This window comes from Equus caballus, chromosome X (assembly GCF_041296265.1).
Source record: "Equus caballus isolate H_3958 breed thoroughbred chromosome X, TB-T2T, whole genome shotgun sequence".
Taxonomy (NCBI): Eukaryota; Metazoa; Chordata; class Mammalia; order Perissodactyla; family Equidae; genus Equus; species Equus caballus.
In genome coordinates this window covers 60,453,216-60,597,394 of record NC_091715.1, presented here as the reverse complement: position 1 = coordinate 60,597,394, position 144,179 = coordinate 60,453,216, and the positions used below count along the sequence as shown (strand labels likewise).

General features: G+C 35.3%; 1 long non-coding RNA gene across 1 annotated transcript; it reads left to right on the top strand.

Moving 5' to 3' along the window:
• The first annotated feature begins 29,607 nt into the window (after nucleotides 1-29,607).
• Nucleotides 29,608-93,424, top strand: LOC111771649 (uncharacterized). The gene is made up of 3 exons (XR_002805567.2): nucleotides 29,608-29,839; nucleotides 92,222-92,367; nucleotides 92,492-93,424. It is a non-coding gene; the product is annotated as an uncharacterized lncRNA (long non-coding RNA).
• Nucleotides 93,425-144,179: the final 50,755 nt, after the last annotated feature.

Here is a 144,179-nt window from a genome sequence, read left to right as displayed (position 1 = left end):
TTCATTTAAATCCACTATTTCTTTGTTGACTTTCTGTCTGGATGATCTATCCATTGATGTGAGTGGGATGTTAAAGTCCCCTTATATTATTGTGTTGCTGTTAATTTTTCCCTTTAGTTCTGTTAATTGTTGCTTTACATACTTTGGTGCTCCTGTGTTAGATGCACACATATTCATTATTATATCCTCTTGCTGGAAAGTCTGTTTTATCATTATATATTGCCCCTCTTTGTCTCTCATTGTTTTTTGTTTTATCTTGAAGTCTGCTTTGTCTGATATAAGTATGGTAACACCTGCTTTCTTTTGTTTTCCATTTGCTTGGAGTATCATCTTCCATCCCTTTACTCTGAGACGGTGTTTATCTTTAGAGGTAAGATGTGTTTCCAGGAGGCAGCATATTGTTGGGTCTTGTTTTATAATCCATCCAGCTACTCGAGTCTTTTGAAGAGAATTCAATCCAGTTAACTTTAGAGTGATTATTAATATATTAGGGCTTAATACTGTCATTTTGTCTCTTGTTTTCCAGCTCTCCAGTATTTCCATTATTTCTCTTCCTTTGTATTTCCCACTGCCATTTCATTTTGGTTATCTTCCTTGGAGCTTTTCTTAGTTTTCTCTTTTTTAAGGAATTTTGGCTCTGCTGTCATTTTTTGTTTGGTGGTTACTGTTAGGTTTTATAAAAGATCTTGAAGATGATATAGTCCATTTGCTGATAGCTTTTTATCTCCATTAGCCTAAGCAGGTTCCATCTCTTTACTCCTCCCCTTTCGATTTAAAGTTGTCACAAATTATTCTGTTTTGTTTTGTGAGTTGTGACTAAGTTGAAGTTTTTATAGTTATTTTTGCTGCTTTCCTTCCCTTTATCTTTTAAGTTATGATTAAGTATTTGCTACCCTGTTCTTAAAGATAGCTGCAGTTTTCTGATCTTGTCTGTCTATTTATCTTCTTGCTCAATGCTTTGTACTCCTTTGCCTTTTATTTCAGGTATGAGGGAGGGCATCCTTGATCATTTCTTATAGGGAAGTCTAGTGGCCATGAACTTCCTCAGCTTTTGTTTATCTGGGAAAGCCTTTATTTCTCCATCATATCTGAAGGATAGTTTCACTGGATAGAGTATTCTTGGTTGAAAGTTTTCGTCTTTCATTATTTTGAATATGTCATTCCATTCTCTCATAGCCTGTAAGGTTTCTTCCAAGAAATCTGCTGAAAGCCTGACAGGGATTCCTTTGTATATTATTTTCTTCTGCCTTGAAGCACTTAATATCTTGTCTTTGTCCTTGACTTTTGCTAGTTTTACTATTATATGCCTTGGAGAAAGTCTTGTAGCATTGATGTAATCAGGAGTTCTATTGCCTTCATTCATTTGTAAGTGTGGTTCATTCTTCTGCTTTGGGAAGTTCTCAGCTATTATTTTTATGAACAAGCTCTTTGCTCCTTTCTCCCACTCTTCTCTTTCTGGAATATCTATTATCTTTATGTTGCTTTTCCTAATTGAGTCAGATATTTCTCAAGGAATTCCTCCAATTTCTAAAGTGTTTGTTCTCTCTCCTCCTGCACCTGAAGTATTTCTGTATTTCTATCCTCTAAATTGCTATTTCTTTCCTGCATTATCTCAGCTCTATTTTTTAAGGATTCTAGATTTTTTATCTCATTAATTGGGTTCTTCGTACAAGAATTTCTGCCCTTTTTTGTGGTTTCAATCTCTTTGGTGAAGTATTCTTTCTCATTGATTTTATTCCCGAGCTGACTGAACTGTCTATCTGAGTTTTCTTGTAACTCATTGAGTTCTTTATGACAGCTACTTTGAATTCTCTGTCATTTAGATTTTAAATTTCTGTGAATTCAGGGTTGGTTTCTGGAGACTTCTCATTTTCCTTCTTCTCTGAATTGTTGCTATAGTTTCTCAAGGTGTTTGATGAACTAATCCTTTGCCACAACTTTTGTGGTAGTATCAGGTCACAGATTACACCTGCTACTGTTGGGGGGATGTGGGAGCTGTGTTTCTGATCCCACCACAACTGCTGGAAGTTGTAAGGGTACAGTGGGCCCCGTCTCCAGCTGGGAAAGAATTTGCACGTGGCCTCAGTTATACTGCTGCCTCTTCCTACATTCACGCTAAGTCACATTACCACTTCTGGGGCTGTAGCAGTACCTGTTGGCTGGGAAAGTGTTTGTGTGCACACATAGATCTGCTGCTGCCTCTTCTTATGGTTTCAATAGCCACTGAATTTGGTGGATGGGGCTTCTTTGTGAGGTCAAAGCCTGGGCCACTCTTTGGAACCACAGTAGCACAGTGGGCTCTCCTACCAGCCCAGAAATTGTTCATGTGGCCTCAGGGCTCTTGTTGCCTCTTCTTACAATCATGCTTGTGCACATTTCCACTTGTGGGACTGCACTGGCCCTATGGACTGGGAAAGCTTTTGCACATGCACATAGAGCTGCTGGGGAAGGGTAGTGTAGTGTTAACTTATCTCCACTACTACCTGGGGGACCCAGTCCATCCACCTTTAGATATATACTTGTGTGGGTCTCTCAGATATCTTGTTGTGCTCTGTGGGTATCCTCCATTAGTCAATTAATGCCCATTTAGTTATAGATCAAAGAGGGAGAAATTAAAGAAATGTCTCACTCCACCATGTTGCTGATGTCACCTCCCTAATTTTTATAGTTTTAAGTGTATCAGTTTAGGGCCTGTTTTGTTAACTTATTCCTAGGTATTTTATGTTTTCCAGTGCCAGCACAAGTAAAATTATTTTGTCCTTTTATTTTCCAATTGTTTTTGGTAGTATTTGAAAATACAACTAATTTTTGTGTATTGAATTTGTATTACACAATCTTGTTAAATGCTATTACTTCTGCTGTTTGTTTCATAGATTCACTATTTTCTTAGTAAATAACTATAATACTTACAAAAATACAGTTATACTTCTTTTCTGACTTTGATTCCAATTCTTCCTTCCCTCCCTCCCTCCTTCCCTCTTTTGTCTTTCTTTCTTTCCTTCTCTTTAGTTCTTTCTTCCTCTCTTTCTTTCTTTGTTTTTCAGTAGCTTTTTCTCTTTCATTCTCTGATTGAATTCTGTAGAAATTACAGTAAAATGTTGAATAGAAGTGATGAGAAAGTTATCTTGGCCTCCACCCCAAACTTAAAGGAAAACATTGTCTTTCACATTAATTATTATGTTAGCTCTAGGATTTTGGCAAAAGCCCTATGTCAGAATTTGGAATTTTCTGTCTATTCCTTCTTTGGCGAGAGTTTTTTAATGTATAGGTAGTGAGTTTTACCAAATGAGTTTTCTGCATCTAGTGAGGTAATCATGTGCTTTTTCCTTTCTAGCCTGTTAATATGGTGAATTAAGATGTCTGATTTTCAAATAATAAAACAATTTTGCATTCCTGGGAAAAACTTCATTACGTATTCTAATTTTTATATCTGTGGGATACAGTCTGCTAATATCTTTGTACTTTTAAAAATATTCATGTTCAACCCGTTAGAATGACAAAAATATCTAAAACTAATAGCAACAAATGTTGGAGAGGCTGTGGAGAAAAAGGAACCCTCATACACTGCTGGTGGGAATGCAAACTGGTGCAGCCACTATGGAAAACAGTATGGAAATTCCTCAAAAAATTAAAAATAGAATTACCATATGATCCAGCCATCCCACTACTGGGTATTTATCCAAAGAGCTTGAAGTCAGCAATCCCAAAAGTCCTATGCACCCCAATGTTTATTGCAGCACTGTTTACAATAGCCAAGACATGGAAGCAACCTAAGTGTCCAGCAACAGACAAATGGATAAAGAAGATGTGGTACATATATACAATGGAATACTACTCAGCTGCAAAACAGAACAAAATCATTCCATTTACAATAACATGGATGGACCTTGAGAGAATTATGTTAAGTGAAATAAGCCAGCGAGAGAAAGATAATCTGTGTATGACTCCACTCATATGAGGAATTTAAAATTATGGACTAAGAACAGTTTAGTGGATACCAGGGGAAAGGTGGGGTGGGGGGTGGGCACAAAGGGTGAAGTGGTGCACCTACAACATGACTGACAAACATTAATGTACAATTGAAATTTCACAAGATTGTAACCTATCAATAACTCAATAAAAAAAAAACGTGGGGGAAAAAAAATCATGTTCAGGGCCAGTCCCAGTGACCTAGTGGTTAAGCTCAGTGCACTCTGCTTTGGTGGCCCAGGTTTGGTTTCCAGGCATGAACCTACACCACTAGTCTGTCAGTGGCCATGCTGTTGTTGCAGCTCACATACAAAAACAGGAAGATTGGCAATGGGTGTTAGCTTATGTAAATATTACTCAGGGAAAAAAATTCATATTCATTTTATTATTAACTCTAAACTGTACATATGTTATATACATGATTTGTACTGATATGCTTTTGGAAGAAAATTTTTAAAATCTGGCATAAAATAGATATATCTTCTGTGTTGCAAATGATACTGTGTCTGGTAGATCTAGCAGGTGATTGCTACTTACAGAGAACATTCTTTCTAAAGGGCATGTTGCTTTCATTTTATAAAATTCCTTCAAATTTTTCAATATCCCTTGCAATTATTACTTTTTTTGGTAAACTCTTGTTTGAGAAATAAGTCAAATATTATGAATTCATCCATTTAAGGTGCACAGTACAGTTTTAAAAAACTATCTTCACAGGTCTGTGCAACTATCACTGCCAGCTAATTTTAGAACAATTTGATTCCCCCTAAAACAAATCCTACATACACTGTGTCACACCCCATTACTCCTTTTCCTAACCACTAGTTCTGCCTTAGGTGACCACTAATATAATTTTTCTATGTATAGATATGTCTTTTCTGGATATTTCATATAAGTAGAAACATAATATGTGGTCTTTTGTGATTTACTTCTTTCATTTGACATAATTTTTTTAGGGTTTATCCATGTTGTATCAGTACTAAGGTAATTTTTTTGCTGAATAATATTTCTTTGTATTGATCTACCACATTTATTTATGCACTCATCAGTTTATGGATTTTGGGTTGTTTGCTCCTCTTGGCTATTATTAGTAATACTGATATGACTACTTGTGTACAAGTTTTTCTGTGAACATATGATTTTGTTCCTTTTGAATATATATTTTGGAGTAGAGTTTCTGTGTGATACTGTAACTCTATGTTTATTTTTTCTTTTGTGAGATGTAATTTGCATATAACATTGTGTAAGTCTAAGGTGTAAACATGTTTATTTAATGCATTTGTGTACTGCAATATTATTACCACCATAGCATTAGTTAACACCTCCATCATGTCACACAATTATCATTTCTTTCTTGTGTTGAGAACACTTAAGATCTAGTCTCTTATCAACTTTCAAGTATATAACACAGTATTGCTAAATATATGCTGTGCATTAGATCCCCAGTACTTGTTCATCTTCTAACTGCAAATTTGTACCCTTTAACCAACATCTCCCAATTCCCCCATCCCCGAGTCCCTGGTACCCACCATTCTACTCTGTTTCTATGAGTTAGGCATTTTTTAGGTTCCACATATCAGTGATATCACACATATTTGTCTTTCTCTGACTTATATCACTTACCATAATGCTCACAAGTTCCATCCTTATGTCACGTGGCAGGATTTTCTTCTTTCCCATGTCTGAATAATATTTTATTGTGTATATATCTATATCTCTATCTATAACTACATGTCCTGTATATCTGTCTATATCTATATCTGTATCTATAGCACATCTTCTTTATCCATTCATCCATTGATGAATGCTTACATTATTTCTATATCTTATCTATTGCGAATAACACTGCAATAAACAAGGGATTGCATATATCTCTTCAATATCTTATTTTCACTTACTTTGGGTATATACCCAAAAGTAGGATTGCTAGATCATATGGTAATTCTATTTTTACTTTTTTGAGGAACCTCTATACTGCTTTTCATAGTGGATGAATCAATTTAAAGTCCCACCAAAAATGCACAAGGGTTCCCTTTTCTCGATATCCTCACTAACACTTTTTATCTCTTGTTTTGATGATAGCTCTTCTAACAGGTGCAAGGTGATATCTCATGCAGCATTTTACATTCTCATGAGGAGTGTAAGAGGGCTCCATGTTCTCCACGTTGTCACCACTTGGTATTATTTCTCTGATTACAGACATCCTAATTCGTGTAAAATGGTATCACACTGCAATTTTTATTTGTATTTCTCTGGTATCCAACAATTTTGAGATTATCTTCATGTGCTTTTCAAACATTTGTATATATTTTTGGAGACATGTCTACTCTCTTCCTTTGTGCCTGTCAATATTTGGTTATTTACCTTTTTATTGTTGACGTGTAGGCATTTTTAATATATTCTCAATTCAATTCATTATCATATATGTAATTTGAAAATATTTCTCCCAGCCTTTGGGTTGTCCTTTCACTTTTATCATGACGTCCATTGAAGTACACAAGTTATTTTCATGAAATTCAAGATATCTATTTGGGTTTTTTTTGTTATTTCTTTCTCTTTTGTTTTCTTTTGAGGCCCTATCTAATTATTCATTACCTAATCAAAAGTCAATAAGATTTATGACTTTATTTTCTTCTAAGAGGTTTATAGTTTTAGCCCTTACATTTAGGTCTATGATTTATTTTTCTTGCAATGTTTTATATTTTATTTTTATTTATTTAATTTTTTTGGTGAGGAAGATCGGCCCTGAGCTAACATCTGTTCCCAATAGTCCTCTTTTTGCTTGTGGAAGGTTGTCCCTGAGATAACATCTGTGCCAAGCATCCTCTAATTTGTATGTGGGATGCCAGCACAGCATTGTTTATAGAGCAGTGTGTAGGTCCATGCCTAGGATCTGAACTGGTAAACCCCAGGCTGCTGAAGTGGAGTGCATGAAATTAAGCACTATGCGACTGGGCTGGTCCCATATGATTTATTTTAAATAATTTTTTTCACATACGTATTTTTTACTTTTTTTATTCAACATTTATTTTCTGAAGTAATATTGGATTATAACATTATATAGCTTTCAGATGTACAATGTAATATATTTCAAATTCCATGTAGATTACATCGTGTTCACCACCCAAAAACTAATTACTGTCCATCACCACACATGCGTGCCTAATCCCCCCTTGTGCCCTCTGCCCTCCCCCCTTCTCCTATGGTAACCACCAATCCAATATCTGTTGCTATGTGTTTGTTTATCATTGTTTTTATCTTCTACTTATGAGTGAGATCATATAGTATTTGAATTTCTCCCTCGGACTTATTGCACTTAGCATAATACCCTCAAGGTCCATCCATGTCGGCACAAATGGCCAAATTGCATCATTTCGTGTGGCTAAGTAGTATTCCACTGTGTATATATACCACATCTTATTTATACATTCATCCCTTGATGGGCACCTAGGTTGCTTCCAAGTCTTGGCTATTGTGAGTAATGCTGCAATGAACATAGAGGTGCATGTATCTTTATGCATTTGTGTTTTCAATTTCTGTGGATAAATACCCAGCAGTGGAATAGCTGGATCATATGGTAGGTCTATTCTTAATGTTCTGAGGATACTCCATACAGCTTTCCATAGTGGCTGCACCAGTTTGCACTCCCACCAGCAGTGTATGAGGGTTCCCTGCTCTCAACATCCTCTCTGACACTAGTTTCCTGTCTTGTTAATTATAGCCATTCTGACTGGAGTGAGGTGATATCTCATTTTAGTTTTGATTTGTATTTCCCTGATAGTTAACGATGTTGAACATCTTTTCACGTGCCTGTTGGCCATCCGTATATCTTCTTTGGAGAAATGTCTGTTCAGATCTTTTGCCCATTTTTAAATTGGGTTGTTGGGTTTTTTGTTGTTGAGTTGTATGAGTTCTTTGTATATTTTGGATATTAACCCCATATCTGATATATGGTTTGCAAATATGTTCTCCAAATTGTTAGGTTGTCTTTTCGTTTTGTTGGTGGTTTCCTTTTTTGTGCAGAAGCTTTTTAGCGTGATGTAGCCCCATTTGTTCATTTTTTTCTTTTGTTTCCCTTGCCTGGTCAGACATGGTACTTGAAAATATGCTGCTGAGACTAATGTCAAAGAGCATACAGCCTATGTTTTCTTCTAAAAGTTTCATGGTTTGGGGTCACACATTCAAGTTTTTAATCCATTTTGAGTTGTTTTTCTGCATGGTGTAAGATAATGGTCTACTTTCATTCTTTTGCATGTGGCTGTCCAGTTTTCTCAACACCATTTATTGAAAGGACTCTCCTTTCTTCATTGTAGGCTCTTGGCTCTCTTGTCAAATGTTAGCTGTCCATACATCTGTGGGTTTATTTTTGGGCTCTTGATGCTGTTGCATTGATTTGTGTATCTGTTTTTGTGCCAGTACGATGCTGTTTTGGTTACTATAACTTTGTAGTATACTTTGAAATCAGGGAGTGTGATACTTCCAGCTTTATTCTTTTTCCTGAGGATTCCTTTGTCTATTTTGTGTCGTTTGTTGTTCCATGTGTATTTTCGGATTCTTTGTTCTATTTCTGTGAAAAGTGTTCTTGGAACTTTGATAGGGATTGCAGTGAATCCATAGATTGCTTTAGGAAGTAGTGACATTTTATCTATGTTAATTCTTCCAATCTGAGAGCATGGAATATCTTTCCATTTGTTTGTGTCTTCTTCAATTTCTTTCAACAAGATTTTATAGTTTTGGGCTTACAGATCTTCCACTTCTTTGGTTAAGTTTATTCCTAGGTATTTTACTCTTTTTTTTGGAATTGTAAATGGGATTGCATTCTTAATTTCTCTCTCTGCTACTTTGTTGTTAGTGTATAGAAACGCAACGGGTTTTTGGATGTTGATTTTGAATCATGTGACTTCACTGTATTCATTTATTATTTTTATAAGCTTTTTAGCAGATTCTTTATGGTTTTCTCTATATAAAATCATGTCATCTGCAAAGAGTGGCAGTTTCACTTCTTCTTTTCCAATTTGGATCCCTTTTATTTCCTTCTCTTGCCTGATTGTTCTGGCTAGGACTTCCAATACTATGTTAAGCAAGATTGGCAAAAGTGGGCATCCTTGTCTGGTTCCTGTTCTTAGAGGGATAGAGTTCAGTTTTCCTCCAATGAGAATGATATTTGTTGTGGGTTTGTCATATATGGCCTTTATTATGTTGAGGCATTTTCCTTCTATACTCATTTTATTTAGAGTTTTTATTATAAGTGAATGCTATATCTTGTCAAAAATTTTCTCTGCATCTATTGAGATGATTACGTGATCTTTATTCTTCATTTTGTTAATGTGGTGTATCACATTGATAGATTTGAGGATGTTGAACCATCCCTCCATCCCTAGAATGAAACCCACTTGATCATGATGTATGATCTTTTTAATGTATTGTTGTATTTAATTTGCTAGTGTTTTGTTGAGGATTTTTGCATCAATATTCATCAATGATATTTGCCTGTAATTTTCTTTGTTTGTGTTTTCCTTGTCTGGTTTTGTAACAGGATAATTTTGGCTTCATAGAATGAGTTAGGAAGCCTCCCCGCCTCTTCAATTTTTTGGAACAGTTTGAGAAGGGTAAGTATTAACTTTTCTTTGAATGTTTGTTAGAATTCAGCAGGGAAGCCATCTGGCCCTGGACTTTCATTATTTGGGAGGTTTTTGATTGTTGTTTCAATCTCCTTACCGGTGATAGGTCTATTCAAAGTCTCTAGTTCTTCTTGGTCCAGTTTTGGAAGGTTTTACGTTTTAGAGCATTTATCCATTTCTTCTAGATTATTCAATTTGTTGGTGTATAGCATTTCATAGTATTCTATCTTTTGTATTTCTGAGGTGTCCTTGGTAATTTCTCCTCTTTCATTTCTCATTTCATTTATTTGAGCCTTCTCTCTTTTTTCTTGGTGAGTCTAGCTAAAGGTTTGTCAATTTCATTCATCTTTTCAAAGAACCAGCTGTCGGTTTCATTATTTTTTTCTCTTTTTTTTTAGTCTCTGTTTCGTTTATTTCTGCTCTGATTTTTATTATTTCCTTCCTTCTTCTTATTTTGGGATTTTTTTATTATTCTTTTTCCAGTTCATTTAGATGCACTGTTAGATTGTTTATTTGGCATTTTTCTTCTGTGTCGAGGTAGGACTGAATTGCTATAAACTTTCCTCTTAGAACCACTTTTGCTGTATCCCATAGATTTCAGCATGTCGTATTTTCATTTTCATTTGTTGCCAGGTACTTTTTGATTTCTCCTTTGATTTCTTCATTGACCCAATCGTTGCTCAGTAGCATTTTGTTGATTCTCCACATTTTTTTTGGTTTTCTGATTTTCTTCCTGTAGGTGATTTCTAGTTTCATACATTTGTGGTGAGAAATGATGCTTGGTATTATTTCAATCTTCTTAAATTTATTGAGACGTCTTGTGGCCTATTATGTGATCAATCCTGGAGATTGTTCCTTGTGCATTTGAAAAGAAGGTGCATTCCATGGTTTCTGGATGGAATGTTCTATATATATCAAGTATATCTGGTCAAATGTGTTTTTAAGGCCAGTGTTTCCTTATTGATGTTCTGTTTGGATGATCTATCCATTGGTATAAGTGGAGTGTTAAAATCCTCTACTATTAATGTGTTGCTGTCTATTTCTCCTTTTATGTATGTCAATAATTGATTTATATATTTAGGTGTTCCTATGTTGGGTGCATAGATAATTACATGTGTTGTATCTTCTTGTTGGATTGTTCTCTTTATCATTATGCATTTCCCTTCTTTGTCTCTTGTTGCAGTTTTTGTTTTAAATTCTATGTTGTTTGATATAAGTATTGCTACACCCGCTTTCCTTTCTTTGGCATTTGCATGGAGTATCCTTTTCCATCTTTTCACTCTCAGTTTGTGAGTGTCTTTAGGTCTGAAGTGTATCTTTTGTATGCAGCATTTATATGGCTTTTGCTTTTTTATCCTTTTGGCCACCATATGCCTTTTGATTGGAGCATATAGTCTATTTACATTTAAAGTAGCTATTGGTAAATATGTATTTATTGCAATTTTTTTACTTTTTTTTTTTTTTACCAGTGCTTTAGTAGTTCTTCTCTGTTCCTTTCTTTTTCTTTTGCTCTCTTCCTTTGTGGTTTGATGGCTTTCTTTAGTAATGTGTTTGGTTTCTTTAATCCTATTTGCTTACTTCTTATAGGTTTGTGGTTTGTGGTTACTATGAGGTTCCTATACAACATTCTGTGTATATTGGAGTCTATACTGAGTTGATAGACTCTTTAGCTTGACCTGTTTCTAAAAGCTCTTCTTTTCTCAGTCCCCTCCTCCCACATTTTATGTTTTTGAAGTCATATCTAATCTCTTGTTTTATGTGTGTCTGTCTATTACCCTCTTATCATTGAAATAGGTAATTTTAGCGCTTTTGTCTTTTAACCTTCATGTTATTTTCATAGGTGGTTGATCTGGTACGTTTACTATATTTTTATCTTTACCAATGATTTTATTGCCTGGTTTTTTGGATAATATTTTTATCCCTGTTTGTGCTTATCACCTTCCCAATTAAATAAGTCTCTTCAGCATTTCTTATAGAACTGTTTCTTGGTTATAAACTCCTTTAATTTTTGCTTGTCTGGGAAGTTCTTTATGTCTCCTTCCATTTTGAATGACAACCTTGCTGGATAGAGTATTCTTGGTTATATGTTTTTTCCTTTCAGCACTTTAAATATGTCATGCCATTCTCTTCTCACCTGTAGGGTTTCAGCTGAGAAGTCCACTGATAGCCTCATGGGATTTCATTTGTATGTCAATTGTTGACATTCTCTTGCTACATTTAGGATTCCCTCTTTATCTTCAATTTTGGACATTTTAATTATAACATGTCTTGGTGTAGAAATCTTTGGATTTATCTTGTTTGGAGCTCTCTATGCTTCCTGTACTTGGATATCTGTTTCCTTCCTTAGGTTAGGGAAATTTTCAACTATTATTTCTTCAAATAGATTTTCTGCCCTTTTGTCTCTCTCTTCTTCTTCTGGGACACCTATAACATGAATGTTAGTGTGGTTATATTGTCCCAGATTTCCCTTAGACTGTTCTGATTCTGTCTAATTCTTTTTTTTTTCTGCTCAGCTTGGGTGATTTACCCTAGTCTTTCTTCCAGCTGGCTGATCCATCCTTCTGTATCATCTACTCTGTTATTGAGTTCCTCTAGTGAATTTTTCATTTCCAGTATTGTATTCTTCATTTATGATTGGTTCTTTTTATATTTTCCAGTTCTTTGTTGATGAGCTCACTGTGTTCATCCAGTCTTCTCCCAATATTTGTGAGCATCCCTATGAGTGTTTGAACTCTTTCTCAGGTAGGTTGCTTATTTGTCTTTCATTTAGTTCTTTCTCTGGGGTTTTCTCCTGTTCCCTTGCTTGGAATGTATTCCTTTGCCCACTCATTATGCCTCTTTCTCTGTGCTTATATCTATGTATTAGGTGAGTCAGTTATGTCTCCTGATCTTGGAGAAGTGGCCTTATGTAAGAAATGCCTTTTGAGGCCCAGCAATGTGCTTCCCTCTTTGCACCAGTCCGAAAGTTCCAGGAGTGACCCCTCTGTGGGCTACTTGTGTCCTTCTGCTGTGGCAGGGCTGCTCTTAATGCTGGTACCCAGGGAGTGTAGTCTTTCATTCCCTGGACAGCTGTTTGTAAATCTGGCCTGAGGAGCCTCAGCAGCATCGGCTACAAGGTCTAACAGCACACTCCTGTTGCAAATTTCCTGTTAATTTGGTAGGTATCCAGTGTAGCTGGTTCCTAGGCTCAGGGGCTCACAATAGCTATAGGTCTGAGGCCTACAAGACTGTTGTCAGTTTTCTTAGGAGTGCAGCTGGCACCAGGCATGGAAGCACTCAGTTGTTTCAGGCTTTCGAAGGTGGGGGTGACCCTTTCAATGGCTATTTGTGAAACGCAGGTCTTCTGGTGCTGATAAGCCTCACCCTCCCACACTGGTCCACATACCATCAACATAGTTCTGGTCCATGTACATTTCCCACCCCCCTAGGGCATAACCCAACACCACACTGCAGAGGCCCCCACCTCTCCACCAATGCCCCCCACAGTTCACCTAGTCCTCACATAAGCCCTGCCCCACAGAGGCAGACACAATCTCCTGCCTGTAGAGGATCAAGGCACCCAGTCAATGCAGGCTGACAAGTAGCTTGAGGGCTTGCTGTTTGGTGGGGCTGCTCCCTATGGAGGGCTGCCTGCCCTGCCAGAACTGGGTTAAATCTGCACTCTAGTGGGTGTGGCATACCCTTGTGCTAATAGGCCAGGGGAAGAACTTCAATGGCATCTGCCAGGGTCTCTCTCAGCATTTCTGGACTAGGTGACACAATGGCCACCACCAATGTCTCAGTCTCTGGAGAGGTCTCTCCTCTCACCTAGATGCACCCAGAGCCTACCACATGAGTCTGCTTTCACCAAAGAACTGTCAGCCTTCTTTCTGGTGATATTAGGTTGCTCTTTGAGATGACTGAGTTTGTGCATGGGCCCTTCAAGATCCAGGTTTTTTTGGCTTTTGTCTGATAGCTTTTCTGGGGGTATTCCCCACTGCACCTAATAGCCAGCAAAGCCAGATAGTAAGACCCTTATCACAGTTGTGCCAATTCTGAAGGATGCTTATAGCAGTATCAGGCCCCCACTCAGGACCTCACTCCACCAGTGAGGGCTGCATATTTTAGGGTGGCTCCCACCTGACCAGCTCTGAATCTCCACTTCTCCTGAATGTGGCTTGTTTTTTCTCCAGAAGGAATTTCTGTCTCTTCCGCCTTAGTCAGGACTACACCTTTTTCTGGGGGTTCTTTTTATCCATTTTTCAGTTTTCTATCCAGGGTAATTTTTCCAAAAATAGTTGTAACCTGATTGTGTTCATAGGAGGATATGAGTTCAGAGTCTGCTTATGCTGCCATCTTGATGAGGTCTCTCAAGAATTTATACTTTATTCCTTTTATAATACTTTTAACTTTATTGATAGTCTCATTTTGTTCATGCATAATATCCCTGATTTCCTTTAGAGTTCTTTGCTTTTCTTTAGCTCTTTGTGCATATTTAAGAGAAGTGTTTTATTCTAAGTATCCACTGGATGAATGGATAAAGAAAATGTGGTATATATATACAATGAAATATTATCCAGCCACAAAAAAAGAATGAAATCTTGATACTTTAAACAACATGGATGGACCCTGGGGGCATTTGTCTAAAGGAAAGGTCAGACAGAGAAAGATAAATACCATATGATTTCACTTATATTTGGAATCTAAAAAAATAAAAAGAAAAGCAATCCAAGCTCATGGATACACAGAACAGATTGCCAGTTGCCAGAGGCAGGGTATGAAGGGTGAATAAAATGAGAGAAGGGGGTCAAAAGGTACAAATTTCTAGGTATAAAGTAAATAAGCCATGAGGATGTAATGTATAGCATGGTGACTACAGTTAAGAATACTGTCTTGTATATTTGAAAGTTGCTAAGACAGCAAAATTAAAACTCCTCATCAGAAGATAAAAAAACACTTATAACTATGTATGGTGACAGATGTTAACTAGACTTATCATGGTGATCAGTTTGCAATATATACAAATATCAAAGTGACATCAGCAACATGGCAGAGTGAGCTCTTCCCTTTATCTCTCCCCCTTTGAACTAAAACTAAATGGACATTGATTGACCAATGGAAGATACCCACACAGCACAACAGGATGCCTGAGAGACCCATGAAGCTATAAATCTGAAGGGGATGGACTGGGCCCCAGGGAAGTAGTGAGCACTACCCTACACTTCCTAAGGAACCCAGTACATGTGTCCAAATGATTTCCCAAAAGATGGGTGCACCCATAGCAGTCCTACAGTCCTGCAAATGGGAATGCACCTTCACATGAGTGCAAGAAGCTGTGGTGGCAACCCTGAGCCACAACACAAAAAATTTCCCAGCCTCTTGGAGTGACCACCATACTGCCACAACTTCCAGCAGACAGGGTGGGATCAGACACACAGCTCCTGCTTCCCCCTAGCAGTAGCAGGTGGAATCTGCCACCTAATACTACCAAAAATGCACTGGCAAAGATTAGTTCATCAAATACATGAGAAACTACAGCAAGCATTCAGAGCAGAAGAAAAATGGCATGTCTCCAGAAACCAATCCTGAAGTTGCAGAAATTTACAATCTAAATGACAGATAATTCAAAATAGCTATCATAAAGAAACTCAAGGAATGACAAGAAAACTCAGAAAGACAGCTCAGTGAGATCAGGAATAAAATTAATGAGAAGAAGGAATACTTCACCAAAGAGATTGAACTATAAAGAAAAATCAGAAATTCTGAATATGTAGAACACAATTAATGAGATAAGAAACCTAGAATCCTTAAACCCTAGACCTGACACAATGGAGGAAAGAATTAGTGATTTTGAGGATATAAATACAGAAAGTCTACAGGTGGAGGAGGAGAGAGATCTAAAATTTTTTAAAAGGAAGGAATTCATTGAAAAATATGTGATGCAATTAGGAAAAGCAATATAAATATTGTAGGTATTCATGAGGGAGAAGAAGGAGAAAGGAACAGAGAGGTTGTTCAAAGAAATAATAGCTGTGAGCCTTTGAAATCTGCAAAATGAACTGGACTTACAAATACATGAAGTCAATAGAACTCTTAATCACACCAATGGCAAAAGACCTCCTCCAAGGCATGTAATAGTAAAATAGGCAAAAGTCAAAGACAAGAAAAAACAAGTGCAGCAAGGCAGAAGAGAATAATCTAGAAAGAAACCCCTATGAAATTTCAGCAGATTTCTTGGGAGAAACATTAAGAGCTTGGAAAGAATGGAATGATATATTCAAAATACTGAAAGACAAAAATTTTCAGCCAGGAATATTCTATCCACTGAAACTATACTTCAGATATGATGGAGAAATAAAGGCTTTCCCAGATAAACTAAAGCTGAGGAAATTCATGGCCACTAGACTTCCCTATAAGAAATGAGCAAGGATGCCCTCATACCTGAAACACAAAGCCAAAAGACTACAAAGCTTTGAGCAAGGAGATAACTAGCAGACAAAATCAGAAAACTGCAGGTCTCTTTCAGAGCAAGGCAGCAAACACTTAATCATAACTTAAAAGATAAAGGGAAGGAAAACACCAAAAGTAACTATAAAAACTTCAACTTAGGGGCTGGCCCCGTGGCCGAGTGGTTAAGTTCGCGTGCTCTGCTGCAGGCGGCCCAGTGTTTCGTTGGTTCGAATCCTGGGCGTGGACATGGCACTGCTCATCAAACCACGCTGAGGCAGCGTCCCACATACCACAACTAGAAGGACCCACAACGAAGAATATACAACTATGTCCTGGGGGGCTTTGGGGAGAAAAAGGAAAAATAAAATCTTAAAAAAAAAAAAAACTTCAACTTAGTCACAACTCACAAAACAAAACAGAATAATTTGTGACAACTTTAAATCAAAAGGGGAGGAGTAAAGGGATGGAACCTGCTTAGGCTAATGGAGATAAAAGGCTATCAGCAAATGGACTATCTCATCAGCAAGATCTTTTATACAAACTTCATGGAAATCACTTAGCAAAAAAGCAGAACAGAGTCACAACTCACAAAAAAGAGAAAACTGAGTAAACCACTACAGAAAACCACTAAATGAAATGGAAGTCAGAAATACAAAGGAAGAGAAAAAATGGAAATAAACAACAACCGGAAAATGAGATAAAATGGCATTATAAGCCTTCATATATAAATAGCCACTCTAACTGTAAATGGATTTAATTCTCCAATCAAAAGACACTTAGTAGCTGGATGGATTAGAAAACAAGACCCAACAATATGCTGCCTCCAGGAAACACGTCAGCTCTGAAGACAAACATAAGCTCAGAGTGAAACAATGGAAGACAATACTTCAAGCAAATGGCAAACAAAAATAAGCAGATGTTACCATACTTATGTCAGACAATGTAGACTTCAAGGTAAACAAAAAGTGAGAGACAAGCAGGGGCAGTATATAACAATAAAAGGGGCTTTCCACCAACAGGATATAATTATGAATATGTATTCACCTAACACAGGAGCACTAATGTATACAAAGCAACTATTAACAGAACTAAAATGAGAAATTAACAGCAACACGATAACAGTGGGGGAGCTCAACACCCCACTTACATCAATGGATAGATCATCCAGACAGGAAGTCGACATGGAAATGAAACATTGATCAGATGGACTTAATAGATATATAAAGCATTCCATCCAAAAACCACAGAATACACGTCCTTCTCAAGTACACATGGAACATTCTCAGAGATAGACCATATGTTGGGAAACAAGTCAAGCTTCAATGAATTTAAGAAGCTTGATATCATATCAAGCATCTTTTCCAAACACAATGCTGTGAAACTAGAAATAAACTAGAAGAAAAAAGCTTGGAAAGTAATTATGTGGAGAGTAAACTACATGCTACTGAACAACAATTGGATCAATGAGGAAATCAAAGGACATATCAAAAATACCTGGAGAGAGACAAAAATGAAAATACAGCATGTCAACTCTTATGGGATGCAGCAAAAGCAGTTCTAAGAGGGAGTTTCATAGCAACACAGGCTACTCCCTCAACAAACAAGAAAAATCTCAAATAAGTAATCTTGAACTACACCTAACAGAACTATAAAAAGAAGAACACACAAAGCCCAAAGTCAGCAGAAGGAGGGAAATAATAAAAATTAGAGCAGAAATAAATTAAATAGAGACTAAAAAAACAGTAGATAGGTTCCAGGAAACTAAGAGCTGGTTCCTTGAGAAGGTAAACAAAATTGACAAACTCTTACGCAGATTCACTATGACAAAAAGAGAGAAGGTACGAATAATTACAATTGGAAATGAAAGAGGAAAAATTACAACAGATATTGCACAAAGGATTATGAGAGAATACTATGAAAAATTATATGATCACAAATAAGATAATCTGGAAGAAACAGATAAATTCTTACCCTCATACCACCTCCCAAAAATGAACCAAGAAGAAATACAGAATCTGAATAAACAAATCATATGTAAAGAGAGTGAAACATTAATCAAAAACTTTCCAAAAACAAAAGTCCAGGACCAGATGGCTTCTCCAGAAAGTTCTATCAAACTTTCAAAGAAGATTGAATACCTATCATTCTCAAACTATTCCAAAAATTTGAAGATGACAGAACACATCCTAAGTAATTCTGTGAAGCCAGCATTAATTACCCTGATACCAAAACCAGGAAAAGACAGCACAAAGTAGGAAAATTACAGCCAATATTGCTGATGAATATAGATGCAAAAATCCTCAACAAAATATTGGCAAATCAAATATAGAAATATATTAAAAGGATCATACACAATGATCAAGTGGGATTTACACCAGGGACAAAGGGATGGTTCACCATTTGCAAAACAATGTGATATAACACATTCACCACATTAACAAAATGAGGAATAAAATTCACATGATCATCTCAATAGATGCAGAGAAAGCATTTGACAAGATACAACACCCACTTATCATAAAAACTCTCAATAAATTGTGTATAGAAGGAAAGTACTTTAACATAATAAAGGCCATATATGACAAACCCACAGCCAACATCATACTTAATGATAAAACACTGAAAGCCATCCTTCTGAGAACAGGAACAGGACAAGAGTACCCTCTCTCACCACTCTTATTCAACAGAGAATTGGAGTTTTTGGACAGAGCAATTAGGCAAGAAAAAGAAATAAATGTCCTCCAAACTGGAAAGGAAGAAATGAAGCTCTCACTGTTTTCATATGACATGTTTCTATACACAGAAAACCCTAAAGAATCCATAAGAAAACTATTAGAAATAATCAACAAGTATAGCAAATTTGCAGGGTACAAAATCGACTTATAAAAGTCAGTTGCATTTCTATATATAGTAATGATGAACTATCAGAAAGAGAAGTCAAGAATAAAATCCCATTTACAGGGGCTTGTCCCATGGAAGAATGGTTAAATTCATGTGTGCTGCTTCAGCAGCAGGGTTTGCCTGGTTTGGATTCTGGGCATGGATCTAGCCACACTGGGGTGGCATTCCACATAGTAGAACTAGAAGGATCTACAACTAGAATATATAACTATGTACTGGGGGGCTTTGGTGAGAAGGACAAAAAAAATATCGGCAACAGATGTTAGCTCAGGGCCTATCTAAAAAAAAATCCCATTTACAATCACAACAAAAAGAATAAATTATCTGGGAATAAATTTAACCTAAGAAGTGAAAGACTACAAACGTAAAAATATGACACTATTGAAATGAATTGAAGAAGGTATTAAAAAATGGAGAGATATTCCATGTTCATGGATTTGAAGATTAAACATAGTTAAAATGTCCATATTACCTAAAGCAATCTACAGATTCAATGCAATCCCAATCAGAATCCCTATGATATTCTCCATGGAAATAGAACAAAGAATCCTAAAATTTATATGGAAAAACAAAAGACCTCAAATAGCCAAAGCAACCCTGAGAAAAAAGAACAAAGCTGAAGACATCAAAATCTCTAACTTCAAAGTACACTTACAAAGCCATAGTAATCAAAACAGCATGGTACTGACATGAAAACAGATACACAGATCAATGGAACAGAATTGAAAGCCCAGAAATACCACCACACATCTATAGGCAGTTAATCTTCAACAAAGGAGCCAAGAAATACAATGGAGAAAGGAAAGTGTCTTTAATGAATGATGTTTGGAGGACTGGACAGCCACATGCAAGGGAATGAAAGTAGATCATTATCTTTCACCATACACAATAATTAACTCAAAAGGGATTAAAGGCTTGAATGTAAGACCTGAAACCATAAAACTCCTAGAAGAAAATATAGTCAGTATGCTCTTTGATGTTGCTCTTAGAAGCATCTTTTCAAATACCACATCTACTCAGGCAAGGGAAACAAAAGAAAAAAAATAATAGGTGGGACTACATCAGACCAAAAAGCTTCTTCAAGGCAAAGGAAACCATGAACATAATGAAAAGACAACCCACCAACTGGGAGAGAATATTTGCAAATCATATATCTGAGAAGGGGTTAATTTCCAAAATATATAAAGAACTCATACAACTCAAAAACATGAAAACAACAACCTGATAAAGAAATGGGCAGAGGATACGAACAGATATTTTTCCAAAGATATACAGATGGCCAACAGACACATGAAAAGATGTTCAGCATCATTAATTATTAGGGATATGAAAATCAAAACTACAATGAGGTATCACCTTACACCTGTGAGAATGGGTATAATCACCAAGACAAAAAATAAATGTTGGAGAGGATGTGGAGAAAAGGGAACCATCATATATTGCTGGTGGGAATGCAGTCTGGCACAGTCACCAAGGAAAACAGTATGGAGATTTCTCAAAAAATTTAAAATAGAAATACTGTACTATACAGCTATCCCTCTACTTTGTATTTATCCAAATTACTTGAAATCAACAATCTAAAGAGATGTATGCACCTGTATGTTCACCGCAGCATTATTCACAATAGTCAAGATGTGGAAGCAACCCAAGTGCCCTGCTATGGGTGAACGGACAAAGAAGATGTGGTATATATTTACACAATGGAATACTACTCAGTCATGTACAAAGAAAATCATCCCACTTGCAACAACATGGATGGACCTTGAGGGTATGAGGTTAAGCAAAATAAGCCAGACAAAGATAAGTACTGCATGATTTCACTCATATGTAGAAGATAAACAGACACATGGATAAAGAGAACAGGTTAGTGGTTACCAGAGGGGAAGGGGGCTCATGGATGGGCTCAGTGGTTAAAGGGGCATATATATACGGTAGGTAAAAACTAGACTACTGGTGGTGAACATGATGCAGTTTATACAGAAATTGATAAATACTAATGTACACCCGTAATGTACACAATGTTATAACCATTATTATCTCAATAAGATAATTGAAAAACAAATATTGAATCATTATGTTGCACACCAAAAACTAATACAATGTTGTATGTCAATTATACCTCAATAAAAAAGAAAATTGTTTTTATGTCTTTTTATATCAGAAATGTTGTCTGTACTTCCTTAGGGATAGTTTCCATCAATTTATTTTGTTCCATTGAAGGAGCCATAGTTTACTGTTTCTTTGTTTGCCTTGTTTTTTTTCCATTGGAATTTGAACAGTATAATGTGATATCTCTGCAAATCAAATTCTTCACCTTTCCCAGGGTTTGCTGTCTTTTTGTTGAAGGCTACAGTATTTTGTTTAGTGGATTTCTCACATTTTGGGGGGGGGGTAAAGGCTGTATTCTTTGTTGTATATACTCACTGCAGTCTCTGTTCCTGAGCTTGTAAGGTTCTTGAAAGTCAAGAGCTAAAATACAGACAAATAACATCACCTCTCCCTGTATTTATAGATTGACTCTGTGTGGGCAGACCTTCAACACTTAACTAGGCTTGCTCCTAACCTAGAAATCAGACTGATATGAGAGTTTAGGGTTTTCTCAGGTATTTTCTGAGCATTTCTTTTTCACTGGGCCTGGGCATAGCCTTTTAAATTTCTCCATATACTGTTGTTTTTAAATATCCTAATTTCCCAAAGACACTCTCTCCAACTACTGCCTCTGTGCCTTAGGTGGTCTAATACATGTTTCAACCATAATTTTTTGCCCTAGTCATCTGTGGGTTGTGAGTTTGGTTGCATTATTTCTGAGCATTGCCCACTGCTTTTCAGGCCTGAGATCTAAGTTAGAAAATAAATAGAGAAACACCTTGTGTCAGTTCTTTAGGTAGCCTCCAGACAGGTGAGAACAGACAAGACAATAATTTGCAAATGAAGTCTGCTTTGCTCTCTCTGGGACCAGAGATCATGATATCAGTTTGAGAATGTGGGCCTCCCTCTTCAAGACTACTGCTGCACTACAGTTGGAGGTAGGCGATGGCCAGTAAAAATATCACAAAGTTTCCCACCATTTTGAATTTCTTTCTTTCTTGATTCAGCATTCACTTGGTTGCTGTAAACTTGTGAGTATTTTCCAGTGTTCTGATAAAGTTGGTTCTGACACTTCTGTGTATTTTTCAGTGTTTTGGGGGGATGGGTGTGTTTAGATCTGCCTACTTACTGTAGACTGTTCACCCCCCCCCCTCAATTCATATGTTGAAACCTAATCCTTATTGTGATGGTATTTGGAGGTGGGACAGTTGGGAGGTGATTATATCACCTGGATAGAGCCCTCATAAATGAGATTTGTGCCCTTATTAAAAAAAGAGAGCTCCCTCACTCCTCCATCATACGTGGACACAGTGAGAAGATAGCCTTCTATGAACTAGGAAGTCGGCCCTCACAAGATACAAAATCTGCTGGCACCTTGATCTTGGACCTCCCAAAATCCAGAACTGTGAAAAATAAATATTTGTTATTTAAGCCACTCAATCTATGGTCTTTTTGTTATTGCAGTCCAAATAGACTATGACAGAAATTGGTACTGGGAAGATGGGGGGTGCTGCTGTAACAAATACCTACAGATGTGGAAGCATCTTTGGAATTGGGTAATGGATAGAGGCTAAACAGTTTTTGAAGGGTACTAGAAAATGCCTATACTATGTAAATAGACCATTAAGGGCAATTCTGGTGAGGGCTCAGAAGGAGAAGAGGAGAGCTGTAGAGAAAGCCTCAATCTTCCAAGAGAATGCTAAAGTAATTCTGAGCAGAATGTTGTTTGAAATATGAACGGCAAAGGTCATTCTGATGAGGTCTTAGACAAAAATGAGAAACATATTATACTAGACACTGTAGGAAAGGCTGTCATTGTTATAAAGTGCCAAAGAACTTGGCTGAATTCTGTTCATGTTCTAGTGTTTTGTGGAAGGCAGAATTTGTAAGTGATGAAATTGGATATTTGGCTGAAGCTGTTTGTAAGTAAGTTGTTGAAGGACAGCCTGCATCCTCTTGATCACTTGTAGAAAAATGCAAGAAGAGAAAAACACTTAATGACAAAATTTTTAAGCAAAAAGGAGGGAGAACTTAAAGATTTTTGAAAATTCTCAGTAAATATATTGCAAGAGATGAAAGTGTTAAGTGTGTGGCCAAGCAACTCGTTGATAAGGAAATTAGTAGGATCAGCCTTCTTAACAGAATTTAGGTGCTATTCTTCAATACAATGCAAGAATGACCCCAATGGCAATTCAGAGATTATCAGGGTTGCCACTCCTATCACAGGTCCAGAGTGCAAGTCCCCAGGGAAAAAGTCTGCTGCTTCCTCCTAGGTTTCAAAGGATGGAGCTGCCTGGTAGAACCTCAGGTGTGGAACATCAACCCAGGAGAGCTGTGAGTGTAGGCTGAGAAGAGCTACACGACTCTCTCACAGAGTCAATTCAGAGGCAAGGCCAACAGAGAACATCCCCAGTGGTGGGGCCCCAACAGAGAGCCACTGTGGGGCAGTTCCCCCTAGCCATGGGGGTGACATTGCCACTCCAGTGGGTCTGGAAGGCAAAGCATCCAGCCCAAGAGGACTATTTTTGAGCCTTAAGTTCTAATGGAGTTTGCCCCATTAGATGTTGGACTGACTTCTTAGAAACTGTCACTCCTTTCTTTTTTCCTATTTCTGTCTTTTGGAATGGCAATGTTTATCTTACGCCTATCTCACTCTTGTATTTTGGAAACACATAACATTTGGTTTCACAGGTTCACAGCTGCAGAGGAATTTGCCTCTGATAAATCATACCTTGAGTCTCATCTATATGTGATTTACATGATATTTAGATGAGACTTTGGACATAGGTTTCACAGTTGATACTGGAATGAATTAAGGCTTTTGAGGCTATTGGAATAGAATGAATGTATTTTGCCTATGAGAAAGACATGAATTTTGGGGAGGCAGGGGCAGAATGCCATATACTGAATATTTGTGTTCCCCACAAATCTGTTCAATATGTTGAAACTTAACTCCCAATGTGATGGTATTTGGAGGTGAGTCCTTTGGGAGGTAATTAGGTTATAAGAGCAAAGCTCTCATAAACAGAATTAGTGCCTTTATAAAACAGACCCCAGAGAACTCCTTCAGTTCTCCACCATGTGAAGACACAGTGAGAAGATAGATTTCTATGAACCAGGAAGCAGACCCTCACAAGACAATGGATCTTTTGACACTTCAACTTTGGACTTCTCAGCCTCCAGAACTGTGAGAAATAACTATTTGTTGTTTAAGCCACTCAGTCTATGGTATTTTCGTTATAGCAGCCCAAATGGACTAAGACACTACTGTTTTGCTGAGGTTACTCCCCTACAACAGGTTTTTAGGAATCTCTTTTGTTTTAAATATTATATAGATACATGGATAACTTATTTCTTTTTGGTTTTAATTTTATCTGATATTTATCTGATTATTAGCTTAGTGATTTTCTTATGCCTCTTTCCAAGGGGGGTATACAGAAAATTGGAGGAAGGAGGGAGTACAGAGAATGGGCAATGGATTCTCTGCCCTTGCCCACCTGGTTTAAGTCATCAATCATACATGGATAACTATGTGGGTAGAGTAAACCAGCATTCCACTCTGGCACTACCCCACTATAAACGGCACCTATTTATTGTAGATAGGATTACTTCCCTAGGCACTCAGGTCAATTATGTATTTAGTTAATGTGTACTATGTGTCTTGCTGATTCTCTTTGGGCTTTTCTCTGCCAAAACCAGTATAAGTTTAAGCAAGCTTGGGATTGTTTTGCTCATTGTTAAAAATAACTATGGTAATTTTATCATTATTTTCAAGTTCAATTGGGTTTCTCAATGATAATTTTGATGCCTAACATTTTGCAAATTAGTTTTGTATAAAACAACATGAGGTGGAAAATAACTTATTAATGATTCAGGAATTTTAGGTGATCAGCGATTACTGTTATCATCTTTGAAACAAAGCTGCTCGTGACAATGATAAAAAGAGAACTAATTTGTACTTGCTGAATTTTGGCTAACTTTCATCTATCAGAAACTTGAAAACTTTTAAATCAATATTTTCTGAATGTGTTCATGTAGAAAGTTATCCAAACCAATTGTATAAATTTGCCTGTAAACTGTATAAGCCAGGATACAGATTAATTAGGCTGATAACAATGCCCAAAATAAAATATAACAGTCTGAATTTAGGTCATCCAAGGCCTGTGTGGTGACTCCACAGTAAGAGAGACCCAGGCTCTTTCTTGTTGCTTTAATATTTATATAAGTATGCAATCCTGAAGTTTTAGCATGAAAGAAGTTACAGAAAATGTGTAAATGAATAATTGTGGCTGTGTTTCAATAAAACTTTGTTTTTGGATACTGAAATTTTAATTGCATATAATTTTAACATGTCATGAAATATTATCCTCTTATTTCTTTCAACCATTTAAATATGTAAAAATTATTCTTAGCTCTCTTGCCATACACAAACAGATTGCAGACCAGATTCGGCCTTTGAGCTGTGGTTTACTGACACTTGCTTTACTAAGTCAGGTTAGCATTTCCCTACCTTAGCCAGGTTGGATTTCACTTTTTGTTGTGACCATCCTTGCTCCAGAGATCTGAAGGATCTGTCCTTGTTTTCTAAGGATGTTATAATCTGTTAGCTTCACAATTCAATCATTGCACAAGATTGTTCTTGATGAGGTTCCAGCAGTGTTTATGCATTTGATTCACTTTAGGCTGGGGATGTGGTTATGTGTTGGTTTACCTTTTAACTTTCCCAATATTTTTTTGTCTTATTTTTAATTTTAATCAATATTTATATAGTGCTATATTCCAGCCAGCCCTGGTGGTCTAGTGGTTAAGACTTGGTTCTCTCACCACCAGGGCCTGGGTTCCTTTCCTGGTCAGGGAACCACACCACCCATCTGTTAGTTGTCATAATGTGGTGGCTGCATATTACTGTGATGTTGAAAGCTAGGCCACCAGTATTTTAAATACCTGAAATGAGACTCTGGTGGACAGGGTTCAGCAGAGCTCCCGATTAACACAGACTAGGAAGACGGATCTGGCCATCTATTCCGGAAAAAATTGGCTATGGAAACCGTATGCATAGCAGTGGAGCCTTGTCTGATATAGCACCAGAAAGGTGATAGGGTGATAAAACAAACAAACAAAAAAGGGGCAGGATTCTGCTCTGCTGTACACAGGGTTGCTAGGCATCGGATTCGACTTGATGGCACCAACAACAACAAACTTATGTGCCAGGCATTATTACAAGATTATTACGTATATTAATTCCTCACAAAAAAACCTATTAGATCGGTACAATTATGACCTCTATTTTAAAAATGGGGAAATTATGGCTTAGCAAGGTTAAATAACTTGAGCTAATAACACAGCTAATAAGTGGCAGAGCTGTGATCCACATCTAGGCAGGCTGGATCCAGAGTTCACTCTGCCTTTTGATAGTTGGTATTTTTTTTAAAAAGGTTTTTGTTTTCTTTTGTTTTTTACTGGGCAAGACTCACCTTGAGCTAACATCTATTGCCAATCTTCCTCTCTTTTTTTAGTTTTTCCTCCCCAAAGCCCCAGTACATAGTTGTATATTCTAGTCTAATTCCTTCTAGCTCTTCTGTGTGAGCTATTGCCACAGCATGGCTACTGACAGACGAGTGATGTGGTTCTGTGCCCAGGAACTGAACCTGGGCCGCTGAAATGAAGCATGCCGAACTTTACTCACTTGGCCATTAGGGCTGGCTCGATACTTGGTATTTTTTTTCACACCAGAAATGATGTAGGAAAAGCTTTATTCAAATTCCAAAGTCTAGTGCATGCCACATCCTTCCTGTGCAGCTAAATTAGCATCACCAGTGTTCTTAGAGGCCTAGGACTGATGAGTAAAGCACTCCTATGCTGCAATAGATAGCTCATTCAGGGACTTGGTTAAATTTCACTCTCAGAAGATTAAATTAAATGACAAATTCATGGTTCCAAATTCTTTTAATTTGAACTACACACTCTGGATCTGTCTGGCTCCACTTCCTGTGCCTTTCCTTCTAAAATGGTACTCAATGGAACAAAAGAGGAATGTTGGGAATGATTTCCAGTTTATATTTAAAAAATAAATTACCAAGAACATTTAAAGAGAAGCACCATTATAAAGAAAATAAACAGGGTAATGAGGGAATATGATAGAGAGTGACTACAGTGATTGTATAGGGTTAAAAGATTAAAGAGAAGTCCTCACTAGGTGACATTTGGACCGAGACACCAATGTCAAAATGGAGTCAACTTTTCAAAGATCTAGAAACAGATGTTTCAGGCAGAGGAAATCGTAAGTGAAAAAGCCCTAAAGCAGGAAGGAGTTTTCCTAGTTGAGAAAGTTTCTTTCACCTTTGTCAATAAAAAAATTGTAAATCTATAAAAAGTGTTATAAATGTATGTATACATATGGGTATATATATATATATATATATATATATAAAACATGTCTTCATGTTCTCTTGTATCACTACATTATAAAACATATACAAACAAACATTTAAAAAGATGAGCTTAAAAATAAATAAATGAAATAAATAAAAATTGATGTTCTAATATATTTTTCCATAGCCTATTGGATCATCTTGTATATCTCCCGGCATGTACACTCCCTACTTTTCCAATTGTAGATTTGATCTACAGCATTTGTAGTTAAATACACCTCATGTCCTAGAGCCATGCTATTCAATAAATATATAATATGAACCACACCTGTACTTTTAAATTTTCTAGTAGTCATATTTAAAAAATACAAAGAAATAGGTAAAATTAATTTTAATAATATATTTTACTCTACTATATCCAAAGTATTATCATTCCAACATTTAATCAATATAAAAAAGAAATTTATGAATGAAATATTCTACATGTGTTTTTGTACTTAACCTATGAAATCTGGTATGTATTTTGCACTCATAGCCCATCTCAAGTCAAACTAGCCACACTTCAAGTACCCAGTAGTTGCCTCTGGCTAGTGGTCACTATATTGTACAGTGCAGACCTCAAGGGCTAACTTTCTTATGAAAGTCCCTGAGAAATTCTTATACCTTTTCCCTATCATCTGATTAATAAACTTAGATCCTACTTCTTTTGGGCCAACGACTGGAAATTTTTTATCTTAGGAGTTCATTTTGTCTTTAACTGCCTTGATTTACTTTAACTAAAATGACTGTCACTATGCCTCAAAGGGGGTGATTTGGGAGTTGGAGACAGAAATTACTGTGTCTGAAAAAGTTTCGACCATTGAGCCCTAAAAGAAGGAATGTTCAGGGCATATCTGTTACTTCCTTATAGAGTATCATAAGCTTCTTGGAAGGGAAGTATGGGCTTTATCAACATCCCTAAGACTGTTCTAAAGATAGGACTTTTAAAAATATTTGTGATCTTATCATGCACCAGACATGCTGCATTTGCATCATATCTAAGAGTCTTCTTGTACTCTCTCCCTGCTTAGGAATGATTGGTGGCTGGGCATTTTGTGTTTGCTTAAGGTTTTAAGAGAGCAAAACAGAAAGGGACCTCATAAAAGCATACTTTTATAAGTGGGGCTGCTCACTTGGTTTTACCCACCCTCAGTACCAAACCTTGATTCCAATAGCCAGGTGGGGCCCATTGGGTGCTGGTGGAATTGGTCTAGTCCAGACTTTATGTGAATGACTAAAAGGCTTTGTTGAGTCCATAGCAATGAACTCATGTGGTTCCTATTACAAAGTGTGGCTAACAGGTCTGTTCTGCCACATTTTGGCTCTTTGTCTATGTTTCACATTTTATTTATTTAACAAACATTGTTTTAAATGCCATATAAATATTAATTTGTGAATTTAATCTTTACGGTAAGCGATTAACAGATGAGGAAACTGAGGCAGAGAGAAGTTAATTTGCAAAAAGTGATATAACTTAGTAAAGAGCAGATCCAGATTGTAACCAAGGTAGCATGGCTTCAGAGTTCCTGCACTTAATCTTTTTGCAAAGTCTGAGTCTCCTAACTTCTAATCTGCAAGGCTTTCTCTATTTCTTTCTTCAGGGACTTGACTTTACGGCTGATCACAAGAGGTTCTTGGCTTTAGTTAACTCTGACACACCTGCAACATGCAGCAGCTGTCTTTCTGATAGGAATGTCACAATATCAGGTTCTTCGAGGCCCCTTGACAATAACAAGTGTGTTTTTTTTAAATCCCTGAAGTGAAGATTCTCCCTGATTGAAATCTGAACTGGCATTTGCACAATGCCATGACCCCTCTTACAAAACATCACATATTTCTAAAACTACATAGGTGCTGTAACCACAGGGTTTTCCTGTATACATAATCCGTTTTTATCTTTTTATTAATTTTCCTTTGTCGATTTAATTACAAAAATAACACAAGCTCATTATAAGAATCTTGACAATACAGAGCTGTGTGTAGTTGTTGGTAAACGTCTCCAATATCTTTCATTCCTTTCTTTTTAATTTCCAGCTTAATGTCATAGAAATATAGACAAAACTTTCAACAGGCTATTCTACATGTCACTGGTCATGGCTGTTAGAGCTTTAGCTCAGAGTAGCAATCTCTCTATTCCTTGGGGCGGCTACATCCGGGAGTAAGGAACCATTGCCAGGGAAACGAAGTCACGTGGGACCCTCTAAACACAAACTAGGTCCAGGGAACCTGACCTGAACTGGGGTCTGAGCTTCCGGTGGGTGCTGTGAGTGCCAAAGTGCTGGTGGCGTGTCAGCGGAAGGATCCGATGAAGGACTAAGGGCACAAGACGGCCGCCTGGACGGTCTGGAGCCTACCGGAGGGCTTGAATCCTTGGCCAAGGGCGAAAAGTGGAGCGGCAGGCTGCCAGATGAAGGCGACTGCGGAGTAAGTTGGATTTGAACACCTGGTGGGAGTCAGGGAGGGAAAATGAGCTCGGGCTCAGATCTCTATAATTCTGCTTTTTTTCCAGAGGGACGTTGATCTGACGAGCGAGCTGCTAGGGGTGGGGAAATGAGAATGGGTGCAAGGAACAGGCCAGCGGGGGGGGGGGGGGGGGGGGGGGGGGGGGGGGCTGAAATTCGTGGGTCCTGCTTTGCAGGTACTCTCTCACTGGTTGTTTCCTCCCTATTTTTGTTTCTTTTCCTGGTTACACTTTTTTGTTGCTCCAGAACCTGAATTCGAATGTAAGAAGTTTGGCTCCTGAGCCAGTTCTCTATTAACCTTCCTGCCAGGTACAAAAAGCTTTTAAAAATAGGGAAAGGTGGGCAAAGAATCAGAAGAAGCTATTCACACAGGGCCAGTAAACATTTGAAAAGTCACTTAACTTCACTAATAAACACACATGAAAAAAACAGGCTAGCATATTAAGATTAAGAGGATGGAAAAAGATTGTTTATGCCCAGTGTTGTGCAAGATTTAAGAAAACTGACACTTGATTATAGTATTTTAAGATGTAAATTAGTAAAACAGTTTACTGTTATGCAATTTGGCTTATGTAATAAACTTGAAAATTTATTACTCTTTGGCCTAAAAATTATACCTGTAGGAAGCTATCCAACACAATTTCTAATAGAAGTGAAAACATATATGCATACATATAATGTGTTCATTGCAGCATTATTTATAATAGCAATTGGGGATAACTGGACACTATTTGGTGATATTAAAAAATTATTGTTAATTTATATGTCATATGATTATGTTTTAAAAGAATCTTTGTCTTTAGACAGGGCAGCCTGGTGGCATAGTGGTTAAATTTCTGTGCTCCACTTCAGTGGCCTGGGCTTGCGGGTTCAGATCCCAGGCGTGGACCCACACATTGCTCATCAAGCCATGCTGAGGGAGCATCCCTCATATAAAATAGAGGAAAATTCACAAAGATGTTACCTCAGGGCAGATCTTCCTCACTAAAAAAAGAAAGAAAAAGAATCTTTGTTTTTAGAGATTAATTCAGAAATATTTACATATAGAATAATATGATATATGTGATATACCTGAAAATAATCAGTGTTAGCTAATAGATCAGGGGATAGATCTATTGATAACTTTTGAAGCTGGGTGATGGGAACATGGGGGAGTTCCTTATGATCGTTCTCTCTACTTTTGTATGAGTTCAGGATTTTCCATAAAGTAAAAAAACTAATTTAAGGTAGAAAATTGAAAAACTATGGATGAGTATAAATTCATAAAATCGTCTCCTGGGGCTGGCCCGGTAGTGTAGTGGTTGTGTTTGCATGCTCCACTTTGATGGAGCACCCTGCCTGGGCGTTCATTGGTTTGGATCCTGGGCACAGACCTACATACTGCCCATCAAGCCATGCTGTGGCGGCATCCCACATACAAAATAGAGAAAGATTGGCACAGATGTTAGCTCAGGGACAATCTTCCTCAAGCAAGAAGAGGAAGATTGGCAACAATGTTATTAGCTCTTCCTCACCAAGAAAAAAAATCATCTCTAAATCCATTGGACAGTTGTAACCAGCATTAAATGTTGCATTGTGTGTGTGTGGTGGATTGGTGCTCAACATCCGTTCCACCTTCCTGCTGTACCTTCTTATATTTTAGGAAGAGCCTTCAAAATCACAGATTCAAGTCAGATTGCCTAGGTAAGAATCCCATCTCTGCTCTTTACTAGCTGTCTGGTGTTGGACAGGTTACTTTAGTTGTTTGAGACTCAGTTTCCTCATCTATGATGTGAGAATGATACTGTACTGTATATTATCAAATCCAATCAATAGTCAGATACACTATTATTATTTGTGCCACTATGGAAGAAAAATCACTTCCAAATAAACTGACACACATCTTGATTTCACAGGTGTTAGAATATGTAAGGATAAGAATATTAGAATTAACGAAATATAGTGGCAGCTACCTCATTGGGTTTCTGTGGCAAGTAAATAAGTTTATAAATCTAAAGTACATGGCGCATGGGTACTCACTAAATATGAATTGTCATCATTGTTCACATCACCATCATCATCATAGAGTGCTCATTAGGCATCCTCATGCATTTTTCTCCCATTTAAGCAAGGAGGCCAAAGTGTCTGGATCTTGTTTGGTGTATAATAGCCTTTACTTGTGGGAAATGGATTTATTTTGGGTAGTATTCTAAATTGATAATGTATGAGAATGTTCCTTGCAGGATGATTGGTGAAAGAAAAAATTACCTGTAGTAGCCTAAGCGCCCACCAACAGGAAATGATCAAATACATTATGCAGACATTATGCAGATATTCACACTACAATACTATGCACTTATGAGAAAGAATGAGGGAGGAGCTGGAAGTACTGACATGGCAAGATGTCTCTGTTATAATGATTAGTAAAGAAAGCATTAAATACAATGTATAGTTTAAGTAGGAAAAAGGTTATGTTATTTATACACGTGTGTATATTTATGTGTGTGTGTGTGTGTGTGTAGACAGATAGGTGATAGATAGGTTCCACACTTTTGAAAGTGGTTGCCTCTGAGGGGTGAATTCAGATCAGAAGAAGATGAAATGAGACTTTCATTTTTCCCCCTATATATTTGGTTTTGTTGGATTTTTATACAATCTATTACTTTTGTATTTAAAATATAATTTTGAAAAAGTAAAGCATGAAATTTTTTTGAGAGTATGCACATCTAATCACTAAGTTTTTCTGCTAAGTAAGATTTGTTCTTTTAACATCCTATAATAAGTTTGTACATGCAACTTTTAAGAATGAAGTGAGTGAAGTTTAAAACACTGTCTTTTGCAAAGGCCACCCTTTATAAATTGTGAAGTTCTCATAGTCAGTACATTGTTGCCAGTCCTCACAGATGTTAAGCCTATTTATAATGGTCCAAGTATACCATTACTGTAGCAACATACTGCTATTACCATAACCTAATACTGTTAATTACATTTGTCCCCAAAGAGGATTTGATAAGGGATGTCATAAACATTACCTTTAGGGTTACTCACATTAAAATTTAAAATTAAAATTAAAATAAAAAAAGCGAACCCTGGGCTGCCGAGAAGCAGAACATGCGGACTTAACCGCTGCGCCACCAGGCCGGCCCCCAGAAATATCTTAATGAAACCAAATTTTTGCAATAACATGTTTTAGTCTTTAATGTGTGAAAATAATATCTCCTCATTATAGGAAATTTGAGTATATGTGTGATTGTGTAATAGACAGAAAAAAAAGTAAAACCAGAGGGCCGGCCTGGTGGTGCAGCGGTTAAGTTCACATGTTTCACTATGGCGGCCCAGGATTCACTGGTTCAGATCACGGGTGCAGACATGGCACCACTTGGCAAGCCATGCTGTGGTAGTCGTTCCACATAAGTAGAGGAAGATGGGCACGGATGTTAGCTCAGGGCCAGTCTTCCTCAGCAAAAAGAGGAGGATTGGCAGCAGTTAGCTCAGGGCTAATCTTCCTCAAAAAAAAAAAAAAAAGGAAAACCAGAATGGACTATAGTTGCATTGCCTTCTATAGTGAGTGGTATGATTCATATCCACGTGGAAATAAATACCTTTATTGCTCCCTTCCTCTCTCAGAGACTAGTGGGAAAAGAGAGAAGCTTGCTATTAAAATTTCAAGGCCTTTGCTGATTCCTTTGTGCTTCTAAAGTGTGAGACTGAGATAGATGGTCTACTGTTTATCAGAAGCCATTAATCAGTCTTTGGATGTGTAAAAGAAAGTGCAGAGCCTAACTTAAGATGGATATGGGGTGGTGGTGGTGTGGGTGCATGTTGTGTGTTTGATGGGGGATACCTGAGGGAAAGGCGCCTAGAGAGAGGGGAAGCAAAGCATCTAGAAGCAATAAATGAGGCCACGAAAGAAGGTGCAATATTGGAGCCTGAAGAGGAAGTAGACAAGTGAAAAATTGCCAGTTGTGGAGTTGCTGAAAGCCTTTTAGGTTGCAAATGTTCAGTGTTTGGTTATTTCCCAAGTCTTGTTGTGACCTAATCCCCACTTTGTTTCTCAGACCTTCAGTAATGTGTGGACTCTTACAAATATCTCGTGTGAATGATTCTTAAGTGGGAATATCATGGAACCTGCTGTTCATCTGCAAGTACCTTAAAGCAATGATGAGTTGGCACTTTAAATTTTATCATATTGTCATGGAATAAAAAGAATGATAGATGAATGATGCTCGTGCATTAATTTCCAGTCCATGAACTGGTCCAATAAAGCCGTAGAAACTAGCTCTGGGTTCATTTCTCATTGCTCTGGGATCCCAGTATACAGAATACTGTATACTTTTGTGTCCAGCAAATATGTCTAATTTCATTTTAAAACTGTAGTCTTTGTGGGAGGAAGTGGGCTAGGGAAGTGAGGAGTAAGAGAAAACAAACCCTGATGAGAGTGCTAGATTATGTGATCTTGGTAAGGATTATTACCCAGGCATTACTCGAGGAGAGAAATGGAGAGGAGGTCAGAAGCAGGAACAGGGAGAAAGAAATTAAATTTTAGATCCTTTTTTCTAAATGAGAACTCACTGCAGAATGAAGAATATCCGGTAGCTGGAATGATGCAGTTTTGGAGGGTCTAAAAATATTGATGATTTCTTTCCAACACAGAAAGGCAGTTTTGGGGCAGACCGTGACCCTAAGCTTCCTTGATGAAATCACTGCCTATGTAATCAGGTGAGTAATAAAGATGAGCCAGCTTTTCATTTACGGTATTGTATTTGGATCTATAGAATATCTTTTGTGACATTTATGAAAGACCCAGAAAATATAAAAGCCAGTGTTATCTTAGCATAATCTCTTGTCTGGTGGGGTGACCAGCCTCCGGGTTTGTCCACACTTTCCTGATTTTAGCACTGAAAGACTTGCATTCCGGGAATTCCTTCAGTCCTGGACAAACCAGGGTTGGTTACTCTACTGCAAGCCTCCATCTCCTGCCCTCCCCACGTTATCCACCTCTTCCACTGACACAATTTCTGGAACCTTAGCACTGTCTTCTTCCTCTGCAAGGACCCTATTATCCAAACAACATGATGAAAATGAAGGTGCTCTGATGACATCATGAATAAGGAAGGCATAAGATTGTTTTTTATCTTTAACACAAATTTGGCAAAGAAGTGTGCCAGAATACTAACAAGTGACTGAGTGGGGTAATTGTGGATTTTTTACTTCTTTACACATCTCTTTATTTTCCAAACTTTACTCACAACAGATTATGGCAGTTATAATTACCGGATTGAAACCATTATAAAAACTAAAAATAAAAATACACTGGCTTTGGTTTCCATGTGAATGTTAAATTATCTTTCAGAATTGCCTTTAAGCCTATTTTTTAAGAAGGGGAGTAGATAGCATGTCCTATATGGTCCAGGAAACAATATGAGCTTCTGGGAAGATGCTTTACAGAAGATTCCGTTTAATTCCTTTAACATTTATTGATTGTTTATTCTGTGCCAGTTATTGTAATAGATGATTACTCACTTATAGGATCTTTGTTATGGGAATGTTTCATCTTTCTTTAATTCATTAAAATAATAAGTGTGTGTTTAATGATAGACATGTGTTCTTGATAAATAAAATGTTAAATCAGGATACAAACAATAGGTGTATATTTATATTAGCTCCTATTTTTCAGTTTTGTGTGAATTTTTCAATTTACACAGAACCCTGAATACAGTTTGATTCCATTTTCATAAAAAATTATATGTGTATATTTGTAGGTGTAAAACATTTAGGAAGAAAATGAAAGGAAATATCCCAAAATGGTAGCAATGGTCAACTTGGGATGGTTTGATTACTTGTTATTTCACTTGTTTTAGTCAATGATATTTTAAAATTTTAAATTAACTTTAAATTTTAGAATAGTTTTAAATTTACAGAATTATTGAAGAGATGGTACAGAGTCTCTATATACCTCATACCCGGTTTCCCCTCATATTAACATCTTACATATATAAATGATACATTTGTCCCACTTGATAACCAATACTGATACATTATTATTGACTAAAGTGCACTCTATTTAGATTTCCTCAGTTTTTCCCTAATATCTTCTCTGTCTTCTAGAATCCCATCTAGGATACCACATTACATTTAGCAGTCATGTATCCTTAGGCTTCTCTTGGCTGTGACAGTTTTCAGACTTTACTTTTTGATCTTGACAGTTTTCAGGAGTATTAGTCAGGCGTTTTGTAGAATTCCCTTCAACTGTGATTTGCCTGATGATTTTGTCATGATTGAACTGATGTAATTTTTTTTTGAATAAGAACACTTTATCACATCATATCAAGGTACATAACCATCAATATGCCTTATCATTAGTGATGTTCACATTCATCACTGGGCTGTATAGTGTTTGTCAGGTCTATCTACCGTAAAGTTACTTTTTTTTTCCTTTGGAAGAAAGTCACCACGTATAGCCCACACTTAGAGAGTGGGGAGTTATGCTTCTACTCATTGAGGGTGGATTATTTTATAAATTATTTGAAATTCTTTTTTAAGGGAGAGTCATCTACTCTCCCTCATTTATTTTTTAGTCATTTATTCATATTAGTTTGGACTCATGGATATTTTATATTTGGGGTTATAATCTAATACTGAATTATTAATTAATTTATTTAAATTGTTCCAAGTTAGGCTATTCAGAGCTCTTTTAATTGGCTCCTGTGCCCCTTTGACATACTGCCATGAATGTGGAGTTTTATTGAGCACTCCCTTACTTTCTGGTACTTCAAGGAGGGGGAGCATAGCTCCCCATTCTGTAAGTGTGGGCTGCACTTATCCAAAGAGCACAGTATGGGAAGGGAGAAAAAAAGAGGAACTGCACTGTGGGGAAACGTGACAAACACTACTTAGCCTGGTAACAAAGGTCAATATCAACAGTGATGTCATGTTAATACGGTGTACCTTTGATATGACGTAATGAAAATGGCATTTTACCTCTCTGGTCCTCCTCACCAAAACACATTACCCCAGTGTACTCATGAGAAAAAACATTAGACAAATTCCAATGGGGAATTATTCTACAATATTCTACAGTATGACTGACTAGTTAGTATTCCTTCAAACTATTAAAGTCACCAAAAACATGGAAAGTCTGAAAAACTGTGAAAACCAGGAGAAGCCTAAGGAAACACGACAACTAAATGTAATGTGGTATCCTATATGGGATCTTGGAACGGCAAAAGGATATTAGGAAAAAATGAAGCAAATCTAAATAAAGTGTATATTTCAGTTAATAACATCGTATCACTATTGGTTCGTTAAGTGTGACAAATGTGCCATAATAATAGAAAAACTTGATGTGGCGTATATGGGAACTTTTTTGCAACTTTTATGTAAATCTGAAAATAACATAAGATTCAAAAGTTTGTAAACCAATCAATTGGGCATATTTTTGGGGTCTGTTTTTGGGTTCTCTCTTCTGACCCATTGATTTATGTGTCTATCCTTCTAACAGAAACACTCAGTCTTGATTATTGCTGCAGTACAGTAAACTTTAATATCAAGGAAAAATATCTCCCGCTTTCTTTTCCTTTTTCAAAATTTGTTCACCTATTTCACTTCCTTTGCCTTTCCAATAAATTTTAGAATAAACTTGTCTATATCCACAGAGTTCTTGCTGGTATTTTGATAGGAATTTCATTCAACCTGTATTGATATCTTTACTATGTTGAGCCTTTCAATCCATAAACATTGTATGTCTTTCCATTTATTTATATATTATCTTATTTCTTTCATCACTATTTTGTAGTTTTCAGCATACAAGTCCAGCACGTGTTTTATTATATTATACCTAAGTATTTCATTTTATTGTGTAGACAATTTTGTTATCTACAAATAGGGACGATTCTATTTCTCTTTTCTTATCTGTATGACTTTGTTTACTTTACTTGTGTTTGTACTAAGTAGAACTTCCAGCACTACGTTGAATAAGTGTTGCAAGAGTGGACATCCTTCTCTTGTTCACAATTTTAGGGGGAAAGGATTCAGTCTTTCACTATTAAGTACAATGCTAGTGTAGGTATTTTGTATGTGCTCTTAACTTGCAGAAGTTCTCCTCTATTCCTTTTTTTCTGAGAGTTTATTATACAACTGTGCTGATGTTTGTCAGAAGCTTTGTCTGCATTGATTGATGTGATTATGTAATTTTTAAAATTTAGCCAGTTAATATGGTAGGTTACATTGATTAATTTTCAAATATTGGATCATACTTGCACGCCTGAAATAAACCGAACTTCGTCCTGGTTTAGAATTATTTTTATGTACTTTTTAATTTTAGTTTCCAATATTTTGTTAACAATTTGTGTGTCTAAATTCATAAAAGATATTAGTCTGTCATATTCTATTTTTATATTTTTTATCTGGTTTTGTTATTAGAATAATACTAGCTTCAAAAGACGCATGGGAAGAGTTCTTTCTTCCTTTTTTTTCTGAAAGAGATTGCTTAGATTCCTTTTAGTTCTTTAAATATTTGGTAGAATTCTTCAGTGAAACTTTCTGGACCAGGACTTTACTTTTTTTGAGAATTTTTAAACTACGAAGTCAGTTTACTTAATAGTTAAAGGGATATTAAAATTGTATATTTCATGTTTGTGAGTTGTGGTGGCTTATGTTTTTTCTACAGATTGATCCCTTACATGTAAGTTGTCAAATTTATCTGTGCAGTATTTCATAGTATTATTTTATTATCCTGTTGTTTATAAGATCATTTTATTGATTTTTTTCAAAGTACCAGCTTTTTGTTTCATTGATTTGTTCATGTTTCATTTTCATTAATTTTCTTTTCTTATCTTTATTTCTTTCCTTCTGCTTGCTTTGGCTTGTTTGCTCTTCTAGGTTCTCGAGGTGGAAACTTACATTATTCATTTTAAACTGTTTTTCTTTTCTTATGTATATAATTAGTACTCTAAATACCCCTCTTAGTACTGCTTTAACTGTGTCACACAAATTTTGGTATGTTGTATTTTCATTTTCATTCAGTTGAGTGTATTTTTTTATTTCCCTTGAGATTTCGTCTTTGATGTATTATTTAGAAGTGTGTTGTTTAGTGATAAGTATTAATTGTTATTTTTCTGTGTTTGATTTCTACTTTTGATAGCATTGTCATCAGAGAATACACTCTGTATGATTTCAGTTTTTTTAAAATTTTGAGAGTTATTCTATGGCATAGGATATGGCCTATCTAGATATAAGTTTCCTGGACATTTGTAAAGAATCTGTATTCTGATTGAGTTTAAATATCCTATAAACATTAATAAAATTGATTTCTTTGATGGTGGTGTTGACTTCTTCTATATTCTTACTGATTTTCTATGTCTTTCTATGAATTGATGAGTTAGCAGTGTTGAAGTCTCCACTATAATTGTAGATTGTTTATTTCTCCCTTAAGTTTTGTAAGGTTTTTTCCCCACTTATTTTGTAGTTCTATTGATGAGTACACACACATTTAGGGGTATTATGTCTTTTTGGTGGATTGACCTTTTATTATTATATCATGTCCCTCTCAGTCTCTGGTAGTTTTCTTCCTTTGAAATCTAGTATATCAGATACTAATATAGCGACTTCTGATTTATTTTGATTAAGGATTGCATGATGTATCTTTTACCATTCTTTTATTTTCTACCTGCCTATATGGTTACATTTGAGGTGAGTTTCTGAAGAGAGCATAGAGCTGGGTCATAGTTTTTAATCTACTTTGTCAATATCTGTCTTTTTTTTTTTTAACTTTTTTTAAAAAAGATTTTATTTTTTCCCTTTTTTTTTTTTCTCCCCAAAGCCCCCCGGTACATAGTTATATATTCTTCATTGTGGGTCCTTCTAGTTGTGCCGTGTGGGACGCTGCCTCAGTGTGGTTTGATGAGCAGTGCCATGTCTGTGCCCAGGATTTGAACCAACAAACACTGGGCCGCCTGCAGCGGAGCGCACGAACTTAACCAGTCAGCCACGGGGCCAGCCCCAATATCTGTCTTTTAATTGATGTATTTAAACCATTTACATTTAGCACAATATTTGGTATGTTTGGGACTAAGTCTGTCATTTTATTTTTTGTTCTCTATTCATTCACTCTTATTTTCATTCTTCAGTTTTCTTTCATTCCTTCCTGTAGACTGCTTGAATATTTTTTAAAAATTCATATTTTTTCTAGATTTATTGAGGTATAATTGGCAAATACAAATTGTATATATGCAAGGTGTACAACATGATGTTTTGACGTATGTATATATAATGAAATTATTACCACAATCAAGCTGATTAACAGAACAATCATTTCACATAGTTACTCTTCTTTTGTGTGATGAAAACACAAGACCTACTCTTTTAGCAAATTTCAGGTATACAATACAATAACTCTTGTTACCATGCTGTAATTCAGATCTCCAGAACTTATTCATCCTGCATAACTGAATCTTTGTATCCTTTGACTAAAATCTCCCTATATCGCCCACCGCTCAGTCCCTAACAACCATCATTATACTCTCTGATTTTATGAGTTTGACTTTGGTTTCCACATATAAGTGAGCTCATGCAGTATCTGTCTTTGTCTGGATTATTTCACTTAGCATAATGTCCTCCGGGTGAGCCTATGTTGTTCCATATGGCAAGATTTCCTTCTTTTTAATACTGAATAGTATTCCATATTATATACATATCACATCTTTATCCGTTTATCCATTGACAGACACTTAGATTGTCTCCATATTTTAGCTATTGTGACTAATGCTGCAATGAACATGGGAGTGAAGATGCCATTTTGAGATATCAGTATTATTTCCTTTGGATATATACTCAGAAGTGATTATGCTGGATCATATGGTAGTTCTAATTTTAACTTTTTGAGGAACATCAGTACTATTTCCATAATGGCTGTACCAGTTTACATTCAAACCAACAGTGCACAAGGGTTCCCTTTTCTCCACATCCTTGCCAACACTTAGCAATTTTTGTTTTATTGATGACAACCATTATAACAAGTGTGAGGTGATATCTTGTTGTATTTTGGATTTTAATTTCTCTAATGATTAGTGACACGAGTACCTTTTCATATACCTGTTGGCTGTTTGTATGTTTTTCTTTGAGAAATGGCTATTCAGATTCTTAGCCCATTTTTTGAATTTTTTTTTTCTATGGGGTTGTTTGGGTTCCTTATATATTTTGGCCATTAGCTCCTTATCAGATGTATAGTTGGCAAATATTTTCTCTCATTCCATAGGCTCTCTCTTCTTTCTGTTGATTATTTCCTTTGAGGTGCAGGCACTTTTTAGATTGCTACAATTCCACTTTTCCATTTTTACTTTTATTGCCTGTGCTTTTGATGTCATATACAAAAAATGATTGCCCAGACCAATGTCAAGAAGCTATTTCTCTATGTTTTCTTCTAATAGTTTTAAAATTTCAGGTCTTAAGTTCTTAATCTATTTTGAGTTGATTTTTGCATATGGTGCGAGATAAAAGTCCAGTTTCATTCTAATGCATGTGGATATCCACTTTTCCAGCACCATTTATTGAAGAGATTATCATTTCCTCATTGTGTATTTTTGACACCTTTGTTGAAGATTAGTTGACCTTAAATCCATGGACTTATTTCTGGCTTCTGTATTCTGTTCCACAGGTCTAAATCTCTGTTTTATGCCAGTACCATAGTGTTTTGAGTACTGTAGCTTTGTAACATATTATGAAATCAGGAATTGTGACGCCTCCAATTTCATTCTTCTTGCTCAAGATTGCTTTAGTTATTCATAATCTTTTGTGGTTCCATATGAATTTTAAGATTTTTTTATTTCAGTGAAAAATGCCATTGGAATTTTGAAAGGGCTTGCATCGAATCTCTAGATCACTTTGTGGAGTATGGACATTTTAACAATATTAATTCTTCCAATCTGTGAACATGGCATATCATTCCATGATTTGTGTCTCCTTTAACTTATTTCATCAATGTTTTATACTTTTCAGTGTACACATCTTTCACCTCTTTCATTAAATTTATTCCCAAGCATTTTATTCTTTTTGATGCTACTGTGAAAGGATAGTTTTCTTAATTTCTTTTTCAGTTAGTTTGTTGTTAGTGTATAAACACACACAGATTTTTTTGTATGTTGATTTTGTATCATGCAACTGAATTCTTTACTAAATTCATAGATTAGTTATAAGAATTTTTGGTGGAGTCTTTAAAGTTTTCTATATATAAGTTTTTGTCATCTGCAAACAGAGACATTATTACTCCTTTTTTACTGATTTGGATGCTTTTTATTTATTTTACTTGCACAATTTCTCTGGCTTGGACTTCTAGCAATATATTGAATAGAAGTGGTGAAAGTGGGCATTCTTGTTTTGTTCCTGGTATCAGAGGAAAAGCTTTCAACCTTTCACTGTATGATGTTAGCTGTGAGCTTGTCATACATTGCCTTTATTATGTTGAGTTACATTCCTTATATACCTATTTTGTTGAGCATTTTTATCATGAAGATATGTTGAATTTTGTTAAATGATTTTTCTGCATCTATTGAAATAATCATATTATTTTTATTCTTCGTTCTGTTAGTAAGTGTATCACATGTACTGATTTGAATATGGTGAATCATCCATGCACCTCATGGATAAATCCCACTTGATCAAGGTGTATGATTCTTTTATTGTGCTATGGAATTCAGTTTGTTAATATTTTGTTGAGGATTTCTGCATCTATATTCATCAGAGATATTGGCCTGTAATTTTCTTTTCTTGTGGTGTCCTCGTCTGGCTTTGGTAACCAAGTAATGCTGGCCTCATAAAATGAGTTTGGGAGTATTCCTTCCTCTTCAATTTTTTGTAAGGGTTTGTGAAGGATTGGCATTAATTCTTTAATGAATTCTTTAAATGTTTGATAGAATTAATCAGTGAAGCCATCTGGTCCTGGGGTTTTTGGGAGATTTTTGATTCATGATTCAATCTCCATAGTTGTTACTGGTCTTTTCAGATTTTCTACTTCTTCATGATTCAGTCATGGTATATGTATATTTCTTGGATGTGTGTGTTTCTTCTAGGTTATCCAATTTGTTGATGCATAATTATTTATAGTAGCCTTTCACGATCCTGTGTAATTCTTAGTGTCAGTTGTAACGACTCCTCTTTCATTTCTGAGTCTTTTTTTTTTTTTTTTTTGAGGAAGATTAGTCCTGAGCTAACATCTGCTGCCAATCCTCCTCTTTTTGCTGAGGAAGACAGGCCTTGAGCTAACATCTGTGCCCATCTTCCTCTACTTTATATGTGGGACTCCTGCCACAGCATGGCTTGCCAAATGGTGCCATGTCCACACCTGGGATCCAAAATGGCGAAACCCGGGCCGCTGAAGCGGAACATGCACACTTAACCGCTGAGCCACCGGGCTGGCCCCCACTTCTGATTCTTTTTGTTTTTCTCTGTTTTTTTCTTAGTCTATCTAATGTTTTGTCAATTTTATTTGTCTTCTCAAAAAACCAACTCATAGTTTTATCTTTTTATTATTTCTCAAGTCTCTATGACATTTATTTCTGCTCTGATCATTGTTATTTCCTTCTTTCTGCTAATGAGCTTAGTTTCTTTTTCTTTTTCTAGTTTCTTGAGGTGGGATGTTGGATTGTTTATTTGAGAACTTTCTTTTTTTTTTAATATAGATATTTATTGCCATAAACCTCCATCTTAGAACTGCTTTTGCTGTATCCAATAAGTTTTCATATGTTGTGTTTCCATTTTCAACTGTCTCAAGATGGTTCTTGATTTCCCTTTTGATTTCTTCTTTGACCCATTGATTATTAAGGAGTGTGTTGTTTAATTTCCACATATTTGTGAATTTTCCAATTTTATCTATTTCTAGTTCCACACCGTTGTGTTCATAAAAGATACTTGATACGATTTCAATCTTCTTAAATTTATTAAGACTTGTTTTGTGACCTAACTTATAATCTATCCTGGAGAATGTTCTATGTGTGCTTGAGAAGAATATGTATTCTGCTGCTGTTGGATAGAGTGTTCTGAATGTCTGTTAGGTCCATTTGGTCTAAAGTATATTTCAGTTCCAATGTTTCATTGTTGATTTTCTGTCTGGATGATCTATCATTGTTGAAAGTGGAGTACTGAAGTCCCTTATTATTATATTTTTTGTCTATTTCTACCTTCAGATTTGTTCATGTTTGCTTAATATATGTAGGTGCCCGAGCGATGGGTGAGTATATACATGCAATTGTTATATCTTCTTGACAACCATCACTTTATCCTCCAAAATTTCTGTTTTGTTCTTATATAACTTGTATCTCTTTGTTGAACTTCTCATTTTGGTCGTGTACTCTGTCCGTGATTTCTTTGAGTTGTCTATATGTGCTGTCTTGTAGCTCACTGAGCTTCCTTAGCACAATTATTTTCTATTGTTTGTCAGGCAATTCATATATCTCCATTTCTTTGGGGTTGGTTACTGGAAAGTTATGTGTTCCTTTGGTCATGTCATGTTTTCTTGCTTTTCCGTGTTCCTTGAAGTCTTGTGTTGTCTTTGCATTTGAAGAAGCAGTCACCTCTTTTTTACTGTCTTTGGGAGACATATTCCTTCATTAGTCAGTCCAGTTAATGATTCTGAGACTCTCTCAGATCTTTCCTTTTTTCTGTTTTTTCGTTTGTTTGTTTGTTTTTGAGGAAGATTAGCCCTGAGCTAACTACTGCCAATCCTCCTCTTTTTGCTGAGGAAGACTGGCCCTGCGCTAACATCTGTGCCCATCTTCCTCTACTTTATACGTGGGACGCCTACCACAACATGACTTTTGCCAAGTGGTGCCATGTCCGCACCCTGGATCCGAACCGGTGAACCCCAGGCCACCAAGAAGCGGAACTTGCGAACTTAACTGCTGCACCACCGGGCCGGCCCCTCAGATTTTTTCTATGAGTGTGTCCATTCCTCACCTCTTGTTATTTTTTATTGGGGGGAGGGGGTCTTAAGAATGTATACCTCTCTTGATTCTGCAAAGCCAGTCCTCTTGATGAGAGTATCTCATTTTTTCCCTTGGCCAGTGCCCTGAAATGCTCAAGATTGTATGCTTTCTTCCAGTCCTGCAGATTTTGGCCAGCTTGGCGTATGTGCTTGTGAACATCTGCAATGGTTCGCACTTACTGTCTGCAGGGCCTGTAGCTGGCCGTGGTGGGGTGGATGGGGCACATAGAGTGTTGGGGGTGCTCTTGGGCTATTTTAGGAGGTTTAAAGGTGAGACCTCCCAAGCAGCTCATGGCAGGTCTTCCTAATGGAGTATGCAAAGTCCTTTAGTAGGATACGTGGCCTTTGATGAGTTCTGAGCTCTGGTTCCTCTAATTCCAGCTTCTCCAACCCCTCAACCATGCTGATAACTTCAATATTTTGAGCGGGGCAAGAAAGCAGTATGCCTTTTGAGCAGCTTTCCACACAGTTGGGGAAGCTGGATGCTCACTCAATATGCTCTCACTTTCCCCTATAAGAGAAATCACCAGATAAAGGAGTCTCTCCTGGTACTGAGCTTGGGAGGGGAGCGACATGAGTAAAGTCAATTGTTCTTCTTAACTTTTTAAATGTGTCTATTCTCAGATATTTTGGTACAGCAGTGTGTTGGAACTTCTTCACTGGACTCTCACACACTCACAAAGGTGCTCTTTTCTGTGAATGTTTGTCAGAATAGGTATTCTGTGGCTGAATGACAGTAGAAAATTTCTATTCCACCACCATGCTGACCTCATCATCCTTGTTTAGGTTATTTTTAAAACAATTTGATAAGTACAATATTTGAGTTTAGCTCGAGTGATTTTTTTTTAAGATACTGTGTTTCAGCTTGCAGTGGAGAAGTAACAATCTAGGTTCCAAAACACAAGGCCATTTTTGACTCTTGTTGTGAAGTGATTACCACAAAGCAACCACACTACCTTCTTTCCTTTTCTCAGCATCTGGCAACTACTAATCTGCTTTCTGTGTCTATGAATTTGCCTATTCTGGACATTTCATGTAAATGTAATAATATAATATTTGGCTGTGTGTGTCTTTCACACACAAATGTTTAATGTTTTAGCATAATGTTTTTAAAGTTTACTGATGTTGTAGCATGTTCTTAATTCCTTTTTAAGGATGAATAATATTTCATTGTACAGATATACTACTTTTTGTTTATCCGTTCATCAGCTGATGGACATTTGGGTTTTTTCCATTTCTCTATTTATTATTTTTCTATTTAAATTGTGTTTAGAAATTGTACAACATTAAATTTAGGATCTTAGCCATTTATAATTGTATAGTTCAGAAGTATAACTATATTCACATTGTTGCAAAATGGATCTCCAGAACTTTTTCATCTCCCCAAACTGAAGTTCTATAACATTAAACGGCTCCCTTTTTCTCCCTTGCCCACCCCTGCAAACCACTATTCTACTTTCTTTTTCTATGAATTTGACTACTTTAGATACCTCATATAAGTGGAATCATATAGTATTTTTCTTTTTGTGACTGGGTTATCTCAGTTAGTGTAATGTCCTCAAGGTTAATCCACATTGTAGCATTTGACAAGATTCCCTTCCTTTTAATGACTTCATAACACTCCATTGTATGTATATAACACTTTTTTTTCATCCATTCACCCATTGACTGAAGTTTGGGTTGCTTCCACCTCTTGGCTATTGTGAATAATGCTGCTATGAATGAGGGCAAGCAAATATCTCCTTGAAATTCTGCTTTCAATCATTTGGATATATATCCAGAAGTGGGATTGTTTGACCATATGGTAATTCTATTTTTAATTTTTTGAGAAAGCACCATACTATATTCTATAGTGACTGCACCATTTTACATTCTCACCAACAGTACTCTTCGATCTCAATTTCTCCACATACTTGCTAACACTTATTTTTTGTTGTTTTGATAATAGCCATCCTAATGGATGTGGAATGGATATCTCATTGGGGTTTCTTTTAATAGACTTTACTTCTTAGAGAATTCTTTAGGTTCATAGCAAAATCGATTGGAAGTTATAATAATTTCCCATAGACCTCTGCCTCTACGTACACAGCCTCGTCCACTATCGAAGTTTGGTACCAGGGCAGTCACTTGTTACAATCTATGAACTTACATTGACACATCATTACTACTCAAAGTCCATAGTTTACGTTAAGCTTCACTCTTGGTATGGTACCTTCTATGGGTTTTGACAAATGTATTATGACGTGTATTTACCATGGTAGCATAATACAAAGCAATTTCACTGCCCTAAAAATCCTGTACTGGATGTATTGAATCCTACCTCAACTCCAACCCCTGAAATCCCTGATCTCTTTACTGTCTCCACAGTTTTGCCTTTTCCAGAATGTTATATAGTTGGAATCATATTGTATGTATTTTTTAATAGTATGTATGTTTTTCAGATTTTCCTATTTCACTTAGTCATATGCATTTAAGGTCCATACATGTCTTTTCTTGGCTTGACAGCTCATTTCTTTTTAGACTGAATAGTATTCCATTGTCTACATGTACCACAGTTTATTTATCCATTGACCTACTGAAGGACATCTTGGTTGATTTCAAGTTTTAGCAATTATGAATGAAGCTCCTATAAACATTTGTGTGCAGAATTTTGTATGGACGTGTTTTCAACTCATTTGGGTAAATACCAAGGAGTGCAACTGCTGGGTCATATGGTAAGACTATGTTTGGTTTAGTAAGAAGTCACCAAACTGTCTTCTGAATTGGCCATACTATTTTGAATTCCCATCAGCAATAAATAAGAATTCCTGGTGCTTACCAGCATTTGGTGGTGGCAGTGTTTTGGATTTTGGCCATTCTAGTATGTGTGTAGTGGTATCCCATCCTTGTTTTAATTTGCAACTCCCTAATGAAATATGATGTCAAACATGTTTTCATATACTTATTTTCAATCTATATATCTTCTTTGGAACAGTGTTTGTTAAAGACTTTTGCTCATTTTTTAATCGAGTTGTTCATTTTCTTATTGTTGAGTTTTAAGTGTTCTTTGGATATTTTGATTGTCGTTCATCAGATATGTCTTTTGCAGATATTTTTCCACTTGTACCTTATCTTCTCATTCTCTTGACAGTGTGTTTTGTAGAACAGTAGTTTTAATTTTAACAAAGTCAATTTTATCACTACTTTCACAGATTATGCCACTGATGTATCTAAAAACTCACTGCCGTACCCAAAGTCATGTAGATTTCCTCCTGTGTTATCACATTATGGTTTTGATTTGCACTTCTCTAATTATTAGTGATGATTAGAATCTTTTCGTATGCTTGTTGGCTATTCATGTCTCAACTTTGAAGAAATGTTTATGAAAGTACATTTTTTTCATTTTTAAATCAGGTTACTTGATTTTTGTTGTTGAGTTGTAGGAGTTCTTCGTATATTCTGGTTATTAACCTTTTATCAGATACACAATTTGCAAATATTTTCTCCCATTCTATAGGTTGCCTTTTCATTCTCTTGATTGTATTCTTTGATGCAGGTAAGTTTTTAAGTTTGATGTAGTGTATAGTTCTATTTTTTTATTATATTACTTTTGCTCTTGGGGTGTCATAATCAAGATACAATTGTCAATTACTACGTCATGAAGCTTTTCTCCTAGGAGTTTTTAGTTTTAGTCTTACATTTGTGTCTTTAACCCATTTTGAAATAATTTTTGTATATGGCTCAAGTTAAGGGTCAAACATACATTATTTTACATGTGCATATCTAGTTTCCCCAAAACTATTTGTTGAAGAGACTGTAATTTCCCCATTGAGTGGTTGTGGCACCCTTGTTGAGGATCGTGTCAACTATGTACATAAGGCTTTATTTTTGAGATCTCTGTTCCATCCCAGTTTTCCATATGATTGCCTTTATGACAGTACCACACTATTTTGATTACTATAGCCTTAAAATAGATTTTGATATCAGGGAGTTTGAGACCTCTAACTTTGTTCTTTTTAAGGATTGTTTTGGCTATTTGGGATCCTTTGAGATGCCATATGAATTTTAAGATGGCTATTTCTTTTTCTGCAAAAACTACTGTTGAGATTTTGTTAGAGACTGCATTAAAGCTGTAGATCACTTTGGGTGGTATTGAAATGTTAACAATATTACATTTTTCATCTGTTAACAAGGGATGTCTTTCCATTTATTTCTGTCTTTTTCAGTTTTTTTCAGCAATGTTTTGCAATTTTCAGGGTACTGGTTTTTTTGCCTTCTTGGATGAGTTTATCCTTAAGTATTTTATTCTTTTTAATGCTATTGTAATGGAATACTTTCTTTTCTTAATTGAGATATAATTGACATATACATTGTGTTAGTTTAAGTTCAAGTTAGTTCGTTAAAGTTAGTACAACATAATGACTTGATATATATGTATATTGTGAAATGATTACCACAGTAAGTTTAACATCCTTCAGCACATAGTTATATTTTTTTGTGATGAAAACTTTTAAGGTCTACTCTCTTACCAACTTTGAAATATGCAGTACAGTACTGTTAACTATAGTCACCATGCTGTAATTACCTGGAACTTACTTATCTTATAACTGGAATTTGGTACCTTTGGCCACATTCACCCATTTTACACACTTCCCACTCCCCTCTTCTGTCAACCACTAGTGTGTTCTCTGTAGTTATGAATTTTTTTTGCATTCCACATATAAATGAGATTGTCCAGTATTGGTCTTTCTCTGCCTGATTTATTTCACTTAGCATAATGCCCTCAAGTTCCATCTATGTTGTTGCAAATGGCAGTGTTTCCTCTTTTTAATGGCTAAATAATGTTCCAACAATCTATTCTGTTAATAATACATTCCGTTACGCATTTTCTTTCTCCATCCATCTGTGGACACTTCAGTTATTTCCATGTCTTGACTATTGTAAATGTTGCATTGAACATGGAGGATGCAGATGTCTATTCAAGATAGTGATTTCATTTCCTTCAGATAAATACCCAGAAGTGGAGTTGCTGGATCATATGGTAGCTCCATTTTAAATTTTTGAGGAAACTCCATACTGTTTTCCATAGTAGCTGCACCAGTTTACGTTGCCACCAATAGTGCACAAGGCTTCCCTTTTCTCCACAGGCTTGAAAGCACTTGTTATTTCTTGTCTTTTTGATGATAGCTATTCTAACAGCTTTGTGATGATATCTCATTGTGGTTTTGATGTGCCTTTCCCTGATGATTAGTAATGCTTAGCACCTTTTCATGTACCTGTTGGCCATTTGTATGTCTCCTTTGGAAAAATATCTATTCAGAGCCTCTGCTCATTTTTTAATTAGATTTCTTACTTTTTAGAAAAAAGGTATGAGTTGTGTGAGTTCTTGATATATTTTAGATATTAACCCCTTATCAGATACATGATTTGTAAATATTTTCTCCCATTCTATAGGTTGCCTTTTTGGTTCTGGATAGTTTCCTTTACTGTACAAAAGCTTTTTGGTTTAATGTGTCCCACTTCTTTCTGTTTGTTTTTGTTGCTTTTGCTTTGGTGTCAAATCCAAAAAATCATTGCCAAGACCAGCATCAAGGAGCTTACCCACTGTTTTCTTCGGAGTTTTATGGTTTCGGATCTTTTATGTTCAAGTCTTTAATCTATTCTAAGTTGATTTTTACCTATGGTGTATGATGGTGATCCAGTTTCATTCTTTTGCATGTGGCTTCCAGTTTTCCTAATACCATTTATTGAAGAAACTATCCTTTCCCTATTAGATATATTTGTCTTGTTCTAAGTTAATTGACCGTATAAGTGTAGATTTATTTCTGGGCTCTCTATTGTTTTCCATTGACCTATGTGTCTGTTTGTATGCCAGTACCATACTGTTTTGATTACTGTAGCTTTGTAATATAGTTTTAAATCAGGAAGTGTGATGCGTCAAGCTTTGTACTTCTTTTCTCCAGATTGTTTTGTCCGTTGAGGGTCTTTTGGGGCTTCACACAATTTTTTATTTTTTATTTTTTTTTTGGTGAGGAAGATTGGCCCTGAGCTAACACTGTTGCCAATCTTCCTCTTTTTGCTTGAGGAAGATTGTCCCTGAGATAACATCTGTGCCAATCTTCCTCTATTTTGTATGTGGGACACTGCCACAGCATGGCTTAATGAGTGGTGTGTAGGTCCATGCCCAGGATCCAGACCTGTGAACCCGGGGCCACTGAAGCAGAGCATGTGATCTTAACCACCACACCACTGGGCCAGCCCCAAATTTCATGCAAATTTTTGGATTGTTTTAGGAATAATTTTCCTAATTTGTTTTTTGGATTGTTTATTTTTAATGTATAGAAATGCAACTGATTTTTATTGGTTTTGTGTCCTGCAACATTGCTGAATTTATTAATTCTAATACTTTTTGGAAAAATCTATAGGTTTTCCTACATATAAGATCACTTAATCTACAAGTGGAAATGATTTTAGACCTTCATTTCCCCCTTCGTATCCCTTTTATTTCTTTTTCTTGCCTAATTGCTCTGGCTACAAATTCCAGTACTAAGTTGAATAGAATTGGCAAGAGCATTCATGTTTTCCTGTTCTTTAAATTAGAGGAAAAGCTTTTGATCCCTCTTTGTTGAGTATGATGTCAGCTGTGGGCTTTCTATACATGGCCTTTCTGTGTTGAGGTAGTTTCCTTCTAGTCTTAGTTTTTTAACCTTTTTGTCATGAAAGTGTGTTGAAGTTTTTCAAACGCATTTTCTGCATTAATTAAGATGGTCATGTGATTTTTCTTTCCTTCTGTTAATGTGGTCTATTTCAATGATTGATCTTATATGTTGAACCATCCTTGAAGTTTAGGAATTAATCCTACTTAGTCCTGTTGTGTAATCCTTTTAGTGTGCTATTGAATTTGATTTGCCAGATTTTGTTGAGGACTTTTTAATCAATATTTTACAGGGATATTGTCCTTTAGCTCTTTTTTATTATATTGTCTTTATCTGGTTTTAGTATCAGGATAATGCTGGCCTCATTGAATGAGTTGGGTTTGTTCTCTCCTCTTCAAGAGTTTGATAAGATTGGTGTGAATTCTTATTTAAATGTTGTTTAAAATTCACCAGTGAAGCCTTTGGTCCTGGGCTTTTCTTTCTTGGGTGGTTTTTGATTACTGATTCAATCTGTTGGTCTGTTCACATTTTCTATTTATTTATGATTCAGTCTTGGTAGGTTCTGTGTTTTGATGGATTTATCCATTTCTTCTAAGTTATCCAACTTGTTGCCCTACAATTGTTCATGGTATTCTCTTATAATCCTTTTATTTCTCCCTTATGACATCAGTAGTAATAACCCCTTTCTTATTTCTGATTTTAGTTTTGGGGTCGTTTTTTCTTACTTAATCCAGCTAATGTCAGTTTTGGTGATCTTTTCAAAAAGACTACTCAGTTTCATTGTTGTTTTTCTATTGTTTTTCTTTTCTCTATTTTGTTGGTTCTACTCTAATATTTATTTCCTTTTTTCTCTAATTTTGTTTTAGTTGTTTTTCTTTATTTTTTTTAAAGATTGGCACCTGAGCTAACAACTGTTGCCAATCTTTTTTTTCTCTCTGCTATTTCTCCCAAAATCTCCTTGGTACATAGTTGTTTATTTTAGTTGTGCGTCCTTCTAGTTGTGGCATATGGGACACTGCCCCAGCATGGCCTGAAGAGTGGTGCCATGTCCGCGCCCAGGATCTGAACTGGTGAAACCCTGGGCCACCAAAGTGGAGCACGCATACTTAACCTCTTGGTCACGGGGCCAGCCCCTTGTTTAGTTGTTTTTCTACTTCTATGAGGTATAAAGTTATATTATTGATTTGAGATGGCTCTTTTTTAATATAAGTGCTTTCAGCTATCAACTTCTCTCTTAGCACTGCTTTTGGTGCATCCCATAAGTTTTGGTGTGTTTTATTTTTTTTCTTAAGATGTTTTCTAATTTTATTTTTAATTCTTGTTTGACCCATTGGTTATTTAATACTGTGTTGTTTAGTTTCCACATAGGTATGGATTTTTCAGTTTTCTTTCTGTTATTGGTTTCTATTTCTTTTCATTGTGATCAGAAAAGGCATTTTGTGATTTCAATCTTGTTAAATTTGTTTTGTGATCTAGCATGAGGTCTGTACTGGAGATAGTACATATGCACTTGAGAAGAATATGCATTCTGCTTTTATTCTGTGGATTTTTCTCAATATCTTTGTTAAGTTCAGCTGTTTTATAGTGTTATTTAAGGCTTCACTTTCCTTATTGATCTTCTGTCTGGTTGTTCTATCCATTATTCAACATGATTATTGAAGTCTCCTTTTGTTGTTGTGCACTTGTCTGTTATCCCTTAAATTCTGTTAATGTTTGCTTCAGTTCTGTAGGAGCTCTGTATTTGCTGCACATACATTTATTATTGTTATATCTTCCTAGTGAATTGATTCTTTTATTATTCTTTGTCTCTTTTGACAGCGTTTGACTTAAAGTCCATTTGTCTGATATTAGTGTGCACCCCTTGCTTGCTTCTGGTTACCATTTTCATAGGATATCTTTTCCATCTTTTCACTCTCAGTCTGTGTTTCTTGAGATCGAAAGTGACTCTCTTGTAGACAAGGTATTTTTGGATTCTTTTTTTAAAATTCATCATCCAATCTATATCTTTTATTGGGGAGCTTAATTCATTTACATTTAATGTAATTATTGAAAGGGAAGGAGTTACTATTGCCATTTAAAATATCATTTTCTATGTACCTTGTATCTTTTTTGTCCCTCTTACTGCCTTCTTTTATATTTTATTGACTTTTTTCTATTGATGTGCTTTGATTCCCTTATCACTTCCTTTTGTTTATGTTCTATAGATATTTTCTTTAGGGTCACCATGAGAATTACATAAAGCACCTTAACGATAAAACAACCTATTTTAAACTGATAAGAACTTAATTTAAATCTCGTATATAAACTCTATTCCTTTACAGTACCACCCCACCCACTTTGTTATTAAGGTCACAAATAATAGCTTTATATATTATGTACTCATTAAGATATATTTATAGTTATTTTTGTATTTTAAGTTGTATACCAGAATTAAAAGTGGATTTACACACCAAAATTACTATATATAAGATTGTATATTTGTCTATATTTGTCCATATACTTACCTTTACGTGAAAAATTTATATTTTAATATCACTTCATGTGTCTATCTTGTTTCCATTCATTTTAATTTGAAGTAGGTCCTTTGTCATTTTCTGTAGGGGAAGTGTAGTGTTAATGAATTCCCTCACTTTTTATCTGGGAAGGTCTTAATTTCTTCATATTTGAAGGACAGTTTTGCCGGATATAGTATTCTTGGCTGAAAATTTTTTCTTTCATCTCTTCGAACATATCATCTCACTGCCTCTGGCCTGCAAAGTTTCTGCTGAAAAATTTCATAAAAGCTCCTTTGAACATGATAAGTCTCTTTTCTCTTGCTGCTTTCAAGATTCTTTCACTTTTGACTCTTTGATCAAGTATCTCAGTGTGAGTTTCTTTGAGTTTAGCCTAGCTGGAGTTATTTCAGCTTTTTGAATTGGTTTATCTATTTCTTTCCTAAAATGTGTGAAGTTTTCAGCCATTATTTCTTCAACTAAGTGCTCTCTCTCTTTTTCTCTCATCTTCTTCTAGGAATCCCACAATGTGTTCGCTTGATGGTGAAACAATTCTTTTAGGATTTTGCACTTTTGTTCATTGCTTTTCTTTCTGCTCCTCTGACTTGATAATTCCAAATGACCTATCTTCAAGTTTGCTGATTATTTCTTCTGATTGGCAAAGTCTGCTATTTAACATCTCTAGTGAGTTTTTGAATTTACTTATTCTGTTTTTTAAGCTGTATAAATACAATTTTTTAAAAAATATAGTTTCTATCTCTTTGTTAATATTCTCTTTTTGTTCATGTGTCATTTTGCTGATTTTGTCTAGTTGTGCATCCATTCACTTTTAGCTCATTCAACAGCTTTAAGACTGGTTTTTTAAATTCTTTTTCAGGTAATTCAGAATTCTGCAGCCACATGTGTTGGTTTCTGGAGATTATTTCTTTTCATTGGGCTGTATTTCTCTGTCTTTGAATACTTTGGGGTTTTTTTTGGGCGGGGGTGGGGGGAATTTGTTCCTTGAGAAAAAATAGCCACCTCTCCCAGTGGCTTCGTACAGGAGAGACGTTCACCAGTGAGACTGTATAGTGGTTCTGTGTTCTCTCAAATCTTTGCTGGATATATAGCTTCTCTGGTCTTGTGTATATGCTTTTGTTCTAGTATATGTGGCTACTTTTAATGATCTTAAATTTCCTTAAGCAGCTCACCCCTGTTTCTTCTCAGGAGCATTTAATTTCTGTTTCTGTTGTATTCCTCTGCCCATAATCTCTTGATTTCCCCAGTGCCTGCCTGTGAAATGGCCTTACTGCTCTAATGTTTTGTGGTGCTGACCTTTGTTTTCATTAGCCTCACACTTGTATCCAACCTATGCCACTATTTCCCTCAGTTACCTATGCTAGATGAGACATAAACTAGTACTTCAGGCAGCCACAGGCAGCCTCAGACAGCCCATATTGGATGGAAGTTCCATTCTTTTTTTTCCATCCCATGGAAATTGCCTGGAACCGGAAGATTTACTGCTGACTGCACCATATTATGCTGGGTTGGGAAAGGGGCCAGTGGCAAACAAATTCTTCTACCTTTCTTGGTGCAGTTTCTTCTCTTGGTTATACATTCATCTGGGTGTTGCAGTCTTGTAACTCGTTTCTGGAGGTCTCACAAAGGTGTTTTGATCTGTATATTCCTGTTATCTTGGCATTTCTGTGGAGGAAGGAGGCTGTGGAGCTTCCTGAAGTCTGTAATCTTGGTGGTGTTAACATTTCTTCTTGACTCAGTGTCAGTAGTTCATGGAAACTTGTCCAGTTCCTAGGTTATCTAGTTTATAGACATGCAAATTTTCAAATATATATATATATTATATATAAAATTTCTGTAAGGTTGGAGGTAATGTCTCCACTTTTATTCATGATTTAGTAATTAGAATGTTCCTTTTTTTCCCCCTTATCTGCCCAACTAAAGTTCTGTCAATTTTGTTGTAATTTTAGAGGAATCAACTTTTGTTGAATTTCCTTATTGCCTTTCTGTTTTCTATTTTGTTTATTTCTATTATATACTTTATTATTTCCTTTCCTCTGCTTTCATTGAGTTTAGTTTTTCCTTTTTTCTAGGTTTTTAGTGTGGATTTTAAGGTTATTGATTTGAGATCTTTATTATTTTTTAATCTAGGAAATTAGAGATATAAATCTTCTGAGAACTACTTTCAGTGCATTTCTTAAGTTTCAATTTGTTGTATTTTCATTTTTATTCATCTCAAAATATTTTCTAATTTACCTTGTTTTCTTTCATCTATTGGTTATTTAGAAATGTTTTTGATTTTCACATATTTTGGACTTTCCAAATTTCTTTGGATGATTTCTCTCTAATTTCATTCCAGGTGGTCAGAGCACACTGTGTAATTTCAATAATTGATAATTGTTTTTGCATCCTAACATATGTTCTGACCTCAAGTGTTACTGTGCACGTGAGAAGCATATGTTTATTTTAACTTTTGTTCTTTTAGTTTGGCTTCATGTATTTTGGAGTTCTGTTGTTAGGTGCTTATATGTTTATAATTGTGATATTTTCTTGAGGGGTTCCTTTTTATTATTATAGAATTCTATTCTTTGTCCCTTTTAACAATTTGATCTTAAAGTCTACTTTCTTTTTGTACCAGTGTAGCTAGTTCAGCTCTCTTTTGTTTACTGTTAGCATGGAATACCTTTTTCCACTCTTATACCTTCAACCTATTTGTGTCTTTTAATGTAAAGTGAGTTTCTTTGTTGAACCATATTTTTTAAAAAAATTATTCCATCAATGTCTGCTTTTTATTTGGAGATATTAAACCTATTTACATTTTACGTTCTTACTGATAAGGGGGAATTTACTGCCATTTTGCTGTTTGTTTTCTATATGTTGTATATCTTTTTTGTTCTAAGTCTCTCTATTATTCTTTTCTTTTGGTAAGTAGACATTTTCTCATGTATCATTTTAATTCCCTTGTTCTCTCTTTTACTCCTTATTTTTTGAGTTATTTTCTTTTTGGTTGCCCTGGGAAATACTACTACTATCTTTCTTTATAACAATGTAGTTTAGATTAATACCAACTTAATTTCAGTAGATACAAAACTTTGCTCCTATATTGCTTCATCTTCCTGCTTATGTTGTTATTGTCACAAATTACATTTTTATACATTCTGTACCCATTAATATAGATTTATATTTATTGTTATGTTCATTTGTCTTTTTATTCACATTGGAATAAAGGGGAGTTATAAGTGAAAGAGATATTAATACCAACCTTTATATTTACCTATGTAATTGTCTTTTCTGGTCTTTATTTCCTCATGTAGATTCAAGTCACTATTGTCCTTTCATTTCATCTGGAAGGATTGCTTTTATCATATCCTGTAGGGCAGGTTTACTAGTGACAAACACTATGTTTTGTTTATCTGAGATTTTCTTGATTCTTCCTTCTTCCTCATCACAAGAGTAGTTATACCTAGCAGGAAAAATAGAAAGAAGTACTTCTTCTTATCAGCAACACAGCAGAGTCCAGTAGGCAGAGCTGATCATCTGCCGAGCAAAGCCAGTGGCCTCATTTGGCCAGGGAACTTGGGGAGCAGGTCAGCTTGAGTCAGGACCACAAACAAAGATCCTTGTCAGCTTTAGAGCCAGCTCTCCCCCTCTGCCTGGCCAGGGAAGCTAATTCATAGCTCCACCACTGCTGGGTATAGCTCCTGGCCCCACCCAAACAGGAAGCCTGACCCGAGCACCTGGAAAACTCATAGCTTTCAATAATCAAAAATCTCCCAACAAAGAAAAGCATAGGACCAGATAGCTTCACTGGTACATTTTATCAAACATTTAAAGAAAAATTAATGCCAACCTGTCTGAAACTCTTCAAAAAAGATCAGATTTGTGATGCGGGGATGGTGAGCCAAAGAGTCGAAAGAAACATTTCTTGGACTCTCAAGGTCTGGCAGTAGTGCTATTTTATTTAGAGAATAGTGTGGAATAGTGTCCCATGGGGACAGGACCCATCGGCAGTAAAGAGCTGCTACTGCTGCTGCATGGAGACAGGACCCATGGGCAGTCAGAGCTGCTGCTGCTGCCGCATGGGGACAGGACTCATGGGCAGTCAGAGCTGCTGCTGCAATGGGTTGAAGGTTAGGGCTAAATTTATAAGGCATGGGTACGTGACTTATTTTTACTGAAAAAAGAAAAGATGATGTAAAAAGTCATTAAATGATTTCAGTGCAGTTGGGGTCTGGTTATTGTGTGGTCGTATAACTTTAGATATGAATCTGGTCATATAGATTGGCATGTAGGCGAGGATGCCCTGGGCTTCTCTCCCTGGGGCAGCCTTAATCCACACCATAAAATCCATTGGGTCATATAGATCGGCATGTAGGCCAGGTCACCTTGGGCTTCTCTACCTGGAGCAGCCTTGATCCACATCAGTTTGCAGTTTACAGAGGTGGGAGATGGGGGTTTGGAGGATTTGATGAAAGTAGTCAAAAGGTACAAACTTCTAAGTTATAAGATAAATAAGTACTGGGGGTGTGGTGTACAATATGATGACTATAGTTAACATAGCTGTATGGTATATTTGAAAGTTACTAAGACAGTAAATCCTAAAAGGTTCTCATTACAAGGAAAAAACGTTTTTGTATCTATATGAGATGACAGATGTTAACTAAAGTTATTGTGGCAATCGTTTCACAAATGTGTAAGTCAAATCAATAATGTTCTACGTCTTAAACTTATGTAGTGCTGTACAGGCATACCTTGTTTTATTGCACTTTACAGATACTGCATTTTTACTTTTGGAGGAAGATTAGGCCTGAGCTAACATCTGCTGCCAATCCTCCTCTTTTTGCTGAGGAAGACTGACCCTGAGCTAACATCCATGCCCATCTTCCTCTACTTTATATGTGGGATGCCTACCACAACATAGTTTGCCAAGCGGTGCCATGTCCGCACCCGGGATCTGAGCCTAGGCCGCCAAAGTGGAACGTGCGCACTTAACCACTGCGCCACGGGGCTGGCCCCCCAGATATTGCACTTTTTACAAGATGCTCCAACAGCAAAAAGAGTACAACTTGCTGAAGGTTCGGATGATTGTTAGCATTTTTTAGCAATAAGGTAAATTTTAATTAAAGTATGTACAGTTTTTTAGACATAATGCTATCGCACACTTAATAGGCTACAGTATAGTGGAAACATAACTTTTACATGTAATGGGAAACCAAAAAATTTGTGTGACTTACTTTATTGCAATATTCACTTTATTGTGGTGGTCTGGAACCAAACCCACAATATGTCCAAGCTATGCTTGTATGTCAATTATATCTCAAAAAAACTGAATGAAAAAAGAATTCGTTCATGAAGAACAGTTTTCGTGATTTATACAATCTCATATTCATTCTTTCTACATTGGGAAATGTCAGTTATCCTATGAGTTTATAATGGTGAGTTTAATGATACCAGAAATGGAGAATATTTTGATCTTGGTTCCTAAACAAAACTTCTTTCCAACACACCAAGAGAAGTCAAAGAAATCTTCCATAAATCAGCAAGTCTATTCAAGTCACCTCGGTAGTAGTGTATAGAGATATAATCTACATACCTGTTTTTCAGTTTTTATTAAGCATACGAATACAGTCATGCATCACTTAATGACAGGAATACATTCTGAGAAATACATTGTTAGGCAATTTTGTTGTTGTGTTTCATAGAGTGTATTGAAGGGGAACAAAATTTGACACCCCATAATGTGTCTGTTTACCATGAAGATTATTTTAGGCTGATCATTTTTAAAAAATGCAAGATTCAGGAAGTTTTCCATGTTACCACCCCTTAACTGCCTAAAATAATTCAGATAAAAAAGTCATCTTAGGAAGCAAGCTATCACCTTAGCATAAAAAGAACTAGGTGGTAGACAAAGAGGAACCCAGAAAAGCCTGTTTGTTGGGATCCCCTCTGCGTTCTTCTGTTTTTGTGTGGCCAAACACTTGTTTTCCAAATGTTTGCTCTTCACATACCTGTGAATTGCCTTCCTTCCCTTTGAAGTCCCTGATCCCCACCCCCAACATCTTCTTTTGTCTGCAGCTAAGGATGGTATTTCATTCAGGTGAGGGCTTAGCCATTTTGGTGTGTTACTCGATTTACCTAGGTTTCTCCCATATATCCAGGTTATTAAACTTTTGTTTGTTTTTCTCCTGTTAATCTGTGTCATATCAATTTAATTCTTAGACCAGCCAGAAGAACCTAGAAGTGCAGAGGAAAATACTTCCTCCCCTATGGTACTTAACATAAACCTAGATGGTGTAGCCTCCTACATACCTAGGCTATATGTTACTAATCTTATGGGACCACTGTTGTATATGTGGTCCATTGTTGACCAAAACGTCATTATGTGGCACATGACTGTATGCTTAATATTCCTATTAATAAATGGAATCATCATTATATAGTTATGGATGAAACTTACAGGTTGAAAGACATCGACTCTTTCTCTGTGACTTCATAAATAAGCTATACATTTTTAATTTTGTTTTTATTAGTTTCCCTTTGATTATATAAGTAAGGGGTCCAGTGTGACTCTGGAAAATTAATTATCCTGAGATATTAAAAATATGCTAGGATAAATACATATAGAATTAGGATAAAAATAGATAGTTAGATGTGGTAAGATATATAACAAAATGTTGCTGACTGGAAATTGTCATTTTCATTTCCTTTTTAATACTTTTTTATTTTATCTAATGTCTATAATGAACATATATACACTGAGAATATGTAACAAAAAATAGTATGTAGTCTGCACCAAATAAGTATGCATACTCTAGTTTTTTTTTTCAAAATCATTTTTTTGGGGCCAGTACTAGTAATCTGGCTTGGGGAACTCTGCGCAATTTGAAAAATGGCATAGAAATCTTAAAATAATCAACTTAGAAAAGGTGGTGTGTTGTTATCCTTCAGCATTTCTCAACTGTCCTGAGATAAAATACTTATTTTGTTTTCTTTCAGTGAAAATTATGCCTAGATACTTTTAGCATATTTGTGCCTAGGATGTATTAATTGAAATATTATGTTTGACACTTTTGTGAAGGACTAAGTCATAGCTTAATATTGACCATAAGGGAAAACGAGCACATTCCCAATATTGAGTCTTGGTTTCACGCCAGTTGCCAAAACTCTTTGTTTAAAGAATATGTTCTTACATTACTATAGCCATTAATTCTAGGAATAACTGAAAATGTTAAAAAAATCACTACACTTTAAAGTTTCATAAAGGGATGCAAACTAAGCCAGTACTTTCCTTTACCGGTAATTTTAATCAAGGTATAACGATGCCTTATTACCAAATGAATATTTTTCACATTGGAAATACATATGCGCTGAACTGTGATTCATAACTTACTAATCTTTTTCTCCACAATGGATGTTAATTTCTTACTGTTTGGCTTTATCATTGTCTATCCACTTATCTGAGTTCAGTTCTTCACATTTTACCTTTCTGATTTTATTCTTACTTGTTTTTCTAACCTCACTGTATTATTTGTTCTTCATTTTTTTCCTGCTAAGAAAAGCCTCCTATGCTCTTTTCTTGGTTAGGCATTTTTTAATTTCTTTCATTTTCTGGCCCATACGTTATGCAAAACAGTTTATGACTATGGTTCTACCAAGTGATTTTGAAAACATCAAGTGCCTTTGGTATTTAAATTTCAAAATGTGTTTACATAAAAATAGCAAAAGAATTACTTTTTTGTAATACCAGTTTATTTGTTTAAGAAGAATAAGATAAAATGAATTTACAATCACTGAATTTTTTGCAAACAACCCCTTTTGTTTAAAATTAAAACAAAATTTCAATCTTAGGCAATTTTATTCCTTTGCTTTCCTCTGTATGCCTTGTCTTTGGAACTGAATGATATGCCAACTCTTCCACCCATTTAAACAATTTTACATGACCAGCTAGATTATGTAACTTTTAATTTTTTAATATTTATAATTTGCATTCTTTTTTGTCCAATTTGATGTACATTATTGCCATATATGTTATGCTTTCCCAATACATTTAGCTGTGTCCCTATTCAATATCAACCAATATTAGTTACATAATCTAGCTGGTCATGTAAAATTGTTTAAATGGGTGGAAGAGTTGGCATATCATTCAGTTCCAAAGACAAGGCATACAGAGGAAAGCAAAGGAATAAAATTGCCTAAGATTGAAATTTTGTTTTAATTTTAAACAAAAGGGGTTGTTTGCAAAAAATTCAGTGATTGTAAATTCATTTTATCTTATTCTTCTTAAACAAATAAACTGGTATTACAAAAAAGTAATTCTTTTGCTATTTTTATGTAAACACATTTTGAAATTTAAATACCAAAGGCACTTGATGTTTTCAAAATCACTTGGTAGAACCATAGTCATAAACTGTTTTGCATAACGTATGGGCCAGAAAATGAAAGAAATTAAAAAATGCCTAACCAAGAAAAGAGCATAGGAGGCTTTTCTTAGCAGGAAAAAAATGAAGAACAAATAATACAGTGAGGTTAGAAAAACAAGTAAGAATAAAATCAGAAAGGTAAAATGTGAAGAACTGAACTCAGATAAGTGGATAGACAATGATAAAGCCAAACAGTAAGAAATTAACATCCATTGTGGAGAAAAAGATTAGTAAGTTATGAATCACAGTTCAGCGCATATGTATTTCCAATGTGAAAAATATTCATTTGGTAATAAGGCATCGTTATACCTTGATTAAAATTACCGGTAAAGGAAAGTACTGGCTTAGTTTGCATCCCTTTATGAAACTTTAAAGTGTAGTGATTTTTTTAACATTTTCAGTTATTCCTAGAATTAATGGCTATAGTAATGTAAGAACATATTCTTTAAACAAAGAGTTTTGGCAACTGGCGTGAAACCAAGACTCAATATTGGGAATGTGCTCGTTTTCCCTTATGGTCAATATTAAGCTATGACTTAGTCCTTCACAAAAGTGTCAAACATAATATTTCAATTAATACATCCTAGGCACAAATATGCTAAAAGTATCTAGGCATAATTTTCACTGAAAGAAAACAAAATAAGTATTTTATCTCAGGACAGTTGAGAAATGCTGAAGGATAACAACACACCACCTTTTCTAAGTTGATTATTTTAAGATTTCTATGCCATTTTTCAAATTGCGCAGAGTTCCCCAAGCCAGATTACTAGTACTGGCCCCAAAAAAATGATTTTGAAAAAAAAAACTAGAGTATGCATACTTATTTGGTGCAGACTACATACTATTTTTTGTTACATATTCTCAGTGTATATATGTTCATTATAGACATTAGATAAAATAAAAAAGTATTAAAAAGGAAATGAAAATGACAATTTCCAGTCAGCAACATTTTGTTATATATCTTACCACATCTAACTATCTATTTTTATCCTAATTCTATATGTATTTATCCTAGCATATTTTTAATATCTCAGGATAATTAATTTTCCAGAGTCACACTGGACCCCTTACTTATATAATCAAAGGGAAACTAATAAAAACAAAATTAAAAATGTATAGCTTATTTATGAAGTCACAGAGAAAGAGTCGATGTCTTTCAACCTGTAAGTTTCATCCATAACTATATAATGATGATTCCATTTATTAATAGGAATATTAAGCATACAGTCATGTGCCACATAATGACGTTTTGGTCAACAATGGACCACATATACAACAGTGGTCCCATAAGATTAGTAACATATAGCCTAGGTATGTAGGAGGCTACACCATCTAGGTTTATGTTAAGTACCATAGGGGAGGAAGTATTTTCCTCTGCACTTCTAGGTTCTTCTGGCTGGTCTAAGAATTAAATTGATATGACACAGATTAACAGGAGAAAAACAAACAAAAGTTTAATAACCTGGATATATGGGAGAAACCTAGGTAAATCGAGTAACACACCAAAATGGCTAAGCCCTCACCTGAATGAAATACCATCCTTAGCTGCAGACAAAAGAAGATGTTGGGGGTGGGGATCAGGGACTTCAAAGGGAAGGAAGGCAATTCACAGGTATGTGAAGAGCAAACATTTGGAAAACAAGTGTTTGGCCACACAAAAACAGAAGAACGCAGAGGGGATCCCAACAAACAGGCTTTTCTGGGTTCCTCTTTGTCTACCACCTAGTTCTTTTTATGCTAAGGTGATAGCTTGCTTCCTAAGATGACTTTTTTATCTGAATTATTTTAGGCAGTTAAGGGGTGGTAACATGGAAAACTTCCTGAATCTTGCATTTTTTAAAAATGATCAGCCTAAAATAATCTTCATGGTAAACAGACACATTATGGGGTGTCAAATTTTGTTCCCCTTCAATACACTCTATGAAACACAACAACAAAATTGCCTAACAATGTATTTCTCAGAATGTATTCCTGTCATTAAGTGATGCATGACTGTATTCGTATGCTTAATAAAAACTGAAAAACAGGTATGTAGATTATATCTCTATACACTACTACCGAGGTGACTTGAATAGACTTGCTGATTTATGGAAGATTTCTTTGACTTCTCTTGGTGTGTTGGAAAGAAGTTTTGTTTAGGAACCAAGATCAAAATATTCTCCATTTCTGGTATCATTAAACTCACCATTATAAACTCATAGGATAACTGACATTTCCCAATGTAGAAAGAATGAATATGAGATTGTATAAATCACGAAAACTGTTCTTCATGAACGAATTCTTTTTTCATTCAGTTTTTTTGAGATATAATTGACATACAAGCATAGCTTGGACATATTGTGGGTTTGGTTCCAGACCACCACAATAAAGTGAATATTGCAATAAAGTAAGTCACACAAATTTTTTGGTTTCCCATTACATGTAAAAGTTATGTTTCCACTATACTGTAGCCTATTAAGTGTGCGATAGCATTATGTCTAAAAAACTGTACATACTTTAATTAAAATTTACCTTATTGCTAAAAAATGCTAACAATCATCCGAACCTTCAGCAAGTTGTACTCTTTTTGCTGTTGGAGCATCTTGTAAAAAGTGCAATATCTGGGGGGCCAGCCCCGTGGCGCAGTGGTTAAGTGCGCACGTTCCACTTTGGCGGCCTAGGCTCAGATCCCGGGTGCGGACATGGCACCGCTTGGCAAACTATGTTGTGGTAGGCATCCCACATATAAAGTAGAGGAAGATGGGCATGGATGTTAGCTCAGGGTCAGTCTTCCTCAGCAAAAAGAGGAGGATTGGCAGCAGATGTTAGCTCAGGCCTAATCTTCCTCCAAAAGTAAAAATGCAGTATCTGTAAAGTGCAATAAAACAAGGTATGCCTGTACAGCACTACATAAGTTTAAGACGTAGAACATTATTGATTTGACTTACACATTTGTGAAACGATTGCCACAATAACTTTAGTTAACATCTGTCATCTCATATAGATACAAAAACGTTTTTTCCTTGTAATGAGAACCTTTTAGGATTTACTGTCTTAGTAACTTTCAAATATACCATACAGCTATGTTAACTATAGTCATCATATTGTACACCACACCCCCAGTACTTATTTATCTTATAACTTAGAAGTTTGTACCTTTTGACTACTTTCATCAAATCCTCCAAACCCCCATCTCCCACCTCTGTAAACTGCAAACTGATGTGGATCAAGGCTGCTCCAGGTAGAGAAGCCCAAGGTGACCTGGCCTACATGCCGATCTATATGACCCAATGGATTTTATGGTGTGGATTAAGGCTGCCCCAGGGAGAGAAGCCCAGGGCATCCTCGCCTACATGCCAATCTATATGACCAGATTCATATCTAAAGTTATACGACCACACAATAACCAGACCCCAACTGCACTGAAATCATTTAATGACTTTTTACATCATCTTTTCTTTTTTCAGTAAAAATAAGTCACGTACCCATGCCTTATAAATTTAGCCCTAACCTTCAACCCATTGCAGCAGCAGCTCTGACTGCCCATGAGTCCTGTCCCCATGCGGCAGCAGCAGCAGCTCTGACTGCCCATGGGTCCTGTCTCCATGCAGCAGCAGTAGCAGCTCTTTACTGCCGATGGGTCCTGTCCCCATGGGACACTATTCCACACTATTCTCTAAATAAAATAGCACTACTGCCAGACCTTGAGAGTCCAAGAAATGTTTCTTTCGACTCTTTGGCTCACCATCCCCGCATCACAAATCTGATCTTTTTTGAAGAGTTTCAGACAGGTTGGCATTAATTTTTCTTTAAATGTTTGATAAAATGTACCAGTGAAGCTATCTGGTCCTATGCTTTTCTTTGTTGGGAGATTTTTGATTATTGAAAGCTATGAGTTTTCCAGGTGCTCGGGTCAGGCTTCCTGTTTGGGTGGGGCCAGGAGCTATACCCAGCAGTGGTGGAGCTATGAATTAGCTTCCCTGGCCAGGCAGAGGGGGAGAGCTGGCTCTAAAGCTGACAAGGATCTTTGTTTGTGGTCCTGACTCAAGCTGACCTGCTCCCCAAGTTCCCTGGCCAAATGAGGCCACTGGCTTTGCTCGGCAGATGATCAGCTCTGCCTACTGGACTCTGCTGTGTTGCTGATAAGAAGAAGTACTTCTTTCTATTTTTCCTGCTAGGTATAACTACTCTTGTGATGAGGAAGAAGGAAGAATCAAGAAAATCTCAGATAAACAAAACATAGTGTTTGTCACTAGTAAACCTGCCCTACAGGATATGATAAAAGCAATCCTTCCAGATGAAATGAAAGGACAATAGTGACTTGAATCTACATGAGGAAATAAAGACCAGAAAAGACAATTACATAGGTAAATATAAAGGTTGGTATTAATATCTCTTTCACTTATAACTCCCCTTTATTCCAATGTGAATAAAAAGACAAATGAACATAACAATAAATATAAATCTATATTAATGGGTACAGAATGTATAAAAATGTAATTTGTGACAATAACAACATAAGCAGGAAGATGAAGCAATATAGGAGCAAAGTTTTGTATCTACTGAAATTAAGTTGGTATTAATCTAAACTACATTGTTATAAAGAAAGATAGTAGTAGTATTTCCCAGGGCAACCAAAAAGAAAATAACTCAAAAAATAAGGAGTAAAAGAGAGAACAAGGGAATTAAAATGATACATGAGAAAATGTCTACTTACCAAAAGAAAAGAATAATAGAGAGACTTAGAACAAAAAAGATATACAACATATAGAAAACAAACAGCAAAATGGCAGTAAATTCCCCCTTATCAGTAAGAACGTAAAATGTAAATAGGTTTAATATCTCCAAATAAAAAGCAGACATTGATGGAATAATTTTTTTAAAAAATATGGTTCAACAAAGAAACTCACTTTACATTAAAAGACACAAATAGGTTGAAGGTATAAGAGTGGAAAAAGGTATTCCATGCTAACAGTAAACAAAAGAGAGCTGAACTAGCTACACTGGTACAAAAAGAAAGTAGACTTTAAGATCAAATTGTTAAAAGGGACAAAGAATAGAATTCTATAATAATAAAAAGGAACCCCTCAAGAAAATATCACAATTATAAACATATAAGCACCTAACAACAGAACTCCAAAATACATGAAGCCAAACTAAAAGAACAAAAGTTAAAATAAACATATGCTTCTCACGTGCACAGTAACACTTGAGGTCAGAACATATGTTAGGATGCAAAAACAATTATCAATTATTGAAATTACACAGTGTGCTCTGACCACCTGGAATGAAATTAGAGAGAAATCATCCAAAGAAATTTGGAAAGTCCAAAATATGTGAAAATCAAAAACATTTCTAAATAACCAATAGATGAAAGAAAACAAGGTAAATTAGAAAATATTTTGAGATGAATAAAAATGAAAATACAACAAATTGAAACTTAAGAAATGCACTGAAAGTAGTTCTCAGAAGATTTATATCTCTAATTTCCTAGATTAAAAAATAATAAAGATCTCAAATCAATAACCTTAAAATCCACACTAAAAACCTAGAAAAAAGGAAAAACTAAACTCAATGAAAGCAGAGGAAAGGAAATAATAAAGTATATAATAGAAATAAACAAAATAGAAAACAGAAAGGCAATAAGGAAATTCAACAAAAGTTGATTCCTCTAAAATTACAACAAAATTGACAGAACTTTAGTTGGGCAGATAAGGGGGAAAAAAAGGAACATTCTAATTACTAAATCATGAATAAAAGAGGAGACATTACCTCCAACCTTACAGAAATTTTATATATAATATATATATATATTTGAAAATTTGCATGTCTATAAACTAGATAACCTAGGAACTGGACAAGTTTCCATGAACTACTGACACTGAGTCAAGAAGAAATGTTAACACCACCAAGATTACAGACTTCAGGAAGCTCCACAGCCTCCTTCCTCCACAGAAATGCCAAGATAACAGGAATATACAGATCAAAACACCTTTGTGAGACCTCCAGAAACGAGTTACAAGACTGCAACACCCAGATGAATGTATAACCAAGAGAAGAAACTGCACCAAGAAAGGTAGAAGAATTTGTTTGCCACTGGCCCCTTTCCCAACCCAGCATAATATGGTGCAGTCAGCAGTAAATCTTCCGGTTCCAGGCAATTTCCATGGGATGGAAAAAAAAGAATGGAACTTCCATCCAATATGGGCTGTCTGAGGCTGCCTGTGGCTGCCTGAAGTACTAGTTTATGTCTCATCTAGCATAGGTAACTGAGGGAAATAGTGGCATAGGTTGGATACAAGTGTGAGGCTAATGAAAACAAAGGTCAGCACCACAAAACATTAGAGCAGTAAGGCCATTTCACAGGCAGGCACTGGGGAAATCAAGAGATTATGGGCAGAGGAATACAACAGAAACAGAAATTAAATGCTCCTGAGAAGAAACAGGGGTGAGCTGCTTAAGGAAATTTAAGATCATTAAAAGTAGCCACATATACTAGAACAAAAGCATATACACAAGACCAGAGAAGCTATATATCCAGCAAAGATTTGAGAGAACACAGAACCACTATACAGTCTCACTGGTGAACGTCTCTCCTGTACGAAGCCACTGGGAGAGGTGGCTATTTTTTCTCAAGGAACAAATTCCCCCCACCCCCGCCCAAAAAAAACCCCAAAGTATTCAAAGACAGAGAAATACAGCCCAATGAAAAGAAATAATCTCCAGAAACCAACACATGTGGCTGCAGAATTCTGAATTACCTGAAAAAGAATTTAAAAAACCAGTCTTAAAGCTGTTGAATGAGCTAAAAGTGAATGGATGCACAACTAGACAAAATCAGCAAAATGACACATGAACAAAAAGAGAATATTAACAAAGAGATAGAAACTATATTTTTTAAAAAATTGTATTTATACAGCTTAAAAAACAGAATAAGTAAATTCAAAAACTCACTAGAGATGTTAAATAGCAGACTTTGCCAATCAGAAGAAATAATCAGCAAACTTGAAGATAGGTCATTTGGAATTATCAAGTCAGAGGAGCAGAAAGAAAAGCAATGAACAAAAGTGCAAAATCCTAAAAGAATTGTTTCACCATCAAGCGAACACATTGTGGGATTCCTAGAAGAAGATGAGAGAAAAAGAGAGAGAGCACTTAGTTGAAGAAATAATGGCTGAAAACTTCACACATTTTAGGAAAGAAATAGATAAACCAATTCAAAAAGCTGAAATAACTCCAGCTAGGCTAAACTCAAAGAAACTCACACTGAGATACTTGATCAAAGAGTCAAAAGTGAAAGAATCTTGAAAGCAGCAAGAGAAAAGAGACTTATCATGTTCAAAGGAGCTTTTATGAAATTTTTCAGCAGAAACTTTGCAGGCCAGAGGCAGTGAGATGATATGTTCGAAGAGATGAAAGAAAAAATTTTCAGCCAAGAATACTATATCCGGCAAAACTGTCCTTCAAATATGAAGAAATTAAGACCTTCCCAGATAAAAAGTGAGGGAATTCATTAACACTACACTTCCCCTACAGAAAATGACAAAGGACCTACTTCAAATTAAAATGAATGGAAACAAGATAGACACATGAAGTGATATTAAAATATAAATTTTTCACGTAAAGGTAAGTATATGGACAAATATAGACAAATATACAATCTTATATATAGTAATTTTGGTGTGTAAATCCACTTTTAATTCTGGTATACAACTTAAAATACAAAAATAACTATAAATATATCTTAATGAGTACATAATATATAAAGCTATTATTTGTGACCTTAATAACAAAGTGGGTGGGGTGGTACTGTAAAGGAATAGAGTTTATATACGAGATTTAAATTAAGTTCTTATCAGTTTAAAATAGGTTGTTTTATCGTTAAGGTGCTTTATGTAATTCTCATGGTGACCCTAAAGAAAATATCTATAGAACATAAACAAAAGGAAGTGATAAGGGAATCAAAGCACATCAATAGAAAAAAGTCAATAAAATATAAAAGAAGGCAGTAAGAGGGACAAAAAAGATACAAGGTACATAGAAAATGATATTTTAAATGGCAATAGTAACTCCTTCCCTTTCAATAATTACATTAAATGTAAATGAATTAAGCTCCCCAATAAAAGATATAGATTGGATGATGAATTTTAAAAAAAGAATCCAAAAATACCTTGTCTACAAGAGAGTCACTTTCGATCTCAAGAAACACAGACTGAGAGTGAAAAGATGGAAAAGATATCCTATGAAAATGGTAACCAGAAGCAAGCAAGGGGTGCACACTAATATCAGACAAATGGACTTTAAGTCAAACGCTGTCAAAAGAGACAAAGAATAATAAAAGAATCAATTCACTAGGAAGATATAACAATAATAAATGTATGTGCAGCAAATACAGAGCTCCTACAGAACTGAAGCAAACATTAACAGAATTTAAGGGATAACAGACAAGTGCACAACAACAAAAGGAGACTTCAATAATCATGTTGAATAATGGATAGAACAACCAGACAGAAGATCAATAAGGAAAGTGAAGCCTTAAATAACACTATAAAACAGCTGAACTTAACAAAGATATTGAGAAAAATCCACAGAATAAAAGCAGAATGCATATTCTTCTCAAGTGCATATGTACTATCTCCAGTACAGACCTCATGCTAGATCACAAAACAAATTTAACAAGATTGAAATCACAAAATGCCTTTTCTGATCACAATGAAAAGAAATAGAAACCAATAACAGAAAGAAAACTGAAAAATCCATACCTATGTGGAAACTAAACAACACAGTATTAAATAACCAATGGGTCAAACAAGAATTAAAAATAAAATTAGAAAACATCTTAAGAAAAAAAATAAAACACACCAAAACTTATGGGATGCACCAAAAGCAGTGCTAAGAGAGAAGTTGATAGCTGAAAGCACTTATATTAAAAAAGAGCCATCTCAAATCAATAATATAACTTTATACCTCATAGAAGTAGAAAAACAACTAAACAAGGGGCTGGCCCCGTGACCAAGAGGTTAAGTATGCGTGCTCCACTTTGGTGGCCCAGGGTTTCACCAGTTCAGATCCTGGGCGCGGACATGGCACCACTCTTCAGGCCATGCTGGGGCAGTGTCCCATATGCCACAACTAGAAGGACGCACAACTAAAATAAACAACTATGTACCAAGGAGATTTTGGGAGAAATAGCAGAGAGAAAAAAAAGATTGGCAACAGTTGTTAGCTCAGGTGCCAATCTTTAAAAAAAATAAAGAAAAACAACTAAAACAAAATTAGAGAAAAAAGGAAATAAATATTAGAGTAGAACCAACAAAATAGAGAAAAGAAAAACAATAGAAAAACAACAATGAAACTGAGTAGTCTTTTTGAAAAGATCACCAAAACTGACATTAGCTGGATTAAGTAAGAAAAAACGACCCCAAAACTAAAATCAGAAATAAGAAAGGGGTTATTACTACTGATGTCATAAGGGAGAAATAAAAGGATTATAAGAGAATACCATGAACAATTGTAGGGCAACAAGTTGGATAACTTAGAAGAAATGGATAAATCCATCAAAACACAGAACCTACCAAGACTGAATCATAAATAAATAGAAAATGTGAACAGACCAACAGATTGAATCAGTAATCAAAAACCACCCAAGAAAGAAAAGCCCAGGACCAAAGGCTTCACTGGTGAATTTTAAACAACATTTAAATAAGAATTCACACCAATCTTATCAAACTCTTGAAGAGGAGAGAACAAACCCAACTCATTCAATGAGGCCAGCATTATCCTGATACTAAAACCAGATAAAGACAATATAATAAAAAAGAGCTAAAGGACAATATCCCTGTAAAATATTGATTAAAAAGTCCTCAACAAAATCTGGCAAATCAAATTCAATAGCACACTAAAAGGATTACACAACAGGACTAAGTAGGATTAATTCCTAAACTTCAAGGATGGTTCAACATATAAGATCAATCATTGAAATAGACCACATTAACAGAAGGAAAGAAAAATCACATGACCATCTTAATTAATGCAGAAAATGCGTTTGAAAAACTTCAACACACTTTCATGACAAAAAGGTTAAAAAACTAAGACTAGAAGGAAACTACCTCAACACAGAAAGGCCATGTATAGAAAGCCCACAGCTGACATCATACTCAACAAAGAGGGATCAAAAGCTTTTCCTCTAATTTAAAGAACAGGAAAACATGAATGCTCTTGCCAATTCTATTCAACTTAGTACTGGAATTTGTAGCCAGAGCAATTAGGCAAGAAAAAGAAATAAAAGGGATACGAAGGGGGAAATGAAGGTCTAAAATCATTTCCACTTGTAGATTAAGTGATCTTATATGTAGGAAAACCTATAGATTTTTCCAAAAAGTATTAGAATTAATAAATTCAGCAATGTTGCAGGACACAAAACCAATAAAAATCAGTTGCATTTCTATACATTAAAAATAAACAATCCAAAAAACAAATTAGGAAAATTATTCCTAAAACAATCCAAAAATTTGCATGAAATTTGGGGCTGGCCCAGTGGTGTGGTGGTTAAGATCACATGCTCTGCTTCAGTGGCCCCGGGTTCACAGGTCTGGATCCTGGGCATGGACCTACACACCACTCATTAAGCCATGCTGTGGCAGTGTCCCACATACAAAATAGAGGAAGATTGGCACAGATGTTATCTCAGGGACAATCTTCCTCAAGCAAAAAGAGGAAGATTGGCAACAGTGTTAGCTCAGGGCCAATCTTCCTCACCAAAAAAAAAATAAAAAATAAAAAATTGTGTGAAGCCCCAAAAGACCCTCAACGGACAAAACAATCTGGAGAAAAGAAGTACAAAGCTTGACGCATCACACTTCCTGATTTAAAACTATATTACAAAGCTACAGTAATCAAAACAGTATGGTACTGGCATACAAACAGACACATAGGTCAATGGAAAACAATAGAGAGCCCAGAAATAAATCTACACTTATACGGTCAATTAACTTAGAACAAGACAAATATATCTAATAGGGAAAGGATAGTTTCTTCAATAAATGGTATTAGGAAAACTGGAAGCCACATGCAAAAGAATGAAACTGGATCACCATCATACACCATAGGTAAAAATCAACTTAGAATAGATTAAAGACTTGAACATAAAAGATCCGAAACCATAAAACTCCGAAGAAAACAGTGGGTAAGCTCCTTGATGCTGGTCTTGGCAATGATTTTTTGGATTTGACACCAAAGCAAAAGCAACAAAAACAAACAGAAAGAAGTGGGACACATTAAACCAAAAAGCTTTTGTACAGTAAAGGAAACTATCCAGAACCAAAAAGGCAACCTATAGAATGGGAGAAAATATTTACAAATCATGTATCTGATAAGGGGTTAATATCTAAAATATATCAAGAACTCACACAACTCATACCTTTTTTCTAAAAAGTAAGAAATCTAATTAAAAAATGAGCAGAGGCTCTGAATAGATATTTTTCCAAAGGAGACATACAAATGGCCAACAGGTACATGAAAAGGTGCTAAGCATTACTAATCATCAGGGAAAGGCACATCAAAACCACAATGAGATATCATCACAAAGCTGTTAGAATAGCTATCATCAAAAAGACAAGAAATAACAAGTGCTTTCAAGCCTGTGGAGAAAAGGGAAGCCTTGTGCACTATTGGTGGCAACGTAAACTGGTGCAGCTACTATGGAAAACAGTATGGAGTTTCCTCAAAAATTTAAAATGGAGCTACCATATGATCCAGCAACTCCACTTCTGGGTATTTATCTGAAGGAAATGAAATCACTATCTTGAATAGACATCTGCATCCTCCATGTTCAATGCAACATTTACAATAGTCAAGACATGGAAATAACTGAAGTGTCCACAGATGGATGGAGAAAGAAAATGCGTAACGGAATGTATTATTAACAGAATAGATTGTTGGAACATTATTTAGCCATTAAAAAGAGGAAACACTGCCATTTGCAACAACATAGATGGAACTTGAGGGCATTATGCTAAGTGAAATAAATCAGGCAGAGAAAGACCAATACTGGACAATCTCATTTATATGTGGAATGCAAAAAAAATTCATAACTACAGAGAACACACTAGTGGTTGACAGAAGAGGGGAGTGGGAAGTGTGTAAAATGGGTGAATGTGGCCAAAGGTACCAAATTCCAGTTATAAGATAAGTAAGTTCCAGGTAATTACAGCATGGTGACTATAGTTAACAGTACTGTACTGCATATTTCAAAGTTGGTAAGAGAGTAGACCTTAAAAGTTTTCATCACAAAAAAATATAACTATGTGCTGAAGGATGTTAAACTTACTGTGGTAATCATTTCACAATATACATATATATCAAGTCATTATGTTGTACTAACTTTAACGAACTAACTTGAACTTAAACTAACACAATGTATATGTCAATTATATCTCAATTAAGAAAAGAAAGTATTCCATTACAATAGCATTAAAAAGAATAAAATACTTAAGGATAAACTCATCCAAGAAGGCAAAAAAACCAGTACCCTGAAAATTGCAAAACATTGCTGAAAAAAACTGAAAAAGACAGAAATAAATGGAAAGACATCCCTTGTTAACAGATGAAAAATGTAATATTGTTAACATTTCAATACCACCCAAAGTGATCTACAGCTTTAATGCAGTCTCTAACAAAATCTCAACAGTAGTTTTTGCAGAAAAAGAAATAGCCATCTTAAAATTCATATGGCATCTCAAAGGATCCCAAATAGCCAAAACAATCCTTAAAAAGAACAAAGTTAGAGGTCTCAAACTCCCTGATATCAAAATCTATTTTAAGGCTATAGTAATCAAAATAGTGTGGTACTGTCATAAAGGCAATCATATGGAAAACTGGGATGGAACAGAGATCTCAAAAATAAAGCCTTATGTACATAGTTGACACGATCCTCAACAAGGGTGCCACAACCACTCAATGGGGAAATTACAGTCTCTTCAACAAATAGTTTTGGGGAAACTAGATATGCACATGTAAAATAATGTATGTTTGACCCTTAACTTGAGCCATATACAAAAATTATTTCAAAATGGGTTAAAGACACAAATGTAAGACTAAAACTAAAAACTCCTAGGAGAAAAGCTTCATGACGTAGTAATTGACAATTGTATCTTGATTATGACACCCCAAGAGCAAAAGTAATATAATAAAAAAATAGAACTATACACTACATCAAACTTAAAAACTTACCTGCATCAAAGAATACAATCAAGAGAATGAAAAGGCAACCTATAGAATGGGAGAAAATATTTGCAAATTGTGTATCTGATAAAAGGTTAATAACCAGAATATACGAAGAACTCCTACAACTCAACAACAAAAATCAAGTAACCTGATTTAAAAATGAAAAAAATGTACTTTCATAAACATTTCTTCAAAGTTGAGACATGAATAGCCAACAAGCATACGAAAAGATTCTAATCATCACTAATAATTAGAGAAGTGCAAATCAAAACCATAATGTGATAACACAGGAGGAAATCTACATGACTTTGGGTACGGCAGTGAGTTTTTAGATACATCAGTGGCATAATCTGTGAAAGTAGTGATAAAATTGACTTTGTTAAAATTAAAACTACTGTTCTACAAAACACACTGTCAAGAGAATGAGAAGATAAGGTACAAGTGGAAAAATATCTGCAAAAGACATATCTGATGAACGACAATCAAAATATCCAAAGAACACTTAAAACTCAACAATAAGAAAATGAACAACTCGATTAAAAAATGAGCAAAAGTCTTTAACAAACACTGTTCCAAAGAAGATATATAGATTGAAAATAAGTATATGAAAACATGTTTGACATCATATTTCATTAGGGAGTTGCAAATTAAAACAAGGATGGGATACCACTACACACATACTAGAATGGCCAAAATCCAAAACACTGCCACCACCAAATGCTGGTAAGCACCAGGAATTCTTATTTATTGCTGATGGGAATTCAAAATAGTATGGCCAATTCAGAAGACAGTTTGGTGACTTCTTACTAAACCAAACATAGTCTTACCATATGACCCAGCAGTTGCACTCCTTGGTATTTACCCAAATGAGTTGAAAACACGTCCATACAAAATTCTGCACACAAATGTTTATAGGAGCTTCATTCATAATTGCTAAAACTTGAAATCAACCAAGATGTCCTTCAGTAGGTCAATGGATAAATAAACTGTGGTACATGTAGACAATGGAATACTATTCAGTCTAAAAAGAAATGAGCTGTCAAGCCAAGAAAAGACATGTATGGACCTTAAATGCATATGACTAAGTGAAATAGGAAAATCTGAAAAACATACATACTATTAAAAAATACATACAATATGATTCCAACTATATAACATTCTGGAAAAGGCAAAACTGTGGAGACAGTAAAGAGATCAGGGATTTCAGGGGTTGGAGTTGAGGTAGGATTCAATACATCCAGTACAGGATTTTTAGGGCAGTGAAATTGCTTTGTATTATGCTACCATGGTAAATACACGTCATAATACATTTGTCAAAACCCATAGAAGGTACCATACCAAGAGTGAAGCTTAACGTAAACTATGGACTTTGAGTAGTAATGATGTGTCAATGTAAGTTCATAGATTGTAACAAGTGACTGCCCTGGTACCAAACTTCGATAGTGGACGAGGCTGTGTACGTAGAGGCAGAGGTCTATGGGAAATTATTATAACTTCCAATCGATTTTGCTATGAACCTAAAGAATTCTCTAAGAAGTAAAGTCTATTAAAAGAAACCCCAATGAGATATCCATTCCACATCCATTAGGATGGCTATTATCAAAACAACAAAAAATAAGTGTTAGCAAGTATGTGGAGAAATTGAGATCGAAGAGTACTGTTGGTGAGAATGTAAAATGGTGCAGTCACTATAGAATATAGTATGGTGCTTTCTCAAAAAATTAAAAATAGAATTACCATATGGTCAAACAATCCCACTTCTGGATATATATCCAAATGATTGAAAGCAGAATTTCAAGGAGATATTTGCTTGCCCTCATTCATAGCAGCATTATTCACAATAGCCAAGAGGTGGAAGCAACCCAAACTTCAGTCAATGGGTGAATGGATGAAAAAAAAGTGTTATATACATACAATGGAGTGTTATGAAGTCATTAAAAGGAAGGGAATCTTGTCAAATGCTACAATGTGGATTAACCTTGAGGACATTACACTAACTGAGATAACCCAGTCACAAAAAGAAAAATACTATATGATTCCACTTATATGAGGTATCTAAAGTAGTCAAATTCATAGAAAAAGAAAGTAGAATAGTGGTTTGCAGGGGTGGGCAAGGGAGAAAAAGGGAGCCGTTTAATGTTATAGAACTTCAGTTTGGGGAGATGAAAAAGTTCTGGAGATCCATTTTGCAACAATGTGAATATAGTTATACTTCTGAACTATACAATTATAAATGGCTAAGATCCTAAATTTAATGTTGTACAATTTCTAAACACAATTTAAATAGAAAAATAATAAATAGAGAAATGGAAAAAACCCAAATGTCCATCAGCTGATGAACGGATAAACAAAAAGTAGTATATCTGTACAATGAAATATTATTCATCCTTAAAAAGGAATTAAGAACATGCTACAACATCAGTAAACTTTAAAAACATTATGCTAAAACATTAAACATTTGTGTGTGAAAGACACACACAGCCAAATATTATATTATTACATTTACATGAAATGTCCAGAATAGGCAAATTCATAGACACAGAAAGCAGATTAGTAGTTGCCAGATGCTGAGAAAAGGAAAGAAGGTAGTGTGGTTGCTTTGTGGTAATCACTTCACAACAAGAGTCAAAAATGGCCTTGTGTTTTGGAACCTAGATTGTTACTTCTCCACTGCAAGCTGAAACACAGTATCTTAAAAAAAAATCACTCGAGCTAAACTCAAATATTGTACTTATCAAATTGTTTTAAAAATAACCTAAACAAGGATGATGAGGTCAGCATGGTGGTGGAATAGAAATTTTCTACTGTCATTCAGCCACAGAATACCTATTCTGACAAACATTCACAGAAAAGAGCACCTTTGTGAGTGTGTGAGAGTCCAGTGAAGAAGTTCCAACACACTGCTGTACCAAAATATCTGAGAATAGACACATTTAAAAAGTTAAGAAGAACAATTGACTTTACTCATGTCGCTCCCCTCCCAAGCTCAGTACCAGGAGAGACTCCTTTATCTGGTGATTTCTCTTATAGGGGAAAGTGAGAGCATATTGAGTGAGCATCCAGCTTCCCCAACTGTGTGGAAAGCTGCTCAAAAGGCATACTGCTTTCTTGCCCCGCTCAAAATATTGAAGTTATCAGCATGGTTGAGGGGTTGGAGAAGCTGGAATTAGAGGAACCAGAGCTCAGAACTCATCAAAGGCCACGTATCCTACTAAAGGACTTTGCATACTCCATTAGGAAGACCTGCCATGAGCTGCTTGGGAGGTCTCACCTTTAAACCTCCTAAAATAGCCCAAGAGCACCCCCAACACTCTATGTGCCCCATCCACCCCACCACGGCCAGCTACAGGCCCTGCAGACAGTAAGTGCGAACCATTGCAGATGTTCACAAGCACATACGCCAAGCTGGCCAAAATCTGCAGGACTGGAAGAAAGCATACAATCTTGAGCATTTCAGGGCACTGGCCAAGGGAAAAAATGAGATACTCTCATCAAGAGGACTGGCTTTGCAGAATCAAGAGAGGTATACATTCTTAAGACCCCCTCCCCCCAATAAAAAATAACAAGAGGTGAGGAATGGACACACTCATAGAAAAAATCTGAGGGGCCGGCCCGGTGGTGCAGCAGTTAAGTTCGCAAGTTCCGCTTCTTGGTGGCCTGGGGTTCACCGGTTCGGATCCAGGGTGCGGACATGGCACCACTTGGCAAAAGTCATGTTGTGGTAGGCGTCCCACGTATAAAGTAGAGGAAGATGGGCACAGATGTTAGCGCAGGGCCAGTCTTCCTCAGCAAAAAGAGGAGGATTGGCAGTAGTTAGCTCAGGGCTAATCTTCCTCAAAAACAAACAAACAAACGAAAAAACAGAAAAAAGGAAAGATCTGAGAGAGTCTCAGAATCATTAACTGGACTGACTAATGAAGGAATATGTCTCCCAAAGACAGTAAAAAAGAGGTGACTGCTTCTTCAAATGCAAAGACAACACAAGACTTCAAGGAACACGGAAAAGCAAGAAAACATGACATGACCAAAGGAACACATAACTTTCCAGTAACCAACCCCAAAGAAATGGAGATATATGAATTGCCTGACAAACAATAGAAAATAATTGTGCTAAGGAAGCTCAGTGAGCTACAAGACAGCACATATAGACAACTCAAAGAAATCACGGACAGAGTACACGACCAAAATGAGAAGTTCAACAAAGAGATACAAGTTATATAAGAACAAAACAGAAATTTTGGAGGATAAAGTGATGGTTGTCAAGAAGATATAACAATTGCATGTATATACTCACCCATCGCTCGGGCACCTACATATATTAAGCAAACATGAACAAATCTGAAGGTAGAAATAGACAAAAAATATAATAATAAGGGACTTCAGTACTCCACTTTCAACAATGATAGATCATCCAGACAGAAAATCAACAATGAAACATTGGAACTGAAATATACTTTAGACCAAATGGACCTAACAGACATTCAGAACACTCTATCCAACAGCAGCAGAATACATATTCTTCTCAAGCACACATAGAACATTCTCCAGGATAGATTATAAGTTAGGTCACAAAACAAGTCTTAATAAATTTAAGAAGATTGAAATCGTATCAAGTATCTTTTATGAACACAACGGTGTGGAACTAGAAATAGATAAAATTGGAAAATTCACAAATATGTGGAAATTAAACAACACACTCCTTAATAATCAATGGGTCAAAGAAGAAATCAAAAGGGAAATCAAGAACCATCTTGAGACAGTTGAAAATGGAAACACAACATATGAAAACTTATTGGATACAGCAAAAGCAGTTCTAAGATGGAGGTTTATGGCAATAAATATCTATATTAAAAAAAAAAGAAAGTTCTCAAATAAACAATCCAACATCCCACCTCAAGAAACTAGAAAAAGAAAAAGAAACTAAGCTCATTAGCAGAAAGAAGGAAATAACAATGATCAGAGCAGAAATAAATGTCATAGAGACTTGAGAAATAATAAAAAGATAAAACTATGAGTTGGTTTTTTGAGAAGACAAATAAAATTGACAAAACATTAGATAGACTAAGAAAAAAACAGAGAAAAACAAAAAGAATCAGAAGTGGGGGCCAGCCCGGTGGCTCAGCGGTTAAGTGTGCATGTTCCGCTTCAGCGGCCCGGGTTTCGCCATTTTGGATCCCAGGTGTGGACATGGCACCATTTGGCAAGCCATGCTGTGGCAGGAGTCCCACATATAAAGTAGAGGAAGATGGGCACAGATGTTAGCTCAAGGCCTGTCTTCCTCAGCAAAAAGAGGAGGATTGGCAGCAGATGTTAGCTCAGGACTAATCTTCCTCAAAAAAAAAAAAAAAAAAGACTCAGAAATGAAAGAGGAGTCGTTACAACTGACACTAAGAATTACACAGGATCGTGAAAGGCTACTATAAATAATTATGCATCAACAAATTGGATAACCTAGAAGAAACACACACATCCAAGAAATATACATATACCATGACTGAATCATGAAGAAGTAGAAAATCTGAAAAGACCAGTAACAACTATGGAGATTGAATCATGAATCAAAAATCTCCCAAAAACCCCAGGACCAGATGGCTTCACTGATTAATTCTATCAAACATTTAAAGAATTCATTAAAGAATTAATGCCAATCCTTCACAAACCCTTACAAAAAATTGAAGAGGAAGGAATACTCCCAAACTCATTTTATGAGGCCAGCATTACTTGGTTACCAAAGCCAGACGAGGACACCACAAGAAAAGAAAATTACAGGCCAATATCTCTGATGAATATAGATGCAGAAATCCTCAACAAAATATTAACAAACTGAATTCCATAGCACAATAAAAGAATCATACACCTTGATCAAGTGGGATTTATCCATGAGGTGCATGGATGATTCACCATATTCAAATCAGTACATGTGATACACTTACTAACAGAACGAAGAATAAAAATAATATGATTATTTCAATAGATGCAGAAAAATCATTTAACAAAATTCAACATATCTTCATGATAAAAATGCTCAACAAAATAGGTATATAAGGAATGTAACTCAACATAATAAAGGCAATGTATGACAAGCTCACAGCTAACATCATACAGTGAAAGGTTGAAAGCTTTTCCTCTGATACCAGGAACAAAACAAGAATGCCCACTTTCACCACTTCTATTCAATATATTGCTAGAAGTCCAAGCCAGAGAAATTGTGCAAGTAAAATAAATAAAAAGCATCCAAATCAGTAAAAAAGGAGTAATAATGTCTCTGTTTGCAGATGACAAAAACTTATATATAGAAAACTTTAAAGACTCCACCAAAAATTCTTATAACTAATCTATGAATTTAGTAAAGAATTCAGTTGCATGATACAAAATCAACATACAAAAAAATCTGTGTGTGTTTATACACTAACAACAAACTAACTGAAAAAGAAATTAAGAAAACTATCCTTTCACAGTAGCATCAAAAAGAATAAAATGCTTGGGAATAAATTTAATGAAAGAGGTGAAAGATGTGTACACTGAAAAGTATAAAACATTGATGAAATAAGTTAAAGGAGACACAAATCATGGAATGATATGCCATGTTCACAGATTGGAAGAATTAATATTGTTAAAATGTCCATACTCCACAAAGTGATCTAGAGATTCGATGCAAGCCCTTTCAAAATTCCAATGGCATTTTTCACTGAAATAAAAAAATCTTAAAATTCATATGGAACCACAAAAGATTATGAATAACTAAAGCAATCTTGAGCAAGAAGAATGAAATTGGAGGCGTCACAATTCCTGATTTCATAATATGTTACAAAGCTACAGTACTCAAAACACTATGGTACTGGCATAAAACAGAGATTTAGACCTGTGGAACAGAATACAGAAGCCAGAAATAAGTCCATGGATTTAAGGTCAACTAATCTTCAACAAAGGTGTCAAAAATACACAATGAGGAAATGATAATCTCTTCAATAAATGGTGCTGGAAAAGTGGATATCCACATGCATTAGAATGAAACTGGACTTTTATCTCGCACCATATGCAAAAATCAACTCAAAATAGATTAAGAACTTAAGACCTGAAATTTTAAAACTATTAGAAGAAAACATAGAGAAATAGCTTCTTGACATTGGTCTGGGCAATCATTTTTTGTATATGACATCAAAAGCACAGGCAATAAAAGTAAAAATGGAAAAGTGGAATTGTAGCAATCTAAAAAGTGCCTGCACCTCAAAGGAAATAATCAACAGAAAGAAGAGAGAGCCTATGGAATGAGAGAAAATATTTGCCAACTATACATCTGATAAGGAGCTAATGGCCAAAATATATAAGGAACCCAAACAACCCCATAGAAAAAAAAAATTCAAAAAATGGGCTAAGAATCTGAATAGCCATTTCTCAAAGAAAAACATACAAACAGCCAACAGGTATATGAAAAGGTACTCGTGTCACTAATCATTAGAGAAATTAAAATCCAAAATACAACAAGATATCACCTCACACTTGTTATAATGGTTGTCATCAATAAAACAAAAATTGCTAAGTGTTGGCAAGGATGTGGAGAAAAGGGAACCCTTGTGCACTGTTGGTTTGAATGTAAACTGGTACAGCCATTATGGAAATAGTACTGATGTTCCTCAAAAAGTTAAAATTAGAACTACCATATGATCCAGCATAATCACTTCTGAGTATATATCCAAAGGAAATAATACTGATATCTCAAAATGGCATCTTCACTCCCATGTTCATTGCAGCATTAGTCACAATAGCTAAAATATGGAGACAATCTAAGTGTCTGTCAATGGATAAACGGATAAAGATGTGATATGTATATAATATGGAATACTATTCAGTATTAAAAAGAAGGAAATCTTGCCATATGGAACAACATAGGCTCACCTGGAGGACATTATGCTAAGTGAAATAATCCAGACAAAGACAGATACTGCATGAGCTCACTTATATGTGGAAACCAAAGTCAAACTCATAAAATCAGAGAGTATAATGATGGTTGTTAGGGACTGAGCGGTGGGCGATATAGGGAGATTTTAGTCAAAGGATACAAAGATTCAGTTATGCAGGATGAATAAGTTCTGGAGATCTGAATTACAGCATGGTAACAAGAGTTATTGTATTGTATACCTGAAATTTGCTAAAAGAGTAGGTCTTGTGTTTTCATCACACAAAAGAAGAGTAACTATGTGAAATGATTGTTCTGTTAATCAGCTTGATTGTGGTAATAATTTCATTATATATACATACGTCAAAACATCATGTTGTACACCTTGCATATATACAATTTGTATTTGCCAATTATACCTCAATAAATCTAGAAAAAATATGAATTTTTAAAAAATATTCAAGCAGTCTACAGGAAGGAATGAAAGAAAACTGAAGAATGAAAATAAGAGTGAATGAATAGAGAACAAAAAATAAAATGACAGACTTAGTCCCAAACATACCAAATATTGTGCTAAATGTAAATGGTTTAAATACATCAATTAAAAGACAGATATTGGGGCTGGCCCCGTGGCTGACTGGTTAAGTTCGTGCGCTCCGCTGCAGGCGGCCCAGTGTTTGTTGGTTCAAATCCTGGGCACAGACATGGCACTGCTCATCAAACCACACTGAGGCAGCGTCCCACACGGCACAACTAGAAGGACCCACAATGAAGAATATATAACTATGTACCGGGGGGCTTTGGGGAGAAAAAAAAAAAAGGGAAAAAATAAAATCTTTTTTAAAAAAAGTTAAAAAAAAAAAAAGACAGATATTGACAAAGTAGATTAAAAACTATGACCCAGCTCTATGCTCTCTTCAGAAACTCACCTCAAATGTAACCATATAGGCAGGTAGAAAATAAAAGAATGGTAAAAGATACATCATGCAATCCTTAATCAAAATAAATCAGAAGTCGCTATATTAGTATCTGATATACTAGATTTCAAAGGAAGAAAACTACCAGAGACTGAGAGGGACATGATATAATAATAAAAGGTCAATCCACCAAAAAGACATAATACCCCTAAATGTGTGTGTACTCATCAATAGAACTACAAAATAAGTGGGGAAAAAACCTTACAAAACTTAAGGGAGAAATAAACAATCTACAATTATAGTGGAGACTTCAACACTGCTAACTCATCAATTCATAGAAAGACATAGAAAATCAGTAAGAATATAGAAGAAGTCAACACCACCATCAAAGAAATCAATTTTATTAATGTTTATAGGATATTTAAACTCAATCAGAATACAGATTCTTTACAAATGTCCAGGAAACTTATATCTAGATAGGCCATATCCTATGCCATAGAATAACTCTCAAAATTTTAAAAAAACTGAAATCATACAGAGTGTATTCTCTGATGACAATGCTATCAAAAGTAGAAATCAAACACAGAAAAATAACAATTAATACTTATCACTAAACAACACACTTCTAAATAATACATCAAAGACGAAATCTCAAGGGAAATAAAAAAATACACTCAACTGAATGAAAATGAAAATACAACATACCAAAATTTGTGTGACACAGTTAAAGCAGTACTAAGAGGGGTATTTAGAGTACTAATTATATACATAAGAAAAGAAAAACAGTTTAAAATGAATAATGTAAGTTTCCACCTCGAGAACCTAGAAGAGCAAACAAGCCAAAGCAAGCAGAAGGAAAGAAATAAAGATAAGAAAAGAAAATTAATGAAAATGAAACATGAACAAATCAATGAAACAAAAAGCTGGTACTTTGAAAAAAATCAATAAAATGATCTTATAAACAACAGGATAATAAAATAATACTATGAAATACTGCACAGATAAATTTGACAACTTACATGTAAGGGATCAATCTGTAGAAAAAACATAAGCCACCACAACTCACAAACATGAAATATACAATTTTAATATCCCTTTAACTATTAAGTAAACTGACTTCGTAGTTTAAAAATTCTCAAAAAAAGTAAAGTCCTGGTCCAGAAAGTTTCACTGAAGAATTCTACCAAATATTTAAAGAACTAAAAGGAATCTAAGCAATCTCTTTCAGAAAAAAAAGGAAGAAAGAACTCTTCCCATGCGTCTTTTGAAGCTAGTATTATTCTAATAACAAAACCAGATAAAAAATATAAAAATAGAATATGACAGACTAATATCTTTTATGAATTTAGACACACAAATTGTTAACAAAATATTGGAAACTAAAATTAAAAAGTACATAAAAATAATTCTAAACCAGGACGAAGTTCGGTTTATTTCAGGCGTGCAAGTATGATCCAATATTTGAAAATTAATCAATGTAACCTACCATATTAACTGGCTAAATTTTAAAAATTACATAATCACATCAATCAATGCAGACAAAGCTTCTGACAAACATCAGCACAGTTGTATAATAAACTCTCAGAAAAAAAGGAATAGAGGAGAACTTCTGCAAGTTAAGAGCACATACAAAATACCTACACTAGCATTGTACTTAATAGTGAAAGACTGAATCCTTTCCCCCTAAAATTGTGAACAAGAGAAGGATGTCCACTCTTGCAACACTTATTCAACGTAGTGCTGGAAGTTCTACTTAGTACAAACACAAGTAAAGTAAACAAAGTCATACAGATAAGAAAAGAGAAATAGAATCGTCCCTATTTGTAGATAACAAAATTGTCTACACAATAAAATGAAATACTTAGGTATAATATAATAAAACACGTGCTGGACTTGTATGCTGAAAACTACAAAATAGTGATGAAAGAAATAAGATAATATATAAATAAATGGAAAGACATACAATGTTTATGGATTGAAAGGCTCAACATAGTAAAGATATCAATACAGGTTGAATGAAATTCCTATCAAAATACCAGCAAGAACTCTGTGGATATAGACAAGTTTATTCTAAAATTTATTGGAAAGGCAAAGGAAGTGAAATAGGTGAACAAATTTTGAAAAAGGAAAAGAAAGCGGGAGATATTTTTCCTTGATATTAAAGTTTACTGTACTGCAGCAATAATCAAGACTGAGTGTTTCTGTTAGAAGGATAGACACATAAATCAATGGGTCAGAAGAGAGAACCCAAAAACAGACCCCAAAAATATGCCCAATTGATTGGTTTACAAACTTTTGAATCTTATGTTATTTTCAGATTTACATAAAAGTTGCAAAAAAGTTCCCATATACGCCACATCAAGTTTTTCTATTATTATGGCACATTTGTCACACTTAACGAACCAATAGTGATACGATGTTATTAACTGAAATATACACTTTATTTAGATTTGCTTCATTTTTTCCTAATATCCTTTTGCCGTTCCAAGATCCCATATAGGATACCACATTACATTTAGTTGTCGTGTTTCCTTAGGCTTCTCCTGGTTTTCACAGTTTTTCAGACTTTCCATGTTTTTGGTGACTTTAATAGTTTGAAGGAATACTAACTAGTCAGTCATACTGTAGAATATTGTAGAATAATTCCCCATTGGAATTTGTCTAATGTTTTTTCTCATGAGTACACTGGGGTAATGTGTTTTGGTGAGGAGGACCAGAGAGGTAAAATGCCATTTTCATTACGTCATATCAAAGGTACACCGTATTAACATGACATCACTGTTGATATTGACCTTTGTTACCAGGCTAAGTAGTGTTTGTCACGTTTCCCCACAGTGCAGTTCCTCTTTTTTTCTCCCTTCCCATACTGTGCTCTTTGGATAAGTGCAGCCCACACTTACAGAATGGGGAGCTATGCTCCCCCTCCTTGAAGTACCAGAAAGTAAGGGAGTGCTCAATAAAACTCCACATTCATGGCAGTATGTCAAAGGGGCACAGGAGCCAATTAAAAGAGCTCTGAATAGCCTAACTTGGAACAATTTAAATAAATTAATTAATAATTCAGTATTAGATTATAACCCCAAATATAAAATATCCATGAGTCCAAACTAATATGAATAAATGACTAAAAAATAAATGAGGGAGAGTAGATGACTCTCCCTTAAAAAAGAATTTCAAATAATTTATAAAATAATCCACCCTCAATGAGTAGAAGCATAACTCCCCACTCTCTAAGTGTGGGCTATACGTGGTGACTTTCTTCCAAAGGAAAAAAAAAGTAACTTTACGGTAGATAGACCTGACAAACACTATACAGCCCAGTGATGAATGTGAACATCACTAATGATAAGGCATATTGATGGTTATGTACCTTGATATGATGTGATAAAGTGTTCTTATTCAAAAAAAAATTACATCAGTTCAATCATGACAAAATCATCAGGCAAATCACAGTTGAAGGGAATTCTACAAAACGCCTGACTAATACTCCTGAAAACTGTCAAGATCAAAAAGTAAAGTCTGAAAACTGTCACAGCCAAGAGAAGCCTAAGGATACATGACTGCTAAATGTAATGTGGTATCCTAGATGGGATTCTAGAAGACAGAGAAGATATTAGGGAAAAACTGAGGAAATCTAAATAGAGTGCACTTTAGTCAATAATAATGTATCAGTATTGGTTATCAAGTGGGACAAATGTATCATTTATATATGTAAGATGTTAATATGAGGGGAAACCGGGTATGAGGTATATAGAGACTCTGTACCATCTCTTCAATAATTCTGTAAATTTAAAACTATTCTAAAATTTAAAGTTAATTTAAAATTTTAAAATATCATTGACTAAAACAAGTGAAATAACAAGTAATCAAACCATCCCAAGTTGACCATTGCTACCATTTTGGGATATTTCCTTTCATTTTCTTCCTAAATGTTTTACACCTACAAATATACACATATAATTTTTTATGAAAATGGAATCAAACTGTATTCAGGGTTCTGTGTAAATTGAAAAATTCACACAAAACTGAAAAATAGGAGCTAATATAAATATACACCTATTGTTTGTATCCTGATTTAACATTTTATTTATCAAGAACACATGTCTATCATTAAACACACACTTATTATTTTAATGAATTAAAGAAAGATGAAACATTCCCATAACAAAGATCCTATAAGTGAGTAATCATCTATTACAATAACTGGCACAGAATAAACAATCAATAAATGTTAAAGGAATTAAACGGAATCTTCTGTAAAGCATCTTCCCAGAAGCTCATATTGTTTCCTGGACCATATAGGACATGCTATCTACTCCCCTTCTTAAAAAATAGGCTTAAAGGCAATTCTGAAAGATAATTTAACATTCACATGGAAACCAAAGCCAGTGTATTTTTATTTTTAGTTTTTATAATGGTTTCAATCCGGTAATTATAACTGCCATAATCTGTTGTGAGTAAAGTTTGGAAAATAAAGAGATGTGTAAAGAAGTAAAAAATCCACAATTACCCCACTCAGTCACTTGTTAGTATTCTGGCACACTTCTTTGCCAAATTTGTGTTAAAGATAAAAAACAATCTTATGCCTTCCTTATTCATGATGTCATCAGAGCACCTTCATTTTCATCATGTTGTTTGGATAATAGGGTCCTTGCAGAGGAAGAAGACAGTGCTAAGGTTCCAGAAATTGTGTCAGTGGAAGAGGTGGATAACGTGGGGAGGGCAGGAGATGGAGGCTTGCAGTAGAGTAACCAACCCTGGTTTGTCCAGGACTGAAGGAATTCCCGGAATGCAAGTCTTTCAGTGCTAAAATCAGGAAAGTGTGGACAAACCCGGAGGCTGGTCACCCCACCAGACAAGAGATTATGCTAAGATAACACTGGCTTTTATATTTTCTGGGTCTTTCATAAATGTCACAAAAGATATTCTATAGATCCAAATACAATACCGTAAATGAAAAGCTGGCTCATCTTTATTACTCACCTGATTACATAGGCAGTGATTTCATCAAGGAAGCTTAGGGTCACGGTCTGCCCCAAAACTGCCTTTCTGTGTTGGAAAGAAATCATCAATATTTTTAGACCCTCCAAAACTGCATCATTCCAGCTACCGGATATTCTTCATTCTGCAGTGAGTTCTCATTTAGAAAAAAGGATCTAAAATTTAATTTCTTTCTCCCTGTTCCTGCTTCTGACCTCCTCTCCATTTCTCTCCTCGAGTAATGCCTGGGTAATAATCCTTACCAAGATCACATAATCTAGCACTCTCATCAGGGTTTGTTTTCTCTTACTCCTCACTTCCCTAGCCCACTTCCTCCCACAAAGACTACAGTTTTAAAATGAAATTAGACATATTTGCTGGACACAAAAGTATACAGTATTCTGTATACTGGGATCCCAGAGCAATGAGAAATGAACCCAGAGCTAGTTTCTACGGCTTTATTGGACCAGTTCATGGACTGGAAATTAATGCACGAGCATCACTCATCTATCATTCTTTTTATTCCATGACAATATGATAAAATTTAAAGTGCCAACTCATCATTGCTTTAAGGTACTTGCAGATGAACAGCAGGTTCCATGATATTCCCAATACATTTAGCTGTGTTACTATTCAATATCAACCAATATTATTTTGTTATTTCACAGACTGGAGTTAGATGTTTCAGCCTTTTTGTTACTTCACATTCCTGTCTTAGGGAAGCTTATTGCCTCACCCCAATGTTTTTTATTCTTACTTGTCGTTCAATTTGCAGCAAAATGGATACCATGAAACTTTTATTTTTTATGCCTTTTGTATCATGTAATATTTTTTTAATTGAGGGGAAAAGTATGTAACATAAAATTCACCATTTTAACCATTTTTAAAGTATACAATTCAGTGGTATTTAGTACATTTACATTGTTGTGAAATCATTTCAACTATCTCATTCCAGAACATTTTTGTCATTACTAAGGGAAATCCCATACCCATTAAACAATCACTCCCCATTCTTCTCCCCCAGCTCCTGGCAACCACTAATCTGATTTCTGTCTCTATGTATTTTACTATTCTGGACATTTCATATAAATGGCATCATACACTATGTGGCCTTTTCTTTCACTTATAGTATTTTCAAAATTCATCCATATTGTAGCATATATCAGTACCTCATTAATTTTCATGGGTGAGTAATTTTCCATTTTATGAATATGCTGCATTTTGTTTATCCATTCATCACTTGTTGGACATTTGGGTTGTTTCCACCCCCGGCTATTGTTAATAGTGTTGCTGTGAACATTTGTGTACAAGTTTTTGTTTGAATACCTCTTTTCATTTCTTTCAGTTGCTGCAAACTTTTAACCATTTCCCAGAGTTGTGACAAATTTGTCTCTCACAGTTTCTGCTTGTTTTTCAGTGCTTTTGTTGGGAAGCAAGAGCTTGGAGCTGCTACTCTGCCATTTTGCTGATGCTGTTCAGCAATAACTATTGTATTAATAGAGTTTTAAATCATTTTAACTATCTTTGCTTTCCTAGAAAAAAATCTCAGTTGGCCAGAAAGTAGTAATTTTTACGCTCTACTGAATACTATTTTCTAACATTTTATTTTGAAAATTTGCATTGATACTTATAAATGAAATTGATCTGTAGGATTTTTTTTCTGGTTTTTTACTGTCTTTATTAGTTTCTGATATCAATGTTATACTGAGCTTATAAAAAAATTGAGAAAGTATTATTCCTGCATCCAGAAATGTTTACATAGTATAAAAGTTATTGGTTTACTGAAGTTTAAATAATTCTCACTTAACAGTATTTTCACCTGGTACCTTTGTGGGAATAGCTCTTTGACAGCTTTCTCTTTTTCTTTCATGCTTCTTGGTTTATTTTGGTTTTCTAACCTGTTTTAAGCCAATTTCATTAATGTATATTTTCTGGGAAAAATTTTCATTTGACTTAATTTTTAATTTGCAAAGAATTATAAAATTTGTACTCATATTTTTGTAAGTTCCTCTGTTTCTGTGGTTAATGTCCTGCTTTCATAACAATTTGTAAATACTAATATTTTCCCCATTTGATATCGAACTTGAAGTGAGTTTGCTCACCCGTCATGCAGCAAGCCAATCTCTGACACCAGGTGTAATAGAAGTAGGAATTTTATTACTGCACAGTGCTGAGCAAGGAGAAAGGACAGCTAATGCTGAAATCCCAAACTCCCCAAAAAGCTAACAGGAAGGGGTTTTATTTGGGGTTTTAGGTAAGGGCGGGGGAGCATATGGCCTTGCTGGTCAGAGCTTTCCCACCATCCTGTGTTTCACCTTGAGACTACTTGCAGAGAGGAGGGAGCCAATGACTTTGCTGGTCAGCAGCTTTCCCACAAGCCTGTAGCTCCTTGGTGGGGAGGAGGAGGAGGAGATAAGAAATCCAGGTGGTTATCCTTGGCTGTGTCTGTCTCCATGCAGGATAGTGGATTTTGGAGCTTGGAATCCAGGGAGTAAGCAGAGAATGAGTGCTTTGGTTTTAATCCCATATATGCTGGGTTTAATGTAGGGAAACCAATATCAGGGCCAGTATCACATTCATCTAGCATATTACATTTTTTTTCCAGATATCAACCCTTGGCTTTAGTTATCAATCCAAATGCATTTTCTATTTAACTAATTTATGTTTTTTCCTAATTAATTATTAATCCTTATGTTTTCCTTAGGGTTATTTGTTATTTTCCTAACTTTTTTAGTTGTATCTTAATTTATTTTAATTCACTTCTAGTAACAAAACTGTTTATTATTATGAATTTTCTAAGTATTGCTTGATACATAGTGTTCTCACTTTATTTTTATTTTTTTAATCCAGAAATGGAAAATAGGTTTTATCTCTCATCACCATGGACTGATTGATAATGGTTGACCAAATCATTATGTTGATGAAAGTCTGGGATGATCATCTACATGCTGTGCGATAAATTCCTCGATCAATTAACTCTGCCAAGAGTGTGGAAGGTAAGAATGGACGTTTTAAAAATCCTTTGCCTTTCTAAACTATAATTCATCAATTTTAACTTTTTAAAATTTGATCCAAAGTTGTTTAAGAGTTTTTATTTGTTTGTTTTGCTAAAACTTCAAGAATGTGTATTGTGGAAGATGCTGTGATGAGCCACCAATATCCCCCTTCAGGAGTGAAGGAATTCTTTTCCCAGTTGCTGGGAGTGCAGCAGGCAGACAGCTGTCAGCACCCGCTCAGGGATTGCTTCAGCTGAAGAGAGTTACATTACGCAAGATCATGCCCTATTCTGAGTTCAACTCATATCCAGTGACTGATTGAAGCAAGGGCATAAACATCCAACCTTTTTGCTCCTTTTTTTGTGAATATTAGAACACAGCCGTGCTCATTTGCTTATGTATTGTTGATGACTACATTCATATTATAATGGCAGAGTAGATCAGTTGTGACAGAGGCTGTAATGGTTAAGAAAGCCTAAAGTATTTACTATCTGGCCCTTCATATAAAAAGTTTACAGACTCCTGCTCTAAAGGGTTGTTTTAGCTCTCGTATTTCCTTGTAGGGTTGTGCTAGGTTGTCATTGGGACTGAATTACACCTAGACTTCTTCTGCCTTCTCCTGCATTCTTTCCCTTCCTTCCACAAATGTTGATCCCAGTGGCACTCTTTAATAAACATTCTTCACAGTAAATTCTGTCCTAGAGTAGGCTTCCTGGGAACCCAAACTACAATATATATTCTCTCCTTCTAGGTTATAAGTATATCTTTCTATTTGTAATCAACCTTATTACTTATAGTCTTTATAATTGTAATATCCTAATTTACTTTTTGTTTTTATTTGATCTTTAAATGATTGAAAAAAGTAGTTCATTGTCTTTTACCACTGTTGGATTTTTGTATATATTTCCTGTAACAGTTGCTGTACATATTTCAAAACTATGTCTTTGTAATAAAACTTTTCATGATATTTATTATTTGTATGTTGTATCCTTCATTGTTATAAAATACTGCAAGTTTACTGCATGCCTTTTGCCATAAATTCAATTGGTCTTAACATCAGCTTGCTTCCTTTTTTTTTTTTTTTTGGTAAGTTCTTACTTTCCAAATTTGAATTACTTTATTTTTACTATGCCTTTTACAAGCAATGTATTTGTGTGTATGTGTAACATTCAAATGCTAATGTACCTAGACTAATTCTAGCAATGGAGGTGGTGGAGAAATGAAGCTAGTGGTTTTAGATGATGTCCAGCATCTTGAATTTCTTGCATAGCCTCCTGTCTGTTCTGACATCAATGAGACTGATAGGCCTATCCTATAATTACGGTGTTTGGCATGGTCCTGATGGAATATCACTCCCTATACAGAACCTAAGTCATGATATTTTTCTTTAACCTCTTGGCTCAAACATAAATGTGAAACTCCACTTGAATATGCTACAGTTGATTTGGTAACATATTCTTTGTTTAATTAAAAGTATGAATGGAAATATATACCATTATATGAGGAGCAAGATTTGCCATCAGGTTTTTAATAATGTGGACTAATAGAAAAACTGGACAATGTGTTTTTTAATCATCCTTTGTTTTATTGGTTACGTGTCTCTCTTGTTTTGATCTACATTGAATTTAAAATATCTTTCATGTTTAATTTGAGTGAGGTACTATAAGATGTAAATATTTCTAAAACCCATTTAGTACACATTTAGAATCTTCATAAAATAATTTTTGAACTTATAATTTTTGTAGTCATCATGGTCTACTGCCATACATTTTATAATATTTACTATAAACTGTTGAAGTATAATATTATAGGACAGTTTTTTAGGTAAGCAATAGCACAATATTTTTTTTTTTATGAAGCAGAACACTTTCTCTTAAGGTGATTTGTATTTGCCTCAATATAATTCCTCAGTTAGCTATCATAGTTCTTCCTTAATTATTCTTTGCATGCTTCCATGGTTATAAAAAAATGTTTACTATTTCTCAAGCTACTAGGAAAAATGCAAAGTCATGGCATATAAATGACTTTGAAGTATATTTTTTGATAAATTGTTCGTGACAAGTAGAATGAGTGTGTGTTCATGATTAAAAAGTACGCAACTGGAGCTTGAAGGAACTGTAGTTTGTGTTCTTCAGCTAATATATAATTTATTTCTTACTGGAACACTGTTACTCTACACTTTGCTGATAATTAATATGGATTTTGAATATGTGTCATAACTTCGAAAGATTATTTGGCTAATTTAGTTACCCATTTGAAGTGGGATATTTTAAATATTATTATTAAAATAGTTATAAAATAACTGACACAGGTCAAATAAATGTCATGATTTAGGGTGGATTGTAGGCTTTATTAAAGAAAAAATTTGAACGTCTTGCTATATTTTAAATTTATATTTATTTTATTCAATCACCATATATTTATTGATACTCAACTATAAGCCTGCTGCTCCTGGTAATAGTTTCTAAATTAAAAGTAGATAAACATATAAAATAAAGCATTTAGCTGGAAAAAGGGCATATTTTGGCTATAATCTCATAGCATGTGATATAGCATATGTCCTTATATATAAACATATTTGTGTTTTTTCTACAGAAAATACACCCTCTTTCTAAATACATATAAATATGTACATATGTACAAACACACATTCACATATGCATATTTTAGGTGAAATCATATAGTGCATGCAATAATTTATATCACTTTAGGGCTATGATACAGTAGCAAAGTAGCATTTTAGAATAACTATAGAAAGATGGAATAAATGCATTCACATAAAATTATATGTCAAAGAGAATTTAAATGAAAAAGTTTTTACATGATCCACTCTAAGTAATTTTTGTACTTATTTTCTAGTGAACTAATTGAAATTATTTATAAAGCAATTGGCTTTTGAAAACTAAATTGGATTCAGAGTTTCAAATTACTTTACATAAATTCACCCTGAAAAGAAAATACATTAGAAGAACATTTTGATAGTTATGTTCAAGAAGTTTTAGTTTCAGTTTAACATATGCAAAAGGAAATGTATTAACACCTTCTATCTTGGCTTTTCAAAAAAAAGCTTTATTGAAATGTAATTCACGTACTATAAAAGTCACCACTGAAAGTGTGTAAATTATTATTTCTTTGTAAATTTATAGAGTTGTGCAACCTTCACCACTATATAATTTTAAAACATTTCATCACCACAAAAATAAATCCAGTACCAATTAGCAGTCACTTTCCAAACTGCCGTTTCCAAAGCCCCTGGCAACCACTGTTCTATTTTCTGTTTCTATTGATTTGCATATTCTGGAATACCATATAGATGGAATCATACAATATACGGCCTTTTGTGTCTGGCTCCTTTCACTCAGATAATGTTTTTAAGATTCATTGGGTTGTAATAGGTATCAGTACTTCATTCCTTTCTATGGCTGAAATTAATTGTGCATGTATATACACTGTATTTTGTTTATCCATTCATCAATTGATAAACACTTCGGTTGCATTCACATTTGGATGTTATTTTATAAGCTTCTATGGATATTCATTTACAACAGTCTGTCTGGACATATGTTTTCGGTTCTTTTGAGTATATACCTATGAGATAAATTGTTGGGTCATATGGTAATTCTAGGTTTACCATTTTGAGGAACTGCCAGACTGTATTTCAAAGCAGGTGCATCATTTTACATTCATTATAGTAATATATGTGGGTTACAATTGTTGCACATTTTTGCCAATTGTTGTTATCCATTATTATGATGATAGGCATCCCAGTATGTGTGAAGTGGTATCCCATTGTGGTTTTGATTTGCTTTTCCTTAATAACTAATAATGTTGAGCTTCTTTTCATGTGCTTTATCACCATTTCTATATATTCTGTGGAGAAATGCCTTTTCAAATAATTTGCCCATTTTTAATTGGCTTGTTTAAGTTTTTGCTGTTGAGTTGTATGAGTTCTGTTATACACACTGGATACAAGTCCTTTATCAGGTATATGATTTGCAAATATTTTCTCCCATCTACTTATATGTATTTACCTTTTCATTTTCTTGATGGTGTCCTTTGAAGCACAAAAGTTTTTAATTTTGATGAGATCCAATTTATCTATTCTTTCTTTTGTCAATTTTTGTTTTTGATGTAATGTCTAAGAAACTATTGCCTGACTCAGGGTTGTTAATATTTACTTCTATGTTTTCTTCTAATAGTTTTATAGTTTTAACTTTTATATTCAGGTCTATTATCTATTTTGAATTAGCTTTTGTATATGATGTGAGGTGGAGCTCAACTTCATTCTTTTGTATATGGATATCCATTTTATGAGCACCATTTATTGAAAAAGACTATTCTTTCTTCATTGAATTATCTTGGTATCATTGTCAAAAATCACCATAAATTTAAGGTTTTATTTATGGACTCCCATTTGTATTCCATTGATCTCTACATCCATTTTTATTCCAGTTCAATGCTGTCTTGATTGCTGTAGCTGTGTAGTAAATTTTGAAATGAGACTGTATAATTCCTCAAAATGTGTTTTCTCTTCACTAGTTATTTTGCTTAATAATATCTTAACTAGTAAATAATGCTCATTTTTAATGAGTGCTTTCAAGTTGAAAGTAAAGTAACATTTGTTATTGTTATATTTTACAAGTAAGAATTATGTATATTAAAAGTATACAATTTGATGGTTTGATACACATATACATTGTGAAATAATCATAACCTTCAAGATAACATATCCAGTTACCACGTTAATTTTTTTTTGTGTGGTGGGGAGGATCTACCCTCTTAATAAATTTCAACTATAAAAAAGAGTATTGTTAATTATAGTCACATTGTTGTGAATTACATCTCTAATACTTATTCATCTTGCATAAGTGAAACTTTGTACCCTTTGACCAACATTGTCTAATTTTCCCCACTGCTCCACCCTTGGTAACCACCATTCTTCTCTCTGCTTTTTTGAATTTGACTTTTTTGGTTTGCACACATAGAATTGAGATCACGCAGTATTTTTCTTTCTATCTTGGCTTATTTCACTGAGCATAATGTCCCCAAGGTTTATTCATGTTCTTCCAAATTGCAGGAGTTTCTTCATTTTAAATCTGATGTATGTAATGTATTACATACATGTAATATATAAATAACAAATTTTTATCATCTATTGATAGACATTTAGGTTGTTTCCATAACTTGGCTATTGTGAATAATGCTGAAAAGAACATGAGACTGCAGATATCACTTTGAGATCCTGATTTCATTTCCTTTGATATATACCCAGAAGTGGGATTGCTGGATCATAAGGGAGTTCTATTTTTAATTTTTCAAGGAACCTCTATATTGTTTTCCATAATATGTGAACCAGTTTATATACCCATGAATAGTGTACCAAAATTCCCTTTTCTCCACATCCTGGTCAACACTTATCTTTTAACTTTTTGATAATAGCCATCCTAATGTGTAATGATACCTCATTATGGTATTTATTTGCATCTCTCATGATTAGTAAAGTTGATCATCTTTTCATGTACCTGTTGGCCATTTGTATATCTTCCTTTGAGAAATATCTATTCAGCTCCTTTGCCCGTTTTTAACTCAGGTTATTTGTTTTATTGCTGTTGAGTTGTTTGAGTCCCTTATACATTTTAGATATTAACCCCTTACCAGATAAATAGTTTCTCCTATTCTGAAGGTTGCCTTTTTATTTTGTTTATTGTTTCTTTTGCTGTATAGAAGCTTTTTTGTTTGATGCAGTCCCACTTACTTATTTGTACTTTTGTTGCTTTTGCTTTTGGTGTCATATCCAAAAAATCATTGCCAAGACCAATGTCAAGGAGCTTCTTGCCTATATATTCTTCTAGAAATTTTATGATTTCGGGTCTTATGTTTATGTCTTTAATCCACTTCAAGCTAATTTTTTGAATGATGTAAGATAGGGATTCGATTTCATTATTCTGTATGTGATTATCCAGTTTTCCTAACACTATTTATTGATGAGACTATCCTTTTCCCATTGCTGGTTCTTGACAAGGGTCAAACATGAGTTGACCATATATTCGGGGGTTTATTTCTAGGCTGTTCCATTGGTTTATAAGTCTGTTTTTATGCCAGTGCCATACTGCTTTGATCATTATAGTTATGTGGTATATTTTTAAATCAGGAAACATGATGCCTCCAGCTTTGCTTTTCTGTCTCAAGGTTGCTTTGGTTTATTGGAGTCTTTAGGGTTGTATATGAATTTTAGAGTTTTTGGTTTCTGTAAAGAATGCCATTGGTTTTTTTGATACAGATCACATTGAATCTGTAGAGCACTTTTGGTATTATGGACATTTTAACAATATTAAGTCTTCCACCTATGAACATGGAATGTCTTTGCATTTATCTGTGATTTCTTTAATTCCTTTCATCAATGTCTTATAATTTTTATTGGACAGGCCTTTAACTTCTATGGTTAAGTTGATTCCTATTTTAATCTTTTTGCTATTTTAAATGGGATTGTTAATTTTCTTTCAGATAGTTTGTGTATAGAAACAATTGATTTTTGTACATTGATTTCATATTTTGCAAGTTTACTGAATTTCTTTATTAGTTTTAAGAGGTTTTTTTGTTTGTTTGTTTTTTGAGAGAGATTAACCCTGAGCTAACATCTGTCGCAATTTTCCTCTATTTTATAATTGGATCACCATCACAGCATGGCTGTTGAGTGGTGTAGGTCCACAACCAGGATCTGAACCTGCTAACACAGGCCACCAAAGTGGAGTGCACCAAACTTAACCACTATGCCATGGGGCTGGCCCCATCTTCCTCTTCTTTTTGCTTGAGGAAGATTAGCCCTGAGCTAACATCTTTGCCAATATTCCTCCACTTTTCATATGTGGGTTACCACCACACCATGGCTGATGTGTAGTGTCGGTCTGCACCCCGGATTCAAACCCACAAACCAAGGCCACCAAAGTGGAGTGTGCTGAAATTAACCACTACTATGCCATGGGGCCAGCCCCTACCATGACTTGTTTATTTTTTAACTGGAAGCTTGTACCTTTTGATCCTCTTCACCCATTTCACTCACTTTCCCCATTCCCTTCTGCTCTGGTGATCACCAGTTTGTTCTCTGTATCTATGAGTCTGATTTTATTTTGTTTTGTTGGTTTGTTTGTTCTGTTTTTTAGATTGGCCATATAAGTGAAATCATATGATATTTGGCTTTTTATGTCTAATTTATTTCCCTTACCACAATACCCTTAAGGTCCATCCACATTGTCACAAATGGCAAGATTTCATTCTCTTTTTATGGCTGAATTATTGTCTTCTTTATCCATTTAACATCTTCTTTATCCATTTATCTATCAGTGGACTCTTAGGTTGCTTCTATATTTTGGCAATTGTAAATAATGCTGCAGTGTACTATCAGATAAATGTTTTGCAAATATCTTCTCCCATTCAGTATGTTTTATTTTCATTTTGTTGATGATTCCCTTTGCTGTTCAAAAGCTTTTTAGTTTGATATAGTCCCATTTGTTTGTTTTTGCTTTTGTTGCCCTTGCCTGTGGAATCAGATCCAAAAATAGTATTGCTAAGAATGATGTCAAGAGGCTACCTCCTATGTTTTCTTCTGGGAGTTTTATGGTTTCAGGTCTTACATTCAAGTCTTCAATTTTTTATTAATTTTTGTATATGAAGTAAGATAGCAATCCAGTTTCATTCTGTTTCATGTAGCTGTGAAGTTTTCCCGACATTTATTGAAGAGACTCTCTTTTCCCCATTGTGGATTCTTGTTTCCATTGTCATAGATTAATTGACCCATATATGCATGTTTATTTCTCTGGGCTCTCTCTTCTGTTTCATTTATTTGTGTGTCTGCTTTTGTGTCACTACCATACTGTTTTGATTACTATAGCTTTGTAGTATACTTTGAAATCAGGGAGCATGGTATCTCCAGCTTTGTTCTTCTTTCTCAAGAGTGCTTTGGCTATTAGGAGTCTTTTCTGGTTCCATACAAATTTGGGGATTATTTCTTCTATTTCTGTGAAAAGTGCCATTGAATTGTGATACATATTGCATTGAATCTGTAGATTGCTTTGGGTAGTATGCATATTTTAACAATATTAATTCTTCCAGTCCATGAGCGTGGTATGTCTTTCCATTTATTTGTGTCAGCTTCAACTTTTTTCATCAATGTCTTATAGTTTTCAGAGTGCAGGTCTTTCACTTCCTTGGTTAAATTTATTGCTAGGTATTTTATATTTTTTTGGTGCAAGTGAAAATGGGATTGTTTTCTTAATTTTTCTTTCTGATAGTTTGTTATTAGTGTATAGAAATGCAACAGATTTCTTTGTATTAATTTTGTATCCTGAAACTTTGCTGAGTTAATTTATTAGTTGTAACAGTTTTTCAGTGGAGTCTTTAGGATATTTTATATGTAGCATCATGTCATCTGCAACTATTGACAGTTTTACTTCTTCCTTTCCAATTTGGATAATCTTTTTTTCCTTTTCTCACCTAATGCCTGTGGCTAGGACTTTCAATAGTGTATTGAATGAAAGTGGTGAGGGTGGGCATCCTTGTCTTGTTTGAGATCTTAGGGGAAAAGTGTTCAGCTTTTGATCATTGAGTATGATGTTAGCTGTGGGTTTGTCATATGTGGCCTTTATTATGTCATGGTACTTTCCTTCTATACACATTTTACCCAGAGTTTTTAGCATAAATGGAAGCTGTATCTTATCATGTGCTTTCTCTGCATCTGTTGAGATGATCATGTGACTTTTATCCTTCATTTTGTTAATGGGGTGTATCACATTGATTGATTTGCAGATTTTGAATCATCCTTGCATCCCTGGAATAAATCCCACTTGATCATGGTTTATGATTCTTTTAATGTATTGTTAAATTCCATTTGCTGATATTTTTTTTCCATTTGCTGATATTTTGATGAGGATTTCTGTATCTATGTTCATCAGGGATATTGTTCTATAATTTTCTTTTTTGTAGTGTCTTTGGCTTTGTAGCATAATTAGCAGGGTAATGATAGCCTTATAAATGATTTTGGTTACATTGTTTCCTCTTCAATTTTTTGGAATAGTTTGAGAAAGGTAGATATTAAATCTTCCTAGAATATTTGGTAGAATTCACCAGTTAAGCTGTCTAATACTGGACTTTTGTTTGTTTGAAGTTTTTTGATTACTGATTCAATCTTATTACTAGTATTATGTCTATTCAGATTTTCTATTTCTTCATAATTCAGTCTTGTAAGGTTGTTTCTAGGAATTTATCCATTTCTTCTAGGTTGTCCAATTTGTTGGTGTGTAATTGTTCTTACTAGTCTCTTATGATCCTTTGAATTTCTGTGGTTTCAGTTGTAACTTCTCTTTCATTTCTACTTTTATTTATGTGATCCCTCTCACTTTTTTTCCTGATCAGTCTGGCTAAAGATTTTTCTATTTTGTTTATCTTTTTAAAGAATCAGCTCTTGCTTTCGTTAATCTTTTGTGCTATATTTACTCTCTGTTTCATTTATTTCTGCTTTGGTCTTTACTATTTTCTTTCTTCTACTAACTTTGGGCTTTGTTTGTTCCTCTTTTTCTAGTTCTTTTAGGTGTAAAGTTAGATTGTTTATTCGAGATTTTTCTTGCTTTTTGAGGTGGGCCTGTATTGCTTTGAACTTCCCTCTTAGACTGCCTTTGCTGCATTTCATAAATTTTGGCATGTTGTGTTTCCATTTTTACTTGTCTAAACGTATTTTTTGATTTCTTCATTGATCCATTGGTTGTTTAGTAACGTGTTGTTTAGTCTCTCCAAGTTTGTGTTTTTCCCAGTTTTCCTCTTGTAATTTATTTCTCGTTTCATACCATTGTGGTTGGAAAAGACAGTTGATATGATTTTAAACTTCCTGAATTTATTGAGACTAATTTTGTGGCCTAACGTGGTTTATCCTGGAGAATGTTTCATGTGCACTGAGAAAAATGTGTATTCTATTGCTTTTGGATGGAATGTTGTGTATATATCTGTTAAGTTCATCTGGTCTAACATGTTGGTTAAGGCCGATGTTTCCTTATCGATTTTTTTGACTGGATAATATATACATTGATGTAAGTGAAGTATTAAAATCCCCACTATTATTGTATTGCTGTCTATTTCTCCTTTTAGATCTGTTAATATTTGCTTTATATGTTTAGGTGCTCTTATGTTGGGTGCATAAATATTTGTAAATGTTACATCCATTTGTTGGATTGACCCCGTTATCATTATGGAATGCCCTTCTTTGTCTTTTGTTATAGTCTTTGTTTTAACATCTATTTTCCTTGATATAAGTATTGCTACCCCAGCTTTATTTTTTCATTTTCACTTGCATGAAATATCTTTTTCCCTCCCTTCACCTTCAGTCTGTGTCTGTATTTAGAGCTGAAGTAAGTGTCTTGTAGACAGCATATAGATGGGTCGTGGTTTTTTTATCCAGTCAACCACCCAGTGTCTTTTGATTGGAGCATTTAGTCCATTTATATTTAAATACTTATTGATAGCTATGCACTTATTGTCATTTTATTAATTTTTTTCTGGTTGTTTTTATCATTCTCTGTTCTTTTCTTCTTCTCTTGCTCTCTTGCCTTGTGGTTTTGTGACATTTTTTAGTGTCATGTTTATATTTGTTTCTCATTACTTTTTGTGTATTTATTGTAGGTTTTTGGTTTGTGGTCACCATAAAGTTCATATATATATATATATATATATATATGCGTGTATGTGTGTATACATGCAGTCTATTTTAAGTTGATTGTCACTTATGTTTAAAGCACTTCCTTCTAATTCTAAATTCTAAAAGCACTACACTTTTACATTGTTGTTCATGTTTTATGTGGTTTTTTTGGAGAAAGATTAGCCCTTAGCTAACATCTGCTGCCAATCCTTCTCTTCTTTGCTGAGGAAGACCAGCCCTGAGCCATCATCTGTGCCCACCTCCTCCATCTTATGTGTGGGACGCCTGCCACAGCATGATCTGTCAAGTGGTGCATAGGTCCCCACCCAGGATCTGAACTGGCAAACCCCGGGCCACCAGAGCAGAATGTGCAAACTTAACCACTGAACCACCAGGCTGGCCCCTCATGTTTTTATGTTTTTGATGTCATATTTTATATGTTTTTATTTTGTTTATTCCTTAACTAGTTATTGCTGTTATAGTTGATTTTACTGCTTTAGTCTTTCAGCCTTCATACTATTTTTGTAAGTGGCTGGTCCAAGACCTTTACTATATATTTGTCTTTACCAGTGAGATTTTTTTCTTTTGCATATCATCTTATTTCTAGTTATTGCCTTTTCTTTTCATGTTAAAGAAGTCTTTTAGCACTTCTTATAGGGCCAGTTTAGGGGCAATGAACTCCTTATATTTTGCTTCTCTGAGAAACTCTTCATCTCTCCTTCAATTCTGAATGATAACCTTGCCAGGTAGAGTATTTTTGGTTGGAAGGTTTTTTCCTTTCAACACTTTGAATTTATCACGCCACTTCCTTCTGGCCTGCAAAGTTTCTGCTGAAAAATCTGATATTCTTATGGGAGTTCCCTTGTACATGACTAGTTGTTTTTTTTCTTGCAGCTTTTAAGATTTTCTCTTTATCTTTAAATTTTGAGATTTTATTTATAATGTGTCTTGGTGTGGATCTCTTTGGGTTTATCTTGTTTGGGACTCTCTGCTTCCTGGATCTGGATGTCTATTCTCTTCCTCAGGTTAGGGAAGTTTTTAGCCATTATTTTTTTCACTAGATTTTCTACTCCTTTCTCTCTCCCTTCTTTTGCTGGGACCTTTATAATGCAAATGTTAGTATGACTGATGTTGTCCCACAGTTCCCTTAAGCTATCCTCACTTTTAAAATTCTTTGTTCTATTTGGGTGATTTACACTACTCTGTCTTCCAGGTTTCTGATCTCTTCTTCTGTATCATCTAGTCTGCTATTGATTCCTTCTAGTGTATTTTTCAGTTAAGTTATTGTATTCTTCAGCTCTATGAGTTCTGATTGGTACTTTTTTATACGTTCTATCTCATTTTTGAAGTTCTCACTGTGTCCATATATTCTTCTCCTAAGTTTTGTGAACATCTTTATGACCATTATTTGAACTCTTCATCAGTTAAATTGTATATGTGCATTTCAGTAAGTTTTTTCCTGGTGTTTTATCTTTTTCCTTCGTTTGAAACATATTTCTCTGTTTCCTCATGCTGCTTGACTCTTTGTGTTTATTTCTGTGTATTATGTGAAACAGCTATCTCTCCCTGTCTTGAAGGAATGCCCCTGTATAGGAAATGAACCTTATTGTTTAACTTTGCCCTAGTTCTTGGTTGTCTTTGAACTGTCTCTCTGATTATTTCAGACCCATGGGGTCCGCAAACAAAATGCCCCCTAAAGAACTAAACCTAGTGCTCAAAGGGCTTCTTCTGTGTGGGCTGCACACTCTCATATGCTCTATCAGGGCTATGTGAGCAGCACAGGTGGGATAAGGCTGCTCCCTTGCTGCATCTGGCACTGCTGCATGAATGGTGCAGTTGAGTGAGGCTGCTCTCTTGCCATGTCTGTTGAAGTCCACATGAGTAGCATGGAGTAGTGGGTCTGCTCGCCTGCCACATCTGGCAGTATAGCAGGAGTGGCACAAGAGCGTAGAACTGCTTGCCTGCCATGTCTTTTAGGGGCCATGCAAGTGGCACAGGGGTTAGGGCTGCTCATTCACTGCATCTTCCAGGTCCACATGAGTGATGTAGGGGGTAGGGTTGCTCACTAACTACATCTGTTGGTGCCATGTGTGTAGTGCTGGAGGCTGTGTCTGCTTGCCTACCAGGTATGACAGTTCTGCACAAATGGCACAAGGGGGATGATTTGCTTACTTGTCATGTTGGTGGTGCCACATGAGCAGCATGGGGTGGTGGAGGGCTGTTTTCCTGCTTCTGTTTGTGGGTTAACGTGAGAATACAAAAATGGCACCCACCAGTGCTGGTGCCAACAAGGTAAAAGGAGCTCATAAAAGTGGAATCCACCAGTATCCTGTCTCCAGAGAGAGCCCCAACAGTCTTATACCCCTCTGACAGATACTTTAAGATTAACAGGTGAGTTTCCTTCACATACAGTCTAGGCTCTTTTCGAACTACTGCTTTGTATGCTGGGTCCCAGGGTAGGTGGGTCTTCATGCAACCCTTTTAGATGCCGAATCTTTATTCCCTAAAGCCATATGTTTCTCCTGAACACAAGCCCCATTGCTTTTCAAAATCACATGTTTTGGAGGCACATCTCTCTGGGGAAGGACTCAAGGGTTGGGGCGCCTAATGAGGTGTACAGATTCTTTGCTCCTCAGAGAACAGCTCCATTGATTTAAAAAAATTACTTTTAGATTTTCGTGATTGTGAGTTGCTGTGCTTAGGGTGGGTTTTTGGCAAGAACATGTCTCTGTCTCTCCTACTTGTCTTGATATGGCCCTTTATCCTTTGTTGTGGAGTTCAGATACTTCTCAGAGTGAATTGTTCCATGTGTAGCTGTATATTTGTTGTGTCTATGGGAGGAGGTGAGTTCAGGATCATTCTACGCCACCATCTTGTACTGTTCCCCCTCTTTTCCTGCGTTTTTAAGGTTGAAAAATACTCCATTGTGTATATATATCACGTTGTGCTTATGCACTCATCTGTTGATGGACACTTGGTTTACTTCCATGTTTAAGCTATTGTGAATAATGCTGCTAAGACTCTGCTTTCAATTCTTTGGGGTATATACACAGCAGTGGAATTGCTGGATCATGTGGTAATTTCATTTTTAATTTTTTGGGAAACTGCCATACTGTTTACCACAGTGACTGTACCATTTTACATCCACACCGACAGTGCACAAGATTTTCAAGATCTCCATATCCTTGCTAGCACTTCTTTTCTGGGGTTTTTTTGGCAGTAACCATCCTAATAGGCATGAAGTTGTATCTCGTAGTATTTTTTGTTTGAATTCCCCTAATATTTAGTAATATTGAGCATCTTTTCATGTGATTATTGGCTATGTGTATATCTTCTTTGGAGAAATGTTTATTCAGTTCCTTTGCCCATTTTTGAATTGGGTTGTTGTTGTTGAATGTTAGGCGTTCTCTATATGTTCTGGATATTAATCCTTTATCAAGTATGTGATTTGTTAATATTTTCTTCCATTCAGTGGGTTGCCTTATAATCTGTGTATAGTGTTTTTTTTGCACAAATTATTTTGCTTTTCGTGAAGTCCAATTTGTCTCTTTTTTCTTTTGTTACTTCTGCTTTTGATGTCAAAGCGAAGAAGTTATTGCCAAATCCAAAGTTATGAAATCAGTTATTAGTCATTTAGTAGCTGTCTCAGTTATCAGATTGACTGTCATGGTATCACAGTGCTTGTGTTCAAGCAAACCTTATTTTACTTAATAATGGCCCCTAAGCACAAGATTAGTGATGCTGGCAATTTGGATATGCCAGAGAGAAGCTGTAAAGTGCTTCCTTTAAGTGAAAAGTTGAAAATTGTCAAGGAGGTAAGGAAAAAAAGTATGCTGAGGTTGTCAAGATCTATGGTAAATTTTATTACAGCATATTGTTATAGTTATATTTATTATTAGTTATTGTTGTTAATCTCTAATTATGACGAATTTATTACTTAAACTTTATCACAGGTATGTATGTATAGGAAAAAGTACCCATCAATGGATGAATGGATAAAGAAGATGTAGTATATATATACACAATAGAATACTACTCAGCCATAAAAAAGATAAAATCATGACATTTGTGACAACATGGATGGAACTTGAGGATATTATGCTAATTGAAATGTCAGAGAAAGCAAATACCATATGATTTCACTCGTCTGTGGAAGATAATAAAAAACAAACACATAGATATGGAGAACACATTGGTGGTTACCAGAGGGGAGGGGTGCAAGGGAAGGGGAAAAGGGGTAAAGGGGCATGTATGTATGGTGATGGATGGAAATTAGAGTGTTGGTAGTGAATATAATGCAGTCTACACATAAGTAGAAATATAATAATGTGCAACTGAAATTTACAAAATGTTATAAACCAATGTGACCTCAGTAAAATTTAAAAAACGATTAAAAATGAACAAAACAACATAGTATATATAGGGATTGGTACTATCTGTGGTTTCAGGCATCCACTGCAGGGTCTTAGGACCCTATGGATAAGGGCAGACTCCTGTATGTCTTTTAAATCTATTTGGTTTATTGTGTTCTTTATGCCATTTTCTTATCTTCTATCTGGCTGTTCTATTATTGAGAGTGGGAGTACTGGAATCCCCAATTATTGTTTCAGAGCTGTTTCTCCCTTCAATTCTGTCAGTTTTTGCTTCATGTATTTTTATGGATGGTCATTAGGTGCATAAATGTTTATAATTTTTATATATAGTTACTATACCAAATGTTTTCTTAATGTATAATGTCCTTCCTTGTCTCTTTTAACCTTTTTTGATTTAAAGCCTATATTGTCTACTAGTAGAGCCACTCCTGCTCTCTTTTGGTCACTCTTTGCATGTAATGTATTTTTTCATCCTTTCACTTTCAAATAGTTTTGGACTTTTGACCTTAGTGAGTCTCTTGTAGACAGTGTATCACTGGGTTGTATATTTTTATCTGTTCTATAATATCTTTTGATTGGAGAGTCTAACCACTTTACGTTTAATCACTGATACAGAGGGACTTACATCTTTCATTGTGCTATTTGTTTTTTAATATGCCTTGCAGCTTTCCTGTCCCTCATGTCCTGTATTATTGTCTTCCTTTGTGTCTAGTTGATTTTTTCTAGTGAATTTTAAATTTGTTTCTCATTTCTCTTTATGTATATTATATAGCTATTTTCTTTGTGATTAACATGGAAATTACATTAAACATCTGAGAGTTATAATAATTTGAATTTATACCAGTTAAACTTCAATACCATACAAAAATGTTGCTCCTTTACAGGTACATCCCTACCTTTTTTGGTTGTTAATATCACAAAATTTCATCTGTATATATTGTGTGCCCCCCAAAGTTAACTGATAATGCTTTTAAATGCATTAATCTTTTAAATTATGTAGACAACAGGATTTAGAGTTACAAACCAAAGTCATAGTAATACTAAATTTTACATTAGTAATTTTTTATTAAATATATTAGTATCATATAATGTAGAAAACAAAAAATGGTATTACACACCACTGTTACAATAATACATACTTCTCACAGGGGGCAATCCTGGAACATTTGGAACAGGTTACAGGAGGGAAGCACATTGCTGGGTCAAATAAGGCATCTCTTTCATTTCCAAGAATGAGTGACATAGCTGATCTACCTAATATGTAGATATAAGGACAGAGAAACAGGCAAAGTGAAGAGACAGAAGAATATGTTCCAAATAAGGCAGCAGGACAAATCCTCAGAAAAAGAACTAAAGGAAACAGAGATAAACAATCAACCTAATAAAGAGTACGGATTAATAGTCATAAAGATGCTCACTGATCTCGGAAGAAGAATAGATGAACACAAAACTTCAACAAAGAACTGGAAAATATAAACAAGAACCAATTAGAACTGAAGAATACAAAAATGAATGTGAATAAAATCAGAAACAAAAGAGAAATTACAACTGACACCACAGAAATACAAAGGATTATAAGAGAATAGTACAAAAAGTTATACGACAACAAACTGGATAATCTAGAAGAAATGGATACATTCTTAGAATCATACAACCTTCTAAATTGAATCAAGACGAATTAGAGAATTGGAATACACCAATCACAAGTAAAGAGATTAAAGCAGTAATCAAAATCCTCCAAAAAACAAAAGTTCAAGACAAGACAGTTTCCCTGGTGAGTTTTACCAAACGTTAAAAGAAGACTTAATACCTATCATTCTCAAACTCTTCTGAAAAATTGAAAAGGAAGGGACACTTTCTCTGTCATCTATGAGGCCAACGTTGCCCTGATACCAAAACCAGACAAAGACAACAAACACTCCTTACGGACCAATATCACTGACGAACTTAGATGCAAAACTCCTCAACAAACTATTAGCAAATCAAATATAACAATACAGTAAAACGATCATACCCCACGATCAAGTGGGATTTATTCCAGGGATTCAGGTATTGTTCAATGTCCACAAATCAATCAACATGATACACAAAGGAAATAAGAAACAAATCTCAAAGTTAACAGAGGGAAGGAACTAAAGATCAGAGCTGAAATAAATGAAATACAGCCAAGGAAACCAATAAAGATCACCAAAACTAAGAGCTGGTTCTTTGAAAAGATAACAAAATTGAGAAACCCTACCAAGGCTAATTAAGAGAAAACAGAAGACTCAAATAATATCTGAAATAAAAGATGAGACATTACAACTGATGCCACAGAAATATAAAGGATCATAAGAGAATACTATGACCAATTATTTGCCAACAAATTGAATAAACTAGAAGAGATGGGTAAATTCTTAGAAACATACAACCTACCAAGAGTGAATCATGAAGAAATAGAAAATTTCAACACACCAGTAATGAGTGAAGAGATTGAATTTATAATCAAAAATCTCCCACCCAAAAAAAGCCCAGAACCATATGGTTTCATTGGTGACTTCTACAAAATTGAAAGAAGAATTAGCATAAATTCTTTTCAAAATCTTCCAAAAATAATTCAAGAGAAGCTGACACTGCAAAACTCATTTTATGAGGCCAGCATTACCCTGACACCAAGCTAGATAAAGACACTACAGGAAAAGAAAAATATGGACCAATATCTCTGATGAATATTGATGCAAAATTTCAGTAAAATATTAGCAAATTCCACAGCACTTTAAAAAGATCATACACCATGATTAAATGAAGTTTATCCCTGGAATGCAAGGATGGATCAACATATGTAAATCAATAAATGTGATATACCACATTAACAGAATGAAAGTAAAAATTTATAATCATCTCAATAGATTCAGAAAAAAAACATTTAACAAAATACAACATCTTTTCATGATAGTGACACTCAACAAATATATATATAAGGAACACCTCAATATAATAAAGGCCCTAAATGACAAGCCCACAACTAACATCATACTTGATGGTGAAAGTTTGAAAGCTTTCCCTCAGATCAGGAACAAGACAATGGTGCCCACTCTCACCTCTCTCATTCAACGTAGTATTGGAAGTCCTAGTCAGGACAAGCAGGGAAGAAAAAGAAATAAAAAGTGTCTGAATCAGAAAGGATAAATTGTCTCTGTTTGCAGATGATATGATCTTATATATAGAAAGTCCTAAAGACTTCACCAAAAAATTGTTAGAACTAATAAACAAATTCAGTAAATTTGCAGGATACAAAATCCACATACAAAAATCAGTTGCATTTCTATATACTAACAATGAATTATCTGAAGATAAAATAATGAAAACAATCCCATTTACAATAGCATCAAACCCAATAAAATAACTAGAAATAAATTTAATTAAGGAGGTGAAAGATCTGTACACTGAAAATTGCAAGATATTGAAAGAAATTGAAGAAGACACGAGTAAATGGAAAGATATCTCATGTTCATGAATTGGAAGAATTAATATTGTTAAGATATCCATACAACCCAATGTAATCTGTAGATTTAATGCAATCCCTTTCAGGATCCAATGACATTTTACAGAAATAGAAAAAACCCCTAAAATTTGTGTGGAATCACAGAAGATCCCAAATAGCCAAAGCAATCCTGGGAAAGAAGAGCAAAGTTGAAGGCAGCACACTTCCTGATTTCAAACTATATTACAAAGCTATAGTAATCAAAACAACATGGTACTGGCATAAAAACAAACACAGACCAATGGAACAGATTTGAGTGCCCAGAAGTAAACTGTTTCATGTATGGTCAACTAATTTTTGACAAGGGTAAATAGTGGTGAAAAAACTGGATAGTCACATTCAAAAGAATGACTCTGGACCGTTATCTTACACCACTCAGAAAAATTAACTTTAAATGAATTAAAGACTTAAATGTAAGACCTGAAGCCATAAAACTCCTAGGAGAAAACATAGGAAAAAACCTCTTTGACATGGGTCTTGGCAATGAATTTTTTGGATACAACACCTGAAGCACAAGCAACAAAATAAAAAATAAACAAGTGGGGCTATATCTAAGTAAAAGGCTTCTGCAAGCAAAAGAAACAATTAACAAAATGAAAAGGCAAGCAATGGAATTGGAGTAAATATTTGCAAATCATGTATCAGATGAGGGATTACTATTCAAAACTTATAAGGAACCCATACAACTCAATAGCAAAAAACCCCCAAATAATCCAATTTAAAAAAAAGGCAAAAGACCTGAGTAGACATTTATCCAAAGAAGATATTTAAATGTCCACAGGTACATGAAAATTTGTTCAACACCATTAATCATCAGGGAAATACAAATCAAAACCACAATGTGTTATCACCTCACACCCATTAGAATGTGTTTTATTAAAATACAAGAGATAACAAGTGTAGACACGGTTATGGAGAATAGGGAACCCTTGTATATGATTGTTGGGAATGTAAATTGGTACAGCCACTTTGGAAAACAGTATGGAGGCTCCTCAAAAAATTAAAAATAGAGCTATTATTTTATTCAGCAATTCCATTTTTGTGTATATTTCCAAAGAGAATGGAATCACTGTCTCGAAGAGAATATCTGCACCCCCGTGTTCATTGCAACGTTATTTATAATAGGCAAGATGTGGAAATAACCTAACGTTTGTTGACACATGAATATATAAAGAAGATGTTGTGTATATATACAATGGAATATTATTCAGCCATAAAAAATAAGGGGATCCTGCCATTTGTGACAGCATGGATGAAGCTTGAGTTCATTATGCTAAATGATGTAAGTCAGACAGAGAAAGACAAATACTGTATGATCCACTTTTATGTAGAATCTAGAAAAAAAAAGCTCATAGAAACAGAGAACAGATTGGTGCTTGCATGAGGTTAGGTGTTGGGGGTGGGCAAAATGGATGAAGGTGGCCAAAGGGTACAAACTTCCAGTCATAAATAAGTTCTGGGGATGCAATGTACAGCATAGTCACTGTAGTTTACTATACTATACTGTATATTTACAAGTTGCTAAGAGAGTAGATTTTGAAAGCTCTCACCACACACACACACAAAATTGTAACTAGGTGATGATAGATGTGTTAGCTAACCTTATTGTGGTAATAATCTTGAAATAAAGACATATATAAAATCATTATGTTGTATACCTTAAACTTATCCAATATTATGTCAATTAATCTCAATAATCTGAAAAATTAGCATATCTTAACATCTTTAACATCTGAGAGCCATAGATCATCTCCATCCTTACTCTGAGAAGCATAAAGATATTAACTGTGTATTTATTGGACATAAAATGTTGCTTATTAACACATTGGTATTTTTAATTATTGGAGAGAGTTTGATAATTTTTTTATTGAGGTAATATTGATTTATATAAGTTTCATGTGTACGACATTATAATTCAACTTCTGTGTATACTACATTGTGCTCACTGCCAAAAATCTAGTTTCCATTCATCACTATACAATTGACTGCCTTTACCCATTTCACCCTTCCCCCATCCCCCTTCCCCTCTGGTCAGCACCAATCTGTCCTCTGTATCTGCTTGATTTTAGTTTGTTTTGTTTGTTCATTTTTTAAAATTTTTTATACTCCATACATAAAGGAGATCATACAGTATTTGTCTTTTTCCGTCTGACTTATTTCACTTAGCATGGTGCCCTCAAGGTCCATCCATGTTGTTACAAATGGCGAGATTTCATCTTTTTATGGCTGAGTAGTATTTCATTGTGTATATATACCACATCTTCTTTATCCGCTGACAGGCATTTAGGCTTTTTCCATTTCTCAGCTATTGTAAATAGTGCTGCAAAGAACATAGAAGTACATGTATCTTTTCAAATTAGTGTTTTTGTATTCTTCAGGTAAATACCCAGGGGTGGAATAGCTGGATCATATGGTAGCTTTATTCTTAATTTTTTGAGGAAACTCCATACTGTTTTCCATAGTGGCTTCTCCAATTTACATTCTCATCAGCAGTGTATGAGAGTTCCCTTTTCTCTACATCCTCTCCAACACTAATCTCTTGTCTTTAATAATAGGATAATTTCTTAATAGATTCAAAGCTCTAGTAGGTTAACATAAACTGGATGAACAGTGCTATTTCCATATAATATCAGGATAATGGCATTTCATTACCATTATCAGCATAATGTGTATTTGTGCTTTATAAGTTCACAAAGTACTTCTACAACCATCATTCCATTTGAGCGTCACATAATCCCTGTGAAGTATCCAGGACCAATGGGTTTACCTCTATTTTAAAGTAATGGAAGGTAAAACTTAGAATGATGTTTGACTTGTTTGAGGTGAGTTGGGACTTCAGTACAAGTGTTCTGTCTTCCTGTTCAGCATTGTTTAACTTATGTCTGAGTACCACATGCACTGAAAGCAGGCCATGGCATTAGTCTCACTTATGTCACTTAAAAACATGTTGTTCATGAACATTGTTTCCAAGCTCATTTTTAGCTCTAAAATTCTGACTCTTTAGTAACTATTGGTTGAAATAAGTAATTTTGCTCTCCTGCAATATGTTGCAATTCCACTGAATTTAAACTTAAGTAACCAGAGCACAAATCTTTAAAAAGATGTAAAGTTAGTGAGCCACTCAGGAAGTAAGATCCAATAGAACTAAGCTGTTAGAAGGGTAACATTTAGATCTCTGGTTTTTTAACCCTAAGCCAACAGGTGATATAAAATCGTTAGAGTAGTTTACTCTCAGTACTTTGATATTACTCTAGGTATTGAAGAGGCTGGAAAAGAGGGTTAATGAGAGGGCCTCAGGCTCAATATAACTCTCAAGAAACCATGTTTCACTAATATCAGCTGCACCCCTTTAGCACTGCAGAAGACATTAATTCCAGGCAAAATGGTATTTCTGTCACTCATACCTAATATTTTACACTCTTTCCTTAGGCAATTGAATAATTCCACATATTAAGGCTAGAATACAAGATTTTTTTGGTCACACCTGAGCATATCTGTCTTTAACATTTTCCGGTGAAGTGTTTTCTCATTTTAAAGATATAGAGTTCTATAAGCTTTTCCAATCGTGAATTTAAGAACAGCCAGGGAATTGCACACAATAAACAAAGTCACACTGAGTGCCAGCGAAAACAGAAAAATATATTTTGAAACTTTTAAATATCTTTAGTAATATAATATGGATATATAAAATCCAATGTACATAATAACAACATATTTGTCTTACAGACATTGAATTAGAGCCTCTTAAAAACTCACTTCTACCAGTTCTGTGTTTAATTTTCTCCTACATTTTTTGGAGTCTCTCTAAAATATTTTTAATTCAATGCTCTTCTACCTCCTATATATATATAGTTCCATCATCAGGTTTTACAAATTCTTTCTGTAATCTCTTTCAGAACCAGCACCATACGTCTTCATTTATTCTGCCACCACTTCAGTCCTGGCCTTAATTATTTATTTTTATTTTGTTGCATACCTGAGTGTCTGCTTACTGGTAATCTCCATATTCTCCTTCTATAAAATCTCATTTTCATAATGTCACCTCCCTAATTAAAAACATAAAATGATTCCTTTTTATATATCATATATACAAATTCCATCTGAGTGCAGACTAATGCTTTCCATCTACTATTTCTTCCCTTCTCTCTTTGGCACTTAATAATTTGTTTGTTTTCTTTTTAATCTAGACACAGAAATTTGGCACTTGCAGTAAACACATTACCATAGAAATAATTATGATGGCACAAAATAGGCAAAGAATCCTCCCTTCATTACACAAAAAGTTTGCCAGAAGTAGCAGATGTGACTGTGAGTTAAGGGACTTTGGCATTAATATGTTTTCCCATTAAGAATCAGAGCTTGGAATTTATTGTAAAAATCTGCTTTCGACCCATTAAGAAATCACCTGAAAGGTGAAGTGATTTGGCCAAACTTACATTTGTGTTTCACAACCACAGTGTGACCTGGATCTCAAACAGCAGGTTTATTTCATTGCTCTCCATACCTTCACCCTCTAGTAAAAAAAAAAAAGAAAAAAGTATAAACATAGGTTTCAAGAGTCATCCCTTTTAAGCAAGATTTTATTTTAAATTCACTCACCATTTATGCATTTGTTAAGTGACCACTATATGCAAAATATTTTGGTATATAATATGGAAAATAAAACATAATAAGCCACTGATAGCATATTAATATAACACTAATTTATAATATGTACTTATCTATTTTATTTATTCTGACAGCAACTATGTGAAATATTTAAACATTATCCCTATTTTACACATGAGGAAAGTTCAGCCTCAGTATTATTTTACTATTAATTAGCATAAGTGAGTTTAGATCTGATGTCTTCTGGCTGCAAGCTAGTAGGAGAGACACACGTAAACAGCAAAAATAGAAGAATTAATCAAATCAAATTAAATTAACACATTAAATTAAATCAAACCACATTTGCAAATGTGCATTCTTATAAACTGATGCTGTCTTTGACATGTGAATATTCCAAACAGCTTCACAAAAGGGCTCTGAAATTCATAGTTAATCAGTCATCCACATATATATTCCATAGAACTATTTTTAATTTATGCTAAATATCTATTTATAAGTAGAAATAAGCAAGCTTTTTGTCTTTACTCAAGAAAACCTGAGTAGTGAGGGTTGAAATATAATAGAAAGAAGTAACATAAATTATACTACATGGGAAATTTAAGGAAAGACTACTGTGTGATTTTTTTAAAGATAGCTAGCTATTGCTAATAGTATTATGTGAGTGTCTTATGAATAGCATAATAGAAATATGAGCTTACAAGAGGTTTTTTGCTTTCATTAGAGTGACTTTTTATTATGTGTAAACTTAAACTATAGTATTTGGAAATTACATTGTCAGAGAGTGTCGATTCAGCAACATGAGGCTGATTCAATTACTAATCTGATTACCAACCCATGAATAGCCCCCTTTACTGTAAGACAGAAACACTTGCATAAATGTCCTCATTTAGTGTAAACAATAAAACGTTTGTTCATATTCCATTAACTTAATAGAGCAGCTTTCCAAACTGTTGCTAATGAAAACCTGTACTTGGATGTTAAGTACAAAATTAACTTAAGTTAAATTGGCTTCTTGTTTATTCTAGGAATTCTCTGAACTTTTCCTGTGCGAATGAGTATTGTACCTTTGTTCTTAAGGCACTTATTTTGAGTGTTAGTAACCAGTGTTCACTGGATCCAGTTTGGGAAACCTTTTTCTAGGGTATTCTAATGTTTAGAGAGCTCTTCAATCTCTTGTATTGTGTGATGTCTGTCCTCATTGCTAGACCATGAGCAACCACAGGGCCAGAAGTGTTTGCCTCATTGCCCTTTTTAAAATTTTTTCCCATTTTGCACTCTCGCCAGTCAATCTTCTCCACTCCTCTGTGTATATATTGGGACATGGAAAGATATCTATGTCTATGTCTATCTCTGTATCTCCCAAATATATATCTTGAGCCCTTAAGCTTTGGGCCACATTCCTATGTTAAAGATTTGTATTTCCAACTGTTTGTAGAACACCCCTGTAGGCTGCTGACTTCAATTCAAAATAGTTGGAGGTAAACATTATCTTCATCTCCAAACTTGTTTTGCTTCCTCTATATCTTACTTGGTTAGCACTTTTGACAACCAACTAATCACCCAATCTAGAAATCTTGCAGTTATTTTTAATTCTTCTATGCTCTCAATGTTTACATTTATGACTTCCAAGGTCTTTCTATTTCTATTTCAAAAATGTCTCTTCGATCAGTTCCTTCTTTTCCATCTTCAGTGCCACTACCACAATGTAAGTTCCACAAGGTTAAGGATCTTTGCTTTGGTTATTGATGTACCTAGTCTCTAGATGTGTCTAACTTCTAGAACAGTGTGTAACATATAATAGACCCTGCATAAATGCTTGTTAAATGAATGAATGAATAAATAAATGTTCTAGTTTAGGCTTTCATCATATCATGTCTAGGCTGGTGATAGAAAACTCTATGGAAATCCTAAAAAGAGGATGTCTTCTTGTTTTTTCCTCTAATCGCTATAGTGATTTTTTAAAATACACAGCCCTGGACATATCATGCAAATGCTAAAAACTTTGATAACTTATCATTTTCTTAATAAAATTTGAATTCTATAGCATAACATGCAACGAATATGACCTTGGCTTAGGTCTTTTAGCCACAGTGCCTCAATACCTGCCTGCCTCATCCTCTCATCCAGTTTAGCCACTTTGAATATCCAACATTCACCTTGTCATAAAGGTTCATGTATACACTTGTATGGGTTAGATTCACATAGAGGCAGCCTATTTGTAAGTGTTTTACGAAGTGTATTTCAGTTCAGAACATAAAATCAGTTAACCACAAGGAATAAATAAAGTTACATTATTAAAAAAGAATAAGCCAATGGAAGTAATCAGTTGACAAATGGTGATAAGTATATGCTATTTTAATGGCACCCAGAGCAAAAATTATTTCATTTGTATTTCCATTTTCACATGTTTATCATATTCTGGGGGGATAAATTCCTTCAAATAGAAATCATATTTATACATCGTCTTCCACAGTCTAAACCTTCATTATTTTAAAATGCTGTAGTACTTCTCTTTGAAGTACTTCTCTCTAGAGATTGGAAGAGAACAGTTTGAGAGGGTGAGTTACTGCTGTGTCCAGCTCTTACGCCTAACCAGGACTTAGAAGGCTCAGGATAGAGAGACATCAATGAAACACTTTTCCCGGCATATGTTTTTAATCATAAAGGCACAACATTAAATCAAAGTCACAAAATTTACTCTTAGCTATACTCCCTGTTTGGAATAACTGCATAGTATTCCTTTGATCTTCCTAAATTCCTAACTCTCATGAAGTGAATTTGGAAAATCGAGAAAACACGGTTTTCTCCTTAGAGCCCTTTCTACCATAAGACAAGTTGGAAATTTATTTCAGCAGGTACTGGGTATGGACTCTAGGTGAGTCACAATGCTAAGTGCTGTGGGAAAGATAAAGCTAAAAAAAAACAGTCCTTGCCTCTAGTGAGGGAGGGAGACAGGTGAGTATACAAGTAAGGACAATTAAAAGTAGACTGTAATAGTGTTAAATAGACATCAGAAATATTTCATGATAAGCCTTTCTCCCACCTTTTGTAGTCTGCCAATATTTTAGGAACCAAATTAGTTAATGCTGAAATTAAATGAAATAAATTTAAATGTTCCCATTGGGCTTAGGGTTAGGAGGATTACCCTTTTTAGAAAAATGTAGTACTAGGGTAGGTGCTACCCTTGCTCTCATAAGTAAACAAACAGTAAAAACAACCAAAATAAACAAAACATAGCAATCAAACCAAGAAAACTGCTGAGAAAGTTACCTAAAGTAACCATTCTGTGTTTAACTGAAAATACCCAGGTTACATGTCATTTCCATATCATGCATGGCAATGTGATCAGACAATTACAAGAACTATCACAATCCATAGATGATCCACCAACTTCATCTAGTCCACTACCTCCCCATCCATGCTGGAAATTTAGAAAACGACAATTTTCAAGGCAACGAGTATGCATACTTATGTCTGTGTGAATGGATGAATTGGTATTGGATGGTTTTGTGTACCTTGTAGAATATTATAATGTCATACTTACTTCATATGGACCATAAAATACAAAAGTCATAGTCTTAAAAGCATTTCAGAAGTAGTTTTGGCCATTTGCCAAGTTTCACTTTGACTCTCTCTTCAGTTACCTTTAGAAGATAAATAAATATTTATTTAAATAGAACAAAAGACAAAAACTCACAAGGAATGGGTACTCATGGTAAGTATATAGTTCTGATTATGTGTCAGTCATTGTTCGTACGTACCCACAAACCTATAATCATAGGTTCTATGATTATCTCCATTTTACAGATGAGGAAACTGAAGTACAGAGAGGTTAAGTAACATGCTCATGATCACACTGCTAGAAAGTGACTATTAGGATTCATTAACTCATTAATTCATTTATTTAATAGATAGTTACCAAGTAATTCCTATGTACCAGACGCACTTCTCTAGATCAAGCAGTGAATAAAACAGACAAGATTACTTCTCTCTTGGAGCTAACATTCTAGTAAGGGGAAACATACAATAAATTAAGAAAGCAAGTAATATATCAAATGATTATAAGTGCTAAGGTGAAAAATAATTCAGGAAAGGGTTATAGGCAGTGCTAAGGGTGATAGGAGGAGGAAATCACATCATCAGGGTAAGCTCCTCTGAGAAGGTGATATTGACAATGATATGAAGGAGAGTAAGAAGGAACCAAGGAATCCAGATATCTGGGGAAGAGTGCTTCAGGGAGAGGGAAGTGAGTAAGTGCAAAGTCCTGAGGTGGGTATGGGCCTGGCAAGTTTAAGAAATAGAGGGAACAAGTGAGGCTAGGGACCAGTGAAGAAAGGAGATAGTAATAAGACATGAGGTTAGACAGGCTTCTAGATCACGTGGAGGCTTGTGGACTATTGGTAAGATTTTGACTTTTACTCTGAGTGAAATGGGGACTTATTGGAAGGTTTCAAATAGAGGTAGAACATAACTTTTTTCTCTTATATTTCAATAGGTTCATTCTTCCTGCTGGATTGAGAATAGACTGTAGGGGAACAAGGAAGAAAGTGAGAGAAGTAGTCATGAATTTATTGCAGTGATTCAGGCAGGAAATGATGGTGGCTTAAATCAGGGTGGTAATGGTGAAGAAAATAAGTGGTCTGATTCAGGATGTGTCTTGAAGGTAGAGAAAACAACATTTACTGATAGATTGAATGTTGGGAGTCAAAAAAAGAAAAGAATAAAGGATGTCTCCCACTTGTTGGTCTGAGCAAAATGGAGTTATCATTTACTAAGAAGGAAGACTGGAAAGAGCAGACTTGGATGGGAAAATCAGGAGTTATTAGAGACTTGGTAGGACTGAAATGTCTCTTAGATCTCCAAGTAGAGATGTTGAATAGGCAGTTGGTATATGATGTTCATCAAGATTCAAGGACTAGTTCTTTGTATGGCTGGGAATGCAATAAAACTTCTCCACAGTGGTCTTTATATTGTTTTCCAAGTAAAATAAACCCTGTTTAGACTTTCATCTTTGGTATTGTTTCAAAACTTTCACTATCTTTGTAGTTCTGTGAATATTCTTCTAGCTATTCTTATTCTAAAATTGTGTTTGTATTATAAGCATTTTCTTGTTATAACACTTTTGGTTACAAAGCCACAGATCTAGTTAAGCTAGTTGTAAAAGGGTAATGGTTATATAGTAAAGACACAGCAGTATTCCATGATTTCAGGAATAGGAACTGCTCTCTAGCTGGGAATCTGTCAGATGCCACGGCAACGTCTCCTGCATAGTCATCCTCATCTCTGCTTCGTTCCTGTCTCAGTATCCCCTTTCTTTGACATCTGGCTTCTTCTGCCCACTTCAAATATCAATGGTGTGAATGTAGCTCATCATGGCCACTGACTATGCTCACTTCACTTCAAGCCTGCTCCACTTCAGCTGCCCCAGCTCACTGGCTATAGGCCCTGTTTTTCGATCCTACAGTTTCCACAAGAAGTATCTACATGGCTTAGTTCATCTTCTCTTGCCAGGTCTCCAGCAAGTCAAAGTCAAAGAATTTGCTGCCCTTGAGTCCAGTGTATACCCTTGGTCCAGCTGTGGGGAGTGTTTTAGGATGGGATACATAGTATGGTCCTTATATCTTGTCCTTTAACAAAGGTTATACGTAGGAGCCACATGCCTTTAGAAGGAACTTTGATAGCGAAAAACAGAGATACAGTGATTCTTACTCTGGAAGAGGTATGTTTATTTTAAGGATGCAATGGGAAATTTCATGAATGTGCACAGACATGATCTAGTATATTAAGCACCATTCTACTTACAGCTGGAAACTGGAAAGCCTGTGACTGAGGCTTTTCTCTCTCTTAACTCTCTTCTTGGTCTGTTCTGTTTCTCTCTTTGTATCTGATCCAGTCACTTCTCTCACCTGAGTAACTGTCTCTCATAATTCATCTTACACATGAGCCATGATGGCTTCCTTAGTAACAGCTCCTCTATGTGATCTTCCATAACCAGTGCCTAAGAACAACTACACCTTTCTCATCTCTTGTAATGGAGAGAATTTAATTATTCTATCTCTCTTTTTTTTTAGCCCTGCTTGAAGTCTTAGGTCCCTGGTCAGGCTATTGCTCATCTTGTGCTAGGTGTCAACCCTGGACCATTCAGGTATGGCCAGGGTTTTAGGGTCCATCACACAACAAATACATACTTGAGAGTTATGGTAGATTTTCCCTTAAGAGAGTCTGACCAGGCAGGCATCCTAAAATGTGCCTACTGTGCTCCGGGTACTGTGTAGCCATAGTAGTTATTCCTATACTTTACTGTGCTTACTTTTTAAATTTAATATTTCTCAATTTGTACTCCACTATTTTTTTAGACTGTTGGCGCTAAATCTGAATGGATCTATGATTCCCATTATAATATTTTTTAGATTAAGAGAAACTTACTATGTTATCACTGGCTCAATTCTTTCAGAGATGGTAGCTGTTTCTTCTGACCATTTCATACACCTCTTGAATTTATCCGGCCATATTTCACTGATCTGACCTCTCCACTAGAAAAGGAGGAATAAACTCAGAATCTTCTTATCCCCAGAGTCTAGCATAGTGCTTGGCACAAAGTACTCCCCCAATAAACATTTGTTAAATCAGCGAATCAATCTGAGTTCCTTGTGACAAAATGTTCTTCAAAGTACTCATTAAACTTCAAAACAAATATGTTATATTCTAGTTATTTCTTTTGAAATGTACTCCCCTACCTACTAGAGAATAAAAGTAATGGGTACCTCTAGAAGGGAGTACATATAAAGCTTAAATAAATTTTTCTGTAGCTCCAGAGAGCAAAAATATCTTAAGATAATGAGATTTAGGAAGTTTGACTGAAGCTGAAATCCACTTTTAATGATTGTGTAGGACAATATGGAATGATGATTTTCCATCTGGCTTCATTTATAGGTCAACCCTTACTTTCCTCTCACCCTCATTTCCTTATCTGTTTTCAAATGCCATTATATTCTATGTATTTTTATAAACCATCATGAACTTTTTGGTAGAAAAAAAACAACACATAGCATAGATTTTAAAAAGTGAGGAAATAAATAAGTTTATTAAAAAAGGATTGATCACTATAGAGTCCACTATAGTATTTAAGTACTTAAGTTGACTGTTCTTTATTTTTTATTTTATTTATATTTATATCATAACAACAATAATATAGACATTATTTCCTGAGTACTTACTATATACCAGGTATGGTTTTATCAACTTTACATTAATTAATATTATATTCCATGAAAACTCTGTTATTATCTTCTTTTTATAGATAAGTACACTGAAACACCAGAGTTAATTATTAGCCCAAGGTTGCATACTATTGAGGAGTAAATCTGGCATACAAACCTTGGCAATCTAGTACCAGAATCTATTCTCATAATGACTAATCTACAGTTCCCTACCTAAAGTTATTGTTAATATTTATTTATACAAGGTAGTTTTTATTTACTTTATTTTTAGACTTATAAAATACTGTGGATGGCTCCAAATTGTTTGCAGTTGTTGTAAGTTTATGAAAAGTTCTATAGTACTCTTATACTACTCATTAATTAAATCTGTGAAAACTGAGTGATAACTATTATGTAAAAATTTCATAATTATACTGACAAATTTCCTTCAGGCAGTTTCCTTCAGAAACTGACAATTTGCCAGGTGGTATATTTGACTAACTACACTGTGTTAAAATTTAAAATATTGTTTTTGTAAATCACAGAACTGTGGAACCAAAGCCTGGATCAACTTTAATTTTACTTAATACTGTTTGCTTTGATGTGTGTTACATATCAAATTACAAGGAAAACTGTGTTTTTAAAGGTTTCCTGCTCTAGCGAAAAGTTTAGGGGTTTTTTTTATTGTGGTAAAAAAGAGATAACAAAATTTACCTTCTTAACCATTTTTAAATGCATGTTCATTAGAATGCTGATTTTTTAAAAACCTTTATAAATTTACCTGTGATTTTTGAAAGCTTAGGCTGGCAAAACTACTTGCCCTGTGGTGGTCATCTTTGCCTATTATGAAAACTTTTCAAAGCTAAATTATCTAGGCTTGGTTTAGAATTGCACTGACAACAATTCAAGCATTTCCCCCTGGTACTGTCAAATACTTTTGTGAGAAACTGCTTACAACATCCAGAACTGAAGAGCTTCTGGAGAGACATTCTCAAGCCAGGCAATCTGTGGAGTCCATCCAGCCTTTTTGAGAGAGTTTTCTGTGGTGAGGTTTGTGAGGGATGGGAATTGGCCACCCCAAATATGTCTTTTTGGCATGAGGATTATTTTAGGCTGGTTGCTTTTAAAAACTGCAGATGGGAAGGAGGCTCTGAGGAGTAGAATTTGCTTACCCTTTGTTAAGAGACATTTACATGGTAAAGGAAATCTCCATCAGTAAAGGTGTCACCCTCTCTGTACCAGGAAGAATTGGGGCAGATGACCTTATCTCTAGAAACTCTTAATCAATGCCAAAGGCAAGGATTTAAATCTGCATCTTGTTTACTGTACTTGTGTGGTAACCCCCCATGATCAACTCCCCCTCCACCCCCAACATCCTCCTTTGTCTTTAGCTGAAGATGATATTTAAGGTGGTGGCTTCAGCTATTTTGGCAAGTTGCTCAGGTTGCCTGAGCCTCTCCTATGTATACATATTATAAAGCTTTGTTTAATTTTCTCCTGTTATTCTGTCTCATGTGAATTTAATTCATTCTCCGGCCAGAAGAACCCAGAGAGGGTAGAGAAAATGTCTTCCTCACCTACAGTTTGGTGACTTGGACAGGATAAAATTTCACTGGCTGGACACTGCTCACTCCTGGACTGCTGCAGCCGAGAGATCTCAGGCCCCTGATGAGAGCTGGCAAGAGGTAAGTGTTCTTCCCACGTCAGTCTCCCGGATCTCTGCCTCTGGGGTCCAATGGAAGCAAGAGTGATGAGTGTTTTTGTTCTTCTAAATTTACATTAGCAGGAAAAAATTTTGGTGAGGCTAGTTTCTTAGATTCAGCAACGTTAGGATTTGGTTGAGTACTCATTGATTGTAGATCTTTTTCCTCCCAGAGGTAGTACTTTTCCTTGTCTCTGTCTTTGTTGTTTGTCATAAGACACAGGTATCTCTATAAGCCTGTTGTATGGGCGTTTTGTCTTGTTCTATGTCTTGAGAGCTTGGCTTTGTGACCTTTCTGGTCTCCGCCATCTGGAAGATGCATGTACCAGCACGCATCTTGGCGGCCAGTCAAGTAGACTGGGGTTCCAGGACACATTGTTTTTGTCCAGCTGTTTCAGCTCTCAGAGGAGTTTGTCATAAGGGCTCCCAATTGCTTTCATAAGGGGCCTTTGTCGTCTGAACCTTTGTTGCTTGCTGTGCAATGAAGGCCTTTACTTTCTTAGACTATTTTTGGGAACGAACTTTCTGGATCTCTTTTGGAGATGCCTCTTGCATCCATGGTTAAGCTTATTGGTTAAACAGCTGTTAAGATCCTACTCATCGCTGTGGCCACACGATGGATCATTTAAATTCGGAAAACTTCTAAATTGGGGGAAAAAATATTGTGAGAGCTCTCATCATAATTTTTATTGGTACCTATGAAAAGGCCAAATTAAAAAGGAAACACAAGAAAATGATGACTAGGTTTAAGGCCCTGACTCAGGTTACAATTCAATTGATGAAATGTAAATGTCTATGTGTTGATAAGGTTACAACGATTAGAATGCTTGAGCTGATTTTCTTTATGAAGAGGTTATATCAACTTTGCCTGAGTATGTTTTAAAATGTCTGGCTGGGAGTACTTCCCTATCCAATAGTATAAGACTAAGACCCGTTAAGCCCTGCCCATGGGTCCTGTCCCCATGCTGTTCTCTGAATAAAGGAACACTACTACCAGTCCTTGAGAGTCCAAGAAATCTTTCTTTTGACTCCTTGGCTCACCGAGCCCGCTTGCTTCACCAGCTTGTTAGCTGAAGTTCTAGTCTTCCTTGTGCCTTTTGCTTTTTCAAAGTGGATCTAAATTCACTTCTCCATCAGGAGCCTTCTCAGACAGCTGTATGAATCCATGTTTGCTGCCCATGGCTACTCTATGAAGCAAATTGTGGCATTCAGCCTGAAGAGAATCAGTACCTTAAGCCTGAAGGTGATGGAGAATGAATTAATCTATTCCTTCCTATTCCTATCTCTAATATATAAATTTTACATGGGCAGGGTCAGCCACTTAAGTCATTAGGACAGTCGCGAATCTCCAAGACTCCCATGGCAGGTTTCTTTTCCTAAGGCTGGGTTGGTATCCCTCCCTATGGCTCCTGACCACACTCCCAACCGTGGGAAAGTCCCAACTGGGACTCCGGTTCAAGGAAAGTACCAAAGTCTAACCTTTGGTTGCGTATGGGAACCCCTTCTTGGGAGAACAGCTCCAGGACACAATTGGGTAGAATGTCCCCCAGACTGGTGGAAAATTCTTCACTGTTTTTCTCTATTCTTTTATCTTTGGGACAGTTCACCTGGCACTTATTACTGCCAGGCATAATAGGGAAGGTATACAAGGGATGCAAAGCAGAGGGATGCCCCCATTCTTCCTTGCTATAGGAACCCCACAGGCAGAATGGGTAGGACGCTGCCCTAGGTTCAGGAGATTTTCAAGGTAATAAACCCTTTTCTTTCCTCTCTCTTAAAGTTACAGTGGCCATTTTGGGCTCCTTTTGAGCTTTGCAATAGAGTAAGAAATTTTTAAAGTGTCAAAGGCTCCACCCCTGGGAGCCCCCACTCTGGTTTCCCGGCCTGATCACCACAGCAACCCCAGGTGGGGTGCCTTCTCTTGGCGGCTGACTCATTGAATATTTTAGGTGACTACTGAGTCAGTTATGAGGGTAGGAGACCTGTCATTCATTCTGTGAACTGTCCTGCTGGAGTAGTGTGCCCTGGCAAGGGAACTGTTGTGTGACTCTTATCTTGATATCCTCTGGAAGAGGCCATGAGGGTGATACCTGATCTCTTTTCCTTTCTGTCTGCTTTGTTCATCACCTTCTCTGTTGTCACCAAGTCGAGGTTAAGTTCAGGCTGGACCTAAACAGAACCTGGACCTTCTGTACTTAATCCTGGGCACAGGGAGCCCTGGTTCCTAGCCAGCTCCAGGCCTTTGCCTCCTGCTTCCCTGCCTTGCCTTATGCTTGCTCAGGGACTAAGTCCTGGGCTAAGTGGGACTTAACTAGATCTTATAACTGTGTTGATGGCTGCAGTCAGGCTCTGCATCCTTTCTCTGGCCGCTGTCAGTCAGACACCAGCTTTACTGCCATGGGGAATGCCTCAACCATCCCCGGAGACTCACCCCTCAGGCGCATTTTAACTAGTTGGAAATGCTTTCAATTGGGTGGTTTATGCCCCCAAAACTCCATCTGAAAAAAAAAACCAAAAAATCTTGACTGGTTTCTCTGTGCTGTTGTGATGAAGTTAATTCCCAGGACTGGGGAAAAAAAAAAAAAAAAAAGAGGGGAAAGGCTATAAGCGTGCCCTTGCAAAAAAGAAAGAAAAAAAATCTAGCATCTCGAGTGTCTTCTCCACAAGTATGAGTAAAAAGCCTCAAAACAAAATTTGGATTCATAACTAGGGAGCTTTGTATTACTGTACTTGATTCATGGCAGTGATTTTTAAAACAATAATTGTGAAGGCTCTGTGCATGTGTGTCTATATGTATCTTAGATGTGCGTGATATTTTTACCCCTGCATAGTACGGCCAAAACTAAGAGCTCTATTTAATTGACTTAAAGTAAGTGCTTACATAAATTCTAAATGTAATAGAAATTAACCCAATGTCTTTTAAGTGACTTATATGACTTTATATAGATTAATCTTTGGTTAATGAAAATTTAAGCTTGTTGGTTTGATTAAAATGGATATGTCCTCCAGAGTTAGCACTGGATATGATGCAAATAGCAGCCTGGGTTTACTAGTTTAAAAGGAAGGAAAAAAAAAAAAGCTCATGTTATCCCTGTTACAAATTTGTCAGCATAATAACTTTAAATGATAGCTAATTTTGTCTAATGTCCCGTGAAGTTTTCCAGGCAATCTAAATAAGTATTGGGAATGAGTAAACTAAACAGACATGAAAAGATAAAAGTATTGGGTAAACTTTTTAAAATAATTACATCTTATGACATATATATTTAAAATAACTTCCAAAATCGTTTTGGTAACTTGAAATTTTGAAGTTTTGCCAGGTTAATTTAAATGATAAAATTAATTGAGTATCTAGATCATTTCCAAATAAGATAAGATATTGGATGTTAATTATTAAATGTAAGTTTATCTATTTTTGGCTTCTTATTGCAAAGAGGCTAAAAGCATTTGGGTCTATTAGAAAGCATGCCTTGTGTTTTATTGTGAAGTGGCAGGTTTGTAGAAATTATGAAAAGTGTTTAGAATGCTGATATAAAAGTTCATAATTGCTTAGTTTTTAGTTTTTACTAGGGTCTGTAGGGGTTAAAAGTTCTAATTAACATGCAATTAAAGCTACTGGAAATTAATAAGGAAAACAGCTCTGTATTCAAGGAAAGTAAAATGTATGTTTTCAGTAAAGAAGGTATAAAGAATGGAAGTATTTTTGTTTGTTGGGTTAAGAAAGATAAATTTGTCCTAAAGTACTAGAAGGAAAAAAAGAAAGCATGGAACAAATTCTGAAGGTAAAAGAAAGTTGGATAAGTTTGTGAAGGAGAAATTCTGAAAGGAGTTTTATGCTGGTCAAGTTGGCTAAGGTTAACTAGATAGAATTAAGTAAATGAGTTCTAATGTTAAAAAATGAGTGAGTGCAAAAATTAAAATTTGGTTTTTGCTCTCAATAGGATAATTTTCTTGAACTTTTTGCCTGCTCTAAGTCTACCTGAAAGACAGAAAATCTATTTTGTTAAAATAATTTCTTCTGTTCAGAAAGAAAGTAGTCTCAAGGTTTTGACTGTTTTAACTGCTTTGCCCTTGACTGTTTCTGTTGTCATGTTAAGTATATACCTGAGCATTGTTTCCCAGTGAGCGTTGTTTCCTATCTGAACAAATGTTTCAAAACCATTTGGTATTTTTGATAAGCTTCTCCCTCAAAAATATTCAAGTCCTGAATAAAGGCTTTCTTTTTACCTGGATGAAGAAAGAGGATTTCTCTGGGGATTTTCAGGGGGCCCTTGGGACTTCACAAAGAAATCTGCTCTCTCTTCCTATAAGGTGGAAGATTCTAAACTAATTAGGCTTATTTGGTCTGTTAAATTACATTGGAAGCATTGTCAAATAGCGGTGATAATCTTTCTTAAGTGGCATTATGTGGGTAAACGTTATTGATATAAATGTTCTGAAAATTATATAACATTCCTAAAATTCTGATCTGTCCTGCTTATCAGGCATAATTCTGCTTATTTTAAAGTGTTGTATGTCACAAAATCAACCAAATTTCTTTGTCAATTTCCATTTTTGAGTCTTTTGTTGTTTACAGACAGTTATTGCTTTACTCTGATGCTTTTTGCTTTTGCAAATATGTCTCATCTTCAGAGAAATTCATGGGAATGACTCTGACACTTACTCTGGAATACACCTTTCTGATAAACTTTCAGATCATAGAACTGAACTGAGTAAGAAATTACAGAAATCTAATGGAGAAACTGATGACCTCATAAAACTGCTAACAGAAGATTAAGATCAAGAATCCATTATACAGGACTGAATGGACTAATGAGAATGATTATAATTTTTATGACTTTTATTTGAAATGTTGATTTTTGATGTTTTGTTTTGTTTTCTGAGATTTAAGGAAATCTTTTTCTCTTTCCTCTTAGGCTAAATATGACTCATTATAGCAATTTGGTGAAATTATACCTTCATGAGCAGAACTGAAACATTTATCTTTTTCTCCCTACCCGATCCCTCCAGAATTTGGAAACTTAGTGAGTGAGTATGGTTATTTCATGGCAGTATAGTTATTTGCATAAGGTCAATAAGAATCTGTTCTCCTTATAATTGGACATATTGGTTATCTTACCAAAGCTTTGACTGGAATGTCATATTTGAGAGAAACATACAGACTCAGATATGACAAAATACTGCCTTTGAGGAATAAGATTGACTTTCTGGAAATAAAGCCACTTGGAAATATGGGCCTGGTACTTTATTTACAGAGAGATTCTAACAACCTTACCTTGTAAGTAAGGAAGCTTATTTATCTGTCAGGTGCAAGGAACCTCGAAATATTTTGGTGAATCTTGAGAGAAGAGAGAAATTCACCCAAATCTGTAGGCACTGCAGGCAAAATCTGATGGCACAAATCCTTGGCTTGGCTTTGCTGGCCTCAAGAGGCCTTCAAGGTTCAATCTGAGATTCCTCCTAAAAAAATTCTAGCAAAGCAGATTTAAGAGCCTATATAATCAATTGCTATTCTTGCTGCACTTATGTAAATAATTGGGGCAAGTTTATTGAAACTAAACATTTTGCAAACCAATTAGTCTTAATTCAGCTATCTTTGGTAAAAATGAGGGTGATTTTAGAGAGAAGAATTATGTTTCAGTGAAAAACTATAACACATTTGTGGATATTAGATCCTAGTTCTGTTAATTGTCTTTGAGGGTTTTTTCTACCTGTGAATTGGACTGGATCCTGAATTCTTCTGCTGAAATATCTGGTTACAAATATCCAAAATAATGTTTTCAATTTTTTCCCTCATTTTCATTTGGAATCATTGAGAATTGAACCTGCTCTTTTTCCTGAAGCCCTGCAAACTGAAGCTGAACGACTTGATAGAAACTTAAGAGAGATTCCTGTCTGTTGCTGTGTAAGCTGCAAGTCACTCAGAAAGATACCTGAATGCCCAATGACATCATCAGAGACATATCAAGCTGCAAAAGATGCTTTGATTAACTAGTTTATAATTTGCTCCAACCATTAACCTTGTTTTACTTTTTATTTCCATAGAAATACTTATTAAATACCTAATTGCTTGCTTCCAAAATATAGGACTAACTTTGGGAGCGCACCTGCATCACTGCCTTCTTGACTATGAAACTTCTTAAAGTTTCAAAGGACTGTGAAACTTAAAGTTTCAAAGGTGGGACTGTAGGGGACAGGAATTGGCCACCCCAAGACATGTCTCTTTGCTATGAGGATTATTTTAGGCTGGTTACTTTTAAAAACTGCAGATGGGAAGGAGGCTCTGAGGAGTATAATTTACTTACCTTTGTTAAGAGACATTTACAATGTAAAGGAAATCTCCATGTGTAAAGATGTCTCCCTCTCTGTACCAGGAAGAATTGGGGCAGATGACCTTATCTCTAGAAGCTCTTAATCAATGCCAGAGGCAAGGACCTAAATCTGCATCTTGTTTACTGTACTTGTGTGGCAATCACCCATGATCGACTCCCCCTCCACCCCCAACATCCTCCTTTGTCTTTAGCTGAAGATGATATTTAAGGTGGTGGCTTCAGCTATTTTGGCAAGTTGCTCAGGTTGCCTGAGCCTCTCCCATGTATACATGTTATAAAGCTTTGTTTAATTTTCTCCTGTTGTTCTGTCTCATGTGAATTTAGTTCATTCTCCAGCCAGAAGAACCCAGAGAGGGTAAAGGAAATGTCTTCCTACCCTACAGGTTCCTTTGTGGTAATTCACAGGAAGGTAAGATCCATGGCGAAGCACTTGGCAACGTAGCAAAAGACTTCTTAGTTTTCAAGATACACAGGAAACACTAGTCATGACCATAATAAGAAAAGTCTGATTACTGTTTGTGTGGTGAAGCTCCCAATGCTTTCTTCCATTTCTATGCCCAGACTCCCAAAGTTGAATCTTACTAGAATTTTAAGTTTTATTTAAGACCTTGTGTTTCCTTCCATACCTGTATTTCCCATTTTTTAAACAATTTTGTTAAGATATAATTCATAGGAGCTGGCCCCATGGCCGAGTGGTTAAGTTGGCATGCTCTGCTTTGGTGGCCCAGGGTTTTGCTGATTCAGATCCCAGGCGGGGACATGGCACTGCTCATCAGGCCATGCTGAAGTGGCATCCCATATAACAAAACCAGGGGCACTCACAACTAGAATATACAACTATGCACTGGGGGGCTTTGGGGAGAAGAAAAAAAAGAGGTATAATGCATATATCATTTAAACTGTGCAATTCAGTAGGATTTAGTACAATTATAGAGTTGTGCATCCATCACCACAATCAATTTAGATCATTTTCATTAATTTTAAAAGAAATTTCTTCCCCTAAGCTATTGCCCCACCCCCACCCCCAGTGTCCCCATTTCCCCCTACAGCCCTAGGCAACCGTTCATCTACTTTTTGTCTGTGTAAGTTTACCTATTCAGGACAATTCATATAAATGAAATCATATAATATGTGGTCCTTTGTGATTGACTTCTTTCACTTAGCATTCTTTCCAGGCTCATCCGTATTACAATATATATCAGTAATTAGTTTATTTTAATGCTAAATAATATCCCATTTTATGACTATATCACACATTATCCATGCATCAGTTGATGGATATTTGGGTTTTTTCTACTTTTTGACTATTATGAAGAATGCTGCTGTGAACATTCATGTGTTCACCAATTTTTGTGTGAATGAACACTTTTAAAAATTCCATTTTGATTTATATATGGTGTTTTGAATGTATCTCATTGTACTCAGATTTTTAGAAATTGCTCTAGATACTATGTTATACATACATAACTTATCACTGAGTACTGATATCAGCATTTTATCAGTGTGAATGAAATGTAGAAACCACCCATACTCCAGGGTTTGAATCCATGCCCAACCACCTTCCACCTGCGACCTTGGGCAAGTTACCTAACATTTCAGAGCCTCAATTGCCTAATCTATAAAATTGGAGAAATAATACCTCACAGGATTATTCCCTTGGTATTTATAGTTATCTAAGCTGTCAAAAGCAATGAGCTATTTGAATTCAAGGTACTTCTGTTACTATATATAGAGTTTACTTTTTAATTTTTTTTTCAATTAACAGAGAGGATAAATGGCTTGTAATCTTTATGAGGGCAGGATGAGTGCCTATCTTAATGCACCACTCCATCCTTAGGGCCTAGCATAGTGCATCACACATGATAGGTATTTATTAAGTGTTTTTAGAATGAATGAATGAAAATGTATTATCACATTTGTGCCTTTAAACTATAATTAAGCAATTTAGAACAATTGTAGAATGTTCAGATTAGTACGAAGAATGCATCTTAGAATGCTTTTTTTTGTTTGTTTGAGGAAGATTAGCCCTGAGCTAACTGCTGCCAATCCTCCTCTTTTTGTTGAGGAAGACTGGCCCTGAGCTAACATCCGTACCCATCTTCCTCTACTTTATATGTGGGACACCTACCACAGCATGGCATGCCAAGCAGTGCCATGTTCCCACCCAGGATCCGAACTGGTGAACCCTGGGCCACCAAAGTGGAACGTGCAAACTTAGCTGCTGCGCTTACCAGGCTGGCCCCTTGGAATGCTTTTCAACACAGGAATTTTAACAGCCTGAAGTGACTGGAACAAACTTCTAGCAAAACACTTCCTAGTAGAAGTTTTGTTGAGCCAACCTTAACAGGTCAGTGGACTAAGTTCTAAATATCAACAGTCTTTTATGTGTTGGCAAATTTATAAATACTATGAAATCTTGAAAATCCTAAGTCTTGTGGACTGTTTTAATTTTAATTCATTTAATAAGTACAGCATTTGTGGGGTGGCTAGTCACTGAGGAGAGAGAGATGAGTAAGATAAGGCCCTTGATCTGAAAAGGCTCACAGTCTAATTCAGACAGCAAGATCATACAACCAGTGATTTCAATATTCTCTTATGGGTGCTATGAGTGAGGTATAAATTTGTTACCAGGGTAGCAGAGGGGAAGAGGTATAATCTCTCATTAGAGCCAAATGTGGTATTGTGGGATGTGGTGAGATGGTGGGATGGTGCCGGGAAATGCATCTCAGAGGTATTAACCCTTGGAGCTGAGTCATGAAGGATAGCTGTTTTAGGCACTCAAATGAGGGAAGGTGTTACGTGCAGATGAAGCAAGATTTTTTTAAATGCCCTGAATTGAGAGAAAGAATGCCATACTTTGGGAGCATCAAGGCATTTGTATAGCTGGAGTTTTAAATTTTTGGTATCTGGAGAAGGATACGAATTAGGCCTAAAATACAAAGCTCAGGAATTTGAATTTTCTTTGTCAGAGTACAGTGAACATAATTCTGCTCTTTTCCTGATAACTCAGGACCACTGACGTACATATCAATTATCAAACTGAACATAATAAAATGATATTTTTAGGCCTGGCCTACTGTAGTTTTCAGGACCAATGTACCTTATGTTGGTGTTGCGATCCAATGTACACACTAGGATAGATGCGGAGAGGGCTGATGACCACTCTGAGTTTATTATAACCAGTGTTTCAATATATACATAGCATACACAGGTGTTCTGGACAATGTAATTAGTGAATGCCAAGAATTCTTAGTGATTTCTCAAGGAGCCCTCCCTTGGCCTCTGTTTTGATATTATCATGTTATTGCTGTGCTCATATATTTTTATCTTGGAGCATGCAAGGCCTCCTAGGCAATAGCCCCTCCTGCTCCCAATATCGTGTCTCCATCTGTGCCCCCGGACAGCTGTGCCTGGCTTAGTTTGCCTCCCCCTGGAGGTCTTACCCATCATTGGCTAACCGGCCTTCTCACCTTCGGGTCACTGTTTGTTGGCAAGACTTTTCCAGTGATTATTAACCCTTCCTGTGTCAGGGGTGGCTACACCTTATATAAAATGTCCTAATTTGTTGCAATTAAGACTACAATAATTTTCATGTTTACATCCTTACTATCAGTTTCTAACATTCTCAACCTGTAGTGGGCCAACTTTAGCAACCCCTCTCCCAATTTTCCAAATTATGTTTTTCATTCTGCTCCAGGCTAACAAATTAAATAATTAAATTTTCTAGAATTACATGTGAATTAAGACTGAGATCCATGTGAAGATTTGAAGCAGATTTGCTACCATAGTCCCTCTCTTGTCCATGGCATACAGTGCCAATTGATCATAACATCTCTTCCCATATAGTCAAATTGAGGCTTTGAAATTTCTTCTTAACACAATCCCATATTTTAGGCAGCTACTGTTAATTAGTTGAAGTTAGTAAGAGGGATGAACTCCATTTTTATGACCTCTCTCAGAGTTCTCTTTTGAGTGCATTTTGTGAGTCTTAGTGCAGGAACTGTTTGGTTTCATAGAGGTATTTTTTTGCTCAATTTCTATTTCTCAGCTATGTTCACAGATGTGAAGATATCAGAGAGTGGAGGTGTTCCTTACCCAAGGACTTGAATTCAAACAACATACATGTTAATGTGCTTTAAATAATTAGATTGTTAAGTAGATCGCACTTTCTAATTAAAATCTGGCTTATCCAGCAAACCCAAGACAACCAGAGGATCTTCTAAGGGTTCCTGTGGTTTGGTCTAGGAAAAAATGGCCAAAGTCACAGAATTATAAACTACTAGAAAATCAAAGGCCCATAAAAATTATCCAATCCACTCTACTAATTTTATGGATAAGAAATCTAAAGACTAAGGAAACTGAGTGACTTCCAAGGTCATATCGTGAAAGCAAGCCTAGAGCTCAGCTCTGGATTTTATACAGTCCTCCATTATGGTGGATAATTTTATGTGTCAACTTGACTGGGCGCAGGGTGCCCAGATTATACATTATTTCTGGGTGTATCTGTGAGGGTGTTTCCAGATGAGATTAGTATTTTAATTGGTGGACTCAGTGAAGTAGATTGCCCTCCACAATGAGGGTAAACATCTTCCAATCCATCGAGTGCCTGAATAGAACAAAATGCAGAGGGAGGGAGCATTCATTTCCTTCCTGCCTACCTGTTTGAGGTGGGACATTTGTCTTCTCCTGCCCTTGGACTAGGGTTTATACTATCAGCTCCCCTGGTTCTCAGGCTTTCAGACTTGGACTGGAACTATACCACCAGCTTTCCTGGGTCTCCAGCTTGCAGAAGGTAGATCATGGGACTTCACCTCTTGTGTAATTGCATGAGCTAATTCTACTTAATAAATCTCCTTTCACAATATTCTATTGATTGTGTTTCTGAACACTGATCAATACATCTGTATACTCTTACGGCATTTAAAAGGTAAACTCCGATTCAAATGAAATTATCCTAAAGCTGATTTCAGACTAAACTGAGTTAACGGGGTTTTATTGTTTAGAAGCATAGAAAATATGAATTTGTTTTCTTAGTTTAGACAAATATAAATCTTTGAAATTGTGACATAAATATTCCACACTTGTGCTTCTGACATTTTGTCCCTGCCCTGATTTCTCTCTCCATGGAAACTGAAGGAGATGCTGAAGACATCCTGAATTTAATAAGCCATTTGAATTCTCTTGTGGTTCACTTACTCAACTGTCTATCTGAAGCTGCAAACGTCCCTTTAGCATTGTGTTCACACACACTTCATTTAATCACGTCTCAGGCTCAAAGAGTTTAATAAAAATATCATTTTATTGGTAGATTCATAGGAATAAGCAGTTTTTCAACTACCTAAGATATATCTCAGAGTAGTCCGAAAATGCTTTCCTGATGTTTTGCAGGAAGCATATTGTTTACTGTGTCTATGGGTACTGAGAAAAATCTTTTAAACAGATAGTTTGCCCCTCTTAAAAACCTCTGTTCTGTTTCCTGGGTGATTAATTTCTTGAGATCATTTTAGAAGGCCTGATCATAATAGGTGTTAATAAAGTGTCCTAAAAGTATACGTAATTGTGTATTTGTAAGTATTAAATTTACATGTGGAATGCCAATTGGTGATAAACTTTTTATTGAGATTATCCAGTAACTGCAGGTGTTAGGGATGCTTGCCTGTGGGCAAAATATAAATATTGTAAGGTATTTGAATTTATTGTTAGTGTGAACACTTAAAATATGCAAAAATGATTGGCTCTCTGCTGCCCTGGCCCATCTGTCTTGAAGTGATAAAATGTGTTTTGACTCTGCCTCAATTAAAATGGGAGAAGTCACTTTAGTAGAGCCTTGTCTCCTGATTCCAGTGGTATGTGACTGATGAACTCCAGCTGGTGGGGCCTTGCTCTCTCAGGCTAGGAAACAGATGACCCAGGAGCTGGAACCCCTAGATATGCATTCTTCTTGTTCTCCACCTATGTACTGTGCCAATATTTGGGTATGGTGTGTCCTGCTAAAATTCACCTCTTCTTTGGGAGTCTAGAATTTAGGGGTGGTGTGTACTGGAAGGAGTATATTTGCTTGTGTACATTCATAATTGAAAACAGAGGAAACTTACTCTTCATAAATTTCCTTTGCACTAACTCTAATTAGCTTCCTTTGAGTTGGAATTGGCAGCTGTTTACTGATATGTAATGGAAATGTACTCAGCTTAAAAAGGATTTAGAAAGGAATCAAATGACATGGGGAAGCTTCAGGGAAGCGTGAAATAAAGTGAAATTTGAACCTACATCCTGGGTAGCGTTTCCTATAGTGAAAGGAAAATATTGTTGAGAAGAGACCAGTATGGTAGCGTGACATCTTTTATGAGATAAACTTTTTAGGTTAATCATGATCTTGAGCACTCTACCTAAGCGAGAAGTAATGCAGGCTTAACAGAGAATGTTTCTGAATTGTTCTTAGGTAAAGCCTGCTGACAACATCAAGGCCAAGGGTAGACAAAGCAAAAATACCTAAGTGTAGCAATTTATGTTTCCCTATCCCTTCATTTCCTGGCTCCATGATTCTGACCTAAATTGATCTTGTGAAAATAACGTGATAGAGTAAATGGAGAATTGTTATAGGAACATATCTTTATTGCCTAAACCAGCTTAAAGCAGGATAGTTGCTGGTCTTGCCAATATCAATGTGTATAATGGTCTTTAGTTACTTAGATATGGAAGAGAACAATTGAGCTGGAATTTGCTAGAAACAGCAGTGTTGGGGAGAAACTATGGAGATGGGGGTGCAGAGAAGAGAAATGTTGCTGTGCCCCTCGTAGTAGCTGAAAAAGCTTTAGCATGGGTAAAAGCTCCTACCTGATGTGATTATGTCTTCATTTGTTCCCAGCCAAGGCCATGCTGTTTTGGAAAGTTTCTCTCTTCACCCTTGTCTTGCATCCATAAAAAAACCCTGCTTTTTCTTCCCATGACTGCCTAAGGTAGTTTCTGCTATTTTTAAAAGGCCCTTTGTTGAAGTCACTTGCAATTAGATTCTGTCTTCTGAGGTATTAGCAAATATATCCAATTTCCTGTCACCTGCTAATTTAAATAACAGTTCTGTAATGCAATTTGTCACAAAAAGAAAGAAACTTGATCTTCTTGGGATTGAGGCACTGATTAAATGTTCCTGGAGAGATTTATGATCTAAGCATCCAAAAGTAATGCTCAGATTAAAAGCCACTCACCACTAACTAAATCCGGATTGAATCTTTAGTTTGTTTTAAATTTGCAATTAACATTCATGAATCTGCTAATCTTCTGTCTATATATTTTATGGTCAATTCCAGGTACCTTTATTTTACTTTGCTCACTTTCTAATGAGAGAATTGCTGTCAAATAAACGTGTACTTAAGTGAATATGATCATGGTTACAAATGATCAGAGGAAATTTTTTTATTAGTTATTATATAACAGGATTTAGTAGCTTTCTTGACCAGTATGAAAATCTGTACTTGGTCTAGAAAACATTGTCTGATACATTGTTGGTTTAAACTAAGTTCTACTGAATTCTGATGCATCTTGTGTCCCAAATGTCTTGTCCTATATTTAACAAAATTAGTTACGTGCTAAAACATGGTATTCCGTCCTTGTTTCAGCCTGCATTTCTTTGATTAGCATAGAGGTTAAACAGTTCGTTATGTTTTCTGATAGCAACCCTCCTTTAGCAAATCTTGACGTGTAGCAGTGGACCTTCTTCCCCAATTCTCTCACTAGTAGCCTCCATTTCTTAGCACTGCTCTCTGATATTTAAGGATTCTATTGTGCCAGTCCTCTTTAGGGAATGTCCCAGTGTATGCTGTAATTAGTGAAAATGTTCCCTTGGAAGTTATAATTATTTTTTTTAAAAGAATAAGCTAAGATTCCAGTTTGTAAATCAGCTTTGTGACTGGGGTTTGTGTGAACATATTCATTAAAACACAGAAAAAATTTTTAGCTGCAAATCTAAGGACAAAACTCTAGGGAAGTGGTGCAGTTCAGCCTACCCAGTTAAATTTTGCTTATCTTGAGTCAATGTATGCCATACCCACTATATGCTCAACACTGCTAAGCACTGAGGGTGCTCCAGAAATGCAGATCTTCTGCTCCAGGAAGTTTATATTCTAATTAAGGAGTTTAAGCTGTTGGAGGCAACATATAATTAAATGCTAAATTGTGTAATAAATAGGTGCTGTAGGAATTTAGACAAGGGAAAAAACTCTACTTAGACTTTAAAAATGATATAATCTAAGTGCTCATCTTATGTTTAGAAAAACTGAAGCCTAAAACTACTAAAAAATTTTGACAAGGGTCTCACAGCTCTTAACTTCATAACTGGGAGTAGAATCCAGTCATCTGAATCATTCCAGGCTCCTTTCCACTAGAGAGGAGACTCTCAATTTGGGTCCCTGTTAGTTTTTGGACAATGATTTCAAGAGAAACCTTAAGCCAGATGCTTGTTTCCTAGAGATTTAAGTAATACTTTGTCATGACATTCTTGAAAACTCATTAATACCATGAAATACCACAATTGATCATAAAAATAAAGGTAAAGTAAATGAGAACTATATTCATTTACAAATTATTATTAAATACATAAAGTCAATTAAGATTTAAAAAAGCTGTATATAAACGGTCCTTTAAGGGAAATGTTCTGCATAGCTGGATTGATTTAGGATTCTGAAATATTAAGTCCAAAGAAATTGGGACCAAATATGCTTGCATTTTTATCTGGCAAATATTTCTGAAGCAATTCGTCATTGCTCTAACAATCTTCTAACTGAATTCAAAATTAAGGTTTTCTGTTTTGAAAATTTTTCTTGCACTTTTGTATGCATGCATATTTCTGAAGGTATTTTAGTGGCACATATTTGGAGATAGGCAGTTCCCAAGGCAATATCTTCTTCCCTGATCTCTTGCTCTCCCATTTCAGTAAGAGTTAGCTGAGTCACTTCGGTTCTAGACAGGCTTGTTGGTGATGGCAACTGATAAAGTGAGGAGGTATTTGGGCTTCAGTGTTGGCATCAACACAGTTATTAGACAGCCTAATAGGAATTTTGGCCAAAAGTGAAGGACCACAAATCAAGATATTTTAAATCAGGGATTTCCTATATACCTTATCGGATATGAGGTTTGAGGAAGAGGAAGGAATCAAGTTCAAGGCTAAAGAAATGAAATTCCTTGTGTTGAGCAGAAATGGGGATGTGAGAGAGGAAATTTTACTGCTGCTGCTTCTACAAATAAGCACGCATGTTGTGGGAGCAATAGAGATAATTTGAATGAAGCTTTGGTGCCCTTTGGTTGATGTCCTGTCTAGGCCTTTATGTTGACAGTCCACCTTGAGCCCACAGACACCACTTCTCCCTTCCATCAGACCTCACTCAACAGTGGCCAGAACTATGGCTTCCTTTGCCACATGGAGTGGACTGACTCAAAGCAGTTGTGTCAGTGATACTTTCAATTTGTTTTTCCTTGAGACCAAGGCAAAACAAAGCTGCTTGAGGTGTAGCCAAAACTGCCAGATGTTGTTTGATGTTATTTTGTGCTCTCTAGGGAAAGCATTGTTTTTCAGTGAAATTTGCAATTATTTCTTATGAAAGCTATTCCTGAAAAGTTGACGTAACAAAAGAAAAGTGAAAAATCAAACAAGCTTTTGGAGATACGAGAATCTAAGAAACAGTGTTTCTGTGTCTCAGAAAGACCTACGTAGGCAGGAGCAAATTGATGAGCAGATGAGCACAGGTCATGCAAGAACTATGTTGATTTGGTGTTGATTTGCGATTTTTTCTCTCAGTTCCTACTTCCATGCCAACTTCCTCTACTGTGAGTATCCAGCTTGAACATATCTTCCCAATTGGAGCATACCTCTTCCAGAGTTTGCCTGTATTAAATAGAGCTTGCTATACTTTCACTCTACGTGTCTTATTCCATTTCTGAGATAATAAGAGCCCTTTGAGAGCCATTTCTTATTACTTATTGTGTCCTAAGATGTCCCTAGGATAGGCACTTGCATAAAGTCAGGACTTCAATCAGTATTTGTTGAAATGGTTTGCATGCTTTCCGTAAGTATAAGGCAAAGTGTGAATAAAATAGGAGAGGAAATCATGATATAGAGCAGATCAGAGGACAAACATAGAAAGAAGGGAATGAGAAAGAAGAGGTTCTTGAGAGAGCTTAAATCATAAAAGAGATAAGAGAAAGTCAAAAGGAAGAAAGACGGAAACTAAAGTTGTGATACAATTGTAGAAGGGCTATGAAAGTAAGGATTCATTTCTTGTGTGTGATATCTAATTTCTGCTTTTCCTGTCTTGTTTTTAAAATTTGTAATCAAAATTCAATATTAAATATTCATGGTATACTTAGCTACATATTTTAACACATATAAAAGTATCATTCAAATCCAAACTTTAGAAGAAAAGAAATATTACCTCCACAAGAAGAATAGGCAGAATTCAGTTATCAGCTTTTAAAATAAAATTTTATAAGACCATTAAAATAATTATCTATATTCAGAGATGTAGTATGCCCTTAAAGGATTTAACATGAGGTGCAGAAATCGTTTTATAGTTTGAGATAGGCTGAATAATGACCCCCAAATATATCCGGGTCCTAATTCTTGGGAACTGGAAATACCTTTTAAAACATAGCAAACGTGACTAAGTAAAGGATCTTGAGATCAGAAACTTATCCTGCATTAACTGGGTGGGCCCTACATGCAATTACAAGTGTCCTTATAACAGTGAGGCAAAGGGAGATTTGACATAGAGAAGAAGGCAATGTGACCACTAAGCCAAAATGTTATTCTGCTGGCTTTGAAGACAGAGGAAGGAGTCACAAGCCAAGGAATACAAGAAATGCAGTTCTAGGAGCTTGAAAAGTAAACTAAATGGATTCTTCCCTAAAGCCTCCAGAGAGAATGCAGCCAAGGCTGTATCTTGATTTCAGATCAGTGAAACTGATTTTAGAATTTTGACCTCTAGAACTGTAAGAGAATAAATGTGTGTTGTTTTAAGCCACAAAGGTTTGGTAATTTATTAGAGCAACCATAGGAAACTAATACATAGCCCTTTTAATTACTAATGAAATTATCCCAGAATCTTTGAAATATTCTTTGGAAATGTCTATACCATAGGGATATATTATCTACTTATAACATGCTATTAAAATCTTTCTCAAATCAAAATATAATTCTTCAAAAATGTTTCAAAATTCATTTTTTATGGTTGTATAATCACTGGAAAGAAAGATTATTTTTCTGAATAATTTCAACTCTTAAATATCTTAACTATGTAATGATTTTTATCAGTGATTTTTATTATCTTTTCACTACATTTTGAAATGATTTAAAAAATCCAAACATAGCAGATTTTATGTAATAAAATGTATCTAAACCTAAACTATGTAAATATAATTATCTAATATGAAGGTTCCTACTCTCAATCTCTCATTTGTTTTACACAAGGGAACCAAGTTTAAAGAAAAGAAGAGAAAAAATTTTATCACTGTGTTAACTATCAATTTATTTATGTAAGATATTGTGGCAAAGAGAAAAATGTAGTAAGAATAAAGAGGAAGGATGTTATAGATTTTCTAAGTAGGATTTTTAAAAAACTTGAATTTTTGAGGTTACTTGACAACATATTATGGATACAGATAAGAAAAGGATAAAATTTCTTAAAAGGTGAATTATAAAACACAATTTTGTATACTAAACTTAGTTATTTTCTATTTGTAGCATATCATTGGAAGTTCATGTTTGTTTAAAGAATTTGGTAAAAGTTGGAAACAAATTTTAGCTACATCACCTCTAGAGGGATTCTCCTTTTCATTGTTTCTTCACTGACTGAGAGTGCTTGTCTGAAGTCCTCACACCTCAAGCTGTGTTCCTGTGGCCAGAGCAAGAAATTTCTACTGAATCTCTTAAGATTTTCTAAGATCTTCTACCTCAGTAGGGGCAAATAACTTTATGTGTTTTTTAAATTGGGAAATGTCTACTACATGCAAGAGAGTATATAAAGAATATAGAGTTCACAGAGTAATTATAAAATGACAACTGTAGACCTAAAATATCCACCAGTTTCATAGATGTGTCCTATGGAGGCAAACCAATTTTTGGTAATTAAATATGGTTATCCTTTGTGTTTAGTTCAGCAAGTGAAAGAATAGGATGAAGAAAAATGGAGCAGTTGATTCAACTGAAAAGAAAAACAGTGATCGTTCTACCTGAATAGCGTTCATGAGGAAAATGGAGAAAAATAGTCCTGGGAAATGCTAGATGATACTTTGCATATTTTAATTTATGTAAATGTTAACTTATTCTGCAATGTGTAAAAATCTATCTTTATTTCATATATTACAGTAAACATTTTTATATTGAGTTGTCTATCGATTCCCTCATATTTGAAGTTCTTATTTCATTTTATTGTGGGAAGAATATTTATGTTAGATCTACTTTCTTAAATTTTTATGTGTACAATATACTGTTGTTAATGTCATACAGCAGATCTCCAGAGTCTGTTCATCTTGTGTAACTGAAACTTTCTGCTTCTTGAGCAGCAATTCCCCATTTCAACTTCCACCCAACCCCTGGCAACCACCACTCCACTCTTTGATTTTATGAATTTGTCTATTTTAGATGCCTCATATAAGTGGAATCATGCAATAATGTTTTCCTATGAGTCACTTGTTTCACTTGGCTTAATGTCTTCAAGGTTCAACCATGCTGTAGCATATTGCAAAATTTCCTTTTTATTATTTTTTAACATTTATTTATTTATTTTTGTGAGGAAGAATAAGATTTATTGGTTTCTGGTGGCATGCCAACATTAATTACATCCCCTTGATGCCAAGCAAAAATCACAACAGAAAAAAAGTAAATTTGTCCAAAAGACAAATGTAGTGATAAATTTATGATGTGAAACACCTTACATAGTGAATATGCCAAGTGAAAACTGACCAAAGAAACTAAACTAATAATTCACAAAAAATGCTATACAAACTACAATGAAAGTTGGATATTGTTAATATCAAGCAGTAGCAGACTTGTTTTTTCTGTACTTATTCTACATTTATTTGACCAATTAGTTTTTAAATGGTTGGGTAACAGACGAGGCAAGCCTCCTCACTTCTCTTATGTGGCATCTTTTCCTTGTATTTTTTTATGGTTTATACATTTATTTGAATTATGGTCTTGGATTTGCTACTCAGGTGCAAAGAAAATTTCGTTGGTTCAAGGTCGGAAGGTTTTTCTTTACAGCTTTTAAAGTTTTGTTTTTTAGTATTTAACTGAGGTCATCTTGGTTTATAACATTGAGTAGATTTTGGGTGTACATTATTATATATCAATTTCTGTATAGATTGCATCATGTTTACCACCAATAGTCTAGTTTTTATCTATTACC